Source organism: Bos indicus, chromosome 15, assembly GCF_029378745.1.
Source record: "Bos indicus isolate NIAB-ARS_2022 breed Sahiwal x Tharparkar chromosome 15, NIAB-ARS_B.indTharparkar_mat_pri_1.0, whole genome shotgun sequence".
NCBI classification, from domain to species: domain Eukaryota; kingdom Metazoa; phylum Chordata; class Mammalia; order Artiodactyla; family Bovidae; genus Bos; species Bos indicus.
The window spans coordinates 65662260-65806438 of record NC_091774.1 but is presented as its reverse complement, the minus strand read 5'-3'; the positions used below and the strand labels follow the sequence as shown (position 1 = coordinate 65806438).

The 144179-nt window shown below is 42.2% G+C and overlaps 1 protein-coding gene across 7 annotated transcripts; it reads right to left on the bottom strand.

The window, feature by feature from the left end:
- Positions 1-47925: 47925 nt before the first annotated feature.
- On the bottom strand, positions 47926-135914 carry EHF (ETS homologous factor). 7 transcript variants are annotated; one of them, XM_070804026.1, is made up of 9 exons: positions 134964-135623; positions 113672-113771; positions 109630-109875; positions 107126-107188; positions 103773-103841; positions 103585-103653; positions 98153-98215; positions 54772-54827; positions 47926-48409 (listed from the first exon to the last, which is right to left on the bottom strand). In XM_070804026.1, the coding sequence occupies exons 1-9, from the start codon at positions 135045-135047 to the stop codon at positions 48320-48322; spliced, it is 840 nt and encodes a 279-aa protein (XP_070660127.1). In that variant the 5' UTR covers positions 135048-135623; the 3' UTR covers positions 47926-48319. The 7 variants fall into 7 exon arrangements, with proteins under 7 accessions (XP_070660127.1, XP_019831201.1, XP_070660128.1 ...); XM_019975641.2 differs by lacking the exons at positions 47926-48409; positions 54772-54827; positions 134964-135623 and adding exons at positions 92034-96160; positions 96264-96459; positions 135751-135914; XM_019975639.2 differs by lacking the exons at positions 47926-48409; positions 54772-54827 and adding exons at positions 92034-96160; positions 96264-96459 and having other exon boundaries at positions 134964-135384.
- Between the last annotated feature and the right edge of the window lie 8265 nt (positions 135915-144179).

The window sequence follows — 144179 nt, the reverse complement described above, 5'->3', positions numbered from 1 at the left end:
ATGGAAAGTCTGAAATACCTACAAAATAAACAGGATGAAAGTCTACGTAACTATCACTCGGTTTCCACAGTTACCAATATTATGCCATCTTCTATTCCTTGATCAATTATTATAATTATTTTCTAAGTAAAGCAAATTTTACACAGTCCAAATCTTTGCTGTACAGGTTTGTCAAATGGGGACATCTATTTAACGCAGGCTTCTATTATGATCCAGAATATTTTTATCTCCCAGTTTCTTTGTCTCTACTCAATCTCTCCCCTCTCCCAAAGTCACCACCGTTGTGATTTAGTGTTCTTAGATTAGTTTGGCTGTTTTAGAAATGTATATAAATGGAATCATACACTCTGTACTCATTTGTGGCAGCTTTTTCCACTGAGGATAATGTCTGTAAGATTCTTCCACTTACTTTCATTCACCAGTAGTCCATTTTTAAATAGCGATGAGTAGCAGTCCATTGGATGAATAAATGTGCTTATCCGTTCTACTATTGTGGATATTTATTTGGGTTGTTTCTATTTTAGGCCACTGTGAATAAAACTACTGTGAACATTTTTGTACAACCTTTTGATGGACCTATGTTTTCGTTTCTATTTGATAATCCTAAATGTAAAATTTCTGAGTCTTCACATTAGTTTTTCTCTGGATGGCTGCAGAATTCTCCTAGCTACCATGCCTGCCACCTGCTGTCAGCCCTCATTTTCTGGCATCAAGCCATATATATACCTTTTCCCAAAGTGGAACTCTCCATTGTCAAAATCTACTCAGGAAGTCTCCCGTTGTCTTCAGAGGGAAGTCAAGCCTGCCTGGTCAGACATTTGAGACCCCTCGCAATTCAGTCTCAGATTTCTTTCCTCATGTTTGTTTCCTGTGTCTTCCTGATGCTCTCTGGGAGCTGACAATGCAGTCTCATTGATCTTAGGGTCCTGTGGGACTGCTGCCTCGACAGCAGTGCCTTGCTTAACTCACGGCAGTCCTGGATATCAGTGGCCTGGAGCATGTTTGCCAGATGGAGCTCATACCTCTAACTGCAGGCCCAGGAGCCTCCTTTCAATGTCGCTGCCTCTCTCACTTCAGCTTCATAGAAGGCAGGACATCAAGGTGAAATTTCCCTGAACGCCAAGATTCTGGGAATCTTACCACACCTGCCAGATACAGAAATTCCACGCAGCTCATGCCACTGATCTACCAACAGTAGGAGGCTGAGTGGGGTAATGGCAGGAGCTCAGGCATCAGACTTGGTTGTCTCAGGTTCTGGTCTTCCTTCTACCATTCACTGTGTATCGTTGTGTAGGTTCACCACCTGAGCCCCCATTGCCCCGTGGGGACACTGGGATGAGGGGTGAGAGGTGACCTTGATGATCACTAACATCAAACTTAAAGTCACTATGTTCGACTTTAAGTAATAAACTAGTTCTGCCGTTTCCTTTTGGTTGGCAGGCCCTTTTGCCTTTTTGCGTTCTCTTCCCTGTGCATTCAGTGCATCCTAAGCACAACCCTACATGACTCCTGTCCTAAGCTATCAGTGCCAGCAGCCAGGGCACAGTTGTAATGCCAAGTTCCTGCCAGCAAGACCTCACCCGATGGTGCTAAGAGTTGGTGTCCAGCTCCATATTTGCCTGAAGCAGGGATATCTGTTGCTATAAGGGCCCTCTATGGAGTGTAGAATAGCCACCTAACACAAATAGTTACAAAACTGACAAGAGTCAGACTGCATTTTTCCACAGGGAAATAAAATCTTTATCTCCATCTCAGAGATACTATTCACTTTCTAGCTCTATGACTTAATTTTTCTCTGCCTCTATTTGCTCATCTGTAAGATGAGAATAATAAGATGTCTATCTTGATTTTTCAAAAAAATTAAAAAATGTAAAACACTTTGAATTATGTCAAGCAATAGCAAAATCTCAGTAAATATTAGATAATGTCATTATCAACATTAATGTCATTAACAGCATCTTACAGGTTGCAGATAACTTTGAGAAATGTGGATTCGGCGTTAGTCTTCAAGGCTTAAGGTGTTTACCAAGTTCACTAAATTATTTCCTTTTCTACCCCTTAAACACAGACTCAAAATGGAAACAGTGTTCCTAAGTGCAAGCAGGCTTTGTTCTCTTTTTTCTTGGAAATGGAATTTTTTTAAACTGGAAAGCTCATTTCTTTGAGTCTCCCATCCCCTAGGTCCCATCCATTGGTGTCTCCCACGGTGACAGCGGAGGTGGGCAATGGAATCCTGGTACCAACTTGGGAAGCAAGGGAGGGACCTGACAAAGTCTTGAATGGCAGAAGCCTACCTCTCATGCCTGTGCCCTTCACCATAAGTGAAGAAAGGAGCGAAGAGAAGAACAAGGTGGCCATAAACAAAAGCTGGGATTGTTTGAGAAATGGACCTTTTTCAGAACCTTTCAAAGCCACCCTTTCACAAAGCCTGGCAGGGATACAGTATCGAGCCCGGGTGTCAGCCAAGCATGGCCTTAATTTATTATTGCCAAACTGTTTGTTGTGTCTATTTGCCAAGACTTACTAATTGAACTTTTGTTGGTCTGGCTGCCCTTCTAGAGAACTGGAGCTTTTGTTATCTGCTGCAAGAGTCCTTCCATGGAATGTGTCAAAAACTTGACTGAGTGATAGCTGGTTTCCTTCTTCTGTTCAGGGTGCTTTTTCTCTTTTTTAGGAAAGTTGTTGTTATTTGTTTTTGCTGTGTTATGCATTGTTTGTTCAGTTCCAACCCAAAGTAGGTGTTTGGACTGAACTAGAAGGAAGGTCTCTGAGCCATGGTGAGATCCGAGAGGTTCCCAAAAAGACCTGCATGGAGACTTCCTTCCTGGGTTCTCCCATCATGCACCCTCTCTGAGCTTCTGCCACACAGGGAAGGAAAGTTTTAGACCAATGGATCTCAAAGTATGGTCCCAAGAGCAGCATCGGTCACCTCTAGGAATGTCAGAATGGAAATTCTCAGATCCTACTCCAGAGCTACCAAATTAGGAAACTGTATTTTCACAAGCTTTTGTGATTCTGATGTGCACTAAAGTGTGAAGCCAATGCTAGCATTTGCAGCCTCGACATTGTTGACAATTTGGGCTCAATGATTCTATAAAGGGGCTGTCCAGTGTGTGGTAGGATGTTTAACAGCACTCCTGGCCTCCAACCACTAGATTCCAGGAGCTTCCATTCTCACCCAACAATTGTTGGGATGACCAACAACGACGTCTCCAGTCCTTGCCAAGTATCCTGGGGTCAAGAAGGTAATATCATCCCTAGTTGAGATGACAAGCAAACTGCTTGCTATTTCTCTGTACTGTACTGACAAACAGCTGCAGCCTTGTCTGGGAGGCTATTAACACACCGATGAGCACCAAAAGACAGAACCACCTAACAGCAGATCTTGTTTTTCAGTCCTGATAAATCTTTCCTTTGAATCCACCCTCAGGCGAGAGCATATGACTCTGACTTTCTGAGCTAGTTCTCTTGCTCAGCTGCTTGGTATATTCAAGGCAAAACAAAACAAAAAACCTTCAGAATTTAGGCTCTTCTCATCCTCTAATTTGTTTGTTACCCTAAAGCAGAAGAGACAGAGGGACTGGGTTCAGAGGTTCCATGATATACCTACCATTCAGAGTGACAAGAATGGTACTAATCTTCCTGACTGTCCATCTCACCTTCAAAATAGAAGATTTCCTCGTGCATTTCATTTCCCAGTTCTTTCCATAGGGTTTCTATCATTGGATTCTTAATGTTGTTGTATTGGTGACTTGCATTTGAAGGATACCCAAATCAGGGAATTTGCTATAGGCTTTATTCCCACCACTGTCATTTCAGAGTTTGGATAATGTTTCCACTTGAGGAAGCTGGACTTGGCCAAAATCAGCTTGAACTGACTCAGCCAAAACTAAAGTCAACAGCTCATACAAACGCAAAATAAAGTCACAATTTGTTGGCTCCTTAGGTTGAGTTCTATCAAGCACCCGCTAGATACCAACACTGTGCTGGTGCTAGGTCCTCGGAATGTGGTGAGAGACACACAGCACCTCTGCCCGGAGGGAGCTCACTGTTGGACAAAAGTAGAAGCCATTTCAAACAGAACGCAGAGTTCTTGACGTCAGAGGGATACACACAGCATCCTGACAGCCTGCTTCACTATTGAATCCTCAGTGTCTGACACATCAGATCAGATCAGTCGCTCAGTCGTGTCTGACTCTTTGTGACCCCATGAATCGCAGCACGCCAGGCCTCCCTGTTCATCACCAACTCCCGGGGTTCACTTAGACTCACGTCCATCGAGTCGGTGATGCCATCCAGCCATCTCATCCTCTGTCGTCCCCTTCTATTTCTGCCCCCAATTCCTCCCAGCATCAGAGTCTTTTCCAATGAGTCAACTCTTCGCCTGAGGTGGCCAAAGTATTGGAGTTTCAGCTTTAGCATCAGACTAGAAGACTAAGAAGTAAGTCTACCTACTTAGGTTTTCAAGGATAAAGCAAGAGTGAGCCATGCAGAGAGGAGAGGGAAGGGTCTTTCAGACAGAGAATGGAGCAGGTTCAAGGACAGTGAATGGGAGTATGAATCAAAGTCTTGAGTGGACTTCATAAAGGTCTGAATGAATTGTCTGAAGAAGTAATTTTCCAGCTGTCCATTGCTACATAACAAATTACCCCCAAATTTAGAGGCTTAAGACAATCATTTGCTTTCACTGTAATTTTATAAGCAAAGGGTATGGAATGGCTTGGCTGGATGGTAAGTCTCTCGTTCATTTGGCATCAGCTGGGGCATCTGGGGCTGATGGTCCACCTACAAGATGGCTTCTTCATCGACATCTTGGTGCCTTGTTTTTCTCAGCTTCTCTCCTTCTCCACATGGCATCTCATGTTCCATGGCCATTCCACATGGTCTGGGCTGCTCATGACATGGCCAGCTCAGGATACTTGGGCTTCTACCATGGCAGTCAGCTTTCCCCAGAGCAAATATTCCAAGAGTGAATATTTCAAGAGGCCCAAGTGAAAGCAAAATCTGCTTACAATCTGACTCTGAAGGTTCCAGAACATACTTTCACTGTATTTTAATGAGCAAGCAAGTTACTATAGCCAGCCCAGATTCAAGAGAAGGGGAGAAATAGCCCTTTTACTTAGTGGGGAGTGGCTTGGCTATAGGACGAAAGAAATTTTACAGGTACCATCTTGAAGAAAAGCTTCCTCAGTGGGTCCCAGGGGCTGAAGAAATTGGAACTGAGAGAATTGAGCCTGAAGGACTTGGAGAAGCAAACTACAGAGTGATTACCCTGAGCTCTGTGAGAAGCCATGGGAAGGCTGAAGCAGTGGCATGGCGGTAAGACTATGGAATGATGGATTTCATTTTGGAATCATCCACCTCTTACAGCTATGAAGAACAGGGCAGAGTGGGATGGGATGGGAGGCAGGGAGGTGAAGTGAGCTATGATCCAGAACTCTAGACTTAAAGAGCAAAAGTGATCTGGGGGTGGAGGGATAAAGGCTGGGCATTGGACACCGGTTTCGTATAGTGAGACTCTGAGGAAACTTCAAGTTCTCTGAGGGCTTCTGACACCCCCATACAACCAAAAATATCTCCTTTCAAAATGAGAGGAGAAAGGCATCGTTTTCCATTCCAGGAACTGAATGGGGGGTAAATGGCAGCTGGCAACTGAGCTTGTCCTGAGAGGCTTAATGGTCACACTTTTTTCAGGTTGGGTAGGAGCTGCCACTGAGGAAAGCAAACAGAATTGGTGTGAAAACTATTAGAAAAAGTCCTCAGAACAAAGGCTCCATTTGGCAGCTGTTGCTCAGAGCTGAGTGAAATAAACAAAAGAGTTTGTTGAGCAAACATGAAAGCAGCCTAATTGATGCAATTAAGGTGAAATTAAATAAAGGAAGGTTTTAGCCCAAAGTTCAAGGAAAATTTTTCACAAGGTTGTCACTGGAACAGTCATTTGGGGCTTTTAAATAAAGGGAAGCACAGGATGTGGGAAATTGGCCCATTTGACCCTTGGGGGCAGACCAAACTGAGTGTGCCAGTGTGGACTCCACGTGTCAGGCCCAAGATTGGCCCTGGCTGGCCAATCTTGGGATGGGTGAGGTGGGAGGTTGGGGTTAGGTAGGATCAGGGAAGGAGGGGACAGAGGCAGAAACAAAGGAACAATTCAGCAAGACCAGAATTATGCTGGTCACCACACTACTCCGTTTTGTTCGCTTCTTGACACTAATATCTGAGGTCATCTTGTTCATCGCACATGACTTGTTTACTCTCTGTCCTCTCCCACCAAATATACACATTCGCACACACGCACACACGTATGAACACACACTATGGAATTCTGGGTCTCCTTGGAATGTGGCTCTGGAGATGCCTATCTGGCTGGGTTAAGAGCCCCCCAAACACTGAAACCCAAAAGCAAAGCTCTATACCTGACACGTGTGCCAGAGCCCCGCCCTGACACCTCAGCACTGTCCCACAGGAAACACATGCCTGAAACCAACTCACACTAGAACATTTATTTAACAAACAATTACATAGCCCTTACTGTAGGCCAGGTACAATTGCAAGTGTTTTACAAGTATTAATCCAATCCTCATAAAGATCCTATGAGGTAAGGATACTCTTATCTTCATTTCAGAGAGGAGGAACAGCAACAGAAAGGTCGAGGAGCTTGTCTGAGCCAGGATAAGGGGAGCAAAGGTCCCAAATCCCTAGCAGCCATCCTCTACCCCTTCACTAGGCCCCTTTGAGGGAGCTAGATGGCGAAGTACTGATTGCTAAGTACTAAGCTCATCCTTCTGCCTAAATAGTGGAAAACTTGAGAGACACCTAGAAAGGCTGAAAGCACATACTAATCAACAGTGCATTGACAATGATTAAATGTGGGCTTCTCAGAGTACAGGATGAATGCATTGAAAGGAAGTCCCAGTCCTTTCTTTACAAGTAAATGTATGAAATTAAAAAAATTTGATCAGAAGAAAAGTAGGAGTTTAAAAAAACAGGTAAAATATATGGGTAAAAGGAAAAGACACAACTTCATGAAGTTAAAAAACAATTTTAGAAATAATTCTAGTTCAATCCCTCCATTTCACAAATGATGAAAGACCTAGGTCAAGAGTTGTTCAAATTTAATGTTCATTAAAAATGCCCAAGGAGCTTGTTAAAAATGTAAATACTGGATATTATTCCTAAACCCCTACCAGAGATCACAAATCAGTTAATACATAATTCATGAATTCTGGCATGAAATTCTGGAATCTGTCTTTTGCTGGCAGATTTAAAGACAGGAGTTGGTCTTTAGATGACTCAGATGCAGGTGGTCCAGAGATCACACTTTGAAATACACCTAAAAGCAGACCAACCAAGAGATGAAGGACTTCATTCAAGCCTCATACCTAGTCAGTGGCAGGTCGCTGCAACTCTGCACAGGTAGTCTATATCACAAGTTATCTTTTAAACACTTTTTTACAGATCCAAAGTCATTTCAGTAGTCTTGAATATCATCTATATTATGTATAATTTGGTTAGCACATCATTATTTAATTATCTTTTCCCTATTTATGATTTAAAAGTAAGCTCAAAACATAAGGTATTGAACTTCAAGGAAACTTCCCTTATTTTTTGCCTCTTAATGATAAGCGGTAAAAAGATGAGATAGAAATTATTAACACACATCTCAAAGACTTTTTCTCTGACCTATCTCTTCTCTCATAGAATTAGTATGATAGAGAAAACATTTATTCTCAGAAGTGGAGCAAACAGAAAATAATAGCCCTGAACTCAAGTATTATAATTTGTTTTTAGGATTTAATTGGGCTTCCCTGATAACTCAGTTGCTAAAGAATCTTCCTGCAATGTGGGAGGCCTGGGTTCGATCCCTGGGTTGGAAAGATCCCCTGGAGAAGGGAAAGGCTACCCACTCCAGTATTCTGGCCTGGAGAATATCATGGACTGTATAGTCCATGGGGTCGCAAAGAGTCAGACACGACTGAGCGACTTACACTCACTCAGGACTTAATTGAACCATTTAAAAATTTTAACACTTTTACTGAGGTACAATATATATACCATAAAATGTATTTTCGTAAGTGAATGTTGCAATGTATTTCTGTAAATTCACAAAATTGTCTACCATGATCCAGTTTAAAATATTTCAATCAGCCAAAAGTTCTCTTGTACTTATTTGCGTTCAATCCTTGCTCCCAGCCACAGCTGCAAGTAACCACTGACCCTTGTGTCTCTATAACTTTTCCTTTTGTAGAAATTTCCTATTAATGGACTCCTGTAGTCCTTGTACCTGGCTCCTTTCACTTAGCATAGTATGTTTGAGATACATCCATGATGTTGCCTGTGTTGTACTTTTTTTCATTGCTAGTAGGATTCCACTGTATGAAAATACAACATAATTTATTTATCAACATACAAATGGATTTTTTTTTTTTTTGCTATTACAAAAAAATGATGCTTGATCTCACTTGTATGTGGAATCTAAAAAAGTAGAAAGCATGGAAGCAGAGAGTAGAATAAGGTTATCAGGGTTGGGGAGTGAGGGGAAATGGGGAGATGTTGGTCAAAGGGTACAAAATTAGCAGTTGTGTTGAATGAATAAGTCTAGAGATCTAATGTACATGATGACTATGGTTAAGAATCCTGTTTAAATACTGGAAATTTTATGAGAGAGTAGATTTCAAGTGCTTTCATCTCACACACACGCAGAAAGTTTAACTGTGGGGAGATGATATATTAATTAGGTTGACTGTGGTAAATTAATATTTCACTCTGTTCTTGTCTATCAAATCATGTTGTACACCCTAAATATACACAGTTTTTATTAAGAAAAATACTCCTATAAACACCTGTGTGCAAGTCATTGTGTGGACATTTTTTACCCACTTATCTTGAGCCAAATCCTAGGAGTGGAATTTCTGGATAATATGGTAAGTTTATGCTTAATTTTTTGAGAAATTGCTAAACTGTTTTCCAACGCAGCTGCACCATTTTGCATTGTCACCGGTGGTGTATGGAAGTTTCAGTCAATCCATTTCCTCATCAGCTCATAGTACTGTTGGTCTTTTACATTTTTGTCATTCTGGATGTGCTTAGTTGCTCGGTCATGTCCAACTCTTTGCAACTCCATGGACTGTAGCCTGCCAGGCACCTCTGTGCATGGGGATTCTCCAAGCCAGAATACTGGAATGGGTTGCCATGCCCTCCTCCAGGGTACCTTCCCAACCCAGGGATCGAACCTCGGTCTCTCTCATTGCAGACAGATTCTTAACCATCTGAGCCACCAGGGAAGCCCTTCATTATTCTGGTTTATAAGTGGTCATATCTTCTTGTGGTATTGTTTTTCCCTGATGAAATATGATGGTCAGCTTTTCCTGTGTTTATTGTAGTCCACGTATCTTCTTCAGTAAAGTATCTCTTTCAAATCCATTACCCATTTTTTTTTTTTTTTTTTTTTTTTGCATTTTGACCTGTGAGTGAATGCGAAGATGCCACAAATTCAATCACGCCGAGTCACCTCCAAGATGACACAGGAACCCAACAATGCCAGCCGCGTCTAAGTCCCATTACCCATTTTTAATTGGGTTGTTTGTCATCTTATTATTGAGTGTAGAAGTTTTCTATATATTCTAGACATATCTGCATTATAAGACATACTTGCCTTTTTACTTTCTTAGTGATGCATTTTTGAGATGTAAAAGGTTTTTTTTTTATGAAGTTCAATTAGCAAATGTTTTTAGTTGTTACAGATTGTAGTTTTGATGTCACATCTAAGAACTATTTGCCTAACCCAAGGTCACAAAGACCTTTTCCTATGTTTTCTTCTGGAAATTTTATCCTTTTAGCTCTAAAGTTAAGGTCTACACTCTATTTTTATTTAAAAGTTTATGTGTAAAGGGAGGCAGAATCTTAGTTCATTTTTTCACATGGATATCCAATTATTTCAGCTTCATTTTTTTAAAAAAACGATATCCGCCCCTTCCCATTGAATTATCTTGGTATCTTTGTTGAAAACCAATGGAACAAAATTATATGAATTTATTTCTGGATTCTCTATTCTGTTCCATGCTTTATATGTCTACCCTTATGCCAATACTGCACTGCCTTGAGTGTTTTAGGTTCACAGTTACTCAGTCTTCAAGTTAAGTAATAGAAATCTCCCAACATAGTCCTTTTTCAAAAGTCTCTTGGCTATTCTATGTCCTTTGTATTTTCATATCAATTTTGAATACACTTCTCAATTTATTCATACAAGCCTTCAGGGATTTTGTACGATTCTGTGTTGAATCTAGAAATTAATTTGAGAAGAATTACTATTTTAACAATACTGAATCCTGTAATCTACAAAAATGGATTTTCACTTATTTAGATCTCTAATTTCTCTCAGCAATATTTTGTTGGCTTGAGTATCTTTCACTGCTAATGTTAAAGTGTTCCGAAGTATTTATTCTGTCTGATGCTAATATGAATTGAATTATTTTATTAATCATTTTTTTTGGAGTGTTCATTGCTAGTATTTTGATTTATTATTTCTTCTTGAGTCAGTTTTGATAATTTATGTCTTTCTAAGAATTTGTCCATTTCTTCTAAGTTATTGAACTTATTGCCATAAAGTTCTTAATAATCTTCCTTATAACATTTTAATTTCTGTAGGTTTAATAATGATTATAGTATAGTGGTTTTATTCATGATTTTATTACTTTCTGTTGTCCCTTTTTCTTCATAAACCTATCTTAACGTTTATTAATTTTATTAATCCTTACAAATTATTAACTTCTGGTGGATTAATTTTTGATTGTTTTTATTTTGATTTCCACTCTGATCTTTATTTTTCTTCTGTTTATTGTAAATTTTATCTGCTCTCCTTCATTTCTTGGGATAGAAGCTCAGATTACTGAATTTTAATCTTTTTTCTTTAGCATGTAAGTGTTTAAGGCACTGCTGTAGCTGCATATACAAACTTTTATATGCTGTGTTTACATTTTCTTTCAGTTCAGATATTTTCCAATTTCCTTTGTGATTTCTTCTTGTACCACGGGATATTTATGAATGTATTACTTTCCAGATGATTGGAAATTTCCAATATTTCTTTCTGTTGTTGATTTTTAATTTAGTTAAATTGTGGTCCAGAGCACATACATGCTGTTGTTTCAATTTTTATATATTTATTGGAACTTTTTAATGATTTAGAATATGGTCTATCCATGTGGAATGTTTCATGGGTGCTTGAAAAGAATGTGTATTCCACTGTTGAGTGGAATGTTCTATAAATGAGTATATGTTGAAGTGGAATCAGTTCAGTTCAGTTCAGTAGCTTAGTTGTGTCCAAATCTTTGTGACCCCATGGAATGCAGCACACCAGACTTCCCTGTCCATCACCAACTCCCGGAGTTTATTCAAATTCATTTCCATTGAGTCAGTGATGCCATCCAACCATCTCATCCTCTGTCATCCCCTTTTCCTCCTGCCTTCAATCATTCCCAGCAACAGGTTCTTTTCAAGTTGACCAGTTCTTTGCATTAAGTGGCCAAAGTATTGGAGTTTCAACATCAGTTCTTCCAATGAACACTCAGGACTTATTTCCTTTAGGATGGACTGGTTGAATCTCCTTACACTCCAAAGGACTCTCAAGAGTCTTCTCCAAAACCACAGTTAAAAAGCATCAATTCTTCAATGCTCAGCTTTCTTTATAGTCCAACTCTCACATCCATACATGATTATTGGAAAAACCATAGCTTTGACTAGGTGACTTTTGTCGGCAAAGTAATGAAGTGGTATAAAATAATGAATAAGGCATAATTTTGCCCTCTAAATGCTTAAATCTAGATGAACAGTAGTTCTTAACTTTGGGCAATTTTGTCCCCAAGGGGACATTTGGTAAAGGAAACCAGTCCTGGGTGTTCATTGGAAGGACTGATGCTAAAGCTGAAATGCCAATACTTTGGCCACCTCATGCGAAGAGTTGACTCACTGGAAAAGAGCCTGATGCTGGGAGGGATTGGGGGCAGGAGGAGAAGGGGACAACAGAGGATGAGATGGCTGGATGGCATCACTGACTCGATGGACATGAGTTTGAGTGAACTCCGGGAATTGGTGATGGACAGGGAGGCCTGGAGTGCTGCGATTCATGGGGTCACAAAGAGTCGGACACGACTGAGCAACTGAACTGAATTGAACTGAACTGTAGACGTTATTGGTTGTCACAACTAGGGGGTCCGTGGTACTGGCATCTAGTGGGTAGCGGCTAAAGATTCTGCTAAACACTTTACAGTGTACAGGACAACCTCTACGACAAAGAATTATGTAGCCCAAAATGTCGAAAGTGCTGAGATTTAGAACCCCTGTTGTAAAGGATATAAATGGTATTTCAGTTCAGTTCAGTCACTCAGTCGTATCCGACTCTTTGCAACCCCATGAATCGCAGCACGCCAGGCCTCCCTGTCCATCACCAACTCCCAGAGTTCACTCAAACTCATGTCCATCGAGTCGGTGATGCCATCCAGCCATCTCATCCTCTGTTGTCCCCTTCTTCTCTTGCCCCCAATCCCTCCCAGCATCAGGGTCTTTTCCAATGAGTCAACTCTTTGCATGAGGTGGCCAAAGTATTGGAGTTTCAGCTTTAGCATCAGTCCTTCCAATGAACACCCAGGGCTGATCTCCTTTAGGATGGACTGGTTGGATCTCCTTGCAGTCCAAGGGACTCTCAAGAGTCTTCTCCAACACCACAGTTCAAAAGCATCAATTCTTTGGTGCTCAGCTTTCTTCACAGTCCAACTCTCACATCCATACATGACCACTGGAAAAACCGTAGCCTTGACTAGACAGACTTTTATTGGCAAAGTAAGCTCAACATTCAGAAAACGAAGATCATGGCATCCGGTCCCATCACTTCATGGGAAATAGATGGGGAAACAGTGTCAGACTTTATTTTGGGGGGCTCCAAAATCACTGCAGATGGTGACTGCAGCCATGAAATTAAAAGACGCTTACTCCTTGGAAGAAAAGTTATGACCAACCTAGATAGCATGTTCAAAAACAGAGATATTACTTTGCCAACAAAGGTTCGTCTAGTCAAGGCTATGGTTTTTCCTGTGGTCATGTATGGATGTGAGAGTTGGACGGTGAAGAAGGCTGAGCGCCAAAGAATTGATGCTTTTGAACTGTGGTGTTGGAGAAGACTCTTGAGAGTCCTTTGGACTGCAAGGAGATCCAACCAGTCCATTCTGAAGGAGATCAGCCCTGGGTGTTCTTTGGAAGGAATGATGCTAAAGCTGAAACTCCAGTACTTTGGCCACCTCATGCGAAGAGTTGACTCATTGGAAAAGACTCTGATGCTGGGAGGGATTGGGGGCAGGAGGAGAAGGGGACAACAGAGGATGAAATGGCTGGATGGCATCACCAACTCAATGGACGTGAGTCTGGGTGAACTCCGGGAGTTGGTGATGGACAGGGAGGCCTGGCATGCTGCGATTCATGGGGGCGCAAAGAGTCGGACATGACTGAGCGACTGAACTGAACTGAATGTCTCTGCTTTTTAATATTTAGCTATAATGAAAAGCTTCAGATAGTAATTTCTGTGCTATGGGAATTACTTCACTGTAGCTGAAATTAATCAACACTTTAGGAGTTACCACATCTCTGGCATGTTTGTTTGTCTGACTTTCTCCCTAGAATGTGAACCTCATGAGTGTGAGATCCACCCAAGACTTTACAGTGGTTAAAAGCAGAGCATCTGGAGTCAGACAGACTTAGATTTCAACCTTATTTCTACCTTCACTAGACATTTGACTTTGGGCTAGTTACTTGACCTCCCACACCTCAATATTCTCTGTTGGGTAATATGAACAATGTACCTATCTCATAGGATTATTGTGACAAATAAACTAATCAAGGAAGCCACTTGATATAGTCTTAGCACATGCAGTCATCATTTTATTACTGTTATTGTTATCTGCAGCACCTAGCCCAGTGCCCTGTAAATATGTGCAAACAAATGAATGAGTAATTAAGTCACTTCTCACCTTCTTTACCTCCACAATGGAGCACTGGCTCTACAAAGTAATCCTGATCAGGATGAGAACTGTCCCTTCTTATTCCTGGACCAAGGCATAGCTCCCATAGAGGAGGCCTCCTGTGTCTACAGGAAATGGACAGCAGTCCAAATAGCACAAATAAGTACAAGACAAATAGAGGCTGACTTCAGTTCCACCCTTGAGACTCCTACTAACGTGATATGAAATGATCATGAGGGGAGTCAGTGAGACTCCTGCCCCAAGGGGCCCCATGATGCTGTTCACTGTGTCCCACTCTGTACCATCTTCCCCAGTTCTGCTTCAGAGAAGCAGTTCTTTCTTCTTAGTGGCTATCACCTGCCACAACACTCTCCACCCCATCCCTGAGTCTTGGGCACTTCCTCCACACTAGGAACCTCTCCCAGACAGTCTGATTACCTATTAGGCAACTTCTTTGATCAATTTTAAAGGCCTTTGGACCCCTCCCTTTGTACCTCACCCCCTGTCCCCATCTACTTCTAAGTGACCTGGCAAAGATCACATCTGTGAATCAGTTTGATAACTCTTAAAAAGGGTGGGTGAGAGCAAAGCTTTGACAACCTGATTTCTCACCATGTTTACTCTTGAGGGAGGAGTTCACAGTGAAAGAAAGGATCACTTCAAGCCTCTAAAGAGCCCCTTGGTATCTGAAGCAGGATTCACATGGTGCCTGGCAACCGCTGACCAACCAGAAAGGTACAGCTTAGAAGCAGAAAGGGGTCACATTCATTTGACATAGAGTGCAGGGCTCCATTTTACTCTCTGGTTCCTAATATGCCTCAGGTTGGCAAGCATCTAGGGCACAAACAAAATCTGGAACCATTCTCCTTATTGAACTGTATTATTCTCAAAAAAAAAAAAAAGTAATTATTGGCTTTATGAGGTTTCTTTGGCATTGCCTTTCTTTGGGATTGGAATGAAAACTGACCTTTTCCAGTCCTGTGCCCACTGCTGAGTTTTCCAAATTTGCTGGCATATGGAGTGCAGCACTTTCACAGCATCATCTTTCAGGTATTGAAATAGCTCAACTGGAATTCCATCACCTCCACTAGCTTTGTTCATAGTGATGCTTTCTAAGGCCCACTTGACTTCACATTCCAGGATGTCTGGCTCTAGGTGAGTGATCACACCATCATGATTATCTGGGTCATGAAGATGTTTTTTGTACAGTTCTTCTGTGTATTCTTGCTACCTCTTCTTACTATCTTCTGCTTCTGTTAGGTCCATACCATTTCTGTCCTTTATCTAGCCCATCTTTGCATGAAATGTTCCCTTGGTATCTCTAATTTTCTTGAAGAGATCTCTAGTCTTTCCCATTCTGTTGTTTTCCTCTATTTCTTTGCATTGATCGCTGAGGAAGGCATTCTTATCTCTTCTTGCTACTCTTTGGAACTCTGCATTCAGATTCTTATATCTTTCCTTTTCTCCTTTGCTTTTTATTTCTCTTCTTTTCACAGCTATTTGTAAGGCCCCCCCCCCCCCCAGACAGCCATTTTGCTTTTTTTGCATTTCTTTTCCATGGGGATGGTCTTGATCCCTGTCTCCTGTACAATGTCACGAACCTCTGTCCATAGTTCATCAGGCACTCTATCTATCAGATCTAGTCCCTTAAATCTATTTCTCACAATTGCACTCATCTCACACGCTAGTAAAGTAATGCTCAAAATTCTCCAAGCCAGGCTTCAACAATACGCGAACCGTGAACTTCCAGATGTTCAAGATGGTTTTAGAAAAGGCAAAGGAACCAGAGATCAAATTGCCAACATCTGCTGGATCATCGAAAAACCAAGAGAGTTCCAGAAAAACATCTATTTCTGCTTCATTGACTATGCCAAAGCCTTTGACTGTGTGGATCAGGAAGCAACAGTTAGAACTGGACATGGAACAACAGACTGGTTCCAAATAGGAAAAGGAGTACGTCAAGGCTGTATATTGTCACCCTGATTATTTAACTTATATGCAGAATACATCATGAGAAACACTGGGCTGGAAGAAGCACAAGCTGGAATCAATATTGCTGGGAGAAATATCAATAACCTCAGATATGCACATGACACCACCCTTATGGCAGAAAGTGAAGAGGAACTAAAAAGCCTCTTGATGAAAGTGAAAGAGGAGAGTAAAAAAGTTGGCTTAAAGCTCAACATTCAGAAAACGAAGATCATGGCATCTGGTCCCATCACTTCATGGGAAATCGATGGGGAAACAATGGAAACAGTGTCAGACTTTATTTTTCTGGGCTCCAAAATCACTGCAGATGGTGATTGAAGCCATGAAATTAAAAGACGCTTACTCCTTGGAAGGAAAGTTACGACCAACCTAGATAGCATATTAAAAAGCAGAGACATTACTTTGCCAAAAAAAGGTCCGTCTAGTCAAGGCTATGGTTTTTCCAGTGGTCATGTATGGATGTGAGAGTTGGACTGTGAAGAAAGCTGAGCACCAAAGAATTGATGCTTTTGAACTGTGGTGTTGGAGAAGACTCTTGAGAGTCCCTTGGACTGCAAGGGGATCCAACCAGTCCATTCTGAAGGAGATCAGCCCTGGGTGTTCTTTGGAAGGAATGATGCTAAAGCTGAAACTCCAGTACTTTGGCCACCTCATGTGAAGAGCTGACTCATTGGAAAAGACCCTGATGCTGGGAGGGATTGGGGGCAGGAGGAGAAGGGGATGACAGAGGATGAGATGGCTGGATGGCATCACTGATTCGATGGATGTGAGTCTGAGTGAACTCCAGGAGTTGGTGATGGACAGGGAGGCCTGGCGTGCTGTGATTCATGGGGTGGCAAAGAGTCGGACACAACTGAGTGACTGAACTGAACTGAACTGATGAGGTTTCTTTATATAGTTATATAAACACATCCTCTCCCTGATGACAGTATGCAACAGAGATCAAGGCAATATAAGATCAAAGTGATCTGGACCCAGAAGAAATACAGGTACAAACATCAGAAAGTGTTAAGGACAGAGTATTGACCTTATTTTTTAAATATCATGAAACAGACTTTTCATTTTCTGTTACTTTAATATTAGGGACTCATAACAAATATTCCTACTTTGTTGAAATTCCAACATTACAAAGAAAATAGTAAAAGCTAACATTCGTGAATGCTGAATGTGTGCTGCATATTTTTCTAAATCCTTTATGTATTAATTCATTCACTCATTTAAGAAATCCTTAACCATGTAATCCTTGGCCAGGCATTGTTCTAAGTTCTGGGCATAGAGCAACAAATAAAGCCCTCAAATATCCCTGCCCTCATGGACCTTACAATCCTTGGGGAAGTCAATAAACAAATAAATATGCAGATTATATAGTACCTTAGGACTTCCCTATAGCTCAGATGGTAAAGACTCTGCCTGCAATGCAGGAGACCTCTGTTCAATCCCTGGGTCGGGAAGATCCCCCGGAGTAGGGAATAGCAATCCACTCCAGTATTCTTGCCTGGAGAATCCCACAGACAGAGGAGCCTGGTGGGCTACAGTCCACAGGGTTGCAAAGAGCTGGACACGACTGAGCAACTAACACTATTACTATATGGTACATTACACAGCTGAAATTAACCTGGGCAAAGGGATAGAGAGAGTTGGGTTTAGGGTGCTGCAACTTTCAATCAGGCATTTAGTGAATGTCTCACTGAGAATCTGTCATTTGGCCAAAAGCTTGAAGGAAAGCTCACATTTAATAAGTCAGGGTTGCTGTTGGGTGTTCTATTTGGTTTTTACTAAACCTTGTACTAACCCCCTAAGCCACCAGTAAATCTGTGTGAAACTCTACATTTTGTAAATGACTGAACCTTGGTCAGGTACAAGTGAGCTAAGGCTGAAGTCACCCATGTAGTCACTGGTCTCATTCTGTGGTAGATCCAAGTGCTGTTGATTTTTCATGCTACTTGGGGGAATGAGCAGTGTGCTTCTGAGGGTACATTGGTATCATGGGCATCTGGAGGGGTTTTCTCCGGACTATCCTTCCCCAGATGAATCATAACATGCTTTTCTTTCTTTTTTAAATTGCCCTATTTCCAAGAATTTGAATTTCTTATTGATAGAATTGATCTGAATGCTAATATTCAGAATCTCCACGTGTGAAAAAAAGAACACAGGGACCAGGCCTTCCAAGAATTCAGGAGAGTCTCAGCCCCTGAACCTGTGACCTGATCATAACTTGGCCTCTGCCATTTTGTCCAGCATAAACCCAGGCTGTTGTTTTCCAAGTTCCTCCAGATAGCTTCCCCAAGTCTCTCAGCTATCTCCTCTCCAACACCACCTCACTGCTCCACCAAAGCCCAATCAGCTTTGAGAGATATAATATCAGCCGTGCATCATGTTAGTTTGATTTTTCAATCTAAGGACCTCCTCTCCCTTAAAGCTAACAGTGTTTTAAGACTTATTTCTAATTCTGCAAATGGGATTTTAATCATCAAGGAGCCAAGAAACAAGAGAGAAAAGTACTTAAGACAAGTGACCCTTGGGAAGCTTTGAAATTCTTTCCATGTGATGGGTCACACAAGTATCTTGCTTTCTCTGATTTGCATGATGTGATAGTTTCCCTATGATGATACATGGGAAGGCCACAAGTACCCTGATACTTTGTGTGTGAGCTGGGCAGAACAGAAGTGCCAAAAGTCCCCTTGTCCATAAACGTCCTGAATGGTACTTTGCAAAATTCACTTCTTGGTTTCTCCTACAGCTCTGTGCATCAGGGTCAAGTTCAGTTCTTCTCCAACTTTCCACCAATAAGAATTCTTTAAATGTTTCCCCATTCTCCATTATTTTAAAGATTTCCCCTGTCAAGCATTTATTTAATAATAGTGATATTACAAACTGCTGGCATGGAATAAATACTCAAGAAATAACCCAATATCATGGCTAACTCTTTTTGTTTTTCCAACACCTTTATATTTGGGAATTACCCTATGCTTTATTGACTATGCCAAAGCCTTTGACTGTGTGGATCACAAGAAACTGTGGAAAATTCTGAAAGAGATGGGAATACCAGACCACCTGATCTGCCTCTTGAGAAATCTGTATGCAGGTCAGGAAGCAACAGTTAGAACTGGACATGGAACAACAGACTGGTTCCAAATTGGGAAAGGAGTACGTCAAGGCTGTATATTGTCACCCTGTTTATTTAACTTATATGCAGAGTACATCATGAGAAATGCTGGACTGGAAGAAACACAAGCTGGAATCAAGATTGCTGGGAGAAATGTCAATAACCTCAGATATGCAGATGACACCACCCTTATGGCAGAAAGTGAAGAGGAACCAAAAAGCCTCTTGATGAAAGTGAAAGAGGAGAGTGAAAAAATTGGCTTAAAGCTCAACATTCAGAAAATGATCATGGCATCGGGTCCCACCACTTCATGGGAAATAGATGGGGAAACAGTGGAAACAGTGGCTGACCTTATTTTTCTGGGCTCCAAAATCACTGCAGATGGTGACTGCAGCCATGAAATTAAAAGACGCTTACTCCTTGGAAGGAAAGTTATTACCAACCTAGTTAGCATATTCAAAAACAGAGACATTACTTTGCCAACAAAGGTTCATCTAGTCAAGGCTATGGTTTTTCCTGTGGTCATGTATGGATGTGAGAGTTGGACTGTGAGGAAGGCTGAGTGCCAAAGAATTGATGCTTTTGAACTGTGGTGTTGGAGAAGACTCTTGAGAGTCCCTTGGACTGCAAAGAGATCCAACCAGTCCATTCTGAAGGAGATCAGCCCTGGGTGTTCTTTGGAAGGAATGACGCTAAAGCTGAAACTCCAGTACTTTGGCCACCTCATGTGAAGTTGACTCATTGGAAAAGACTCTGATGCTAGAAGGGATTGGGGGCAGGAGAAGAAGGGGACGACAGAGGATGAGATGGCTGGATGGCATCACTGATTCGATGGACGTGAGTCTGGGTGAACTCCGGGAGTTGGTGATGGACAGGGAGGCCTGGCGTGCTGTGATTCATGGGGTCGCAAAGAGTCAGACATGACTGAGCGACTGATCTGATCTGATCTGATATGATAGGTGGTAAATATATATCTATATATTTACAAGTTATATATATATATATATATATGGCAGGGTGACCACATGACCCAGGCTGTCCAGCTGAGCATTTGCTTACTGTGGCCCAATAATTGGTTTTGAAGATATCATTTAACTCAAGGCAGGCCAATCAGAATGACCCCCAGAAACTCACTGAAACTATTAGGATACAGGTAGTCTTTCTTTCCTGGAGTTACTAGTTGTAAGGATCGTGCAAGTTAAAAGCTGCCAGTGGTCATTTTTGCTACCGTGTCAGAATCTACCTGAGAATAAAACCAATGAACTACACAGATGAATGAAGAAAGGGAAATGATGACCAAATGCCCTAGTTTTCCCAAGACAGAGGAGTTTCCCAAGACGGAAAACTTTCATTGTCCCTGACTAAACCAGAATGGTCAGTCACCCTGGGATGGAGCCCTGATGATATCATTTTAACACTCGTGGGTCTGAAGACAGCTTATCTTTGTACTGCTTAATCATAAGAACAAATAAATTAACTTCTTTGCTTTTGCAAGTTGAATTAGTTTTCTATCACTTGCAGTTTCCTGTTCCCTAAATAAAGAGATATTTCTACTAAGCTGTGCTGTTTTATTACAATTTCCAATAGATAACAGCCACCAAAGTTCAATGATTATCATTATTTTTAAATTTATGGAACCCTAAGAATTCAGAGTACCCAAGCTGGAAACCATTGAAGTGATATGACCTTCTTTTATAGATGCTGATTCTGAGTTTTACTTTACTGTTAATTCTTAAAGCTTAAGCTCCATACCCACTTCCCTATGAAAGGAAGGAAGGAAAGAAGAAAGAAGTAAGTTTTCCTCAAACATGTTTGAGAATAGAAGACCAAAGAAACATTTTGGAAGAAGGACCCTGGAAATAGAAATGGACTGGTATTTCAACCTTGTCTTCAGAATGACATTTATAGACTATTAATCAAACATTTAGCAAATGTAACTGTACAAGGTACAAGCTACTGTACCTAAGGTAAATAAGCAAATGGAAGCCCAGCGTCCTGAGGCATCCAGCTCAAAGCAGATTAGTCACAGAGGGATTTGAGGAATGCAAACTCCACCCCTGGTCATTACCACCATTTTATTGCTCTTCTGTCTTTCTTATTATTGCTGATCATGGCTACTTATCTGGCTATTTTCATAGCTAGGGCAAATATTTCAACTTATATGAGCCATGATAATCATGACCCACAAGGAGGAAAATAAGAGAAGAAAGAACATCTAAAAGAAGTTAGAAAAAAACAAACAAGTCAACAAAATGGTATGTTAGATTGTAGAGTCATTGTTGTTCAGTTGCTAAGTCATATTCACCTCTCTGCGACCCCATGGACTGCAGCAAGCCAGGCTTCCCTGTCCACTGTCTCCGGGAGTTTGCTCAAATTCATGTCCATTGAGTTGTTGATGCCATCCAACCATCTCATCCTCGGTTGCCCCCTTCTCCTTTTGTCTTCGATCATTCCCAGCATCAGGGTCTTTCCAAAGAGTCGGCTCTTCGCATCAGGTGGCCAAAGTACTGGAGCTTCAGCTTCAGCATCAGTCCTTACAGTGAATATTCAGGATTGACTTCCTTTAGGATTGACTGCTTTGATCTCCTTGCAGTCCAAGGGACTCTCAAGTCCTTTCCAGCTCCATAAGGAGATTGATTTGTTTGCTAGATCAACTGACATTCTTGAGGTGTCAGATAATTTCCCCTGCACTAATGTCTGCCTCCCCATTTTGTGGCTCCCTGATGAGTTCCAAGCAGTATGTTCCTCACTGTGGGGAAATCCAGAAGGACTAGAATGCGTTTGCATATCACCTGAGTAGCTCCTTGTTGGCTACCTACCCTTCCTTTTATCATCTCCTCACCTCTCTAGTCATGTTCCCTGCATTTCCTAAGTGAACTGCTGCTGCTGCTATTTAGTCACTAAGTCATGTCTGACTAGTTTCTAAAACTGAACATTGAATTTCCTAGCTCTTTGAGCCTGGATAATTTATTTAAATTTTCAGTGTCTCAATTTCCTCATCAATAAAATGGAGATAATAGTGCTCATCTCACAAGTTTTCTAGGGAGATGTGGGCTCAATTTCTGGGTCTGGAAGATCCCCTGGAGAAGAAAATGGCAACCCACTCCAGTACAGATGAGCCTGAAGGGCTACATTCCATGGGGTCACAAAAGTTGGACGTGACTTAGGAACTAAACAACAAAGGTATAAAGTGGTCAGAATATTGCCACGGGCTTAAGAAAGACTCTTTCCTTGTGGTGTAGGGGCTAAGATTCCATACTCCCAATGCTGGGAGCCCAGGTTCAATGCCTGGTCAGGAAACTAGATCCCACCTGCCTCAACTGAAAGTCCTAAGTCCTAAGACCCAGTGCAGCCAAATAAATAATTTTTTAAAAGCACTGATTGAATATATATATATATGTATATTTTATATATATATATAAAGCTTTTGCTTTTTCTGCCATTTTTGCCCAATCCTCTTCAGACAAGGGATCACTTTTGCTTGGGCAAGTAGAAATAAGAAATCACAGTGCATTTTAAAATATCATCTTGCTACTTCCATAGAATTTGAGACTTGATATTTAGATTCCTCTTGTGCTCTGGGTGTATTAATATTCAAAGGGAGAAGAAAACAGAAGGTAGGATGCTTGTGCCTTGGGGGAATTTCCTCCAATCAGTAAAGTCCTAACCAATTGAATACCAATGGCTTTCCAGTGGTCTCTTCTTCAGAAACATGACGTTAAACAAGTGATTTAGAGAGAAGAAACCCTCTTGTCTTGGTGTATATGCATCAGTGATGCAGCATTTCTGCTGGGGTACTTCTGCCCCCTGGCATCTAACATTTTGTCTTTTCTACCTTTTGGAAATTCTAATATCTTAAAAGCTAGTTCTGGTGTTCTGTTTTCTTGGACATTTGCCAAGCTAATTTCCCAACACTGAAGAGTGTTATGGAAGTTAACCTGCATGAAAAGGAATAATAATTTTGTTCTGCCTATTAATATAAGGTTTAGGGTCAGCACTGCCTTTGTAAAATTGTGTGGTTTTCTTGGGCAGCTGCCAAATAGTTTTCTTAGCCACCAGGACTTTACCCTCACATTACCACATCAGTTAGCTTTTTATTCAGTTTAGTTAATTTGGCTGAGGGAATTGTGCCAAAAATTGCTATTAGGAAGCTAATCGTATTTGCCCCAAAGCAGCTAAAGGATTCTCAAAGTGATTTTCTCTGATTTTTTAAAATTAAATTGTTTTAAACTTTAAAAAATCTCATTTTTTTCTCCTATTGAAGCAAGACAAGGAAACAAGTTACAAAGAGTCTATATCATTCAGCTGTAGTTGATGAGGGAGACAGAACTAAGTCGACTGTAGCTCTCTCCATGTCTCAGATTTTAAGATCTGAATTTAAGGTAAAAAAAATAAATAATGAGACAAATGAAGAGTTGAGATTGGAAGGTCTGTAAGGTGTATCCTGGTTGCAAAGCAGACGAGTAAATGTCATTTTCTCATGCTGCAATATGACTCACACAAGCACGGGAACATGGGGTCCCTTTGGATTATCCTAGATGCAACCTCTGTGAGGGAAGGAGATCCTCACTGTCTGACACTGAAAAATAGACCTTAATGTGCTTTTAAAATTAAAAAAAAATTTTATTGATGTATAGCTGATAGACAGTATTCGTTTCGGATGTACACCATAGAGATTCAGTATTTTTTGCAAATTATACTTCATTATAGGTTATTATGGGCTTCCCTGGTGGTTCAGTGGTAAAGAATCTGCCTGCCAAGAGGGAAATGCCTAGGTCAGAAATATATCCTGGAGGAGAAAATGGCAACCCACTCCAGCATTCTTGCCTAGGAAATCCCATGGACAGAGGAGCCTGGCAGTCTTTACAGTCCACGTGGTTGCAAAGAATTGGACACGACTTAACAACTAATAACAAAATATGGGTTATTACCAAATAATGGCATTCCCTGTGCTTTAAAGTATATTCATATTGCTTACCCATTTGATACATTAAAATACATATCTGTTAATCCCATACCCCTAATTTGTCCCTCTCTCCCTTTCATCTCCCCTTTGTTAACCACAAACTTGTTTTCTATGTCTGTGAGTCTGTTTTTGTTTTATGTATACATTCATTTGGTGGTTTTATTTAAATTTTTTTGGATTCCACATATAAGTTATATAGTATTTATCTTTGACTTCACTAAGCATAATACTTTCTAGGTTCACTCACATTGCTGCAAGTGGCAAGATTTCATTCTTTTTTATAGCTGAGCAATAGTCTATGATATATATATATATATAATATCTTATATGTATCATATCTTCATAATTAAGAAAATATGTATATGTCACATCATCTTAATTATATTGTTTGTTGATGAGCACTTGAGTTGCTTCTGTGTCTTGGCTACTTGGCTATGTATCTTTTTGAATTAGTGTTTTCATTTTTTTCCATTAATATATGCCCAGGGGTGGAATTTCTGGATCATATTGTAGTTCTATTTTTAGTTTTTTGAGGAACTGCAATACCGTTTCCCATAGTGGCTGCCCCAATTTGCGTTCCCACCAATAGTGTACAAGGGTGTCCCTTTCTTCATATCCTCTCCAATATTTGTTATTTGTACTTTTTATGATGGCCAGTCTGAAATGTATGAGGTGATATATCATTGTTTTGATTTGCATTTCTCTAATAATTAGTGATATGGAGCATCTTTTCACGTGCCTGTTAGCCATCTAATATCTTATTAGAAAAATGTCTATTCAGGTCTTCTGCCCATATTTTGATTGGGTTACTTTTTGTTGTTGTTATTGAATTGTTTGAGCTGTTTGTACATTTTAGATATTAATTCCTTGTCTGTAACATCATTTACAAATATTTTCTCCCATTCTGTAGATTGTCTTTTCATATTGTACATGGTTTCCTTTGCTAAGCAAAAGTTTTTAAATAGGTTCTATTTGCTTATTTTTGCTTTGATTTCTTTTGCCCTCAAAGACTGATTCCCCCAAAAAATATTACTATAGTTTATGTCAAAGAATGTTCTGCTTATGTTATCTTCTAGGAGTTTTAAGGATTCAGGTCTTACTTTTAGGTCTTTATCCATTATGAGTTTATTTTTATATATGGTGTGAGTAAATGTTCTAACCTCATTTTTTTTTTTTTACACATAGCAGCTTTCCTAGCACCACTTACTGAAGAGATTGTCTTTTCTCCATTGTATATTCTTGCCTCTTTTGTCATAGATTAACTGGACATAAATGTGAGGATTTATTTCTGGGCTCTCTATTTTGTTCTGATGTTCTATGTGTCTATTTTTGTGCCAGTATCATGTTATTTTGGAGAAGGAAATGGCAACCCACTCCAATATTCTTGCCTGGAGATTCCCATGGACAGAGGAGCCTGGTGGGCTATGGTCCACAGGGTTGCAAGAGTCAGACACGACTTAGCAACTAAACTACCACCATCACGTTATTTTGATAACTATAGTCTGAAGTCTGATAGGGTTATACTTCCAGCTTTATACTTTCCAATCTCTTAAGACTACTTTGGTAACTCAAGGTCTGTTGTGGTTCCACATGAATTATTAGGATTATTTGTCTGAGGTGCTTTAAACACCAAGTCCTTTAATATTTATCCATCTTCAGAAGCCAAGTGTGTTGTTTTAGTCACTTGGCTGTGTTCTACCATTTGCAACCCCATGAACTGTAGTCTGCCAGGCTCCTCTGTCCATGAAATTCTCCAGGCAAGAATACTAGAGTGGGTTGCCATGACCTTCTCCATGGGATCTTCATGACGTAGGGATCAAACCTGGGTCTCCTGCATTGGAGGCAGATTCTTTACTGTCTGAACCACAAAGACAAAATAATAAAGACTGTTGAGCTTCAGAAGTCAACTGGAGTTGTGTGAGATTCCTTGGACCTGCCAATGAAAAGCTGTTCTTAATTTGAATGATTACATAAGGATGCCCAAGGGGCTCTGAGATGCTGCAGTCAACAGCTTCGCGTTGTGCAGAAGTTTTCTCACCAGCATGGAGCATTAATGTTATGCCAGTTAAGGTGACTCAATGCCTCTACATCATGGTACCTTCCTTTCTTCCTTTCTCAGAGGAGACTTCCCTTTTCTGTAACTTTATTCATCCCCAATTCTTTCTGTACTAAAAAATTAGTCCAAGAGTTTCTCTTGATATTTGTTTCCATTCCAAATCAACACATATTTGATTTCAAGTCTGAAAGTGCATTGATTTTCCTAAAACTGAGTGGGAAATTAGCTAATCTTTGGAACCACCACTATCAATAGATGAGTTACAGTGTGTGCATGCTAAGTCGCTTCAGTTGTATCCAACTCTTTGCGACCCCATGAACTGTAACCTGCCAGGCTCCTCTGTCCATGGGATTCTCTGGCAAGAATACTGGAGTGGGTTGCCATGACCTTATTCAGGGGATCTTCCCAACCAGGGATTGAATCCATGTCTCCTGGGTTCCTGCACTGCGGGTGGATTCTTTACCCCTGAGTCACTAGGGAAGCCCCATTTATCATATGAAACAGGTATTATTGTTATTATGATATCCATTTTACAGATGAGGAAACTAAGGCCAAAAGACACTCGATTGCTTGCTGAAAGCTATATATTTTGTAATAAATCCAGGTCTATCTGTGTTATAGCCCATGCTCTAGCACACATGCATAGCATAAGTGAGATGATAAGTGGAGATCGTGGATATAAAGCAGTGAGAGAAAGTAGCTATCACAGTGTAATCATTCATTCTTCCTGAGGTGGTCAGGTGGGGAAGGAGTAGACATAGCTCCATTTTACAGGGGCGGAGTGCACGTGTTAGAGATAAGTGATTCCCATCAACCAGCCGATTTAGTTCCAGATCAGGAGCAAGAGCTCACATCTCCGGATTCTTTAGCCTTTTTTCTTTGGCTTGGAGACAAAACTCGAATGAGGCTTTATCCTCCTGCTAATGACAGCTCCCTCCCAAGTCCCCAAGGGCCCAATTCAACTGCTTTTCAGCTCTGAAACCAGATCACATTTCCCATTTCCATTTTCTAAATATCCATGGAGCCAATTTCTGTTGTTATTTTTGCAGGGAATTGGCAAGATCTGATTTTAAACAGTTCTGCTGTGATGGAAAGGACAATGGCTGAAGGACTTGGGAGCCTGGGTTTCCTTTTGAGAGGCAGCATAGCAGAGTGTCGAGAAGCTTGGATTTGGCCTCATGCCATATGTCCTATTTTTTCCCCGAGATAGCTTACTGTATGGATGTATCCCCAAAGTAATTCTTATTAGCACCTTTTTTTAATTCTTAAAACTGTTCCAATTGGGACTTTAAAATATGTAGTCACCCTAACTCTAGAGTCAAGACTATCTAGACTTAAATCCCATACTGACTACATACCATTTTTATAGCAAGTCACTGCATTGTGCCTCAGTTTCCTCTGCTGTAAAAAGGAGATAATGATAATAAAAGGACCTACCCTTGGGATTATGAGATTTCAATGTGTTAATTTCTATAAAATGCTCAGAAGAGTACCTGTCACCTACTGTGCACTATGTCAGGGTGAGCTATTATTAATCTCTTACTAGCAAAACCAGTGGACACCCAGCCCCATTTAAAAATGTGTTAAAAGAGAATTATGATATCTGGCCTCCTCATTTTACAGAGTTCTTCTGGAGATCAGAGGAAATACTGTAATTAAAACATATTAAGCAATTTATTATTTAAAGCATTATTGTTACTCTGGGAATATGACTAATACAACAGTCAGTGAAGTATGGAACAAAAAGCACCAAACGTCATCACGTCATCAGAGCTATAGCTCCTTTTTCCTTTTCTTTTTTTCAAATTACTCTTTACATTTTAAAATGACTGGACATTTAAAAATTCAATTCATCTCCATATCTCACTCTCATACCTCTCTCATCCTCTAGAAAATCCTGCCACTGTCTTAATCTTTTTATAGGTATGTATTATTGTCGGAGAAGTCAATGGCACCCCACTCCAGTACTTTTGCCTGGAAAATCCCATGGGCAGAGGAGCCTGGAAGGCTGCAGTCCATAGGGTCGCTGAGGGTTGGACACGACTGAGCGACTTCACTTTCACTTTTCACTTTCATGCGTTGGAGAAGGAAATGGCAACCCACTCCAGTGTTCTTGCCTGGAGAATCCTAGGGACAGGGGAGCCTGGTGGGCTGCCATCAATGGGGTCACACAGAGTCGGAAATGACTGAAGTGACTTAGCAGCATTACTGAAAAATAAACAGTTGTAGTTTTGTGTTTTTATGCTAATTGGTTATATATATGAATTTATTTCTTAGTATTTTCACTAAACACTATTCTTGAGGTCCAGCCATGTTTTCATGTGAGTGTGTAATCTTTTGCATACTGTGATTTCTTAATATCCTATGGTGTGTGCCATGTTTTATCAGTGATGGACTCTGTGGTACTCTTAGATGATGGTTAGCATTTTATAACAATACCTTATTTTTAAATTAAGGTATATATGTTTTTAAACATAATGCTATTGCACACTTAATACACTACAGTTCAGTGTAAACATAACTTTTATATGTACTGAGAAACCAAAACATTCGTGTGATCCACTTTCCTGATATATTTACTTTATTGCAGTGTTCTGAAACCAAACCTGCAATATCTCTGAGACATGCTATGTATAAATACCTTTTCAATTTTAGATAGTGTGAAAATCTTTATCTTCCCTGTCATTTGTCAAATAAATTTGTCCATAATGTCCTTCGTTGAAAGAGATCTTTATTTTTGCTCAGAAATCTTTTCCTACCCTGAGATTACAAACATGTTTTCCTTTGTTCCCTGACATTTGATGTTTTATCTTTCACATTTAAATGCTTTATTCATCTGAGACCTCTTTAGGTAGGGATCCTGTTTTATTTTTCCCCAAATGGTGAAGTGCATTCCTGTACTCCTTCTACTAAACAATCTGGCCTTTCTTCCACAGAACTTCGATGCCTTTCTATGTCGTATACGATGCTCCATACACACATGGGTCTGACTCTTGCCTCTCTGGATGTCTCATAGACCTATTTGTCCATTTTTAAACAATTCCAAACTGTATTTTATTACTGTCACCCTGTGATGCATCTCAATGACTGGCAAGGCAATCCTTCCCTTATATTCTATCCTGGAATGTGAAGTCAAGTGGGTCTTAGAAAGCATCACTACGAACAAAGCTAGTGGAGGTGAGGAATTCCAGGTGAGCTATTTGAAATCCTGGAAGATGATGCTGTGAAAGTGCCGCACTCAATATGCCAGCAAATTTGGAAAACTCAGCAGTGGCCACAGGACTGGAAACGGTCAGTTTTCATTCCAATCCCAAAGAAAGGCAATGCCAAAGAATGCTCAAACTACCGCACAATTGCACTCATCTCACATGCTAGTAAAGTAATGCTCAAAATTCTCCAAGCCAGGCTTCAGCAATACGTCAACCGTGAACTTCCAGGTGTTCAAGCTGGTTTTAGAAAAGGCAGAGGAACCAGAGATCAAATTGCCAACATCTGCTGGATCATGGAAAAAGCAAGAGAGTTCCAGAAAAACATCTATTTCTGCTTTATTGACTATGCCAAAGCCTTTGACTATGTGGATCACAATAAACTGTGGAAGATTCTTCAAGAGATGGGAATACCAGACCACATGACTTGCCTCTTGAGAAACCTATATGCAGGTCAGGAAGCAACAGTTAGAACTGGACATGGAATAACAGACTGGTTCCAAATAGGAAAAGGAGTACGTCAAGGCTGCATATTGTCACCCTGCTTATTTAACTTCTATGCAGAGTACATCATGAGAAACGCTGGGCTGGAAGAAGCACAAGCTGGAATCAAGATTTCCGGGAGAAATATCAAGAACCTCAGGTATGCAGATTACACCACCCTTATGGCAGAAAGTGAAGAGGAACTCAAAAGCCTCTTGATGAAAGTGAAAGAGGAAAGTGAAAAACTTGGCTTAAAGCTCAACATTCAGAAAACTAAGATCATAGCATCTAGTCCCATCACTTTGTGGGAAATAGATGGGGAAACAGTGGAAACAGTGTCATACTTTTTCTGGGCTCCAAAATCACTGCAGATGGTGATTGCAGCCATAAAATTAAAAGACGCTTACTCCTTGGAAGGAAAGTTATGACCAACATAGATAGCATGTTAAAAAGCAGAGATATTACTTTGCCAACAAAGGTCTGTCTAGTCAAGGCTATGGTTTTTCCAGTGGTCATGTATGGATGTGAGAGTTGGACTGTGGTCATGTATGGGTGTGAGAGTTGGACTGTGAAGAAAGCTGAGTGCCGAAGAACTGATGCTTTTAAACTGTGGTGTTGGAGAAGATTCTTGAGAGTCCCTTGGACTGCAAGAAGATCCAGCCAGTCCATTCTAAAGGAGATCAGTCCTGGGTGTTCATTGGAAGGACTGATGCTAAAGCTGAAACTCCAATACTTTGGCCACCTCATGCGAAGAGTTGACTCATTGGAAAAGACCCTGAAGCTGGGAGGGATAGGGGGCAGGAGGAGAAGGGGACAACAGAGGATAAGATGGCTAGATGGCATCACCAACTGGATGGGCATGAGTTTGGGTAAACTCCGGGAGTTGGTGATGGACAGGGAGGCCTGGCATGCTTTGATTCATGGGGTCGCAAAGAGCTGGACATGACTGAATGACTGAACTGAACTTAAAGTTGACTTAGTGGGTCTCTCTTCCTCCAAAGACATTTTAAAAACCGTTTTTTGAGACTTCCTTGCCGGTCCAGTGTAAAGATGCCATGCTTTCAGGGCAGGGACTCAGGTTCAGTCCTGGTTGCGGAACTAAGATCCTGCATGCCGTACTGTCGGCCAAAGCAAATGAACAAAACACTTGTTTTCAATGTCCTCCAAAAGCCCAACTGGTATCTGATCACATTAAATGTATGGATTAATCTGGGAATAATTGTTACCAATATAATCTCAAAACACCCACTGAAGAGTGTAAAATATCTCAAATTGCCACATATTCAGGTCAGGTTTTATGTTTTTCTATAGAATTTAAAATGTTTCTGCATGGAAGTCACATGTATTCCATGTTCATTTATAGATACCTATAATCTTTGTTGCTTTGGCACGTGTAACAATTAGGTTGAAACTTGGGTTCTAAAGTTACTCTGTCACTGATTATGCTCTATGAGTTTAGGCAAGTCATTCCACTGCTCCTTGGTGCCAATTTCCTTATTTATTAAAAGATCAAATTGAAGTTGATGGTCCCTATGCTTATCACAGATAACAATAACAATGACCAATCCAGATTAAAATCTCAAAATGTTAAGTTTGGGGGGAAAAAAATCTCAAAATATGTCAGCCTTTGCAGAGAGAGGTGACTACATGTACAGTGCTTAGCATGCCTGGGACACAGTTGTACTCAATATATGTTAACAACTACTGTTATCATGCCTACTTAAAATGGAAGAAGCAGACACTCTTGAGAGGTGAAGTAACTTTCTCAGCTAGTAGGTGGCTGGTTTGGGACATAACACATGCTAAAATCTTCAGGAGAAACTCCTTGCAAGCAGTGATATGTCCTACCTTGGTCAGCTCCTACAGCCTCCAAAGATTTGCATTACCAGCTCAGAAATGCCTATCAATGTACTGGTTATCTTGCCTGCTGGAGCTCATGCCATGCTCCCAAACACAAGAGGCCATGAACAATGTCCAGAACTTCATTGTGTGCACATCTGCTAGAGTTACCATCAGGTCTGGCTGCATGCATTTGCTCTTGTAGAACATCACTTTTCCTAGAAGTCCAACGTGTTCCTGGATGCCGCTGGCTGATAGTGGAGTCAGATAACAGCCTGGGAAGGCAGCCGACATTCACAGGACAGGAAGTGGGTGCCATCCAGCCAGCTGGGTGAGAATCAATGCCTCTCTCAGGTTGAGCATGAAGATTAAGGTGGGGATGATGGAAATCTCCAGAAAAGTGCTTTCTCTCCCCAGCAGCCAGGGAAGGTAGCCTTGAAGCCCATGAAGGCCCAGCCTGTAGCCAGATATGAGGAGAGAATGTGAAGAGAATCTCCTGATGAGTTTTTCTGCTTCCGGGTTGTAGCCCATTTGTCAAGACCCTTCCAACTGCAAATGACAGGAACCCAACTCAAACCAGCTTAGTATGGACTAGCTTAAACTGAGTTGAATAAAAACAGAAATGTTATTAGCTTAAGTAACCCCTAGATAGATTTAAGAGTCAGATCCAGAATGTTAGAATTATTTCATCAGTCTTTCTCTCCCCTCTTCCCCTCCCACCCCTCTTCCCCCCATCTCTCTACCCTACCAAACTGTTCAGGTAAGCCCTCTCTGAAAGAGGGAAATATGGCTACTGGTAGCCCCAAGTTTATGTCTTCCTTAGGATGGAGTCCCTCATTCAGCATCCATATCAGTTCCTATAAGGATTCTGGATCTGTTTGGGTCAGGGGCACATAGGCAGAAAATAGAAAGCCATTGTTTAGTTGTTAAGTTGTGTCCAGCTCTTTATGACCCCATGGGCTGCAGCATGCCTTCCCTGTCCTCCACTGTCTCCTGGAGTTTATTCAAATTCATGTCCATTGAGTCACTGATGCTGTCTAACCACCTCATCCTCTGTCACTGCCTCCTTTTGCCCTCAATCTTTCCAGGCATCAAGGCCTTTTCCAAAGAGTTGGCTCTTCACATCAGGTGGCCAAAGTACTGGAGCTTCAGCTTCAACATCAGTCCTTCCAATGAATATTCAGGGTTGATTTCCTTCAGGATTGACTGGTTTGATCTCCTTGCTGTCCAAGGAACTCTCAAGGCTCTTTTCCAGCACCACAGTTCGAAAGCATCAATTCTTTGGTGGTCAGTCTTCTTTATGGTCCAACTCTCACATCTGTACATGACTACTGGAAAAACCATAACTTTGACTATATTGACCTTTGTCAGCAAAGTGATACCTCTGCTTTTTAATACACAGTCTAGGTTTTTCATAGCTTTTCTTCTAAGGAGCAAAGGTTTTTTAATTTCATGGCTGCAGTCACCATCTGCAGTGATTTTGGAGTCCAAGAAAATAAAGTCTGTCACTGTTTCCATTGTTTCCCCATCTATTTGTCATGAAGTGATGGGACTGGATGCCATGATCTTAATTTTTTGAATGCTGAGTTTTAAGCCAACTTTTTCTCTCTCCACTTTTGTCCTCATCAAGAGACTCTTTAGTTCCTTTTTGCTTCTGCCATTAGGGTGGTGTCATCTGCATATCTGATATTTCTCCCGGCAATCTTAATTCCAGCCTGTGCTTCATCCAGCCTGACATTTCTCATGATGTGCTCTGCATATAAGTTAAATAAGCAGGGTGACAATACATAGCCTTGAAGTACTCCTTTCCTGATTTGGAACCAGTCTGTTGTTCCATGTCTGGTTCTAATTTTTACTTCTTGAGCTGGAGCATACAGGTTTCTCAGCAGACAGGTGAAGTGATTTGGTATTCCCATCTTTTTAAGAATTTTCCACATCATTTTGTATCTTTCTCTTTACCTTCTCAAACTCCAGGAACAAGAGCTCTGTGCCTTGGCAGGATTGAGAGCTGGTGAACTCAGGTGGTATTGGTGACCTCTGTGCTTCAGTAATTATATGCTCTTCTAACTCTCTAGTGTTGGTATCTTTATTTCAGACTGTTAACTTGTGTGTGAGTGCTTAAACCAACAGAAAGCCAAGTTCATTTTTCTAAAATTCAACAGCTATTTATTAGGGACCTACCAGGTGTCAAGCACCTCCTTCCTGACTGGTTTGCCAAGAGTAGCCCTTGCCTTCTTCTTGGCAGCCAGGGCTTCCCATAGGCTCAGCCATGCCCTGCATCACTCCAGAAATATGAGTCACACAGATAGTGAAGGCAATGGTATGTCCTGGGCGTTGTGCATCACAGCAGCCCTGCTGGCAGCTCTCACTATTCAATTTCTAGTGAATAAGACATAATTAAAAACCATTGAATACATCAATTTAAAACTTAGACTTTGGTTCCAAATCCAGCTCAGCCAGTTGCCTGTAATGCCATTCAGGGCTTTCAGCTTCTTTTTTCTCACTTGGAAAACAGAAATCTTGGAGCCTCTAAGGATTATTGGGAGGATTAAATAAAATAACATGTATGCAAGGAGCTCTAAGCATCATAGTTGGCACCCAGAAAGGACTTGATAAATGTTAGCAATTATGACCCTCATGGTTGATATATATTTGACAAAATTAATATGCTGGGGGTCTTTCGTGGTCATAAGTAATTCAAGACAGCAGTATAATCATCTCCTTTAATAGAATGAGCCTGTCCACTGCTGCATGCATAGGTTAGCCCAGGGTCAAGCACATAATAAGTGGTGGGTAATGTTTGTTGAGTGAATTTACACATCACATCTTCTGTTTTCATAGTTGTTTACACATGTCATCACACTTGGACTTGAATTCAGTTCAAGAGGTAATTGTGACAGAGAGAAAACAAGAAGAACCTAATGCTGATGGAGGTATTGCTAGACTTCGGACCTGTGCTTTATAAGCATGGTATCACATAACATTTAATACAGCCTTTGGGCCCCATATTACAGGTAAGACTGAGGCTCCAAGAGGCCATTACATGCTCAATATCCCCCAGCTAGCAAGTGGCTGAACTAGCTTATGATGGAATAGGGATAGTATTCACCATTCAGTAAACACTCATTCAATTCTAACTGCATGGCAGCCAGGGCTAAGAACTGGGGTTCAGAGGGCAGAGAACAGACATCTCCTTAGGGTGTAGGCAAATAGTTCATTTTTCTTCATCAGGTTGTTCTGCTCTAGCTTTATATGGAAACATTTTCTGCTCAAACCTGAAAATGAAAAAACAAAAAGGAAGGAAAAGGAAGCAGCAGCAACTTGTGCTCTTTGCACAACATCTGGGGGTCCATTAGTAAAACCAGCATCATAATTATACAGTGGAGGAAACCCCAAACAAGTGAGGCATTTTGGCCCAGACCACAAAGTGTGTTATGACATGATCAAGGCTAAGGCAAGGGACCCTGACTTAGTGCAGAGGAATAGAGAGGTGAGTAAAAGCACAGGCACTGGGATCAGGCTGGCTGGGTTTGAGATCTGCCTCCACTTAGAAGCTCGAGTGGGTCATTAAATCAGCCTGAAATTTAGTTTCCTCATATGTAAAGTAGGACAATGCTGCTGCTGCTACTGCTGCTAAGTCACTTCAGTCATGTCCGACTCTCTGCGACCCCAATGACGGCAGCCCACTAGGCTCCTCTGTCCCTGGGATTCTCCAGGCAAGAACACTGGAGTGGGTTGCCATTTCCTTCTCCAATGCATGAGAGTGAAAAGTGAAAGTGAAGTCGCTCAGTTGTGCCCGACTCTTAGCGACCCCATGGACTGCAGCCCACCAGGTTTCTCCGTCCATGGGATTTTCCAGGCAAGAGTACTGGAGTGGGGTGCCATTGCCTTCTCCAAGTGGGACAATAAAAGTAAGTGATTGATAGCCTGGATGAATCTTACAAGCATTACGGTAAGTGAAAGAAGCCAAAACAAAAAGCTACATACTATATGATTCCATTTATACGACATTTTGGAAAACAACAAAAAACAGATCAGTAGATGCTTGGGGGGTGAGGGGACAGGACTGACCATTAAGGAACATAGATTCACTCTTTGGAGTAATGGAAATACTTGATATTTTGGTTATGGTGTGGCTACATCTGTGTATATATTTGTTGAAATTAATCAAATTATACACCTAAAATGTGACCCCTACTGTATTTGAATTGTAGCTCTATAAAACTGACTTAAGAAAAATAAATAGTTCATGGGTTCTTATGTGTGCATGCGTGCTAAGTCGCTTCACTCATGCCCCACTCTTTGCAACCCTATGGACTGTAGCCCTGGCTCCTCTGTCCATGGATTCTCTAGGCAAGAATACTGAATTCAGTTGCCTTGCTCTCCTCCAGGGAATCTTCCCAACCCAGGGATCACACCTGCATCTCTATGACTCCTGCATTGGCAGGCAGGTTCTTAAACACCAGGGCCTCCTGGGAAGCCCTCATGGGTTCTTATTACCATTAAATTAACTAATAAGGCACTTGTAACATCACCTAGGAGAGTCAGCCCAGATGAGCATTTGATCTTCTTGCCAAGTCAGCTCATTCAAGTGTGCACATCTCTGAAAACCAAAAAGGATTCTGCAAAACTCTGGATTAAAAAAAAAGGAAATTTCTTCTTGCATTCCTAAATTTTGATATTTATCATTTAATGGAAAATGATGCAGGAAATGTTAAATTCACTGAAATAATTGCAAATCTTCTAATGTACCATGACAAGACCAGCTCATATCAAAGTGAAAGATAGAGACAGGTAATGGGTTAAAATGGCAATTTAACCTATGAAAGAGGAGAATGAAAAAGTTGGCCTAAAGCTCAACATTCAGAAAACTAAGATCATGGCATCTGATCCCATCACTTCGTGGGAAATCGAAGGGGAAACAGTGGAAACAGTGTCAGACTTTATTTTTTGGGGCTCCAAAATCACTGCAGATGGTGATTGCAGCCATGAAATTAAAAGACGCTTACTCCTTGGAAGAAAAGTTATGACCAACTTAGATAGCATATTCAAAAGCAGAGACATTACTTTGCCAACAAAGGTCTGTCTAGTCAAGGCTATGGTTTTTCCAGTGGTCATGTATGGATGTGAGAGTTGGACTGTGAAGAAAGCTGAGCACTGAAGAATTGATGCATTTGAACGGTGGTGTTGGAGAAGACTCTTGAGAGTCCCTTGGACTTCAAGGAGATCCAACAAGTCCATTCTAAAGGAGATCAATCCTGGGTGTTCATTGGAAGGACTGATGCTGAAGCTGAAACTCCAATACTTTGGCTACCTCATGCGAAGAGTTGACTCATTGGAAAAGACTCTGATGCTGGGGGGAATTAGGGGCAGGAGGAGAAGGGGACGACAGAGGATGAGATGGCTGGATGGCATCACTGACTCGATGGACATGAGTTTGAGTGAATTCCGGGAGTTGGTGATGGACAGGGAGGCCTGGCGTGCTGTGATTCATGGGGTCACAGAGTCAGACACGACTGAGCAACTGAACTGAACTGAATCTTCATGTCCAACTCTTTGTGACCCCATGGACTGTAGCCCATCAGGCTCCTCTTTCTCTGTCCATGGGATGCTCCAAGCAAGAATACTGGAGTGCATTGCCATTCCTTTGTCCAGGGTATCTTTCCGACCCAGGGATCAAACCCAGGTCTCCTGCATTGCAGGCAGATTCTTTACTGTCTGAGCCACCAGGGAAATCCATAATATCTTCTGGCTGTGTATAAATAGATACTTATTTTAAGAGGGTGGAAGAAAAAACAACTCGTGCCACTCAAATACGCAGGCTATTCTCTCCCTTTTCCTAGAATCAACCTAAAGTTGCTTGATTTCTGACATTTCTGAGATTGTTTTTGTCTCCAAACTCTGATGTTAGCTATTCCAGGTACCTAAATCTAACCCAGAAACCATAGTGGAATGGGCTTAGACTGTTGCCCTGTTCAGGAACAATTGTTCTACAGCCTCATATGTTTGTGCTTTAGAGACATGAGGTTGAATCCTACTTCTTCCACCAACTGATGACCTGAGGCCAGATTCCTATGTCCCCAAGCTTTAGTTTTCTCATCTGTCAATTCAAGAAGTAAGACTAGATAATATGCTAAACCTTTCACATCCCAACTTCTAGAATTCTACAACCCTTGGGATGAAGAGGCAGACATGTTTTGATCAACTTTCAATATCTCCCAGGTATAAACATTCTCTGGGGCAGAATTTCTTATGCATAAAATGGGATAATAATATCCACTTCAACAGGCTTTTGTTGAGTGAATGAAACTTTGTGTGTAAAAGCTCCTTATAGTTTCTAGCCCAAAGATTTAATCTTCTTTCCTCTCTTCTTCTATTCTTTCTTTTCCCCTCCCTCTCTATTAGTGTAAGGGGCTTCCCTGGTAGTTCAACTGGAAAAGAATCCACCTGCAATGCAGGAGACCCCCGTTCGATCCATTGGTTGGGAAGATCCCCTGGAGAAGTGAATGGCTAAGCACTCCAGTATTCTGGCCTGGAGAATTCCATGGACAGAGGAGCCTGGCAGGCTATAGTCCATGGGGTTGCAAGGAGTCAGACACAACTGAATGATTTTCACACATATTAGCAGAACAGATTTCTACAGAATTTTAAGAACTCACATTCTTGCTCCCTTTATTTAGAAAGCACATGTGGTCTTGAACCTGTATATTTGTCTGTCACAAGTACTGATACATGGTAAAAGTACTGGCTATTCATTAGAAGAAAGTTTAAATAAATTTGTAATTATTACAAAGGTAAAATAGCTCAGAATGCTAAAACTGACCTCTTGCTTTTTCAGATGTATCAGTAGATTGGAATTGTCTTCAGTGCGTAAAATTATCATTTACTTCACTCATTCATTGATTCATTTGACAAATTTTGACCCACTCTATGTGCCAAGCATAGTGCTAGGTCATACAGATACGATATGAATCAGATGTTGTCATTAAGCTCAAAAATCATCCAGGTAACTGGAAGGAGGCACAGGGATTGTGAGAGAAGTCCATTCAGGGTACATTAGAGGTCCAAAGAAGGATGTGGTGGATTCTTCCGGGGGTGGTCAGGAAGGCTGCACAGAGGAGTGGAGGCTGGCCTTGAATCATAAAAGATGAGGAGGTATTCACTAGGTAGAAGTGGTAAAGAAGGGACCTGCATGCAGAAGGAGCAGTGTGTGCAAAGACCCGGGTACGTACAGTAGTCCTGCATAATCTGGAAACACGAGTGGGTCAGGGTGGTAAGAGTGGAGGGTCCAGTGTGGAGGATCCAGTGAGAGAAGGAGCTGGAAGTCCTAGACATGTTTTCTTTAAGCCAAAGCAGTTCTGTTCAAAAGGAAGGACATCAGATGCTGCACAATTGTTGATGACAACAGAAGGGAAACTCAACTATGGCCCAACTCAACTGCCAACCACTGACCTTGACAGGTCATAGCTCTGTTGCACATGATGAATCTGGACGTGGTTTTCCAGGCACTCAACACCAATTGGATTGATTTCTTTCTATGTCAGATCATCGTTGTTAGAGACAGCAACAGGTGAAAGCCATTTGTTTGAATTCCAACACTGTGGTGGAGTTTTTCTTAGAAATGGGGTCATATTTTTTACTCTCTGCTAGTTGCTCAAGTGGAAGGATAGGAGTTACCGATTAAAAAATAGATTTGTTTTTAACAAGGCAATGATCCACAATGTTCTGGTGAGACGAGGTGAATTGTCAATAAGGAAACCAAAAGTCGTCTAACACCTAAATTGTACTAGCTGCTTTCTAACTTTGTCAGCGCTCTGCATACTCCAAAACATACTCATCCCACTTGACTGCCTTGCCTCTGAAGGGTCTTCTTGTAGAACCTTGGGTACGTCTTAGCATTTGGCTTCTAAGGAGCAAAAATAAAAGGAAGGTAATGAGAAGACAGTGGTCTCCTTCTCTTCTTATACAGTGAGGCCACTGACAAATACCCACAGCTCCAGGTTGAGATTTAAGTGAGGAATAAAGGCTGGGCTTTGGAGCTAATGAAGGAGCAGTGCTAGACTATCCTAAATGTATGAAACTAAGAGAAGCACCTTGGAGTTCTGACTCCTATTCTTTCATTGAAAGAAGGAGGGAAAAAAAATAAACTTACAGATACAGCAATGTGCTGGAACAAAGGTAGGAACGAGAGTAGTAAAAAGAGCAAAAACCAAAATGTCATCTCTTTCAGAACCTATCAGCTCTCTCCCATATTACAAAAAATTCTTCCCCCATTAAATGTCTGTATTGCTTTCTTTTTCTCGCCTTTGCTTTTTCATTCCTCCTTATAATCCTTCCTTCCATTATGCCTGCCTTTCATTCCCCCCTCTCTCTCTCTTTTTTTTATCTCTTGCTGTTGCTTCTGTACTGTCAGTCTCTTTTTTAAAGTTCAAATTGAAATACCAGTGTTAATCCCTGAGAAGCAGCTCTGTTTTCCCTGCCACCGCGTTGCACAACTTGTGGTGTGGCTTTGTGCCACCATCACCTATGCAGCGAGATTTTACGTGGCCAAGGAACATCGTGTACAATGCCACTTTTGATCAAAACCAAATAGCATAACAATGCATACAGGGCTCCGTTCACATCAACCTCATAAGATTTCACTATGATAAAAACAATGAGGTTGAAATAGAAAATCCATCTCTGTTTGAAAAGAAACAGCCCTGGTGCCTCTCCCAGGCCCCCCTCATAAGCCCCCCGCTGCTCCTTCATTCTTTCTCCTCCCCACCCTCTTGTCATCAAGTGCTTCTTTTGGCCTCCAACTGTTCAGGTTTCACCAGTCTGGTGACCTATTAGGATGAGGTTGCACCATACTGGGGTGGGGCTGGAGCGGAGGGAGGGAAAAGGCTTAAGCTGAAAGTCCCACTGAAGCTGGGTTTTACTCCCCGACTATCGTGGTCCCCATAATCCTGGCTGGGCAGGAAGGTCTTAGGGATGAGTATTCTCGCTGTGGTGATCAGAACAAAGAAAGAAAAAGGAACATCTTCAGATGTAAGTTACAGCTGCTAATTCAAGAGATGCCTGGCCTTGCTTGTCAGCTTAGAGATGTCCTTAGCCAAAGAACTCAGAGGAGAGGAACGGGCGTCAGGAAAACACTGACTGGAACACAGCCCAAGATCAATGACAGAAGCCATGTTGTCATGGCATAGACATGTCACAGGCTTGGGATTAGGGAGGCATGGTGAAGGATGCCCTTTCCCCTTCATGACCCCCTACAAAATACTTTCTAACAATAGGGCTAAAAAGGACTGAGACCTCTCTTTGTCTTGACACAATCCTAACCTTAACCAGGATTAAGAGTCATAGGATTCCTAACAGGAAGGTTTTATGCTCTCTCCCTGAGCATGGAAGCAAGACCTTCAATGCTGGGTAGGTAGGAAAGAGGATGGAAACAGAGATGACTTGCTAAAGCCAATGAGAAGGATAATTCCTCAGTTGGAAAGTCCTTGCTCTCCCTCCAAAAACATAGACTCAAGACTGGGCCTTCCCCCTATCTAGTTTGTGGACATCATTCATTCATTTACTCATTCATTTATGTCAGAAATTGTCATTAGATTTCTACTGTATATTAGCAGTGTTCTAAGGCTCTGGTGGTAATGAAATTTACACAAGACAAGGTCCTTGTTTTCACACAGAGGAAAAGGCATAAAATAAATATATAGGTAAGATAAAAACATAAATTCAGCTTGTGATAAGTGCTATGAAGTCCTTTTTTTCTCTCAAAAACAAGATATGGGAAATCAATGAGCATAGGAAATAAGTGGCCATTTTAAATTTAGGTGGACAGGTTGGCTTCTCTGAAGAGGTAACATTGAAATGAGACCTACACGGGAGAAAGAGGCAGGGGAAAGCATCTCAGACATAGGGATAGCAGGTGCAAAGGCTCAGAGGTAGGTGCAGGTCTGGCAGGTTGGAGAAATGCAAAGAAGTCTCATTAAGTCTGGAATGAGATACAGGGATATGGAGGGTGCACCAAGAGGTCATGGAGGCAGGGCCCACCTCCAGCCGACTTCCTGCTGCCTCTCTCCCCCAGCTATAAGTGCCTGGGTACATCCAATTCAAGACGATCTGGGTCTGGATTGGAAAGTGATTCCTGTTGTGAGAAGGACCTTTTGAGAGCTCCACATGGCCTCCCCAGGAGAAAGCCAGCTCTCCACCTCCCCACTGCAGCCCCAAACACAGAGATTAGTGAACGATTCTCTGAGTGTCAGCCCTTGGGTGTGAGACTTAAACTCTTAATTCCAAACCATTACAACATGGGTATCCGATTGCTGCTGATGACTTCAAATGGTTTGCTTGTGAGTGCCAGGCATTTTTTGTCAATGAAGGATTTCTCTCCCGGATTTGGTTTTGTGTGAGTCTGATGTTTGCCAAAACTCCAGCTTAATTAAAAACAAGCTAGATGGTTGAGAGAGTCACTAAAAGTCTCTATGAAAGGATATATGGGTGCTCGAGAGGAAAAGAATATTAAAGTGTGTGAATTAGAGGGTCAGATGAGTGAAGCTACTAACAGCAGGAGCTCTGGGTTTAAATCCTCTCCCTGGCCCTTGCAACTAACTTATCCTCTTTGGGCCTCAGTTTCCTCATCTGTAAAATGTGAAGAGTGGTAGTACCTTTAGTTGTGGATGATTAAAGGCGTCAGTAACCTGAAGGGCTTAGAACAGTGCCTAGCAAGTTACAAAGAGGCAATGATTGCTTGCTTTTTTGCTGTAAGAGCAACATCATTGTGCTCCCAGGTCTGAATTCTCAGTGGCTTGGGTCAGCCAGGTATGGCAGTGGGACACCGAGGCTGACCGTAAGCTCAGGGCCTTATGTCTGCCTGTTAGTTCTATCTCTTTTTGGAATCATACCACATTCTCAATCCCCAAACATTCATCTCACAGACAGAGGTCTTTGGTCCCAGAAGGGAATAAATAAATAAAAGAACGTAAACAGGGCATCATGAATCCTTTCTTCCACTGGGAAAAAAAACCCAACACACTCCAGGTCATAGTGGTGAGAGAGAGGTCCTTCTCCTGCACCTGGTCAGGGAGCCCCTGGGCTTGACACAAGGACCCACAGGACAATCAAAAAATCTAGTCCCTAGAAAGGTGTGTCTAGGTCTGTGCTTTCAAACTTCAAAAAAAAGTTTTTAAAATAATTGACCTTTTAAAATAAGTGAAATCTCACACGGAATCCCAATACATTAAACCAAAAAAAGTGTTGAAGAGCTGTACCTTCTCAGCCTTTCCTTTCCCTCTGTGACTGTCCCTGAAGCAACTGTTGGAACATTATGTTAAAAAAAAAAAAAAAAAAATACAGGCTTAGCTGTCAAAAGCTTCAAAGAAAAGAAGTTTGCATTAACTCCCTCAGTTACTCATCCTCGGGCACTTTTATATTAATTTATTTAATTTTTGAAAATCATTTGTGTACCTAGTTTTTTTAAAAGTCAGTCTTAAAATGGAAAACAGCAGTTTCCACTCTACTTCTTCTCGCCCTTGAGTTGTTCTCCCCAAAGGCAATGACTTTTAACCTTTCTAGCTGTTTCTTTGGAATTTACCTCTTTACCTTGAAATGACATGCTTATACTGCTGATTCTTGATTTTTCAATCTCAGACATTTATCTTTGACTTTCTCTGATTAAAGATAAGCATCCAGCTCTTTACAGCACTTTTCTTTAGCTCCTCCCACGTCCCTCCACAACACACTTGCCCTCCCCTATTCATTCACATAGAATGGCACCAGTTTTTCCTTAATCTAATATCAACTATTTACTTGATCACATCTATAAAAATATTGTTCACAGATGAGTCACATAATGTACCACGATTTATTTTTTCTCTTGTATATTTCTTCCTATAGTTACCTATTGACTCATTTTCCTTTGTGGTTTTGTGTTCTCACGTAGAATTTAAAATTTCTCGCGATGAAATCAAAGTCATCTAAAAGGTTCAGAGTTCTTTTGTTGGGAACGCATCCCTTATAGAGACCCTTGGTCCCGCTCCGCTCTGGATTGGCTGCTTTTTCCATCTGCTTGGTCCTGCTCCCCTCTGGATTGGCTGCTTTTTCCGTCTGCTTGGTCCCGCTCTCCTCTGGATTGGCTGCTTTTTCCATCATTTCAGTCTTTGTTTTATCATCATCCCAAGAATCCTCTGAGGCTTCCCTGTAGCTCAAACGGTAAAGAATCTGGTTGAAACACAAGAGACCTGGGCTCAATCCCTGGGTCAGGAAGATCCGCTGGAGAAGGAAATGGCAATCTACTCCAATATTCTTACCTGGAGAATTCCATGGACAGAGAAGCCTGGTGGGCTACGGTCTGTGGGATCACAAAGAGTCAGACACCACTAAGCAACTAACACTTCTATTACTACAAGAATCCTCTGAACTCCCTTCTCGACTGGATCCCTGGATCCCTGGAGATTCTATGTCTTAATTTACTGCCCCTTTTCAGTGAAACACATCCTCCTGTAGCTTCCCAAAGAAATAAGCTTGGAAAGTGACTTTTCGAGAACATGCATATCTGAAAATATTTTTACTATATGCTCACACAATTTATAGTTGGCAGATCAATCATTTTCCTTGCTGTAAATTTGATGGCACTTGTTAGATCCAAGTATTTTGCTCTTTGCCCAAAAGTTGAAAAATAGGTGTGTATTTAACTCCACATATGAGGCATGATCCTCCACCTCTCTTGTGAAAGGATTCCTGGAGACATAAATATCTGACTCTGCGTACATGACACGCCATCTGTCGCAAGACAAGGCAAGAGATAATTAACCCTGTCCTTCACCCATTGTCACTAGCAAACACTTGTGGAAAAGTGCCTGCACCGTGTGCCATGTATTGCGCTCAATGCTGGAACTTGTTTTGGTTTGGGATGATTAATTCATGTGTATTTATTTTGACAGGTTCACATGGAGGCCTCAGGCCATATAGCAACACTAAGACTTTTCTTTCAAGCTATTCTCCTCAACTAGGTCAGCTTCCCTTACTTTAGTCAGCAGACGCCAAACTCAATAGATGAGTCTGCCAAGAGAAGGGCACAGCAATGAATATTGGAGTCTTGCAGGTGTCACCGGGCAAACAGCATAGAAGACCTATTGTCTAAAGTTGAGGGGCTCTGAAGGCTCAGGAAAAGCTTACCTCACCTGCTCACACAAAGAATGTACCAGAACCTCTGTGCTATGCTCCAAGGGAAGTCAGTAGAGCTCCCAGAAACGGCCCACTCCCCCCTCGTGAGACCAACTGGAGGGGACCTCAGAGCAGGAAAACAGTACAGAAGATAGCATTACAGCAATAGCAACAATGACAACAACGATAATAATTGTTTTTATTTTGCTTATAAAGCCAGAAGGGAAATTCTGCTTTCAAGTAGCTATTTGGGACGCTAACCCTGTGCTAGGAACTCAGTAACATTAAGATAGAATGCTCACATTTGCTTTGCTTCCCAGGGTATTTTTCATTATCATTAAGTAAAACTACAAGAAAGGGATCCAACCGAAATAAGGGCCATTGTGCTTAAAAAATACATTCCCTTTCTGACCCAACAACATTACTCCAGAATTTATCCCTAGGAAGTAATAAATGAGATGAAGTATCACTGTTAGAAACGATGATATAATGAAAGACGTGAGAAAAGATAGAATCTTAAAGATATTTACTGAAATACTGCTAGAAAATTAATACTGTTCAAAATAGCCTACATATTTCCCCAATTAAAAATTGGGGCAGTGCCTTCACTCCGTGAAATACCATTCAGCCATTAAAAATTATGTAAGAGAAATGTGTCCCTTGATGTAGAAAGATATTTCTGACATATACTATTTTTATATATGTATATGTACATGAATACATATGTGTGTATATAACTACATATATTTCAAAAATATTGATAAAGAATATATCAGGAGTTAAGAGCAGTTATCTCTGGGTTGGTGGAGTAAAGGTTGGTTGGGCTTTTTTCTTTCTTTCTTTCTTTTTTTTTTTTTGGCTTAGCTCTATTTTCCACAATGTTTTGCTCTGCAATTAAAAAACATCCACCAAAAGGTATTTTAAATATCTAGGATGAAAAAGAAAGAAAGGGCTTCAGCAAGCCAAGGGTAAACCTTGAAAGACGCTTTCCCCAGAGGCACGATTTCCCAGCAGCTTCCTCTGTGCATCCCTCACTCCTGCAGTCTATGGTTTCTGTAGCACAGGCTTGAGCACACCTGGCTGCAGGTGGCCTGAAGGTTAACTGTTGGCTGTGGCCGCAAGGGTCCCAGCCACCCACGTAAGTTGGTGAGTCAGGGCTTGTTTTGTGCTGTTGCAAGAAGCATCCAAGCATCAAGCCGGGAGGTCAGAGAGAGGTCGTCTCCCATCAAGAGCCCATACAGAGGTGCTGATCTGGTAGACAAAGCTTTTCCTTAGGGCAGATTCTGGAAACCACCCCACAGTCCCGAGCTGCATTTCACATGCCTCCAATTAGCTTATGGCTTAGGTACAGCCATGCTCACATCCTTGAAACGTGGCACTATCTGCCCAAAATTAACTGCTCATTCTCAGGGCAAGACACTAGCCATCACTGTCAGCTATAGATCACTTACTATGCACCAGCTGCTGCTGCTGCTGCTGCTGCTAAGTCGCTTCAGTCGACTCTGTACGACCCCATAGACGGCAGCCCACCAGCCTCCCCTGTCCCTGGGATTCTCCAGGCAAGAATACTGGAGTGGGTCACCACTTCCTTCTCCAGTGCATGAAAGTGAAAAGTGAAAGTGAAGTCGCTCAGTTGTTTCCGACTCCTAGCGACCCCATGGACTGCAGCCTACCAGGCTCCTCTGTCCATGGGATTTTTCAGGCAAGAGTACTGGAGTGGGGTGCCATTGCCTGCTCCACTATGCACCAGACACCTTGCTAAACTTTCTGTACACATTGTTTCCCACTTGTTATCGTTATGCATGCCAGATGTTATTATATCTATTTTCTCAACAGCAGAAATTGAAATCGGTGATTTGTCTGCCCTTCCCATGAAGGAACAGAGCCAGGATTTGAATTAGGTCTGTGGACTTCTCATATAAAAGGCTGCTTTTCCACCATTCTGGCTTTTGGTTGGGAGCCCCCATTCTGGCAGCAACCATATACATCTTTGTGGGTGACTCTATTGTTTTTAGCCATGTCAGGAGCTACGCGTCTCTTCCTTTGGGTCCCACGGAGTGCCCAGCAATGGACCAGAGCATCGTGGATGAGAGAAACTGAAGTTCTGGGCTAGTGAAATCAGGTTTAGGGAAAATCGTAACTTCTAATCTTCCGCCTCGCTCCGTTCTCTGCTCCATTGTCTCTCAGCAATCTTGGAGTAGGAGTTGTGTTCCTAAATGCCTGTGGTCATATTAAACATTCTTCCAATGCTTGAGGTCATTCTTGGGCAGCGGCAGAGGAGGGCACCAAGATCTCCTCTGGCTGTTTCCTTATCCACCTGTTCTGCCTTATCACCCATGTGTCTCCACCTCAGTCTTCAAGCCCAAGCTGTCTTTTGTTCATCATTCCCACATCTCAGGCTGTGTCCCCACTGTGTCTGCCACCTAGATTGCCTGACACTGAGGAGATAATAAAGAGTTGTTGGGTAAGTGAATGCACCATGAGTGGATGAGTGAATGCCTTCCCCTTCATCTAGTTAAGTCCTGCCCTTCCTCCAAGGTCGGGCTCCAGTCCCACCATCTCTGTGAAGCCTTTCCTCCATTGCCCTGGGCCTCAGAACGAACTCTTCACTCAAAATACTTGGAACACGTGCAATCATGGCACTGGTGTGACTCAGCATGTGCTGTCTCATACATATAAGGTGTTTGTGTGCCCTGCTTTAGTGAATATATGATGCTATTCAATGATTTTGGAGCCAGAGAGACTTGGCTTCCAGTTTCGGTTCCACCTGTGTGACCTGGAAAACTTGGCTTAATCTCTCAGGCTCAGTTTCTTAATCTATTAAAAAGGGACAATGCCTACCTTCTAAATTGTCATGAAAGGGAACTAAGAAGTGCCCTTTCTCAAAATGCCAAAGAGTCAAATGACAAAATAATATGTAGAGCATGATCTTACTCTCTTAAAAATAGGCATTTCTTTTTGTAGACTTGCTTGCAAGTGTTTTGTGAGAGAATGTATGTGTAAGTCTGAAAGAACACACACTGAACTACTAATATATACAGTTAATCCCATCATGAGTGAATGGTATAATAGCATTTGTTCATACTATGTAATATAGTATAATAGTGACTTGTGCAAATATTTATTTCCCCCCCAACAAATAGTAACAATCTGAAAGGCAGAAACTGATTTTACCCGTTAGGATGCTAAATCATGCAGTGGTAACCACTTCAAAATCTCAGATGCTGAAACAGCAAGGTTATTTTTTTGCTTCTGTGGCATGTCCATTGTGGGCTTGGCTGGCTCTAAACATCAAAATCTCTAAGGGGTGCAAGCTGCCAGACCACTGCCATCTTGAACATTACCAGGTAGCACATGAAGGGAAAACAGAGAGGGACAAAGTGTTTGCTCAGACTGCTTGGCCACTCTGAACTTTAAGGAGGCAGAAAGATGCAATCTTCCCATGTGTCTGGAAGGAGGTAGCATCCAGGGTATCTGTGGAGTACCCCGCTGATTCACCTGCTGACAACTTAAAGAGAGTCTCTAAACTTGGGGTGGTGCTTGGCACATGTGGTCACTCAGGTAGTACAGAAGATAATGCAATGCAATAGCATTCAGGTGCTCTTTGAGGCTCTGGAGAAAAACATAAAAATGGATAAGACTGCCAATTTAATAAAAGATTAGTGAGAGAAAATACACATGCTCAAGCAATTACAGAGGTATGGTGCACACATGCTCTAACAAAATCACAACACCTTAGGAAAGTGCATTAGTTTTCCATGGCTGCTATAACAACACATTCAGCAGCTTAAAATAGCACAAATGTGTTAGTTTGCAGTTCTGTAGGTCAGACTTCTAACACAGGTCTCACTAAACTGAAACCAAGGGGTTGGCAGGATGCATTCCTTTCTGGACGATCTTGAGTTCATTTCCTGCTTATTCAGTTGGCTGACAGAATTTAGTTCCTTGGGGCTGTAGAACTGCCGTACCATCTTTTGTTGGCTGTCAGCTGAGGACTCTTTGCAGTTTCTGGAGGCTTCTACATTCTTTGGCTCATAGGCCCCTTCCTCCATCTTTAAAGCCAGCAAAGTGGTGGGTCTAGTCCTTCTTGTTTTGCGTCTCTACATCCCACTTTCCTGATTTTCTCTTCTACATTTTTTAAAAACTTTTTGTTTTATCTTGCAGGATAGTTGATTAACAATGTTATGATCATTTCAGACGTACAGCAGAGTGATTCAGTTATACCTGTGTGTGTGCATGCTCAGTTGCTTCAGTCATGTCTAACTCTGTGTGATGCCATGAACTATAGCCTGCCAGGCTCCTCCTTCAGTGGGATTCTCCAGGCAAGAATACTGGAGTGGGTTGCCGGCCCTCCTCCAGGGGATCGTCCCGATCCAGAGATCAAACCAGTGTCTCCTACATCTCCTGCATTACAGGTAGATTCTTTACCCACCAAGCCACCTGGATAGACCCCTGGTGATACCTCTACATACACCTATTCTTTTTCAGATTCTTTTCCCATTTAGGTTGTTACATAATATTGAGGAGTGTTCTTTGTGTTCTACAGTAGGTCCTTGTTGGTCATCCATTTTAAAAAGAGCAGTGTGTACATGTCCAGCCTAAACTCCCTAACTATCCCTTACACTCACTCTTCCGTTTTTAAAGACACGGTGATCACATGGAGATGACCCAGATAACTCAGGACAATCACCACATCTCAAAGTCTTTCTTTGTAACTGTATCTACAGAGTCCCTTTTGCCTTGCAAGGTGTCTTATTCGGTGGTTCCAAGGAAGAGGGCATGGATGTCTTTGGAGGACTATTTTTCTGCTTCCCATAGGGAGTTTTAAAAACTATATATACATAAATATAAATTGTATATATATGCATATGTACATGTATATATATTTAATTATAACTTAATATATTTTGTGGTGGTGGATTCCAGGCTGAGGGTCAAACACACACAAAGGGAACAGTGAGTCTGTGCCTGTTGTGTTCAAGGAACCAAAAATGGGTCCCTGCAGTAAGGGAGTGATGCCTCAGGAGACACAAGGCAGGACAGGAAGGTGAAGCAGACTTGACTGGCTGACTTGCTAGATAAAGTGCATGGGGCCTGTGAAATTAGACAGACCTGGGTTTGAGGCTCAACTCTACCACTTAGCTGTTTGATAATGAGCAAAGTGACTTAACCTCTGTGAACTTCAACTCCTAAACTGTGAAAAGAAGCTGCGAACAATAATGCCTATTTCATAGGGTTGTTCAGAGGCTTATTTATGATAACATTTAAGGTGTTTAAAATTTAATAAAAGGTACCATTGTTAATATTACCAGCCATGTCTTTCCTGGCTGTGGTTGGGTCACCTGCCCTGAAGGGCAGAGTCTGAAGGAACCAGACAGGTGGGCTGCAGGAGAATTCTTCCCAGCCTCCTCTCCTACCTCTCAAGCCAGCCCCATGGGTTGCATGGATGACTTTCCCACTCATCAGATGTGCTTACTGTACCTTAAGGAGAGAGCCTGCTTCTACAAAAACTCTCTTTGTATGTTCTGAACTTGCCCTGATACTATGGTTAACCACGATGGACAAAAAGATGGTACCAAGACCAAACCTCAAACGAAATCATGTTCCCATATCCTCAAAGGGGTCTCAGGCACCTCTTCAATGCCCAGATACTTTTACCAATTCATTCTTCTATGATCCAAGGCAGTGAGCTTGATGTGTCCAGATCTTTTCTCAGTCTAAAAATTCTGGGCCCTAAATACAGACAGAGATGTCACAAATAATTGAACTCTGGTCAAATGTTGAGAACCCACCTTCAGAGAAGTGGGGAAAGAATAAATAGGCTTTGTGTATGTATGTATGTATGTGTACGTAAAGAGAGCAAATGTACTTTGCAGAATTATTGATTTTAATACACTTTGTAATTCTAAGCTAAAAAGCAAGTGAAAGAGGGAAAACACATGTAGCAGAATTAACAGTGAGTGCCAAATTCTGAATTTTTTCTGCAAGGCTATAGCTCATATGTGGTGGTGGTGGTGGTGGTTTGCTAAATGAACAGAACAGGGTTTTGAGCCCAAACTGCCCCAGATGATGCAGGCGGCAGGTGAGAGCAAAGCCTTTAATCCTTGCCACCCACACCCTCTGCCCCTTGGTGAAGGATGACTTTTTTCATCCTAGTGCTAGTGCTAAGTCGCTTCAGTCGTGTCCGACTCTGTGCGACCCCATAGACGGCAGCCCCCCAGGCTTCCCCGTCCCTGGGATTCTCCAGGCAAGAACACTGGAGTGGGTTGCCATTTCCTTCTCCAATGTGTGAAAGTGAAAAGTGAAAGTGCAGTCGCTCAGTCGTGCCCGACTCTTAGCGACCCCATGGACTGCAGCCTTCCAGGCTCCTCCATCCATGGGATTTTCCAGGCAAGAGTACTGGAGTGGGGTACCATTGCCTTCTCCGTTTTCATCCTAACAAGGTAATAAATAATCATCTTAGAAGATACAGTTTACTAAACAAGAAAAAATTTATGTACTAACTTACCTCCTAGATAAATCACAATATTTTACAATATCCTTTCCATTTTATTTCCACACAAATACTTTTCATTTTTACCAAAATAGAATGACTTTGCATATGTTATCTTGAGAACATGAATATTTATTAAGCACCTGTATGTCACCTCCTGAACCCTAGTTCCTGCTCTGTAACTCAAGGGTATTTGTAAACTAGTACTACAAATATAAACATAGTCAATACATATTAACAATGATCATATCATAAACAAGAATCATAACTATTATTGTCTTGCTTAATCATTACAGAAACTCTGCCAAATTATTACATAAAAAACAGAGGCTTGGAGAATTGTCATGTAATCAACCTATATAAGTTGGAAGGAGTAAATTTATAAAAACCCAAATTTATTTGATCCACAACCCAAAGTCAGTGCTTCCCTAAAAGATGAAAAAGAAGAGAGAGCAAATATTCCACAGGAGATTTTTTTAGTCTAGGATAAGACAGTTTGCTTCAGAATCTTCTTTCATCAGCCACACTAATTCATAACCAATTTTTTCCACCCAGATTAATTGCTCCAAACCTTCCATTCAGAGAAGGATCTGCAAGAAAATCACAACTATTCAAGATGGCTTTTCCAAACTGTAGTCACCTCCACTTTTGCCTGGTTCTCTTGACTTCTAGCTTTGGTCAATTCCTTTTTGATATTAATAACTTCAGCACAAATAATAGATCTTCCAGCAACAACTCAGTTCCCCCTCAACCCCTTGTAAATGCTGTGGAATTAACAATTGAGGCCTTGCACCTCCTAAGCTTCTCGTTAGAACACAAAGTTGAGAACAGATTTAAATGAAATTCACCTATCATTGTCATCCATCCGCAGTTCATTAGATTTCATTTGTTGGGTTCCCACAGGCCTCCTGGCTAGAAAGACTTGGGCAGGTGTCACCCTTGCTGCCCTGCCTCACACACAGATACACGTGCATGTGTGCATGAGCACACACAAAGACACACACACAAATGCACACACTGAGCCACTGTAAATCATGTGTCTGAGTCTCCCAAAATGTGGCACCTCACGCTGGGCTGGTCCAGATCATACCAGGTAGAGGTTGGCTTGGCACAAAGCTTGGCTGTCTGAGGGATATAGATTCAGGTGGAATTAATAAAGGTTAAGGGAGACCCAGTTTCCAGCTCTTAATTAATGTGTTGCACTTGCATCCAAGTGTGTTGCTCCACTGAGACCCAAGACCAAGTCCAAGCAAGACACGGGGCGTGAGGCCGCAACAGGATGAAATGCATGTTTACATGGCCTGTGGGACTGTGTGAGGAACTTCTGCCCAGAGAGCTCCATTGCTAGCGTGGTTTGTCTACTGATGCTGACAGATGCCTGGAATTCTACCCTTAGAACTTCATCCCTGTGGATGAAAGCTTCGGAGTAGCAGAATGTATCTGTTAAAATGCACATACTGGGACTTCCCTGGCAGTCCCGTGGTTAAGACTTCACACTCCCAATGCAGAAAGCACAGGTTCAATCCCTGGGAGGGGAACTAAGATCCCCACATGCCCCACAGGCCTCAGTAAATAAATAAAATAAGATGCACATACCTGTGGGGGAATAATGTAAGGCTTATTAACCAGTAATGCATTCATGTAAATTATTGCATTGGACAGCTTCATGGCCCTCAAGGCATCAGGACACAGAAGTTTGAATGGAAGGCTTTACCAGGATAACTGGAAAGGGGAACTAGACAGTAGGAGAGCACTGGGCCCTGGGGAGGAAGGTACGAGAGCAGGGCTGACTTCATAAACTTGATTTCCACTGGCTGGTGGGGTGACTGAGCTGCAGACACTGCAGATCTGACCTTTGGCAGATCCATGGCCTGTCTTGGTGACTAAGCCACACCCTGGAGGTGATTGAGGTGACCTACAGCTCCAGGCAGCTGGGTGAAGAATTAATTAATGACTATGAAAGGGACCTGAAAACACCAGGTTCTTTGACATGCAAGGCATGATTATTAAGTCATTAGGAGGACTGGCTAATTATTATTTCAAAAGTTGCTAGTGGAAGGGGCAACTACCTATTGCACTCCATGGGAAAAACTTTGAGAAGGCTATGGGATGGGAAGATGGAAGGGATACAAGTGTAGCCCTCACCACTTGCTCTCAGCCTGTGATGGAAAATTGGTCTTTCTGCATCCAGAGTAACCAGATTGTGGTACCATGTTGGTATGTATTAGGATGTATGAGGACCAGCAGTCTGCAATGAGTTTTCTAGACTTCTGATTTGGCTTTTCACCACCATTCTCCCTGGAAATTAGTTCTCCCAGGAATTAGGAATACCAAACACTAACAGGAGGAACTGGTCCTAGCAACTCACACCCACCGTCCTTTTTTGGATGGCCCAGGTGGTAGGTGTGACCAAGTACTCCAGAGACCAGACAGGGAGGTGGAGCCCAAGAAAGGTGTGGTTAAACTCAGCCACTAAAGACATATAGGATCTGGTGCGAGTTATTTCCTTAAACTTCTGCACTTCACCTTCTTCATCTACAAAATGGGGTCAAAAGCCCCATCTTACTTCCCTTCTCTGAGGACTGATATCAAGACCAAATGGGACAGCAGATACAAAAGTTCTTCATGCAGCATAAAACGCTCATAGGATACCATCTTTGTCACTGATCTTTAATATCAGCGTCTGAAACTGTACCTATTTACTCCAGAAGCTTTATCAACCTTTACTTGGAGATTGAGACGTCTTTAAGTTTGACATGATGAATGAAGAAGAAGATGCCTCAGGGGTATTATGTGAAGTTTTATTTGATCCATTGAATCTCACCCAACTGTCTGCCATGAGCACCTAAAATTTTGAGCACTTATCGGTGTTTTCATTAAAGGATTTTCCTTCTTGAAGGTTCATCTTTAAAATGTTCATCTTTAAGAACAAGATGGAGGAGAAGTGGGAGAATCCATGTTTATCTACTGATGCGTTCATGTTTAGTCGAGTCCAACTCTTTGAGACCTTGTTGACTGTAGCCTGCCAGGGTTCTCTGTCCATGGGATTCTCTAGGCAAGAATACTGGAGTGAGTTGCCATGCCCTCCTCCAGGGGACCTTCCCAACCCAGGGATCGAACCTGCGTCTCTTATGTTTCTTGCATTGGCAAGCGAGTTCTTTATCACTAGCGCCACCTAGGAAGTCCCTATCTATTGATAGATAAATAAAATTGGTTCATCAGATGAGCCAGTTTTCCACCATGACCCTGACAGATGGGACTTGGGGTCTGTAACTTTTAATGAATGGGAAGAAGAGCTCAAGGAAGCAGCAACAATAGAACAGCAAGAATGCTTGGTGCCCAAAAGGTTCAGAGAGGAGAATCCTATAAAGAGAAGGATGAAAAATAGAAACATGTATTGCTAATTCTATTAAGACTTTTGTATATGGAGGTGAGGGGTGGGAAGGAGGTTCAAGGAGAGGGGACATATTTATATACTTACAGTTGATTCTCGTTGTTGTACAGCAGAAACCAATACAACATTGTAAATCAATTGTCCTACAATTAAAAATAAAATTTAAAACAAAGCAAAAGACTTCTGTATAACCCTTTAGATTGGAGCCTTTGTGCATATTTTCTCTCCAAATCCTCACAGGAGTCTGGTACATTATTATTAATATTTCCTTTCTAGAATTATTTCCTTTTTAGAATTTCTTTTTATTATTTCCTTTTAGTAGAATAAACTAAGATCTAGAAGCTTAAATGACAGATCCAATACATGGTGGAGACAGGATTCAGATGCAGGTCCTGAGTCCCTAAGTCTGTGCTTTTCCGCCACATCCTCATGGCTACACTTCACATTTTACCTGGAGAGAATCTCTTTTCTAAGTTCAATTTTCCTAGTCCTAAAGATTTTATCTGTCCTCCTCTTAGAGAATGACTGAGACATTGGGAGTATTCTGTAAGCAGCTGTCTCCTTTCTTCTCCTTTCCCTTTTAGTAGGTCATGTCCAATTTGTTCAATGGAGGAATAATAATAGTAGTTGACATCCATGGAGCATTCTTATGTGCTGGGTGTTTTGTCTGTAGTATATCTAATTCTCACCACAATCTTTAAAATAGGTCTCATATCCTCAATCTATAGAGGCACAGACCAAGGCTTCCAGAGTATAAACAGCTTGCCCAAGGTCAAAACAGCTTACCAAGTAGCACTCATGTTAAAGAACTCACCTGCTGATGCAGGAGGTGTAAGCGAGGCATGTTTGATCCCTGGGTCAGAAAGATCCCCTGAAGAAGAAAATGGAAACCCACTCCAGTATTCTTGCCTGGAGAATCCCATGGACAGAAGAGCCTGGCAGGCTGCAGTCCACGGGGTCACAAAGAGTCGGACCCGAGCACGCGGCAAACAGGAGGGCCAGGATTCAAGCCCAGTCTGCCAGTCCTTAAAGCCCATGTAAGAGGCATTGTCATCAGTACACAAAAGCTATCAGTTGGTATCTTTTTCCTTTTTAAAAAAACTATCTGTTCTCAAATTTCTATGAAAGCTAAACCATTAGAAGCCACTTTTACTTATAAATACTTCTATCCATGTTTTAGTGGGGCCCATGAGCAAGATCATGGCATCCAGTCCCATCACTTCATGGCAAATAGATGGGGAAACAGTGGAAAAAGTGGCTGACTTTATTTTTCTGGGCTCCAAAATCACTGCAGATGGTGATTGCAACCATGAAATTAAAAGATGCTTACTCCTTGGAAGGAAAGTTATGACCAACCTAAATAACATATTCAAAAGCAGAGACATTACTTTGCCAACAAAGGCCCATCTAGTCAAGGCTATGGTTTTTCCAGGAGTCATGTATGGATGTGAGAGTTGGACTATAAAGAAAGCTGAGCACCGAAGAGTTGATGCTTTTGAACTGTGGTGTTGGAAGACTCTTGAGAGTCCCTTGGACTGCAAGGAGATCCAACCAGTCCATCCTAAAGGAAATCAGTCCTGGGTGTTCATTGGAAAGACTGATGTTGAAGCTGAAACTCCAATATTTTGGCCACCTCATGCAAAGAGCTGACTCATTGGAAAAGACCCTGATGCTGGGAAAGCTTGAGGGCCGGAGAAGAAGGGGACGACAGAGGATGAGATGGTTGGATGGCATCACTGACTCAATGGATATGGGTTTGGGTGAACTCCAGGAGTCGGTGATGGACAGGGAGGCCTGGCGTGCTGCAGTTCATGGGGTCGCAGAGTCAGACACGACTGAGCAACTGAACTGAACTGAGGAGCAAGACTTTCTCCATGTTATACATCTAGAAGCAACATTTGTGTTTCCTCTAGTGAAGGGCATTTTCATCTTTACTAGGTAAAGTGGTATCAACTGAGATAGCTACCCTGAGAGACTGTGAAAAAAAAAGAGAGAAAAATTGCTCGCTCTACTTTCTACTCAAAAGTTAGCTTTGTGAAAGTTTTATTTTCCCCAGCCTAGTAGAGTAAAATGATGTCTCAGTGTGGTTTTCATCTGTATTTTCCTGAAGACTGATAAGATTGAGCGACTTTTCATGGATTTTGGCCATCGTGTTGCCTCTTCAGTAAAACCCCTATGCATAGTTTCCAATTTTACTGTTGGGTCATCTATTTTCTTGATTTGTGCAAGCTCTTTATATATGAGATAATCTGGCTACCAATTCTTTGTGGATTATATATATAACATATATTTTTTTCTCATTTTTGTGGCTGGCATTTCACTCTATTATGCCCTTCAGTGAACATATTTTACTTTTAATATATTAAATTAATATATTTTAAAGGGTTTTGCTTTTTGTGTCTTATTTAAGACATTCTCTGCTACTCTGAAATTATATAATATTATTTATATGTTATCTTAAAATTTTTTAAATACTTAAAAACAGCAACGCTTTTTAGTGTTCTCATTAATTTTAGTAACTTATTAGTAAATGTTTTTGGGTCTTCTGGGAGTCAGATTTTGTTGTTGTTGTTCCATCACTAAATTGTGTCCAACTCTTTTTCGACTCCATAGACTGTAGCCCAACAGGCTCCTCTGTCCACAAGTTTCCCAGGCAAGAATACTGTAGTGGGTTGCCATTTCCTTCTCCAGGAGATCTTCAAAATCCAGAGATTGAACCTGTGTCTCCCACATCTCCTTCTTGGCAGGCAGGTTCTTTACTGCTGAGTCACCAGGGAAGCCCAGACAATCATATCATTGACTAGTAGTAATATTTGTGTTTCTGTCTTTCAATACTTATATATTTTTTAAATTTGCTTTTCCTGACCTACCATCTTGTAAGGACCTCCAGCAGAAGGTTCATTAGAAGTGGTGATGATGGGCTGCCTTGTCTTGCTCTTGATTTTACCATTATATAGGATCTAGGTTGTAGATTTAATTTGATAAACTTTTTTTAGGATAAGAAATTTGCTTGTGGACTAAATTTAATAAGATATTTTTACATGACTATGTGTTAAATTTTACCTATTCTTGTTCAGTATCTATTAAAGATATGTTTTTTTTTAATCTTTTAATGTGGTGAGTTATATTGTTTTCCTAACGTTAAATCAGCTTTGCATTCATGGTATAGAGTCATGTCATTCTTATTCATGTGATTTACTAAAATACTGCCTCCACACTGAGTGAAATTAGTTGTACTTCTCTTTCTCATACTGTATGTACCTGGTTTTGGTATTAATTGTTATACTAGCTTCATAAAATCAATTGATGGGTATTACGTCTTAGCCTACCCTCTAAAAGAGTTTGCTGCTAAGTCGCTTCAGTCGTGTCTGACTCTGTGTGACCCCATAGACGGCAGCCCACCAGGCTTCTCCATCCCTGGGATTCTCCAGGCAAGAACACTGGAGTGGGTTGCCATTGCCTTCTCCAATACATGAAAGTGAAGAGTGAAAGTGAAATTGCTCAGTCGTGTCCAACTCTTAGCGACCCCATGGACTTCAGCCTACCAGGCTCCACCGCCCATGGGATTTTCCAGGCAAGAGTACTGGAGTGGGTCACCATTTACATAAGAACTAAAATGATGGGTTCCTTGAATATGTTTGATAGAATTTCTTGTAAAACCATCTGTATCAAAAAAAATTTTTTTTTGGGGGGGGGTAAAATTTTAACTCCTGATTTGTTATCATTAATGGTCACAGAGCAGTTATGATCTGTAATTTCTTCATAAATGATTTTGTTGATCTGTATTCTTTGGTATTTATAATTTTGGTCCATTCTGTCTACAATTTCAACTTTGTCTTATCATCATCATAGTTTTTGCTGCATCTCAGTTTGAAAAAAGTTATTTCTAACTTTTTTTAAGGTCTTCTTCCTTATTTTTTTTTAAATCCCTGTTGTCTTTTCTAACTCCTGGATTCTTTGAAGTTTACTACAGCCTGCTTATTTAACTTATATGCAGAGTACATCATGAGAAATGCTGGACTGGAAGAAGCACAAGCTGGAATCAAGATTGCTGGGAGAAATATCAATAATCTAAGATATGCAGATGACACCACCCTTATGGCAGAAAGTGAAGAGGAACTAAAAAGCCTCTTGATGAAAGTGAAAGAGGAGAGTGAAAAAGTTGGCTTAAAGCTCAACATTCAGAAAACAAAGATCATGGCATCTGGTCCCATCAGTTCATGGCAAATAGATGGGGAAACAGTGGAAACAGTGTCAGACTTTATTTTTGGGGGCTCCAAAATCACTGTAGATGGTGATTGCAGCCATGAAATTAAAAGACACTTACTCCTTGGAAGGAAAGTTATGAGCAACCTAGCTACCATATTGAAAAGCAGAGACATTATTTTCTCAACAAAGGTCTGTCTAGTCAAGGCTATGGTTTTTCCAGTGGTCATGTATGGATGTGAGAGTTGGACTGTGAAGAAGGCTGAGCGCCAAAGAATTAATGCTTTTGAACTGTGGTGTTGGAGAAGACTCTTGAGAGTCCCTTGGACTGCAAGGAGATCCAACCAGTCCATTCTGAAGGAGATCAGCCCTGGGATTTCTTTGGAAGGACTGATACTAAAGCTGAAGCTCCAATACTTTGGCCACCTCATGCAAAGAGTTGACTCATTGGAAAAGACTCTGATGCTGGGAGGGATTGGGGGCAGGAGGAGAAGGGGACGACAGAGGATGAGATGTCTGGATGGCATCACTGACTCGATGAACATGAATTTGGGTGAACTCCGAGAGTTGGTGATGGACAGGGAGGCTTGGCGTGCTGCGATTCATGGGGTCGCAAAGAGTTGGACACGACTGAGTGACTGAACTGAACTGACAGCAATTTTAGCTATTAATTTCTTTATATCTATCCTGCTTGTAATTTATTGAAATTGAAGTCTCTGAATCTAATTGGTTTATTTCTTAAAATATGGAAAAATTTTAATTCTCAATATCTTCTTAATATTGCTTTCTACAAATCTTTCTATTCTCTGGTACAGCAACTACTGTTAGATATGTTAGCTTTTGCCAATGTATCACTAACCCAGTTTCCCCTTTCATCCTTTTGTGTCTCTATACTTTTTTCATATTTTCCACATCTTGATCTCCACAGGCTGTTTACAACTTAGTGACCAGAGGTGTATTAATATGTCCTTTGTTACCCAAACTTTGTTGACCAGAGACATTTCAATATTCACCTACATAGTAAATTGCCAACCAAAGGCAATCATTTCTGAAAAAAATCCCTCAGTTAATAATGTGTTAAGATAATTTCTTTAGATCTGTCTTTAATTCTATAAGGATTTTGACTCATTGCTATTTCCTTAATTTCTAGAAGTTCTATTTTATTATTATCCAAATCTGCCTGCTCATCATATTCATTCATCACGTTTTAAAATATTTTAATTAATTTTTATAGTTGCTTTACAATGTTGTATTAGTTTCTGCTGTACAGCCAAGTGAATCAGTTATACATACATATATATCCACTCTGATTTAGATTTCCTTCCCTTTTAGGTCACTGCACAGCACTGAGTAGAGTTCACTGTGCTAAAGAGTAGGTTTCATTAGTTATCTATTTTATATATAGTAGTGTGTGTAAGTCAGTCCCAATTCCTAATTTATCCCACCCCCCTTCCCCTCTTAGTATCTGTAAGCTTGTTCTCTTTATCTGTGACTCTATTTCTGCTTCGCAAATAAGTTTGTCTTTACCATTCATCATGTTTTTAATATTTAATTTTTATTCAGTATGAGCCAAGTATGGATCTGTTTCTCATTTATTGTGGCTTGTTCTCTCATGTATATAGGAAGTTTTATTTACACGATATTAAAACATTACCTATGGCTGTTCTTTGTGTTTGGGTTTAAATGGCAATCCACCACAGAAGACTAGCATTTTCTCCTGCCAGTTACTTGAGAGAATGAACTCAGGAACTACTTTTGATATTTGGTTTGAAGTGTTTTTGTAAACACACAGGTAGTATGAATTTGAATCCAAGTTCATATGATGACTTATGAATAGAAACTCTTGGAGGAAGCAGTTTTTCTCTTTACTCAGAGTCATAGCTGAAACATACCTTGCTCCTTGCCAACCTGCTTACTGGGTAGATCTTGTTTTCCTAGATATTGTTTCTTTGAGGGAGAGGCCCTCTTGGGGTCCTGATTTTATACAGCAATCTCTATTCTGACTTCCTCCTCATGTGTTACAAGGATAGTTGTCAAGAACAAACAAAACACTTTAGGTTATAAGTTGTTGGAGAAGCCGCCAGATTTAGTGCTTAACTCTCTGGGACTGTATTGCAACTTTGGATTTAGCCTCTGAGGGATTCTTTTCTTGAAAAAATCTGCTAGATTGCTTTAAATTTTTTACTTTACCTTTTATCTAGCATTTCTCATTTTTCCCCTCCTTTCTTTTTCTTTCTTTCTTTCTTTTTTTTTTTTTGGTCAGAAGGATTTTATACTACCCAGTCCTCTATATTTCTGGAAATAGAAATCTCCATAACATATTCCCATCTCCTTCTCAGATGGAGAACCCTCACTTATCCTTAAATTTCTCACTGAGATGTCATCTCTTCTGGGTAATATTCACTCTCTCTCTCTTTCCCCCTCCCCTCCAAAAGCAGAATAAATGAGCCCATTGTCTGTGTTCTCAAATACTTGGAATATATGTCTAATAAAGATCTCCCACATTTTTTATTATGGTGGTTTGCTTATCTGCTTCCTCCTACTGTTCTGCAAGATCCTGGCAGAGTGTTTTAATGATCATTTTACATTCAGTATTTAACACAATGCTGGACACAAAATAAACACTTGAATGGATATTTATTTGAGTGTGAATAAAGAAATAAATATCTTTATTTAGCAAATGAAGTCCAAGCTCATCAGCATGTCATTCGGGTACCTCCATGATCTAACTGCAACCCACTCTTCCAGCCTTATTATTCAATTAATGCATTATTAATGAGTGCATCGATTCTCTATTAACTCATTCATTCATACATTTATTCATTATACAAGTACTTTTTGAGTGCCTATTATAGGCAAGACTCCATGCCCAAAAGTGGGAATATCTTCATGATCTCAGTCTTTGTGGAAAATGTAGCAAAGGGGAGAAAATATTAACAAGTAATTACATGATACTTAATTACATTGTGATAAATGTTAGAAGGAGAGATAAGAGCCCTACAAGATAATGAAATGTGATGCGCATGTGGGAAGAGCATCCCAGATGGGAAGGCTCTGAAACAAGAAAGCACCTGGTGAATATTTCCACTGCTACCTCTCACTGGCTCTGCAACAGCAGCAAAGGACCAATCCTTGTTCCCTGAACAGCTCCACAGTAATATCTGGGCTCAACTTGTTCCCTCTGCCTCATCTGTCCTTATCACTCATTTATCCCCCTCCACCTCTATCTGTCAACATATCAGGATCCTACTTCTTTCCCAAAGGTTTTGTTCCTGAGGCCTCCCTTGGTCTGGAAATGTTTTACTGCTCCTTGTTCCCACTTGGTATCTCCAATTATGGTGTTTATCTTATAATTCAGTTATCTATGTATGCAAACTACGTGAGGGCAAGCAATATGTTTTATTCAGCTTGATGGATTTGTGCTTGGTAAAATCTCAATTTGGCCACAGTTTACTTTTGTGGCAAGGTTATAACCAGATTGTGCCAGACCAGAAACCGCAATAACGTCAGAAAAGAACTTCAAACTGGTTTACCAAGAGAAGAGTTTTTTTAAAAACCAACCATGCCAAACCACAAGTTCACAGCGTTTTGGACAGGTAGCCAAGACCAAGACCTTTTCAAGCTTCCTTAGCACTATGAACCCACTGATCTGGCATGAAATAAAAAAACCCCCGAACTATGTAACTTGATTTGGTCATGTTGAATAATACCAACTATTCAGCTCTGCAGGCAAAGAGTTAGTGTGAAATGGTTAACTTTTCCCTGCTCCTTCCATAAGGAATAGATTCCAAGTGCTATCTGCCCCAACCATGCTGGGTTGGAGGGCAAGGTATCTTGGGTGGGTGTACACTTAGGTAAAATCAAAGCAAAATTTAAAATGAAGACCAACACACCATATTTTTAAATACTTTAAATTTTTAAATTATAATCATACACAGTTAATTGAAACATGTTCCATCCTCCTACCTTGACAAATAAACCCTGAGAACAACGTAGCAGACTAGGTGCAAGTGTGGAATTCTCCAGCGCTTTGCAACATGGTGCTCAAGAAAAAGCAGTCCCTACTGTTTTCCAGGAACCCTCCTCCCCTAACTGCATCCTACACCAGGAGTGTCTTGCATACACATAAATGTAAATATCCTAGCCCATGCATTCAAGCTGCACCATACTTCTCACAAAGTGGTGCCCATTGACTAACTCTCCCAGGGGCAGAGTTTATCCTCAGGAACAGTCCTTACTAGGGAAGAAGGCTGGGCAATCCCAGAAGCAAGTTCAAGACCTCTTGAACAGGGAATTACTAGGTCTAAGAAGCATGGTCTTGAAGGAAGGATATAGGCTTCAGGTGAGTGCCTTTCTTTGGTTTCATGGACCAGGTGCCCTAGCCAGACAAGGGCCAGAGTAAAGTCTTCCAAAGGGTAGGGCCTGCATCAGGAACCCCTCTTACTTGCAACTAAGGGTCAGTACCATAGAAAGTGACTATGGTCTTGGTACTAACAGTGGTAACAAAGAGGAAGGCAGTTTCCAACACTTCAAGGTTGGAGACACTGGTAAAACCATGACCAGTGTATCTTAAAATATCTTCTATATTTACATTAACACCTCAGATGATCTCATTCAGTTTTATGAATTTCAATATCACCTATATGCAAACCAAAGCTGTTATTGCCATGATATCTATCTACACTATAAGAATTGATACAGGAAGTTTATCAAGTGGAAGGACATTGCAACTAGAAGAAAAGTTGGCTCTACTTTAAAGAATGAAGAGAAATGAAAACTAAAACTAAAGTCCAAGAAGTAAAACAGTATTTGCTGCTAAGTCGCTTCAGTCGTGTCCAACTCTGTGTGACCCCATAGACGGCAGCCCACCAGGCTCCCCCATCCCTGGGATTCTCCAAGCAAGAACACTGGAGTGGGTTGCCCTTTCCTTCTCCAATAAGACAGTATTAGTGATAAAATTGAATCCTAAAAAAAAATCATTTAACCCAAAATAAGGCAAGATAAGGGAAAGAGAAAAAGAGGAACAAAGACACAGGGCATAAATACAAATCACAGGATAAGAGATTTAAATGTATCAAATTGATAATGATACTAAGTGTAACTGGTCTAATCACTTGACTTAAAATCAGAGTCTTTCAAAATATATAAGAAGGTAAGACATAACTAAACTATGTCTAAAGAAACATAATTTAGATAAAAAGACACAGGTAAATTAAAAGTAAAATGCCAGAAAGTGGTACATCATGAAGTACCAAGCAAAAGATATCTGGAATGGCTATATTTTTATCAAACAAAACAGAATTTGCAATAAGGAATATTCAGTCAGTTCAGTGGCTCAGTCATGTCCAACTCTTTGTAACCCCATGGACTTCAGCACACTAGGCTTCCCTGTCCATCACCAACTCCCAGAGGCTACTCAAACTCACGTCCATCATGTAAGTGATCCCATCCAACCATTTCATCCTCTGTTGTCCCCTTCTCCTCCCCTCTTCAATCTTTCCCAGCATCAGGGTCTTTTCCAATGAATTGATTCTTCGCATCAGGTGATCAAAGTATTGGAGTTTCAGCTTCAGCATCAGTCCTTCCAATGAATATTCAGGACTGATTTCCTTTAGGATCGACTGGTTGGATCTCCTTGCAGTCCAAGGGACTCTCAAGAGTCTTCTCCAACACCACAGTTCAAAAGCATCAATTCTTTGGCGCTCAGCTTTCTTTACAGTCCAACTCTCACATCCATACATGACTACTGGAAAAACCATAGTTTTGACCACATGGACTTTTGTTGGCAAAGTAATGTCTCTGTTTTTTAGTATGCTGTCTAGGTTGGTCATAGCTTCTCTTCCAAGGAGCAAGCGTCTTTTAATTTCATGGCTGCAGTCACCATCTGCAGTGATTTTGGAGCCTCAAAAATTAAGTCTCTCACCGTTTTCGTTGTTTCCTCCATCTATTTGCCATGAAGTGATGGGACCAGATGCCATGATCTTAGTTTTCTGAATGTTGAGCTTTAAGCCAACTTTTTCACTCTCCTCTTTGACTTTCATCAAGAGGCTCTTTAGTTCTTCGTTTTCTGCCGTAAGTGTGGTGTCACCTCCATATCTGAGATTATTGATATTTCTCCCAGCAATCTTGATTCCAGCTTGTGCTTCATACAGTCCAGCATTTCTCATGTTGTATTATATATATAAGTTAAATAAGCAGGGTGACAATATACAGCCTTGATGTACTCCTTTCCTGATTTGGAACCTGTCTGTTGTTCCATGTCCAGTTCTAACTGTTGCTTCTTGACCTGCATACAGATTTCTCAGGAGGCAGGTCAGGTGGCTGGTATTCCCATCTCTTAAAAAATTTTCCAGTTTGCTGTGATCCACACAGTCAAAGGCTTTGGTGTCAATAAAGCAAAAGTAGAGTCTGACATGACTGAGCAACTTCACTTTCACTTTTCACTTTCATGCATTGGAGAAGGAAATGGCAACCCACTCCAGTATTTTTGCCTGGAGAATCCCAGGGACAAGAGAGTCTGGTGGGCTGCCATCTATGGGGTCACACAGAGTCGGACACAACTGAAGTGACTTAGCAGCAGCAGCAGCAGCAGTTTTTCTAGAACTCTCTTGCGTTTTTGATGATCCAACGGATATTGACAATTTGATCTCTGGTTCCTCTGCTTTTTCTAAATCCAGCTTGAACATCTGGAAGTTCATAAGTCACATACTGTTGAAGCCTGGCTTGGAGAATTTTGAGCATTACTTTGCTGGCATGTGAGATGAGTGCTTAAACAAAGATTGTTTGGAGGAAGGGTTATTTGTCAATGAAGACAACTTTAATGAGTTTCTTGAAGAGGTCCTGAGTCCTCCATTCAAACAGACAATACCCCTGAGACCACCATTAATTGAAGTTCCTCAGGTTACTGATAGTAGGGCTGAAATACCTGCAAAGTTGCCAAGAATGCAGTAACTCTGAGCAGCTTTATGAAAAAGAAGAGTCAATGAAGGAAGTCCTCTAACAGAAAAAGAAGATCTAGAACGCCACCACCTCAAAACCTGATTCTGATTCATCTGTAGCAGTACTAGAAGACAGTTGCGATTAAGTTGCATGCTTGCAACAAGAGGCTCTTGATGTTTCTCAAAAGCTGTTTGCAAAGTCTCAGCATTCTAAGTTAGAAAAGGAACCTGAAGTTATAAAAGACAAAAGTGCTGTTTATGCAAATTAAAAAAAAGATAATTTAAAAGAACCAGTAATAACTGAAGAGAAAGAATTGGATGGAAATCACCCATCTTCATTAGTGAACAAAACCGCAGTTCACAATACACCTGGTTTTGACCACTAAAGTAAACCAATATGCAAGATGATAGTGATCAGGAAGCTTCCATAACCCTCTTATCCCTATCTATCAGAGGGCAGACAGAATGAAAACCACAATCACGGAAAACTAACCAAACCGATCATATGGACCACAGCCTTGTCTAGCCTAATGAAACTATGAGCTATGCTGTGTATGGCTTGGGTCACAGAAGTTGGACGGGTCATGGCAGAGAGTTCTGATAAAAAGTGGTCCACTGGAAAAGGGAATGGCAAACCACTTCAATATTCTTGCCTTGAGAACCCCATGAACAGTATGAAAAGGAATATTACCAGGCACAAATAGGAATTATTTTATAAAATTGATTAGATCATCAGAAAATGAAAGCCGCCCATTTGTGTCCGAGTCTTTGCAACCCCACGGACTATACAGTCCATGGAATTCTCCAGGCCAGAATACTGGAGTGTGTAGCTGTTCCCTTCTCCAGGGGATCTTCCCAACCCAGAGATGGAACCCAGGTCTCCAGAACTGCAGGCAGATTCTTTACCAGCTGAGCCACGAGGGAAGACCAGGAATACTGGAATGGGTAGCCTATCCCTTCTCCAGTGGATTTTCCCAACCCAGAAATTGAACTGGGGTCTCCTGCATTGCAGGTGGATTTTTTACCAGCTGACCTAGCAGGAAAGCTGGAAATCATCAGAGTTCAGTTCAGTTCAGTCACTCAGTCGTGTCTCTTTGCCACTCCATGGACTGTAGCAAGTCAGGCTTACTTGTCCATCACCAACTCCCAGAGATCGCTCAAACTCATGTCCATCAAGTCGGTGATGCCATCCAACCATCTTATCCTCTGCCGTCCCCTTCTCTTTCTGCCTTCAATCTTTCCCAGAATCAGGGTCTTTTCCAATGAGTCAGTTGTTCTTCATATCAGGTGGCCAAAGTATTGGAGTTTCAGCTTTAGCATCAGTCTTTCCAGTGAATATTCAGGACTGACTTCCTAGAAGACCTAAATAATGCTATCAAACTAACCTGAACTAACTGGGATTTATAGAACAACAGCAAAATATACTTTTTTAAAAAAATATTCATGAAACATTCACTAGACCACATTCCTGGTCAGAAATCTGCTTCATTTATTTTAAAGCATTGAAATTATACAGAGGTTGTTTTTGAACAAAATGGAGTTAAATTGAAAATCATAATAAAAATATATGGATAACTCCAAGTTTGGAAATAAAGCATTTGGAAATTTTAAAATATATTTTAAATAATTGATGGGTCAAATAAGCTATCATAAAGGAAATTGGAAAATGTTTAACTGAGTAAAAATGACAACAAAATATATTAAGACCTGTAAGATAGAATGAAAGTAATGCTTAAAATGAAATTTTGGTGTCTCAGAAGATAAAGAATCTGCCTGCAGTGCAGGATACCTGGGTTTAATCTCTGGGTGGGGAAGATAACCCTGGAGAAGAGAATGGCAACCCACTCCAGTATTCTTGCCTGGAAAATTCCATGGACAGAGGAGCCTGGTGGGCTACAGTCCATAGGGTTCCAAAGAGTTAGACTTGACTGAGTGACTAACACTTTCACTTTCACTAAAATGAAATTTACATTATTAAATGCTTACATAAAAAGGAGAAAGACCTGCTATTTGTCTAAGTTTTCAAATTAAGAAGCTAGAGAATAAGAGTAAATTAAACCCAAAATAGCAAGAAGGAAGGAAATAATAACAATAAGACAAAAATCAACGAAATAGAAAAATGACAAACAATAGAGAACATCATGAAACCAAAATCTGAGTCTTTTGAAAAGATTAATAAATTTGGCAAATCTGTACTGATCAAGGCAAAAGAGAAAAAGTATAGATTATCAATATCAAGAATGCAAGATGGATATCACTGCAACTCCTACAGACATTAAAAATATAACAAGTTCATATAATAACCAACTGTAACAATAAATTTTAAACAAATCTAAAGCTACCAAAAGCATCTCAAGAAGAAAGTTTAAAATCTTTACAGTCCTGTAACTATCAAATAAGATTACTTTATAATTTAAAATGTACCCACATTTAAAATCCAGGCCCAGATGACTTCATTGCTATATTCCAACATTTAATTAAGAAAGTATATCAACCAAAAAGCATGTTTCAGAAGGGCTTCCCTGGTGGCTCAGATGGTAAAGAATTTGCCTGCGATGTGGGATACCCAGGTTCAGTCCTTGGATCGGGAAGATCCCCTGGAGAAGGAAATGGAAACCCACTCCAGTATTCTTGCCTGAGAAATTCCATGGACAGAGGAACCTGATGGGCTACAGTCCATGAAGTTGCAAAGAGTCAACATGACTGAGTGACTAACACATTAATTCATAAACATGTTTCAGAAAACAGATGAGGAGAAACTACTTCTCAATTCATTTTATGAAGCCAGCAGTACTGTAATTTCAAACAGCTATTTCAAAGAGGAAAAGAGAGCAAAAGCAACAGATAAGTATTTCTTGTGAACATAGATGAAAAATCTTCAACAAAATTCTAGCAGATTGAATTCAGCAATATATAAAAAAGACAGTATATTATGACTATATGTGATTTATTCCAGAAAAAAAAAAACCCACGATGCTATAGAAATGTGTCCATTTACATAGAAGTACATTGGCAAAGAGACTGGAGGAAAATATCAGGCCATAAAGAGTATCTCTTAAAGGGGAAAATATATAAATGTGTACAAACAGAAAAGAATCTCAGTGACTTCCATATGTTTGATGGAACTGTCTGATTCAAGACCAGAACAATGACTTTCCATATAAAAGTAAGTATTGGAAAGACACTGTAAAATTCAACAATAAGATGTACTAGAAACAACAAATGTAAAGTTATGAGTGTTGGTTAAAGTCAAAGATGAACTTGGTTTGGATCCTGAAGCACATAGTAACAGCTGAGTCTGTTCCTGGGAGGTAAAAGGAGCAAAAAGTTTCATCTAATAAGTATCACAGTACTGCATAATCCACAGATGGTTGAATCCAAGGATACAGAACTTGGGATAAAGAAAGTCGACTGTAGAATTAAATGTGGATTTTCCACTGTGTAGGAAATCAGTGCTCCTAATCCCTGAGTTGTTCAGGGTCAACTGTAGTTAGAAATATTGAATATAAAAAATAAATACAGTCACAAAGGAAAGAAATGCAAAAGATAGAATCAACTCTAAGTTAACACAAAGAGAGTATCAGTTAACTATACTGTGCTGGGAAGCTCATCGAAAACATAGCATAAAGAGACAAAGATCTGAAAAATTAAGAGAGGAGATAAGAGACACGAAAGATAGGTTGTCAAGCCTCCAAAGAGGAGAGAGAAAGAGGTAATAGTAGAGAAGCAATATTTGAAAGAATAAGAGCTAAGAATTTTCTATGATTGGAGAAGAAACTGAATCTTCACATTTGAGATTTGAATGTCAAGCAGGATAAATAAAGATAAATCTACCCTGTAGGCAAAATGTAGTAAAACTGTATAACATTAATGATAACTAAGAATATTAAAAGCTACTGAAAAAAACCAGTCTACAGCAATATTGATTTCCAGAAACAAAAGGGTAATTTCTTCCCACTAATAAGGAAAAATACCATTAATTTAAAATTTTATAAACAGTTAACAATTAGTTGAGTGAAAGCTAAATTAAGACATTTTTAGACACAAAAGTACCAAGAGAAACTACCTCACCAACCTCAAGAACTATTAAAAGATATGTTTCATCAAAAAGAAAAGCAAACCCATAGAAAGAAGGTCATTGACAAACACAAAACTTATAAAATATGTCAATAAATTTAATTAACTAATAACTTTTATTTTAAAATTGTATTTTTCTTATTTTAGAAGGTAAAAATAAAACTTCACACAACACAAACAAGATGAGGACTATGCAGTGGATAAACTTAAGGCATGCTTAGTTCTGAGTCTTGTGTATGAAAAAGCAGACATATAAGGCATTGATAAACTTTGGACTGTCAGAAAAAATTCACAGTTGTGTTTGTATGGCAAGTTGTAATTCTATTCAACAAAGTTTTTGCTTCTTGTGAGATTTCCCTACCTTTAAAATAATAATATTTCTCTGAATTACTGACATTAGGCTTGGTCATTAGACTTCTTTGACCATTGCAATGTATTTGGTAATACTATACATTACTTCCGGAATCTTTCAGAACCATTGTGTACTCCATGACTTCTTTTCCCTCTACTTTCAAACTGGCATTGCCAGATAAATTGCAGGCTAGCCCATTAAATTTGATCTTCAGAAAAATAATCTACAAATTTTAGTATATGTCCCATACAATATTTATGACATGCTTACACTAAAAAATTACTCATTGCTATCTGAAATTCAAATTTAACGGACATAAACATCCTTCCCCCAAATTAACTCAAAATGTGTCACAGAACTAAATGTAAAACACAAAACTGTAAAATTCCTTGAAGATAATGTAGAAGAAAACCTAGACAACCTTGGGTGTGGTAATGACTTTTTAAATGCAAGATCAAGGACCTGATTTGTGAAAGAAATAATAAGTTGGACTTCATTAAAATTTAAAACTTCTGCTCTGAAAAAAAAAGAAAACCAGTGTCAAGAGACTATAAAGACAAGACAGACATTGGGAGAAAACATTCGTAAAAGACATTTCTGATAAAGGACTGTTATCCAAAATATACACAGAACTCTTAACAACAAATAACCTGATTTTTTTAATATAAATTTATTTGTTTTAATTGGAGGTTAATTACTTTACAATACTGTATTGGTTTTGCCATACATCAACATGAATAACCTGATTTTAAAGTAAATCAAAGATCTTAACAAGCATCTCACCAAAGAAGACACACAAATGACAACTAAACCTATGAAAAGATGCTCTACATAATATGACATTAGGAGAACGCAAACCGAAACAATGAGATGTCACTACATATCTGTTGGAATGGCCAACATCCAGAACACTGACACCACCAGACGCTGACGAGGCTATGGAGCAACAGGAGTTTCCATATGTAGAGCTGATCCACATTATCATACAGCAGACACTAACAGAACATTGTGAAGCAATTATACGCCAATAAAAAAATGTTTGAAAAAAAGTTGGCCAAGATTAAAGTGAGGGAGAGGAATGAATAGGCAAGCAAGGGACTTTTAAGGTCGTGAAAATGCTCTGTATGATAATGAATATCATGAATATATGTTATTATACGTTTGTCCAAACCCATAGAATGTACAGCACCAAGAGTGAATCTGAAGGTAAATGATAGACTTTGAGTGATTATGATGCATCAATATAGGCTCATCAGGTATAACAAATGTACCACTCTGGAGGGGATTGTTGATAACAGGGGAAGCTGTACATGTGTAGGAGCAGGAAATATATGGAAAATCTCTGTACTGCCCTCTCAATTTTGCTGTGAACCTAAAACTGCTCTAAAAATATTGTCTTTTTAAAAAACAAAAAAAGCATATACTGATTATAGATACATAGATACTTGCAAAGTTAAACCCACAAATGGTTTCTATCCAGCATGTTATTTAAAATGCTTACAAATCAATAAGAAAAATTATCAATGCAATGAAGTATGTTCAAATGAACTGACAATTCACAGGAAAGAAAACTTGAATAATAATAAATATATGAAAATGTACTCAACCTCATTAACATTTGTGGAATGCAAATTATAACAAAAATGAGATATAGTTTCACATCCCTCATATTCATGAAAATTCAAAATTTTCAAAATATATATTCAAAATTCAAAATATATATATATGTAAAATATCAATTACAGAATGATACAGACAGCATAAAGCCATCTATATAAAATTTTAAATTGTGCAAAATTCGCTACTTGCAGCTTAGAGACGGATACATAGATAGCAAAAGTATTAAATTCAGCATGAGAATTAAGGAGAGTGGTTATCTTTCAGAAGAGAAAGAAGCTAATAGAATATGGGGTAGGTACCCAGGGGATTCCATTTGTATCTGTCCATGTAATTCTTTATTTCTCAAATAGAAAAAGCCTATATGCTTCTTTATATTTGAAATATTTCAGTGACTTAAAAATTTAGAAGGAAAAGTAAAATCAAGGAATTGACAGTGCTTCTCTCTGAGTATATGAATTTATTTTATTGTTGTTTTAGAATTTCTTGTTTTCATTGTTGTTCAAAGAAGGAAATTCTTTTTTTTTCCTGAATATTAAATAACTAGGCTTTTCTCCAACCTGAATATTTTGGATGTGTATATGAGCATATGTATGTGTGTGTGTGTGTGTGTATCTATATATATACACACATACATATACGTGTGTGTATGTGTGATGTAACATATGTATATATGTGTGTATGTGTGATACTACACATATTTCTTAATAGTAACTATGACAACACAATTGGAGACATTTTTTTTCCCCATCAGTTTTCTGGAATGCTTGGTGGAAAAGGGTTTTTCTGGGCCATGCAGATGGTAACCTCACAAAGGTCGTGGCATGTGCAGAATGGCCTCACCCATGGTGGTTTCCAGGGTTTGGACGAGAACCAGTTTCTGGCTATTTCACCATCTCAGGAGAGGTGAGAGGTGTTGCTCTGAGACACCCAGTCAGCACCGCTTCTACCTGAGAGGCCCTGCCCAGCCTTGAAATCATTTCTGAAACTAATGAGATCAGCAGCTTTTCACGAAACCATGAGTCACCTGTTGGTGAAGATTTCCAGGAGCCTGAGGAGTGCCTTCAAGTACTGGCTTCGCCAGATGTGGGAGAATCACCAACCCTCCCCAGCACCTAGCGCTGCATCCGGCCCATTGCCCACAGTGATGAGGTCACAGCTGCCAAAGAAGATGCCTTGGGTTTCAGGTGAAGACTGTAAGAGTAATGCAGTCCCAATAAAAATTCCAGTCAGATTGTTTTTCAGGAACTTTATCATTTAACACTTACGTTAGCTCAAAACTAATTAAGACATTACTAATTTTAAGACACATTAGAAGACCAATAATAGAAACTGTATGGTATTCAACAGAAACAGACAAATCAGTCAGTGAAAGAGAAGAAAGTATGTCATATAAAGACAGATAGATAGATAGTCTGAAAGATTTATTGAGACACTTGCTTAATAAATAACATTGAGAAACTAGAAAATTGACTATTATAGGAAAAAATTCTGAAGCTAGATTACTAACCCCATTAATAAGGGTAGATTTTAGACAGATAAAAACCTCAGATGTGCAGATGACACCAACCTTATGGCAGAACATGAAGAAGAACTAAAGACCCTCTTGATGAAAGTGAAAGGGGAGAGTGAAAAAGTTGGCTTAAAACTCAACATTCAGAAAACGAAGATCATGGCATCTGGTCTCATCACTTCATGGGAAATAGATGGGGAAACAGTGGAAACAGTGTCAGACTTTATTTCTCTGGGCTCCCAAATCACTGCAAATGGTGATTGCAGCCATGAAATTAAAAGACGCTTGCTCCTTGGAAGAAAAGCTATGACAAACCTAAACGGCATATTAAAAAGCAGAGACATTACTTTGCCAACAAAGGTCCGTCTAGTCAAGGCTATGGTTTTTCCAATGGTCATGTATGGATGTGAGAGTTGGACTATAAAGAAAGCTGAGTGCCGAAGAACTGATACTTTTGAACTTGGTGTTGGAGGAGACTCTTGAGAGTCCCTTGGATTGCAAAGAGATCCAACTAGTCCAGCCTAAAGGAGACCAGTCCTGAACATTCATTGAAAGGACTGATGCTGAAGCTGAAACTCCAATACTTTGGCTACCTCATTCGAAGAACTGACTCATTGGAAAAGACCCTGATGCTGGGAAAGATTGAAAGCAGGAGAAGGGGACGAGAGAGGATGAGACGGCTGGATGGCATCACCGACTCAATGGACATGAGTTTGAGTGAACTCTGGGAGTTGGTGATGGATAGTGAGGCCTGGCATGCTGCAGTCCATGGGGTCACAAAGAGTCAGACACGACTGAGTGACTGAACTGAACTGAAAAACCTAAATGTGAGCGCTAAAACTATAAAGTTAATAGAATAAACTGTAGAATATGGAGAGAATTTAAAGCACTATTATAACTATGCTACCCACTCCAGTATTATTGGGCTCCACTGGTAAAGAATCAGCCTGAAATGTCGGAGACTTGGGTTCAATCCCTGGATTGGGAATATCCCCTGGAGCAGGGAAAGGCTACCCACTCCAGTATTCTGGCCTGGAGAATTCTATGGACTGTATAATCCATTGGGTCACAAAGAGTCCCACACGACTGAGTGACTTTCACTTTCACTTCATTTTCATACCTAATGTAAAAAATAAAAAATTGAATGAGGTATATAATCAAACATAATTGACATAAAATAGAAATAATATACATAGTGTTAGTCGCTCAGTTGTGTCTGACTCTATGATCCCATAGACTATAGCCTCTGTCCATGGACTTCTCCAGGCAAGGATACTAAAGTGAGTTGCCCTCTCCTTCTCCAGGGGATCTTCCCAACCCAAGGATTGAACCCAGGTGTCCCTCATTGTGGGCAGATTCTTCACTGTTTGAGACACCAGGGAAGCCGTACTATATAATCAAACATAATTTACATAAAATTGAAATAGTACACATACAGTATATATTTGAAGAACACGTGTTTTTTTAAAAAAATGAATGTGAACCACCACAAAAACACATAGATAGAATAGAATGGTTGTTCATGGAAGTGGGTATGAAAAAAAAAGACAGTGAGTAAGTAAGTCAAGTACAAAAGAAACCCTTGAAAGGCCACTAATAATTATGTCCCATAAACTGAAGAATGTGATTAACTCTGCAACTGAAGATACACTTGCCCTGTAAATGCTCATACTCTCATATGGAAAAAGATTCTACAAACATTAAAGAAATTATATATGTATTAAGGAATTCACGTGCTATCCAGCAGAGAAGATACACTCATTATACAGATGCTCCTATTTAAGCCAGGCAGACCATAATAAAAGCAATCATATAGGATGTATTACAGCATAACAAAGAGTGTAAGTAAGTAAGTAAGTGTTAGTCACTCAGTCGTGTCTAACTCTTTGCGACCCCATGGACTGTAGCCCACCAGGCTCCTCTGTCCATGAGATTTTCCAGGCAAGGACACTGGAGTGGGTTGCCATTTCCTTCTCCAGGGGATCTTCCCAACCCAGGGATCAAACCTGGGTCTCCTGCACTGCAGGCAGATTCTTTACTGACTGAGTGACTAACATCTTTTTTTTTTTTTTTATGGATAAAAGATCTTAGATGTCTTCTTCTAGAAGTATATTAATGGAACAGTTTATTCAATAAAAATCTAAGCACAAATTACCAGAGGCAATGCATCACAGATGCATGTGTGGGAATTGATGGAACTGCATTAGGGTATTGCCATCTTCATCAGCACTTTGGATAGTAAGTGACAGAAATGTGAGCCTATCTATCTTTTGCAGTATCAATAAACTGTTTATTACTTACATTTATCTAAGTTTTTAGATTTTATGATTTTGTAGAAGAAAAAAGTACCAACAAAGAAAATGAACCTTTCCTTTGCACTCTTTTCTCTCCCATCTCTAGAATTTCTCCCCCATCATCTTTTAATACTTTTCCTACTTTAATTAAATAAGAATAATCCTAAAGATTTGCTGGGCTTCCTTGGAAGCTCAGACACTAAAGAATCTGCCAGGAGTACAGGAGACTCAGGTTCAAACTCTTGGGTGGGAAGATCCCCTAGAGAAGGGAATGGCTACCCACTTAAGTATTCTTGCCTGGAGAATTCCTTGGACAGAGGAGCTTGGTGGGCTATAATCTGTGGGGTCACAAAGAGCTGGACACAACTGAGTGATTTTCACTTCACTCACTTCATTCACAATCCTAAAGGAAATCAACCCTGAATATTCTGTTGCTGTTGCTGAAGTTGAAGCTCCAATATTTTGGACACATACTGTGAAGAGCTGAATCATTGGGAAAGACCTTGATGATAGGAAAGATTCAAGGCAAAAGGAGAGGGAGGCAGCAGAGGATGAGATGGTTACATAGCATCGTCAACTCAATGGACATGAGTGTGAGCAAACTCTAGGAGATAGAGAAGGACAGAGGAGCCTGGCGTGCTGCAATCAATGGGTTAGAAAAGAGTTAGACATGACTTAGTGACTAAACAATAATAACAACCTTATTTAAATGGTAAAAAGGTTGAAATAACAAAAATGCCCCCCAAATAGGGGAATAGCTAAGCCAATGATGTTTCCCATTTGATAGATTATTATAGACTCAAGAAAATTATATTAAAGTAGAAGAGGAAGAATGAGCACTAAGGAGGTGCATTGTGGCTGGAAACACAGATCCACAAGCAGAGCTCAGTTTCTCCCGGTGAGTTGTTCTGGCTGGAATCTCTGGTGATTTGTCTCATCTGCATTGCAAGCATTATTTAACAAATTCCACACCTCTACCAATTCTTTAAGAATTCAGAATGGTTTTTGCTGACAGTGGGAGGTCATGCAGGGAAAAATATTTTTTCAAAACTGGTTGGATGAGGGCATAGAGATTTGTAGAGGGGTCATAAGTAATTGGCATAGCACTACTTAATTTCATCTGTGTTAACTGTGTTAATACTCCATTATTTTATGTATTATTAAGTAAGAAAAACACCGTCAATTTAACTATGACATAATGGAGTCCTTAAAAAAACAATACAGCAGTCTGGAAAGCTGGGGTGTATGTCCCAACCCTTCTACTTCTAGCTATGTGTCTGTGAACACATGAACTAACCTCTCTAAGCCTCAGTGTCAGCATTTGTAATAAGAAAACAGTAATAGGATCCACTGAGAAGTCTGTGTAGAGATTAAACGAGAAGAAAACACAGTGTTTAGCATGGTGTCTAGAACATAATGAAACAATGGACTGGTTCCAAATTGGGAAAGGAGTACGTCAAGGCTGTATATTGTCACCCTGCTTATTTAACTTACATGCAGAGTACATCATGAGAAATGCTGGGCTGGATGAAACACAAGCTGGAATCAAGATTGCCGGGAGAAATATCAATAACCTCATATATGCAGAAGACACCACCCTTATGGCAGAAAGCAAAGAGGAACTAAAGAGCCTCTTGATGGTGAAAGAGGAGAGTGAAAAAGCTGACTTAAAACTCAACATTCAGAAAACTAAGATCATGGCATCCGGTCCCATCACTTCATGGCAAATAGATGGGGAAAAAATGGAAATCGTGACAGACTTTACTTTCTTGGGCTCCAAAATTACTACAGATGGTGACTGCAGCCGTGAAACTGTTGCTTGCTCCTTGGAAGAAAAGCTGTTACAAACCTAGATAGCATAAAAAGCAGAGACATTACTTTGTCAACAAAGGTCCATCTAGTCAAGGCTATGGTTTTTCCAGTGGTCATGTATGGATGTGAGAGTTGGACTATAAGGAAAGCTGAGTGCCAAAGAATTGATGCTTTTGAACTGTGATGTTGGAGAAGACTCTTGAGAGTCCCTTGGACAGCAAGGAGATCAAACCAGTCAATCCTAAAGGAAATCAACCCTGAATATTCATTGGAAGGACTGATGCTGAAGCTAAAGCTCCAATACTTTGGTCACCTCATGCAAAGAACTGACTCATTTGAAAAGACCCTGATGCTGGGAAAGATTGAAGGCAGGAGGAGAAGGGGACAACAGAGGATGAGATGGTTGGATGGCATCACCAACTCAATGGACATGAATTTGAGCAAGTTCTGGGAGTTGGTGATGGACAGGGAAACCTGGCGTGCTGCAGTTCATGGGGTTGCAAAGAGTAGGACACGACAAGCAACTGAACTGAAATGAACTAGTACATACAGGCCATTGATACTTAAAATATATTAGAAATTTTAGGATGAATGAAAAGTTTGTAAGAATATAGAATGTGTTCACAGAGTTAGCATGCTCAGTCATGTCTGATTCTTTGTGATGCCATGGACTATAGCCAGCCAGGCTCTTCTGTCCATGGAATTCTTCAGCAAGAATACTGGAATAGTATTGCCTTCTCTAGAGGATCTTCCTGACCCAGGGATTGAACTTGGGTCTCCTGCATTGCTGGCAGATTCTTTACCATCTGAGCCACCAGGGAATCTCCAAAAGTTGGTAATAATATAGTGTGTACTCATGGTATAATGTAATGAAAAAGCAAGAGATAACATTACTATAATCTCAACTATATATTTTTTAAGTAATGTGTAGGAAAAATACTGCAAAGAAATATATCAAAATTTTCACATAAGTGTTAACATATATAACACACATTTGGAAGGTAAAACAATGGGTTATTTTTTCTTTTTTTTCCTTTTGTATTTTCCTGGCTTCCTAACTTCTCTATAAAATTAATTTTAATGGGAAAAAGGTATTTGATTACTTTTATGATTTATTCCTAGGTGCTTTTTTCATACTTGGGTACCACCATTGAATGAGGAAACAAATGCACCCTCAATGTGGCTACGAAGCATCAGTTCACCACTTATTCTAGCCTGAGGACATTGCTGATTAAACAAAGCCTCCTGTGATTCTCGCCCTGAATTCTATTAATACCTGATATTTACAAGCCTTATAACAATAGTCCAGCTCTTTCCTTCTAATCAATTGAAATAGCACAAACTGGTAAAGCCTGTCTTCGGTCTCATGCATTATTCCTCCCCAGGATATTTATACATTAACTATTAACATATTTGATCACTAGGTCAAAACTTCAGGTAAAGACAAAAAAGAAAAAATCAAGGTGGAATTTTAGGAGGCCAATTTTTGGGAAAGGAGATTTGGAAAGAAGGACCTTTCAACTGCAACACCTTCATTTTCTTTTACCAAAAGACCATAGGCTTACCAGCAGAGCTTCATGTCCATAAACCTCTGGCAGGATTCCAGATTTTCCTAAGCAGTCCTACTATTGAATGTTCTACCACTTGTACTGGTCAGGCACTGTGCTCCAACCTTGGTTTTACCTCTAAGATCCTGTGAACTCATCCCTTTTTATATTCCAGGCACCTGGCTCTTGGCAGATGTTAAATCAATTGGTTGCCCAGTGATCAATTTCTTCTAGCAAAAAGAAGACCTCTTCCCTTCCTAGCAAAGCCATAAATTTCCCCTCACTCTCAGACTTTGTGCCTCACCTCTTCAGACCTCTTCTACCAGGATGGCACAGCCCATCTGCCTCATGCGTGAACTAGACTAGTCCTCCCAGACGTGTCCTGGAGCCAGTTTCCCAGGAGATGAGAACAGGTGGTCAGGGCCATGCCATGCCCATGATGTGGAAAGCCACTGGAAATGACTGGTAAGTGAGTCATATAGCTGTGTCACTGTTTGTTTACAGAGACCAAAGCTACATTTGTCCCAAGCTTGTAGATTCAGAGAAGAAAAAAAATCTCAGGAAAAAACCAGAAGCTCATATTATTCCAAATTACCTGCAAAAGGCAGAGTGATAGGTGGCCTGCAGGTCGAGATAGGACAGCTCTTGAAATTCCACTGAAAGGCTGCACGCACCTGTCCCCAGGTGTCTTGGGTAGCTGGCAGAGAGATGTTTCCCTATGAAAAGACTGAAGAAGAGATATTGTCTTTGATGCGCCCAGAGAAGGGGTTCTTGGACAGCCTTTGGAACTCTTGGTTGGTATAGCAGAGAAAACTCATGACTTGGTTTCAGAAAGCCTGCATTCAAGTTCTGCTTCTCTCACCTAATGATGGTATGATCTTGGGTGAGTCTCTTAATTTCCCTGAGTGTCAGTTTTGTCATCTGTAAGCTGGTGGCAGTAATTCCAGGGTGTTGAGATAATTCAGAGAGTTTACATGAATCTTCTGGCATATAGGAAGTGCTCAATGAATGTTTCATTCCTTATCCATTCTGTGGAAATTTAGGCTAGGAGAGATTCTATGATTTGCCAAAGGTCTCCCACATCAATGGTGAATGAATGACAGACCTCCATTTTCTGCCTGGAAAGTGGGAGAACTGGGACTCGAGTCTAGTTAGTTGCCTGTTTTAAAATCAAGGAATTTCCCTGGTGGTCTAGTGGTTGAAACTCTGTGTTTCTAATGCAAGGGTTTGGGTTTGATCCCTGGTTGGGGAACTACGATCCCAGATGCCATGCAATGTGGAAAATAATTACTTACAAAAATAAAATCAAATGCATTTTTCTGAAGATTCTTTTTGCCTTCTTGCCAGTCAATGCCAACTGGTGGAGGCCTAGTCAGAACCAAAGTTGAGGAGGGGAGCACAAATTCTTAGGGCCGAGAGAGGAGAAAATCCAACAGGCAGAGCTCACTGAGAAAAGCCCTGAGCTCTGTGCTGCTGTCCTCCTCCGCAGCCAGTGAACCAGGTAGAGGCGGCACGTGGGAGGGTCCAGCCCAGAATCGTCACATGTGGGTGCTCCCTGCAGTCACCTGGCACTGCTGACCCAGGACCCTCTCACTGTAACAGCAACAGCCATACAACGACAGCTCCCACTTACTGACTGCTTCCTGTGTAGCCAGTCACAGGTCAAACATGTCCCTTAACAAGGTTGTTGTGGAGACGCAATAAGGTACTGTCTACAACACTGGCCAGAGCAAGTGGTCTATAGTAAGTGTTCAATTAATGGTAGCTTTGGGCACTTTATATACAGTCCCCTTTCATCTTTCCAATGACTTTATAAATTGCTTATTATCAAACTCTCTGGGCTTTCCTGGTGGCTCAGACAGTAAAGAATCTGCTTGCAATGTGGGAGACTCAGGTATGATCCCTGGGTTGGGAAGATCCCCTGGAGAAGGGAATGGCAATCCACTCTAGCATTCTTGCCTGGAAAATTCCATGGACAGAGGAGCCTTGTGGGCTACAGTCTATGGGATTGCAAAGAGTCGGACATGACTGAGTGACTAACACTACCATTGAGGATATGGAGGCTTAGTGGATAAAGGAACTTGGTCACAGACAAAAAGCTGACCATCAGTAGAAATCAGGATTTAAAGTCGATATATCTGAGTCCAAAGCCTGTGCTTTTAACCATTAGGACATAGTAGCTCATAGGTCAGCTAGTGAAAGTTGTGAGTCACTGGATAGTCTCAGTGTAATGTTGCCAGAGTTCCCTCTTTCACAGGGGAAATTGTGCTGAGCCCTAAACAGCACAGCAGGAGGGAAACAAATGCCCTGCCGGCTGGCTCCCTCCTCTGCATTGCAGGAGCCTCTCTGAGACTGAAGACTGGTGGCTAAGGAGAGAAATGAACTGGGTTTTTCTAGGAGAAACCTTAGAGGTTTCCTGATCTCAAGGTCAGTAGACTGGTTTGTCTGTTCCAGTTTGACTTGGTTTGATTTTGCTTTGGAACACTTTGCTCAAATGAAATTTTATAGGAAAGTCTGAAGTGTGAAGTCAACAAAAGTGAAACCACTCTGTTGAAAATGAATGGAAGGGCCAGAGCCTCACCTCCTCCAAGGAACTCTGATATGTGCACCTCTTAATGTGGGAAAGGAGGCCATGCATTTGGGGAACAAAGGACCATGCCCTCTGTACATGGATGGAGACAATATGGGCAGTGCAAAGTGTGTGGGGCTTTGAAATCAGATAGAACTAGGTTCTCATCTCTCTTCCTTAACCTATGTCTGATTTGAGCAAGGAAAATCATGCTTCTTAGCATGTTTTGTCCCACGGAAAATGGAGCTCTGATCCCAACCTGAGAAGGTTGTTGACAGAAAATGGAACAATTGGTGAAAATGGCCTCAAACAGTAAAAGACACAGAAAAGAAAGGAAACAACTGTTAGCTCTTGGATCACCAATCAGGTTTTGCTTCTTTTATTTTCATGAAAGGAAGAATAAATTTTTATGGGTTAAAATGAATAAAGAAAATATACCTTTTAAAAAAGCATATATAATCACAAAACCTGAAAAAATGCACATCCTGAGACTTCCCTAGTGGTCCAGTGGCCAAGACTTCCCAACACAGGGCACCCAGGTTCGACTCTTTGTCAGGGAAATAGATTCTGAGAGCTGCACCAAGAGTTCGCATGCTGCTGCGGAGAGATCCAGAATGCCTCAACTAAAAACCCGGCATGCCTCAATGAAGGTCGAAGACCCAGTGTGCCACCACTAAGACCCAGGGCAGCCAAATAAATACATAAATAATATGTTTAAAATCCACATCCTTGCCTTCATTCAACGTTTGCCACGTGCCCAGAACTGTGTGGTACCAAGATGGAACAAGGGGTACGACTAGCGTCTGCCCCGGAAGATCTTACAGTGCAGTGTATGCACAACCACACACACACAGAGGCGAAATTTCCAAAGTCGTCCCAGTGTGGCGAATGCTGACAATGCAGCAGCTTGACGTCCTGAATCCTGGGAATCCCTCCTCTGGTTCTTGTCAGAGCAGGAAAAACACCAAAGCAGTGAACCGTCCATCACCCTCCCAACTTAGATATGGTAGAATTCCAAGACTTTATGTACCAGAACAAACACATTTTTCTACTATTCTTCGTCCAGTGAGACCAGAAAGGCAAATATTTTAGATAAAATATAGTGACCATGCAACCCTTCATTGTATTTATTGAGTGCTCACTCTATGCAATGTGCAGACATTACCTGGATTATCTTTGGGCTCCAAACTACTTAAAAGCAGGGAGTTTTGTGTTCCCAGAGACAGAGCAAAGGACTAGACTTTTCAGCTCTTTCAAGACTGAAATAATTTTTTTGTCCCCGAAGAATTCCTTTCAGTATTTGTCTTGGTGTAGCCAAAAAATAACTAAAATTATAAAAATAATATAAAATAATTCCATCTATATAACCTATCCTTTTTTTTTTTTTTTACTGAATAGCTCGTCCATTAATAAAATTTATATGTAAGGTTTCACAGTGTGAAATCATGCTTTCACCAAAATCCTCCAACCTCCCAAGTCCCAGCCCTTAATTCATCTATCTTTTTATTAGTCTAGAAGCCTGGAATGACATCCACCAAATGTGTACATGATTATTTGGAGTGGTAGGATTTTTTTTTCTTCATGTTTTTCCATACTTCTTTTTTCAAATAGTGATCAGATATAGTTTAAATTCCACTGTTGTGTGAAGACTTTGCTGACTGTCAGGACCAGAAATTATTTCTTTCTTCTCCATCATCCATATCCCTTACTCTGCAGCACTCGCACGTTATATATATACTCTCTGAGACCGATGCTATTTGTAGACATGCAATGCATTCCTGCTGTAGCAGCTCCCTGGAAGTCCAATCTGTGGTTCCACCATTAGCATTGAGTTCAGTTCAGTTCAGTCGTTCAGTCGTGTCCGACTCTTTGCAACCCCATGAACCGCAGCACGCCAGGCCTCCCTGTCCATCACCAACTCCTAGAGTTTACCCAAACTCATGTTCATTGAGTCAGTGATTCCATCTAACCATCTCATCCTCTGTCATCCCCTTCTCCTCCTGCCCTCAATCTTTTCCAGTATCAGGGGCTTTTCAAATGAGTCAGCTCTTTGCATCAGGCGGCCAAAATATTGGAGGTTGGGCTTCAACATCAGTCCTTCCAATGAACACCCAGGACTGATCTCCTTTAGGATGAACTGGTTGGATCTCCTTGCCCTCCAAGGGACTCTCAAGAGTCTTCTCCAACATCACAGTTCAAAAGCATCAATTCTTTGGCACTCAGCTTTCTTTATAGTCCAACTCTCACATCCATACATGACCACTGGAAAAACCATAGCCTTGACTAGACAGACCTTTGTTGACAAAGTAATGTCTTTGCTTTTTATGCTGTCTAGGTTTGTTATAGCTTTTCTTCCAAGGAGCAAGCAACAATTTCATGGTTGCAGTCACCATCTGTAGTGATTTTGGAGCCCAAGAAAGTAAAGTCTGTTACTATTTCCATTTTTTCCCCATTTAATTGCCATGAAGTGATGGGACCGGATGCCATGATTTTAGTTTTCTGGATGTTGAGTTTTAAGTCAGCTTTTTCACTCTCCTCTTTCACCATCAAGAGGCTCTTTAGTTCCTCTTTGCTTTCTGCCATAAGGGTGGTGTCTTCTGCATATATGAGGTTATTGATATTTCTCCCGGCAATCTTGATTCCAGCTTGTGCTTCATCCAGCCCAGCATTTCTCATGATGTACTCTGCATATAAGTTAAATAAGCAGGGTGACAATATACAGCCTTGACGTACTCCTTTCCCAATTTGGAACCAGTCTGTTGTTCCATATCCAGTTCTAACTGTTGCTTCCTGACCTGCATATAGGTTTCTCAAGAGGCAGGTCAGGTGGTCTGGTATTCCCATCTCTTTCAGAATTTTCTATCGTTAGCATTACAGGGACCAACTAACCTCAAGAAAAGATGATATCTATCATGAGTTTTGAGTTTCAAATTACACTCAATGCCCCAGGAAGCTGTTTATTTTTGCATTTTTGGCAAAATTTGACTTCCTGTTTCTAAGAAAGCCTACTCAACAAAAGAAGGGACTTTGCTCAGCTGTTTAAATTTCAGGACATTCTTCCTCTAGCAGCTTAAGGGTTCATGCAATAGAAATGTCATTGCTTGGGAGCTGTGTTCAAGTTCCAATTCTGCTATCCGGGCAAACTGTTTAATCATACTAAGTCTCCACTTCCTCCTCCCAAGGGAAAGATGGTAACAATGCTATTTACCTACTTCATAGAGTTAAATGAGATCATATAAGTAAAGTGTATGGTACGCTCCCTATCAGAGTAAGCACTCCATAAATATCAGCCCTCACTGTTACCCTTGAGTCATATTCCCAGGAGCTGCTTTCCCAGATGGAGATATGGTTCTTAGATCCTGAAGGGCAGCTTTCCCTGGAGTTGACCACATGTGTCCAAGGATCCAGGCTCTGCAGCTTTTGTCTCGACTCCCCTCACTTCCACAGCCTTACAAAACCATCAGAGATAATTTCACGTTTACCTTAGTTCACCAATGCTTCCCAGGGCAGAATCATAAATACTTAAATATATTTCAGATTACATTCAAACTTAATTTCATAAATTCTTGAAACTTTCTATTTGGGACAACCTCAGACATGATCTAGTTCAACCTGTTGACTTACAAATGAAGAAACCAAAGCAAGAGCATTTAAGAAACTTGCCTAAAGGCCCATGGCCAGTTAGCCATGCCTGGAACCCAGGTCCCATCTTCCTGCAAGTCCCTATTATGGATTGCTTTGCCATGTAATACGCTGGTTAATTGGCTGTCTCCCCCAGAAATTATAAGCACCAGCTTAGAACACCTGCTTGTTCATGAGGAAGCGGAGGTTTAGAGCTTAAGTCATTGGTCACCGAGGTCACCCAGCTGGCCAGTGAAGGTATGAGATTTGGAACTTGGATTATTCCCATTCAGAAGCCTGTACTTTTTATTCTACTAGCCTGTTTTCCAGTCTCAGTGACTTAAAGGTATCTCCTTTCTCAAGAAAGAAGGAACATCAATGGTGGATGCAGAACAGTGGTGTAATAACAGGAAGTCAAGGGGCTCATACACTAACCTGCTGTGTGAACTTGGACCAGTCATTTGACCTTGCCTTGTACTGTGTCTTAAGCAGCAAGACTGTGGCAGCCTCTAGTGCAGTGCATGGCACCCGGGATGCCATGGAGATCCATATGGAGCTGAAAATTGTTGACTGTGGGAAGCCCTTTTCCCCCAGTACCACATAGCCACCACGTTCTTTACTTCTTGTTTTCCCTCTCACAGGACACCTCAGTGGAGAGTCCATCACAAGCCCGGAATCCTGTGTCTCCCTCCCCACTCAGGTGAGGCGTGTCCTCAGGTCAAAATGAAGAGATCGCCTCTGTTTTCACAGCTTCAGCAGGGATCACCGGCTCTATCAAGTGTGAATCCACTGTTTGCTTTCCTTTTTGTCTCTCTGTTTGCCATTGGAAAAGTCCATTAGTGCTGAATGACAAGACTAAATAGTCAAGGGGAGAACAGTTGATGTGTTAATAACTCTTGGGTAAATACCATTTGTTATTGTCACCACTGAGGCTTTCAGAGACATGGCACCATTCTGGGCCCTGGACTGGAACTGTCGTCTTGTCAGTTCCCCGTCTTTCAGCAACCTGGAAAGACAGGTTTGGAGAGGGAAGGAGTCTGAAAGGGATTGGTGAGCAAGAGGAAGGGAAGGTATGGGAAAGAAACAGGGACTCTGAAAGCAATACAGAGAGTGAGAGAGAGGAGGGTAGGCTCATATACGTGCCCACACGTGCCTCAGCACACACGCACACACACACACACAGTGATGCCAAGATGTGAAGTCAGAGAGCTGGTGATTAATGGAATTTTTACCAGATTTCATAATCTCTTATATTCCTTCCTTCCCAGTGCTAGGGATCTCTGCATTCATCACATTTTAGCAGCTCTGACTTTGTTCCTTTGGTTCCACGTCTGCTCTTCTACTGACATCCAAGATGTGCAATTTATCCTACTGAGCCTGTCTGGGACCCAGAGGGGAGGTGATGTTGAAGAACCAGTGTAAGATTCAAAGGGTCAGCATAAGAAGGTCACATGGCATTACCATGGAGGTCAGGAGAAAAAACTTTGTAAAGGATATCTCCATGTTGCGGAGGATGGTGGAATCCACAATCAGGAAAGCTCACATTTGCATGAAAAGATTCGTGAACAGAAAAATTGGGAAACTGGCTTCTGCTCTTAGTTGAGGCTGGGTGACCACCTTGGGTCTGTATATTAAGTTCTCTGCACTTGTATTATGGTGTGTGTGCTCGCATGCTCAGTTGCTCTGTCATGTCCAATACTTTGCAACCCCATGGACTGTAGCCTGCCAGGCTCCTTTTTCCATGGGGTTTTCTAGGCAAGAGTGCTGCAGTGGGTTGCCATTTCCTCCTCCGGGGTTTCTGATGGCAGTTTGAACCAAATGATCTTCCAGCTCCAAGCATCTCTGGGACTGAGATCTTAAGGCAGATCAGACACTGAATACTCTTTGAATCATCATCTCTGGCTAGGAATGATCAAGTATGACTTTAACACAAGGTAAAATGGCTTGAAAACAACCGTGTTGGTTAGAGATCATTGGGTTCCCAGACTAAAGACCTTAAATACCTATCTTAGAGTCGTCACAAATTTAGTAATAATTCGTTTACATTTCTTAGTGGTTAATTCTTTTCACAGCACTCTCCAAGAGAGGCAATAGAGCATCAGATTGAGACACCAACTCTGGACTCAGCCAGTGTGTGCATGCATGCTGGGTGGCTTCAGCTGCGTCCCACTCTTCATGACCCTATGAACTGCAGCATGCCAGCTTCTTCTGTCCATGGGATTCTCCAGGCAAGAAAACTGGAGTGGATTGCCATTTCCTACTCCAGGGCATCTTTCTGACCCAGGGATCAAACTGGCATCTCTTACATCTGCCTGCATTAGCAGGTGGGTTCTTTACCACTCAGGCAGAGGTTCAAATCTCAGCTCTGCCACACACCGGCAGGGTGAAGTCAGGTAAGATTCTTTGCCTCTCTAAGCCTCAGTTTCCTCAACTATGAGATGGAAATAACAGTGAACCTATCTCATGGGCAAAGATTTAAAGAAACAAATAAATAAACAAATGCAAAGTGTTTAGCACAGTGCCCATCTGTATAAACCCTCCATAAATATTAGACTCTGTCCACTCCATTCCCACAGCACTGCTGTGAATTAAGTGTGTATTTCCATTTAGGAGAGTAAGAAACTAAAAAATGGAGAAGTTAAATGACATGACCACAGTCTCCAGCCAGTTAGAGTTGAAGCCAGGACCAGAAAGAAAATAGCCTGTTCATCCCTCATATCATCACAAAGTCTCTAAACTGAGCTTTCAAGAGCTTAAGCTTTGAGGGTGAGAATGTAAAGAGACGAGGGTAAGGGCTAAGGATCTTATCTTGGGGAACACATGTCGTTAGAAGGATGGGAAGGGTAAGAACTGAAGAATGAGGAAAGCAAGAGAAGAAAACTGTTGCAGCAAAGGAAATGCATCTTTTCCAAAGTAGAGAGGGAGGTCCACAATATCAAAAACCATGAAGTCAAAAGAAAGGTCTTGGAATTCGAAAACAAAAAAAGTCCTTCATTTATTCAACAAATATTCATTGAGCCAGATACATATGTTAGGCACATCCTAACGCTAGGAATATGTTGGTGAATGTGGTGGACAAGATACCTGCTCTCTTGAAGCTTCCATTCTAGCAGGGAATATAAATACTGTAAGAGTAACCTAATGTCCTAAAAATATAATTTCAAGCAGTGATAGTTCTAAAAAGAAGATAAAATAAGGATAGTACAATAGCAAGTCATGGAGAAGGTGGGTGAGGACCTAAAGCTCAAGTGATTAACAAAGGTGGCTTTAGGAATCTACCAACCACAAGGCCGTCAAAAGTGTATTTTAGGTGAAGGGAACAACTGAAACCAAGTCCCAGAGGTATAGATGAGTTTGACTATGACCTTCAGGGGGCATTTTCAGTGACTTGAACAGGGGCCAGATTATGGGTTAACAGAAGAGAATTGACACATAAGGAGATAGAGTCTATAGGTCAACTGGGCTTCCCTAGCGGCTCAACAGTTAAGAATCCACCTGCTAAGGCAAGAAACACAGGTTCAATCCCTGGATCAGGAAGATCTCCTGGAGAAGGAAATGGCAACCCACTCCAGTATTCTTGCCTGGGAAATCCTACGGACAGAAGAGCCTGGCGGGCTACAGTGCGTGGGGTCACAACTGAGTGACTAAACCACCACCACCATTGGTCAACTACTCACTCAAGAAGTTGGTCTTGAAAAGTAGGAAGAAAATGGTATTCATGGCATTTATAGCTGACAGTGGCAGTATCAGCTATTCCTATTTTGGACGTTTCATTTCCCTTCCCATTTCAGTGATATCTCCTCACTACCAAAATTTTCAACCAGAGAGCCACATTCTTGGAACATTCACATTATAGATGGGGAAACAGTGGCTGACTTTATTTCTCTGGGCTCCAAAATCACTGCAGATGGTGATTGCAGCCATGAAATTAAAAGACGCTTTCTCCTTTGAAGGAAAGTTATGGCCAACCTAGACAGCATATTAAAAAGCAGAGACATTACTTTGTCAACAAAGGTCCGTATAGTCAAGGCTATGGTTTTTCCAGTGGTCATGTATGGATGTGAGATTTGGACTATAAAGAAAGCTGAGCACCAAAGAATTGATGCTTTTGAACTGTGGTGTTGGAGAAGACTCTTGAGAGTCCCTTGGACTGCAAGGAGATCCAACCAGTTCATCCTAAAGGAGATCAGTCCTGGGTGTTCATTGGAAGGACTGATGTTGAAGCTGAAACTCCAATACTTTGTCACCTCATGCAAAGAGCTGACTCATTTGAAAAGCCCCTGATGTTGGGAAAGATTGAGGGCAGGAGCAGAAGGGGACAACAGAGGATGAGATGGTTGTATGGCATCGCCAACTTGATGGACGTGGGTTTGAGTGAACTCCGGGAGTTGGTGTTGGACAGGGAGGCCTAGCGTGCTACGGTTCATGGGGTCACAAAGAGTCAGACACAACTGAGTGACTGAACTGAACTGAACTGAACTATAAAATATTTGTGGGACTTGGAGATAAGCATACTCAATTCCTCCCACTCCAAGACTCCACTGACAGCATGGAACTTGTTTGCACTCGTAGATAACTGTCACCATTCCAGCAAGCACAGAGATATTTGCTTTGGATCTTTATTAATTTTTTGTTCTCTAGAATTCAGGGTCACCTCTGGTTTCTAAGGCTTAGTGGATCTTATTTCACTGTTGATTATTTTTGCTCACTACCCTTTCCCCTTTCCACCCTTACCCCATCCTCCCAAGTCAGATTCTAGAGCAGTGCTGTCCATTGGGACTTTCTTTGATTATAGAAATGTTCTATATCTGTTTATCCAATAGAGAAACCTTTAACCATATGTGACTACACATATGGTAGTGCAATTAACAAGCTACATTTTCATTTACATAATTTTAACTAACTTAAATGTTAATCACCACATGTGGGTAGCACCTATAGTTTTGGACAGACAGATATTTCTAAAGATTAAAATTCAGGAGAGTTCCTGTTTCCCAAAGAGGATACACTCTGCAAGATCTTCATGATTACTGAGAAATGTGTCAGTGCAAATAACTCCCAAGGCAATGAGGGAATTTCTCTTCCTTGGAGAAAAATGGAATTTATATAAAGTGGGCCGAGTTTGATGTGCTTGAATATTATCAGCATACTAATTTGGCCTGAAAATGAACATACTGCTTCTTGTAGCTCAGAGAGGTAATCTCAAAAGATCATCATTTCCCTAATAGTGTTCCAAAGGGTGCTGATTTCGTGAAGTCTTCTTTGATGAAAAAGTTCCATTGTCAAATAAGCTTGGAGAATTGGGAACACTTTTTTACCTCTCTTACAGATTCACAATGCACGTCATAACACAAAGGCTCTGGAAAATCCCACAATAAATAACTCTGTAATACATCATTTGACTCAGTACTATTTCCTCAATGTCTTTAACCATGAAACTCTGTGTGTGTGTGTGTGTGTGTGTGTGTAAGACAAGACATTAGTGTTCTGACACACTAGAGAAATGTTAGGGTTATGAGTATGGACTTTGGGGGAATGCCCTGGTGGCCCAGTGGTAAGGACTCGGTGCTGTCACTGCCACAGCCCCTGTTACGTCCCTGGTCAGGGAGCTAAGATCCTGCAAGTTGCCTGGTACAGCCAAAAAAAAAAAAGAACGTGGACTTTTGGAAAAAGAGAGCTGAGTGAACAATACCAGTTCTACCAATTACTACTAACTATGTGACCTTAATAAAGCCACTTAACCTTTCTGACCTTCATTTCCTTCAGTTGAAAATTGAAGATAATATTTATATATAACAGGAAAAAAATGGAAATTATATAAAGCGGGCCAAGTAGATTAAATGCAATGTAGATTGCATGTAGATTAAATGCAATCATGTATACAAAGAACACATCCCAGTTCCTGGGATCAACTGCTTCTTCCCCAAGTTATTTTCATTGTGACTTATGAACTTAAGTGACTGAAGGACTGCAGACTCCGCACCCCCAGGAGAAATATGCTATGAACTGGTAGAATGCATGTCCTGCCTGGAAATATTTTTAAGTGTGGTATTGGAAAGCTGGATGTGACAGTGGTCTTTCCCGCCTCCCTTTGTTCATCCTTCACCAAGAATGTACACTCAGCATTGAATGGCTTCCTGCAATTTATTCTTAACAGAACAGCTAGAAGGACCCTTTCAAACCAGCAATGGAGCACGGCATTCCTCTCTGGCTCCCCATCTCACTCAAACTAGAGCCTTCAGCATGGCCTCCAAGCTCTAACATTATTTCCTACTATTGCTGAGTCTATCTTGCAAACAGACTACCCTCCTTTTCTTTGGATATCTCAGGAACAGGTGTCAAGAACCTCAGGAACTTTGCATTTGAGGTGCCTCCAATAGGGTGCCATCCCCTTCCCCCACCCCCGCCAGCCCCAGCTATCTCCACGGTTCCTTTCCTTCCATCTTTCCTAACCCTGCCAAAAGTTGCAAGCACCCCCCCATACTCCAGCACACTCTACTCCACTCCTTGCTCTACATCTCTTGACTACACTTCTGATACTCCATGTTGTGTTTATCAATATCTTGTTTCTTGTCTGTTTCCATCCAATAGAACATAAATGTCACGAGAGCAGAATTTTTTTGTCTCTTTCATTCTCTGCCGTAATTCAGCGCCTAGGACAATGCCCGGCCCGTAGGAGTAGATGCTCAGTAGATGATTATTGAGTAAACACATGCAGAAACTGCCTACGTTGTGTTGCTACAGACTAAGTGCATTCCTCTAAGCCTGGTTTTGGATGGCTTGTTGAAGCATCAAACACACGGTTACAGGCTGGTCTCTGTAATTTTTATTAGTGTTTTCTGGGACCCATCAAACAAACAAACAAAAAAAAAAAAACCTGTATTTTGAAAAAAATAATTCTTTCATAAAACAGAAATACTCAGTTTTAATTTAATGCAGTTTCAAGGGCAAGGTTTCTGATTGTTAAAAAAAATAGCGGCAGTAGGGTTGCTTCCCCAAAAAATGTCAACCCAGAAGCCAGATGGGAAGAAAAGCAAGAAATAGGTAGACAGTTACAGAAAGATTAATCCCAATTAAGCTAAACTCATGAAGGCTTACACATTTCAGTGGTTTGCGACACCCAGTCTCAACACGTTTTTATTCAATGTTCTCTCTCTTATTCCAGAAATGGAATCCTGAGAAGCAATGCTGAGGCTAATTCAGCTCACGTACTTTCTTTCACACAGGAAGTAGCCATTCCATGGGCTCCTCTGGAGTTTCTCTTACACCCCATATAGTTAGATAAACTCCTCCCGAAGATGATTCCATGCTGTGCACACAGGTAGGCACTCAACAAACTTTTTTTTTTAACTATAGAAGAATAATATAACTGCCTTTTTCTCTTACTATTTTAACTTCTCCTATATTTTATACATTTGAAAAACAACACACTTGAAAACTAAAATCTAACATGCATGACTAACCTTATCAAAAGATCCCTCAATATTTTTCAAAAAGAAAAAAAAATACAAACCAACCCCAAAATACTAAAACTTAGAACTGCTTTACACTTAAATAGAAATTTACATCATATAAACATTCATGATCTTCATCGTTTAAGACAGGTTCAAGGTTCATGACTGGCTTCTCATATACCGGGTAATTCTCACAGTTCCCAGTGAGGTGACAGAATTCTCACACAACATAGGCTGATTTGCAGAACCAAATAACCTGTTTTGGTTTTATTTCAGCACAGGTAGGAAGGCAAAGTAAAGAACCTCACAGTAAAATGTTCATCTGACAGATAGTAAGTCCTTGAAGTTTTGGCTGTTGTGCTCTTTGTCCAGTAAAGAAACAATTTATATCACAATTATGGATATGGGCTCCCAATCCAAGGAGTCTTCCAGAAGACATTTATTCATTACCTCATCATATAGTTACTAAGGACCTATCTCATGTAGGTATTGAAAAAACAGTATTGCTAAGATATCATCCCTGCCCTCACAGAGCTTACAGTCTAGCGAGAGAAGAGTTTGAAAAAGAACAAGCACATTTCAAAGAAAAACTCACTGCCCTGGTCTGTGCTGCTCAGAAAGCAACTTCCAGAAGTTGTAGGCACGTTGCTGGGGGTCAGGGCTTTGCTCGTTTCATCAAGTCAATTATCTAGAGGCCCCAGATGATCTGAATCTAGTAAAGTCTTAGCAATACATTTCCTTCCTCAGGTTCCCATGCAAAAATAAAATAAGAGCCCAAGCCTTTAGTGTAAGAGGGGTTTAAGGAGGCCATGTGTAGTGATCTTAGGAGTGTTGGCTCAGATGAGAGCTTCTCAAGTGAGAAGCTGTGAGTTGCCAAAAGAAGGGGGCTTCTCAAGTGAGAAGCTGTGAGTTGCCAAAAGAAGGGGGCTGGCTTGTTGCTGAGATTTTGCTCTCCCTTGCAACACTGGGGTGGGAAAGATTCTGTTCACACCCCAGGTTGGCATGGCTCAATTACCTTGAGTTCTCCAAGTCACGAATAGCACATAGAAAATGCATCAAACTCAAGCCAAGACAATAGAGATATATGCTGAGAACTTAATACGCCAACCTATTTAAGTAGGAACCAGGTGCCAAGAAACCGTCACTTTCAACAAATAACACAATCTGCTAATTATCTGCAGTGTTCCAGTCAGTACATCCCAGACTTACTACCTAGCAGGGGTTGCTCTTCAACAGAGAGGGTGAAGAAACAGCCAAGACCAATTTGGAGGAACAGGAGAAACTTACAGTTTTGAGGAAGGGAGAGCTCAGAGAATGATCCAGGCAGCTTAGATGATGAATAGGCCAAGCCAGAGGACAGCAGAGAGCAAATTAGCAGATGTCTCTTAATAACTACACACAGACATGCAAACATTCACATGTTTACATTAATTCAAATATCTGGAAGTTTAATCTCTTCTGTGGAAAGTATGGTCAACTGCTGGGAAAGCCTCAGTTCTATAGCCTTGCTTGGAGAGCAAGGTTTGTCTTTCTTGTGGGAATGTCTCAGATTTGTGCTGCTCATCGTCCTTCTAATGAGAGTCATGATGGCCAGTGACCTTGGAACACAGCTTAGTGAGATGAATGACCTTCTGAAGGTACAACTGAGTTGTTTTTCTTTCTGCATGACTTGGTCACCTCCAGAGGTGCTACTCAGCATTGTCAAAGTACAGATACTGAGGAAAGTCTCTAACTCCTTCCTGGCCACAGCTCCTGAACTGAGTTTTCTGTTTTTCTCTTCCATCTTTCTTTCTCTTCCATCTTCCTTCCTTTCCATCCTCCGTTTTCCTCTTCCATCCTTTCTTTCTTCTTCCTTTATTTCTAAGGAAGTCTTTTTTTGTTTGTTTTAACATTCCTCTAGATCCAAATCTAGGCAAGACAGCATTCACTTTGGAATGAGTTAAAATGCAACAGGAAGGTTATCCCAAAGAGGAAAGATTATAAGAAGCAATATCTGCGAATGTGTCTCCCTGGCACTAACCTCTCTCTGTCGGTCTCCCTCTCTCTCCTCTGTGTTCCCTTCCACAATATTATTTTTTCTCTGTTTTGTCATTCTACTGAAAATGTGTTGTATTGTTAGCTCTTGTTTAAGTTATCTGATTCTAGCTTTCATCTGGGGTTCTGAAAAGAAGTCCCTCTAGCGATTTAAATTCACTGTCACAACATTTTAAAAATGAAAAATAAGTTGACTTTAAAGTCTTCACTCCAGGGATTTTTGTTGTTGTTGTTCTGAGAGTAAATCACCATCTTCATCTTGACTGGCTAAACCAGTGGTTCTCAGTCAAGGGCAATCCTCCCACCTAACCAACCTGCGGGACATTTGGCAATGTCTAGAGACATTTTTGGTTGTCGCAACTTTGATGACCACAGTGCTATTGGCATACAGAAGGTATAGGTCATAGATATGCTAAACATCTCAAAACACACACTACAGCCAAAATAATACACAACGAAGAAGAATTCAGCCAAAAAATGTCAGTTGTGCCAATTTTGAAACCACAGACAATGGGAATACAAGAGAAAACTCATCATCTCCTTTTCCCACTTATTTTTTAAGCAATTAATATAAAAATAACCAAGGCCACACCTTCTCTTAAATAACCAAAAGTAAGCAGAGGTGGCAATTGAAGTTTTTCACCAATGAGTCGAGAAGGAGGAGGGAAGATAGACTTCACCCCAGGTAAATCATTCCTGAATGAGTATAAAGCCCCTTGCACCATTATTCTTCTCTGATTTAAACAGGAGAGTTATGTGATTATGCAGTGATTACAGTCCACCCTGGACTGTGGAAGTCCTCAGTCTCCACTCGCTCACGCCTGAAGGTCAAGGTAAACATCCCATGCATCCTTCTGGTTCATCCCATCAATCTGAGACCCTGAAGTTCATCCTGGCGACCACATCCACCTCACTTGAGGAGGCCACATGAATGCTTACGTGTGGAGGACACGTCACCTTTTCCTAAATCATTTTGCATATAAAAACATTTAATGCCCTCTGATTATTTTTCTTTCTCTTAACAAGAAGCACAAGACTCTGTCCTTCTTGCAGCAGAAAAAAAGTTCACAATAGAGTCAAAAATTACAACCAGACACAGCGTCATATTTCACAGAAAACTGTGTACGTTTGTTCCCCATATAGGACATACTTCAAAAGTAACAAAATCATTTTATCAACTGTCATGTTCCTTCTTCCTGTTAGAAGTAGATGTATTTTTTCCCCCTCGTGGTACATAAATATCAGAAAACAAGTAGTCTTTGAAATATTTACGTCCGGGAACTTCATGGTTGGTTGTCATTTCGGGGGTTATTTAGCTTTATGTTCAAAGGTGTCAGCAGCTTCAGTTTTCATTTTCCCTCCATCCACGTGCATTCTTGCCAAATTTATATACCAGTCTTCGTCCATCCACACGTTCCAGAATTTCTCTTTTGTAGTAATATCTGTAACAAAAGACATTGCGTAAGGGGCCTGGTCTAATTAAGATGGCTGCGGGAACAAATGGTCACGTGGTCTTATCATGTTCGGAGACGTGAAACTCCTAACCTCATGGCTCGGCTGAGTTTTTCGTAGGTCATGCTGCTGTTGTTTTTCTTTTTCCCCCATAGCTGGGCCACAGCCTCTGATTTCAAGAACCTGAAGATGCCCTCAGACCGGTCTTCCCACTTGATTAACCCTGGATTCTTGTCTGGGTTTAGCAGGATGTCGCGGATGAATTCCCATAAGTGAGTCCCTCTCGGATCTGAGGCCAAGTGGAAAAGAAGAGTTTATTCACAGCTTAAGTCACAGCGAAGAACAGCTCGAGGAAGCCTAGAGTTGAAACATCTTCCATCAAGTAAGAAATACTCAATAGCTTGCTACCCACCTATGACACCATGTCACAGCATCTCCAGTACTGAGTATTTAAGAATGAACTAGCAGAATTTTTTAATTTTACAAGTCAGAAAGCTGAAGCATGGAGAACTTAACTGACTTGACCAAAGTCACACAAGCAAATTAGCGGCAAAGCCAAGACAAAAGAATAGGTCTTACCTAGAGAACAGATTTGTGGTTGTCAAGGGGAAGGGGTTGGGGATGGATGGAGTGGGAGGTTGGGGTTAGCAGATGTAAGCTGTTATAGATAAAGTGAATAAACAACAAGGTCCTACTGTATGGGACGGGGACCTATATTCGATATCCTATAAATAAACCACAATGGAAAAAATATTTTTAAAAAGGATGCAGAGGGAGGGGATATATATATATAGATATAGATATGACTGATTCCTGTTGATGTACAGCAGAGACCACCACAATATTATAAAGCAATATCCTCTGGTAAAAAGTAAATAAAATAATAAAAAAGAATGTGTGTGTATACATACATATATATGTATAACTGAATCACCTTGCTGTACAGCAGAAATTAACACAACATTGTAAATCAATTTCAATAAAAAAAACAAATGTAAAAAATCAGTCCTAGATCACCTAGGCTAGTGGGAGTACCTTCAAAATATGGTTGACAGATTGCTGGGGACTCATTTCAACTTGTTACTTCCCAGGAGAACAATGCTCAACCGCTTTTATTTATTAATAGGACCTCAACCAATTTGACGGCTGCAACCCAACAATTGTGTGTCAGCCAAATGCACAGGGTTCTAGAACTCCTAGGCCTAGAATATATTGCGGTGGGGTCTCACGGGGGTTGAGGGAGTCAATCTGAAAATAAAACAGCAACTGTAATGACATTAGCAACCAAATTCAATTCTGTCCCCATTGGATTTGTGACACACAACTCCCTCCCCAAGCCCCAATTAGCGAGGCTGTGTTCCTTCAGTCCTTCAGGATGACGTGGAGTAGCAGATAGCAAAGATGTCCAACCACTACAATTTCCAGATTATACCACCTCGATCTCTTTTCCCCATCAACTCCACATCTCTGGTATTTCATACACTTTCATAAGATTTTATTATTGGGGGAAATATAGCTCCACAAAAGCACTGCTGATGCTTAAGAATAAACAATATTTCTTGGAACAGTAACTCAACAAAAGAAAGAAGCCAACATTCAGCAAAAGAAAAAAAGAATATACCTCAGCTGTTTCTTCCCACCTTTCTCCTCACCCCATCCCTTTTTTTTTTTTATTTTCTGTAGAAAGGGAGATAGCCCACCGCATGCCTGTAAGAAGTTCCCATTCACAGAGGTCTCAGTGTTAGAACAAATAGAACAGAGTGAGGAGGAAATATCCATTGAAATTCTACTTTGAGAAACCACTGCAGAGGGGTTGCTTGGCCAGCAAGTGATGCCTCTCTTTTCACACCCCACCCAGTCTGAGGTGAAGAAATGCAGGCAGCAGGAAGAGGCAGTGTTTGCCTTAAAACTGGTGGCCTCCAGCAACCCTCCACTTGAACGAAAGGAACGGCCAGGAGGCAACTGAAAGCCAGCCAACTTACTGTGCTTTTTGGTGTGGGGCTTGGTCGGGTGGTCTTGCTCCTTTTTCGTATCAGGTGACTCTGCTAAAGAGAAGACAACGAGAACTGCTTCATTTCCCTGCTTCCTGCAATTGTCATCTCCATTCGTCCATTCATTTCATCAGGATTTATTAAACACCTACTACATGCCTGGCACTGCTCATGTAGTTCGTCATGATCAAAACAGAGCAGAGATGATAAGTGCTCCAGAGAAAACATTTCAGGATAAGCAAAAAAGGGTAGACATGTGGGAATGGGAATAATTCGCAATTAAATATAGGGTGGTCACAGAAGAACTGATAAGGGGACCAGAAGGGTGTGAGGGAGACAGTCACACAGAGAACTTGTGGAAGAACCTGCTGTGCCTGAGAATAGGAAGTTCAAAGACCCTGAGGCTGATGTGCACAGAATAGAAGGAAGCCAGTGTGGCTGTGAGCAAGGGGCAGAGGGGAAACAGTGGCGTTCAGATCACTAAGGCCTGATAGGATATTATGAGGATTTTAGTTTTTATTCTGTGAGAGATAAGAAGCCATTGAAGGATTTATGTCATCAGTTTTTTTTTTTTTTTAATGAAATACCAAAATGTAAACATTTAAAACAAAGAAAGATGACTTTTAAGCCAAAGGAGTGCCTTTTTTGGCATGCAAAGTTACATTTTAATCAGCCAGACAAAGGTGCCATTGACTGGCCTGAGCTCAGCACAGAGAGCCACAGTGGACTGTGGAAACACAAATTAGTTTAACAAATGACTCATTATGGTGACCCTTGAGATTATCAACAAGAGAAAATTACAGAGGCAAATTTGTGAAATAAAACTTGTTAAAAAGAAAACTAAATGACTTAGCAGTGTGTGTGTGTCTGTGTGTATGCCTCTGTGTGTGTGTGTGTGTGTGTGTGTTTGTGTCAGTGGGCATGTCCAGTATCAGGAGAACTAAAGCAGATCTTACCAAAAAAAAAAATCCCACCATCAAAAATCTGCCAACTTGAATACAGAGCTGCTTGTAAGTGGTAGCCAATCCCGATAAGAAATTGGACCAGTATATCACATCTCTTCTGTGGGCATTACATCAGAGTTCCCTCACTTAGGGTTTGCTGACCCACGTGTGGCTTTCAAGAGCATTTTCATCAGACCGACACTGCTGGCAAAGGAAGAGGATCCAAGCATTCGAGATTGTCAAGAGTGGTCCATTGTTCAATAAGGTTTGAACATCATTAGATCCTAATGAAAATGGTAAAGACTAACTCTTGTTTCTTTAGCACTTACTATGTACCAGGCACTGTGATCAGTACTTTACATGAAGCACCTTATGTGATTCACACAATAACCCTATGAGGAAAGTGCTAGCAGGATCCAGAGGTTTTACTCATAAGCACTATTCTATGCCATTTACAAAGATGGTGCCACATAACAGATTTCATAAATGCCTTCCCTGCCAAGAATCAGGTTCAGTTCTGCAACACTCTAGTCAGTGGGGAGAAGTCATTCCAATTTGATGATTCTGTATTTCCCAACGTGCATAGACACATTCACCTATCTGAGTACCCAGACTGTCACAACTCAGAGCTCCCAGCAGCTTGAAAGTCGTGGTGCGATGGATGAAAGAGTTTTAATAAGATCTGGTTAGAAGAGAAACCTCTTTTTCTGGTGGTTAAATGCACCGCCACCCTCCACTCACCCCCGACTCCCTCCCCACTACAACAATGTCAGCAGGAGGGTTTGCACCTGACTCAGATTTCTCTGAAACCTGGAAAAACAAATTCACAGAAAATGCAAGGAGACTCCACTCTCTCTCTCTGTAGGTTTCGCAGTGAGGTTGCGACATCCCATCAGGATGTGACAATATTGCGACAGGTTGGCACCCACCCCGGTTTCCAAGTGATGCATCACTCTGACAGGGCCACGTTGTTCTGTAGACAAAGAGTGGCATTTACCCAGCAGGCCACAAGCAAAGCTTATTTTCAAATGGCATCCAGGAGTGGTGCAGGGCCATTATTTCAGAGCCAGGGTTGAAGTCAGAAAAACCCAAGTGTAAGTGTCTCTCAGCTTATTGGCCTCAATCCTTACTTAGGGGTTGCAAGCACATGTAATGCAAGAATCAATTACTTTGGGAGATTGAAGTACTTTATGAATAAACTGGAAACCTTGGACCCTCTCCCCAGAAAAAGGCACATATGTGTGTGTACACTCATGAAATTCTGTAACAGTTTCAGGAGTTTGTGGGTCATTTAGCTGTCCATGGATTCCAGATTAAGAACCCCCAGACCAGCTACACCAAGAGGAAATGTTCTCTTTAAGATGTCAACCATTTACCCAAGCTAGACTTCCATCCATCTTAAGGAAGAACTTCAGCCAAAAAGAAAGCCCTCAATAGAAATGTGACCATCATCGTATGGAAGAATATGCAGCCACAGGCAAAAAAACTCGAATTTCTTCCAGCCTCTTCTAGTCCCCAGTGTGTGGGGGGCAAGCTGTAGAATCACCCACCTGCCTCAGCACTAAAGTCTTTTGATCTGAAACTTCACCTTAATATGATGGCCTCTCCCCCTGGCTCTTCCCCTGGCCCTCAAATAAAAGTCAGAACCTTTGAAGTTAGCCGTGTGGTTAAGTGACTCATCCTTATAAAATAATAGTTTGCTCTGAGGAAGTTGTCCAGCTTGGTTTTCTCCTGCTCTGCTTCCAGGCACCTCAGGCCAAGGTCCAGTCTGGACCGGGGCAGCACCAAGGCACAAGTTTATGAAGAGCTCCAGAGCATGACTTCAGCTAAGTTGCTTCGCAAGAAGCAAAGATTAGAAACATTTGCATATGATTCAGCTGTGAGCCATTTCTTTACGGGATATACAAATTTCAGTGTTATAATAGACCATGCCACCCTCGCTCTAGGCTCAGCGAGTCGGTGAATAAACACATCAAGCCTGCGTTGGCATGATTGGCTTGAGGACTATCGGGCAGATCAGGAACACTGGCGGCAGCCATTTTATGAAATGAGCAGATGACAGAGAAATCAAAACACGGCCGCTTCCCCACCTGTGTTTATCAGTGAGGGCATCAGTTTATGTGTGGCCTCGCCTCAGTGTGGCTTGTAACTTGCATTAAAACACATAAAGATACTTAACTGCCCTCCATTTCATGGGAGCTGGAAATTTGAAGACTCGGACGAATGACAGGTCTTTGGGGCAGGGCTCGGGGGTTGCGGCAGGGTGAGGGGGTCCTGGTCCCATTGAGTAGAGACTAAACTATTCTGAAAGGGATTGATCCTTACAAGGCTGTAATTAACTATTCTACCTGGAGGGCTTGTTACCCCAAAGAATTTACCAACCCAGACACTGAATTGATTAAGTGATCATTCTGATAGAGCTCCTGAATGGCTTATCTCTTTTTTCAGCCTGTTACAATTTCAGGATAGGAATCCAGGATAAAGAGATTAAGAATCAATGAAGGGACTTCCCTGGCGGTTCAGTGGTTATGTCTCTGTACTTCCACTGCAGGGGGCATGGGTTCAATTCCTGGTCAGGGAAGTAAGATCCCCACATGACCAATATCAGAAAAAAAGAAAGGAAATTTCTTGAACTGAATAAAAATGAAAATACAACATATCAACTTAAAAAAAATTTTTTTTTAAAAATGAAGGGATGTGAAGGAGAGTAGATTTATAAAGCTCATTTTAAGGACTATTCAAAAGTTGAGTAAGTGAACTCAGAAGGCAGTGAGTTCCCCGTTACCTCCACGGGATCTTCCCCACCCAGGGATCAAACTCATGTCTCCTCCACCTCCTGCACTGCAGGTGAATTCTTTATCCCCGAGCCACCAGGGAAGCCCACAAACATGAAAACAGACATCGGTCCCTATTGATTCTGAGATTCTAGCAGGTAAGTCAGGATGCAAAAGAGAGCCGGGTCACCCGGCGTGAGGGCAGCAGAGCTGTGAGGACTGCTCTTGGTTCCCCCGGTGCCTCGAGATCTAACTACCCCTGAGGCTCGGGAAGTGGCTGGTTTAAGTTCATTCTTAGTTGCAATCTTCTGCCCTAAGCCAAAGACTCAGGACATGGGATCAGTACCTTAGGAAGCATGGCAGGAAGTCAGAGGGTGATGAGGGTGGTCTCTTCAGTTCTGAAAACCTTAGTCTTAACTGAGTGACAACAAAATTTTACCCTGACTGGCTCAATTCCTCCAGAATGGCAAATCCACCACAGAACGCTTCCAGTGTTTGATCTAGTTCCCTAATTTCAGCAGATATTTAGAGTGACAGACAATGGGATGGGCCACCGGGGCTCCGGAGGGGGAAATCAAAAAATGAATCAACCTTCGCTCTTCACCTCGATTCCAGAAGCACTTACCCTGGCTCCCAGCCCTGTCTCATTCAAGGGGCTTGAACTGAACAAAACCTCAAACTGAAAGCTTTCGTTTTTTCAGTTCTCAAAAACACACTCAACAAAAGCCAAAAAAAAAAAAAAAGAGAGAGAGAGAGAGAGAAGGGGTTGTTGTTTGACTCTTGCCTTTCACAAACACTCTTTTTAAATCCCAGTTCTGAAGCTGCCCCAAATTAAGTTCCAGGAAAAGATAGAGTCACTTGTAACAGGTCTAAGCTCTATTTTACAGAGCCAGACAGAGCCACAAGTTTGCAATGAGATCAAGAGTTGGCATGAAACCATCTCTTCACCTTCCCAGTGCGCTCATTCCTACCAATGGATCTATTTGTAAGTGGATGAAGAGTAATAATCTGAAAGCCCCTCTCCCAGACTCCCAACAGACCAACCCTCTCACTCATTTTGACTTTGACTGAGTCACGGATAGCCTCCAGACACATCCAATCTCGAACACAACTAATATGAACATAACTCATAATGTGCATGTGGTCTGACTGATTAGAGAGTCCTGATGAGCCTTCAAGCACAGACTTTAAAACTGACCCATGATTCCCAAGGTTCTAGAAGTTTTCAGCAGAAGTGAAACTCACTTCAGTTTTCAGTGAAGGTGCAGAAGTTTTCCTGCACCTTCAACCCAGAGACCATCTTCCTAAGTTCACTGACTTCTGGATTCCACTGTGAGACATTCTTTTTCTAAAGCCAAAGACAGCTTGTTGAAAATTAAATAGAGCCTTCTCCCCTAATATACCCACTTAATAATTTTATCACATGATTTCACAAAAGCAAGTTTTTATTGAAAAGAGGGTTTTTCTTGTCACAAGAGAGTGATTTGGATTCACAGGAGGAAAACACTTTTTCTAGAGGCATCTTTGATGATCATTTTCAATAGATAAATATGGTCTCAAAAGCAGTTATTTTATAAACCTTTCCCAGACCTTCACTGGGAAGGACCCCAGCAAAGCTGGAAATGTATAACATTGGTAATTCTCGTTAATTCTCAGTAAGCGCTTGTATGAGGTACACTCAGCCTTGGGTGTCAGGACAACTTACCAATGGGAAGGTGACCAGTGGTTGTCATGGAGATCTGGGCCCGGCAGAAAGTTTTGCTGTCCAGCAAATCTGTGGCAGTGAAAACATAAGGGACATTAAGATCCCCCTCCTTACAACATAAAGTTTTGGCTTTGAGAAAAACAGAATCAGAATGTAAAGGGGGTCTTAAGTGCTGGGGAGTTAGTTACCTACTGTGCTACCATAGTTGGTGTCGTATAAATAGTTTTCTTCTTTCCAGGTGTTCATGATGGAAGGGTCTACAAAGGACAGAAAATGGAAATGTCAGCAGTCACCTTCCCCAAGTGGGGAGTTTGCCTGTTTTTACTCACTGTTCTTTATCAAAAAGGTGTGGGACAAGAAGGTGGCTTTCAGAGAGAAGAGATCAGATTCTACTTCAGTCACGTATTGATTTACAATAATGTTAGCCCAGTTTTTCTTCCAGCGCCCTGGGGGAGATGGACTTTGTTACAGCCTCATCCAGGTGTTCTACACCTGTTGCATTTTGAGGGACATGAGAGCAGTTGCAACAGTGGGATCCCCTCCTAGACCAGTGCTTTCCTGGGGATGTTTCCAGTCTGCACGTGGGGGTGGGGGAGCTCAGGGGCCTGGCATTGTCATACATTCTACTGTACTGTCACCGGAATACTTTTATACTAGTTTAAAAAAATGGTAAGGACAAAAAGTTTCATGATGAATGAGCATCTTTTCCAAATAATATCTTCCTGGGAGAATTAATTATGTTTCTTTCATAAAAAATCTGCTCAGTCTTATCATAGAATCTTTATTGCTAAAATCCAGAGTGAAACTCTTAAGTTGGGTGACAGCTCCCTCCCTCCAGGACATCTCCAATAGTCTTAAGGGGTGGACATAAAATTTTCAAAATAAAACTGAAGAGAAGACGAGGAGATTGTAACCGAATCAAATAAACAGATTTTAAGAGTAGAACCTCATTAGAATGGATAAAGAAGATGCAGTACATATATACAATGGACTATTACTCAGCCATTGAAAAGAATGAAATAGTGCCCCTTGCAGCGACACAGATGGTCCTAGAGAGTGTCATACTGAGTGAAGTAAGGCAGACAGAGAAGGAGAAATGCCGTATGACATCCCTTATATGTGGAATCTGAAATGAGTTTACAAAACAGAAAGAGACTCACAAACTTAGAAAATGAATTTATAGTTGCCAGGAGTGGATGGGATAGTTAGAGAGTTTGGGAAGGTCATGTACACATTGCTGTATTTAAAATGGGTAGTTAACAGGGACTTATTGTATAGCGCATGGAACTCTGCTCAGTGTTGCGTTGCAGCCTGGATGGAAATAGGGTCTGGGAGAGAAGGGACACATATGTATGTGTGGCCGAGTCCCTTCACTGTCCACCTGAAACTATCACATGGTTCATCGGCTCTGTCCCAATACCAAATAAAAAGTTAAAAAAAAAAAAAAGAGTAGGGCTTCATTGCCTCATCTTGGAAAAGAAGTTCTTTCTTTCTTCAGAGTACTGGATAAGCACATCTCTTGACTCTTTAGATTTCAGACTCGAAGGAAACTCCCCTCCACCTACCCCAAAAGCAGCCCAACTCCTACACACCCCCCACATCTGGGCTGATCTCCAACAGAAGATCTCTTTTTTTCCTGGCCGGGCAAGAGCTGAGCAATCTGGCAGGAGCTGTCACCTCATCCTCACCAGGAACTTCCTGCTCTCCCCTCCTCACAGATGGAGATGCCCTCAGCTCCCTCCTGCCCAGCATCTGAATTTCAGGGCTGGGGTGGTAAGCCACTGGCCGAATTTCATTTTGTTTTTATAGCATAAATGGTGTAAAACCTGACTCACTGGCTAAGTCCTCTTGTTTACGACATAGGGATTTAGCTGGTATTTGAACTAATAGCTACGTGCTTGGGCACCCCAAGCCCAGTCTCCTGGGGTTACACCCTCTCTCCTCATTGGGTTGCCTCGTACACCTGTTGTTGTCTCTGAAAACAAACTGAACCAAAAGAGGTTTGGGGGTGTTGGCCCCTGCATGAGCCTCCTCTCCCCTCCTCCCAGGGTGCACCTTCTTCCCCACCCTTCAGCTCAGCTTTCCTGAACTGGCACCACAAGAATGTCTGGATGGTCGAGGAGGAATTGTCAAGTACTTGGGACCTCTCTGGTACCACCTCCTGGCTCTTGCACTGGGGCTATCTCTCTGGTCAATAGCGGGGGTTAGAGGTGAGGGGGCACCATCCTCTTGGCCAAGTTCTATTCCTGCCTCTAAGGCAGTCAGGCCCATAAAGCACAAACCATCAGGGTAACTCAACCCCTGGTCTCTGGGGTGGTGTGGAGAGGGGGGGTGGAGGGGGAAGGGCAGGGCTGGAAAACCTAATTAACATGCTTAGCAGCTATTGTTTTTTCTTTAATAATGGTAGACCAGCCCCCTTATACAAGAGTAAATAACTGCATGGGGCCAGTTTCTGCCCCTAGTGACTCACAAATCACCCCAGGTCAAATTCTGTCCTTGGTGACTGGCACGCAAGCCTCAGGGAGGCCTGTGGCCGACTGTGGTTGGCCCATGTGGCCCATATTCTCGCTGATGTGGGCATGGGGAGGGACCCTGGGGCGGGGGCAGTTCCTGTGGACTTGGGCGACTTGCAGAGTTCTCTAGACTAAGAGGTCATAGAAGGGCAATATGCCAGAAAACTCTGATTGATACCAGGCTCTGGGATACAACTTCTGGAGGTAGTTACTGTTCTCTGCAGGTCCCCTGGAGGGGAGGTGGGGAGACAGAAAGTCCCCAGGAGAGAGAGTTCAGGACAGAGAAAGGAGGGATGATCGGGCAGAAGGAGGAGTACAAAATGAAAGTAATGGCTCTGGGGCCGCAAACTCTACTCGGAGCTCAGAACATCAGCTTTTGTCTGAAAATGCTCTTAAAGCAGGAGTTGGTTCCACAGCTGCTTGGACATCCTTACAGAAACTCCAAGGTCCCCAATCTCTCCTCAAGCCCAGCCTCTTGGGGTAACACCTTCTCTCCTTGCTGGGTTACCTCGTACACCTGTTGTTGTCTGTCATAGAGTAACTACGACACCCAGGCCGGTGCTTCCTCTTCTTGATGAAACACACTCCTTTCAAGGGAGAAGAGGGAGAGGAGACACTGATGCTTCCTCTTCTCTCCTCTTGCTTCTCCTGACTTGGCCAAGTCCAACCCCCTGACTCTCTGCAGTGAGGAGGATGCCCACTTAGACTCTGCATTTTTCTGGGCTCCTGGATCAGAGCCTGGATGCGCCCCTGACCAACCACGGGAAGCAGAGACGTGTGGGAGGAATTAGGCTCACCACCAGTCTAGAAGTCAGAAAGAGTTGGCGGTCATGGTCCCAAGGACAAGGAATGAGATTTGTGGCAGGGTGGGTGGCCCATTGGAGACAGCCAGGGAAGAGGCATCCCTGGATTTCCTGCCCGAACACCGGCTCCATCCTGCTCCCACACTCTCCCTCACACTCCCTCCCAACTTGTGTTCCCCAGACCTTTGCTTCCCACGTTGGCTCCCTTTATCTACCACGACTCACCGGTTTGTTCAGTTTTGACAATGACGTTGTGCGTGGACTGGAACAGGTCACTGCTGCACTGGCCTGTGAAGGGCAGATTGGGAAAGTCAGAGTGGGCCCACATGGAGCCAAAATGTGTTGCTTGGCTAAGGACAAAGCTGGCTTCATGCAAGAGTTTCTGCTAAGCCCACTGCCTGATCATTACCCTTTGCTTCTGAGAGGGGGCTTCCCTCTCTGCATCTGTAATCTCAAGCCTGGGGTCCTTGGCCCAGAAAATCAGTAGCTGGGGCACCCACCTCAAATGGAATTATTTAGCCTTTCAAAGAGAAGACATCCAGTATAAGGGAACTAGAAGTTTAGATGTTAGAAGCCCAGTTTCTCCACTAATAGCTGCAAGTCACTTCAGCTTTCTCGGTCTTGGTTTCCTCAACTGTAAATTTAGGGGATTAAACTAGATAAAGTCATTAGATAGCCTCTAAGGTGCTTTCCCATACTAAGATCTGACACAAAATGCAAACAAAACACAAAGCCATCTTAATCCTTTTCTGATCTTAAATGTAACTCCTTTTGGTTAGATCTGATCTGTGAGGCACGTCTAGATACGTGCAGTGATTCTTCTCTTACGTATGCCTTACAACTTCTCTTCAGATGTATCATATATAAAAGCACATGCATGCGTGTGTGCAAAGTAGCTTCAGATGTGTCCAGCCCTATGGATTGTAGCCCGCCAGGCTCCTCTGTCCATGGGATTCTCCAGGCAAGAATACTGGAGTAGTCTGCCATTCCCTTCTCCAGGGGATCTTCCTGATGCAGGGATCGAACACATGTCTCTAATGTCTCCTGCATTAGCAGGAGGGTTCTTTACAAACTAGCACCACTTGGAAAGCCCCATTAAAGCACATATATACATGTAAATTCTCTTTGTATGTTTGTCCTCCCCAGCCAGATTACAAATATCTCAGGAGCAGAGGTCACGCTTTAACGTCTCTGACCTTCAGTTTTCCCAGATGAAAACTTCCCCTATCAAATGGCTGTGATGTTTATTTTCTCATAAGGTCACCAAATGAATCTATTCACTTGGAGTCCTTGTATAAGTAAATACTCAATAAATGTAAGTTAGTAGAACGTTTACAAAAAGGCAAATGACAAAAACAAGGTGAGAAATCTGGCCAGGAGGCAGTCAGAGGCACCGGCTGTACACAGTGGGACCAGACAAGTCATGGAAGGCCAAAGATGGAAGGCCAGAGCTGGGAAGTCAAGGGTGACCACATCCCATCCCACGCCTCCCTGTCTTAAGCTTCAATCAGAGCAAAGCTTTAAAGGAGTGGATTTAATTGGAGGTGGGGAGGTAAATATTTTTAATTCTTCAAGTATAAGTCTGCTCTTTCTGAAGACTCCTGGATGTTATTTTTAGAGCCTTGTTTGGTTTGGTTCTAGTAAAAGAAAAATGAGCAACCACCTCTGAGGTGGGCGGGAAGCAGGGAGTGCCCCAGAGCTGAATGAGGTCATCTCAAACGGCCACCATGCTGCCAGCTCAGTGGCCAGACATTGGGTCTCTTCAGTGTTGATGGCAGCTGTAGGGATCTGAATCTGGTCCATAGCCCTGGAGCTCATGCTTCCCACAGCCCCAGCTCCATGTCCAAACACAGGTTCTGCTTGGATAGATGTGCCTGCTCCAAAGTAGATAGGCTAGCCCACTATTCATACACATCACTGCTTCCCAAAAGGGTTCTCAGAGAAGCTAGTTTTTTAAATAACCATTATCATAAGAACTTCAGGCCAGTGTCAAGGGCATTCTGCAAGATAGTTGTCTCCCCTACCAAGCCTTCCAAGCCAGTGTAGCATGCATGCATGTGTGAATCAAATATCACTGATGGATAGCCTTTGAATGCTTCCTGTCTATGCGCTGGGTGGAGCGTCAGAAGAGACATCTGGGGCTGTAGTATAGCCCCAATCCCAGAAACTGCAGAAACATACCAAACCTGTCCAGACCATTTGTTCTAACCCTTTTTCATTTAGGACCTTTTAAGAATCTGTTGTAATAACATAAGCTTTCTCTCCTCCCCCAAAACAAACTAGAAGTAATTTCACCTTTTTTTTTTTTTTACCATACTTACGTCTCATTGTAAGAACCTAAGTATAGAAATATTTTTTAAAATAGCCATGGCGATCTTAACCAGCAAGTGATTGGGAATGAAACAATCAAACCCCATTTGTAAGAGAAAGAAGTGGTTTTCTGAGAGCACCAAGTATTCTGTAACTACCCAGCTAACCCTTGTCTCCTTGGAAATTAACCATAAGGAGAGAATTACATTACCCTAGATTTGTATGGGATTTGGCACACCTTGTACCCTAGGCTTCAAGCCTATCCCCTCTCACCTCCCTTCTACTTCCCTGTCTTGGGAAACAGTCATTTGGAGGTAAGACCATCCTCAGATGTCCCTAAACAGGAACCCTGCCAGTCGTGGAGTCTCTGCCCTTCCCAGCTGGCTCCCAACAGGGTAGAGAGAGTGAAAGAGAGTCACCATTCCACTTGAGATGCTGCAGGTTGCTGTAAAGAAGCTGCCCGGCCGTCCCTGCCGCCCGGGTGAACTCCTGCAGACTCATGCTGCAGAGGTGCTCGCCGTTGACGTCAAACTCCTGGAAAGGGATGCAGCTGGCATCCAGCTGGTTGGTGTCCAGGAGATGCTGGAGCCACTCCCACACCTGGTACTTGGTCCAGTACTGAGGATGGATTTCATGCCACTGGCCTCCGAAAAACCCACTGGAAACTGCAAAAGAGGAGGCAGCCCTGTGAGTGAGCCGTGTTTGTTTCTGAGCATGATCCCAGACAGGAAGGTGCACCGCCAGAAGTCACAGGGATCACAGCCAAGGTATGCACGCATCAGCAGAGGTTGGATTTGGAGAGGAGGCTCTGGGAAATGCAATTCCTTCCCTAGTTGTGGTAGGAGCCAGTCATTCAGCCTCCCTACATCTTCCTGTTGTTCCTTATATACTCACCCCTGGGCTCTGGATAAGGACACAAGACTTAAAACACTCTGAGATCATGAGCTTCTTCCCCATCTCCCACAAAGTACCATGAGAGCTAATGCATTGCTACAGTTTCAGCAATGTATTGGCTTCCTGCCCACACCCACATAGTTCCCATGTTTTGTTTTTTTTTTTTTTTTTTCCCTCTCTCTCTCACACACACCTATATACACACATATACCCCCAATTCAAATCATTTTCAACCAGAAGCCTGAGACTCAGGTTCTCTTCTTTATGATGCCTTTGTTTCTCCCCAGAGTGGTCCAGATGATTCATCTGCTCGCTATGCTGATGTCCCCTGCCCAGTACTGGTTATTACAACCACTATGACGTCACTTCCCTACCCAGTTACCTTCAGCAACTTCCCTTTATCCAGTGAAATTAGGTCCAAAACTTCCAAGCCAGGCACTGAGGCTCTTCACTATTCCTCAAGTGACCCTTTGCCTTTTTTCTATATTGTCCTTTAGGACAGTTTGAGGTCTACCTGTGGCTCCCTATTGAATTCCTGCCCAACTCACTGACTCCGACCACCCATAAAGCCATCAGAGACTCCCCCGACCAACTGCTGAGGGCTGCTGTCTTTAAATCTCCAGGAAACATACTTCCCATTTCTCCTCATGACTTCTGTCCTGTTTTGCCTTTTTTGATGGGTCTTTACAGTCCTATTCTTCTTTGTAAACTGTATGCTCAATTTAGCGACTTCACTTTCACTTTTCACTTTCATGCATTGGAGAAGGAAATGGCAACCCACTCCAGTGTTCTTGCATGGAGAATCCCAGGGACAGGGGAGCCTGTTGGGCTGCTGTCTATGGGGTCGCACAGAGTCGGACATGACTGAAGCGACTTAGCAGCAGCAGCAGCAGCATATCCATCTTACCCATCCTTGTATGTCCCATAAAAACTACTTAGAGATTTTGCCATTATAGGTACTTTCTCTCCATTTCTTCAGTAAATTTATTGTTGAAGAAGAAATAACATTGGAACCTGGAAGAGCCTATGAGATCCATTCACAAGATGGCTAATTCAAGTACCAGTGAAGAAGAGGAGTTCCTCCAAGCCAATAAATATTATTGAGCTCACTATGGACTAACCATCTATGTATGTGACTCTCATACTCACTTAAGAGAGCATCACTAAATCAACCCAGAGTCCTGAAGGGATGAAGAAGAAAGAGCCAGCTCCTGTTGGCATGTGACCAGACTGAGAGCTCTTACAATCCCTTCTAAAGCAGGGACCAAGGGAGGGAGCACTCTTTTGGAAGAGGTGAGGGGTAGGGACAAGGAGGAGACCCTATTATAGCCCACCAAGCTGAAGAAGGAGAAATCTAACTGAGCATGACACACAGATATTCCCACCAACTCAAGGATGGACCAATAAAGGAAAATGTAGCGCAAGAAAATAGTCCCTAACTTTTTCTTCAAGGTCCTGCCAGATCAGTACTTCTCTAAACTCTAAAGCGATTATGAATCACCAGGGAATGTTGTTCAAATGCAGATTCTGATTCCATAGACTTGGGGTGAGGCCTGAGATTCTGCATTCCTGGTGAGTGTCCCAGGAATGGGGATGATGATGATGTTTGTCAGTGGACACAGTTTGCGTGGCAAGGAGATACAGAGCTCCAAAAGGTCTGATCCCCCATAATACCCACAGCCTGGCCCTCAACACTCCCAGAAGAGAAGCTGAAGGGTGAATGCTTCCAACCCACTCCCGTTTTTGCTCACCCTCTTGGACTTCATCCACTGCTCGCAGACTTAAGGATTGCTGAGAGCAGGAGGTCAAGATGACGTGGCCACAGAGATACTGTCCTGGGTCATACCTGCCGCTCACATTAGGTGCCATACGCCTCATATCTCATAACCACACAAAAGCAGGCCTGAACCCTCAGCTGGTGTCCTAAAGGGGAAGCCAACAGTGAAGGGGGAAGCTATAAGGATTGGAGGAATCTAGTCCCCAAATTTAAATACATAGAAATATTCCCAAATATACTAACAGACTGAGCCTAAATGGGATGTCTCTCATTTCTCCCACTTTTTTTTTGGTGTCTCACCAACCAATACAGCTGTTGAAGAGTGGGCTATATTTTGTGCAGCTCCCCCAAGTCTCTGTTCTTTTATTTTTAAATTAATTGTTTTGCTAATTGTGCAACTCTGAGTTTGCAAACAAGAGACAACAACTCTCAATAACCCCACACCAGGCCCACAGTACTTTCTTCTTTCAATGTCACATGATTCAGAAGAGAGGAGGGTTCCTGATAGTGCAGCCTATTAGAACTTGGCAGAACCAGAGAATTTTGTCTGAAGTTGAATGGAGCAGACTCCCCAGTAGCCTCCAGAAGTTTGGGGAGAAGCATTGAAAAGCCTATGAGTTCAGCTCCTCTCTGGCATTCAACTGGTCTCCCCAGTCCCATCAATCAAGACCAGGAGCTTCTGGAAGTGAGAATGTAACAGTGATGAATGGATTCTACACCCTGCGCAGCAAACAAGAGGAATGCTGCCATAATGGAGAGTCCAAGGGCTTGGGATGCAAAAGACTTTCCACCCTGAAGAACTGTTCCCTGTTTAGAATTATCCTTCAAGGTCCCCACAGGGAAGCTCATGCCCAGAAAAGACAGCAGTTCAGGAGGATAAATGATCAAATAAGAGAAGGTCTCCCCTTCCTGTTTTCCACGCTGTGTGTCTGGGGATTCCAAATTGAAAGGTGAAGCTGCCCAGGAATGGGCTGCTTCTTGGAGAATGCAACCCTTGCATTAGCATCCCACTCCTGCCTCCCAGACATTGTTCACCAAGAGCCACTTCCATGTGGTTCAAGGGAAGCAAGAGCAGCAGGTGGGAGAAGGCCCACTGTGGTTCAGCGCAAAGGAGTTTGCCCCAGCTGACTGCCTTCACAACGAGGTGCACGGCGCTGATTAGCAACCACTGTATTCAGCCTGGCTTCTACAGTAAGCCATGGGCTGGATCCACCCTCTGTAGGCGCCAGACTAAGCCCTCCCTCTTCTAATCCACCAATCTTAGATTAAAGCGCCACAGGCAGGCACATGGTCTCCTAACAAATCTACCCGCCCCTTACAGAGGGAAGTCACTGGAAGATGAAACAGAAGGATGAAGCTGCTCTAACTCTCTTCTCCTTAATGTCCATGCTTCTACGTGACACATAGACACACACACAAACACACACACACAGAGTTTTCTCTCCTATCCATCTTCATATCCCAGCCAGCACTATTCAAATGGCCTTACTTTGGGGTAGCTCTTCTCTCACCCTCTCTGTCAGCTTGCCAACCTGGAACTTTGAATATTGAGAGGAAACCATGGAATATCTCGAGTGGGCTTCTGGCTGGGGCTCCGAGGACCTGTGGGGATCTCCTGCTTGAAGAGTTTTCTCCAGTCCCCCCAGCTCCCACATCCCCTGTATTTCCCACAGGCCTCCTGGCTCCCACACCCCCTGTATACTTCATGAAGTTGGGGAATGAAGTCTAATCAGAGCAAAGGAAGAAGCTGGAAGAAGCTGCATGAGGAGGGACATGCGTAGCTCCCTTACCATTGCACGTGGAGTAGCTGTCTGTCCAGGTCGGCTGCTGGTGGAGAAGATTGTTGCTGGGGTTGAGATTCATTACACCACTTCCTTCCAGAATCATGATCTGTAAGGGGATCAAAAAGGCCGTTCCGTCAGTGCCTCTGGGACAAACGTCATTTCAGAGTATGGATCATAGAGCAAATTTAGGAAGGAAGAAAGAACGTGTCCTCCCGTCCACTGCCTGCCAAGCATGTTGCCACAGCCCTTTCAGCAAAAGCAAAACTGACTGGCAATTAAAAATTTCCAGGTTCAATTTTCATATGCATGAGGCAAGTTTTTACAGCCACCCATTCATAAATGAATAATCTCTGATCGGGAATGAAACAGGAGGAAATGTAATACCTGCTCACCGGGTGAGTCTGGCTAGCGGCCAACTTTTTTTTTTTTTTTACAAAAGTGAAAATGTCAGAGAGATTTTGTTTAAAGTGGAATTGCCATTCGGTAAAATCCCAAATGGGTAGCAGAACAGACCCAGCACCTGTGTGGGAACCCTGACTTGAAATCAGACATGTACGAGTTCTGACACACCTGAGCAGCCCACACCTCAGCATCCAGTAAATTTCCTCGGTGAGGATATCTGCCAAGAGATGGGCTGGTCTCGGGGGACCTCAGCCATATTTGACCTAGAGCTTTTCAAGCACTTAGCTCTGTGATAAGGTTATAAATCAACGGGTTTCTCCAACAAGACACTGACCCTTCCTTCTCGGTAAAAAGTTCATCCTCACATTCCCTTTCCTTTTAGTTGTCACCCTCAGTCAATATCTGACTCTCTGCAACGCCACAGACTGCAGCATACCAGGCCTCCCTGTCCTTCACCATCTCCCGGAGTTTGCTCAAACTCATGTCCATTGAGTCGATGATGCCATCCACCTGGAGGATACTGCAGGCTTCACAGCTGACCTGAACGGGACTTTCTCAGTATGAGGCTCATTTTCTCAGTAAAGGATCAAGGAGAAGAGCCTTTCTTCAGTGAGCCTGTTTTTGGATTTTTTTGAACTGTATGAAAATTTTATGTTTTAGAAATATTCACCTCGGTCCTCCAGCACTTACAATGTTCTTACCCTCATGCCAGACTCAAAGCCTCAGAAGTGCATTCAGTCATTCAAAGGATAAACAGCCTGTTTCCAGAAGGTGACTGAGCCTTACCCGGGACCTCTAAGGGTAACTTGCTCTTTCTAAATGTTGGACTGGGGAGAAGCTAGAATTACAGTAGAAGATCATGGAAAATTCTCTGCCTGTTTGGGTGAAAACTTGCATCTTCATGTGTCACCAACATCCCCAGGATGGAAATTGCCCAACCAGAGCCATTCCACTCTCTCAAAACCCCTTCCTCTAATTTAACTACTGCTCTTTTAGGTCAATGTAGGGCTTAAGAGGGGAGAAAAGGGGTCTGGAAAAGACATAAAAATTCATTCATGTATTCATTCATTCAACAGATATTTATTAGCCTTGCAATGGGTTGGGCACAGTTCTAGGAACAGGGAGTAGAGCAGTGATTAAGAGTTGAATTAGGCTAAACAGAAACATTTATGATGATCATTAACATCATCATCCTGGTTGTTCGGCAAATAATTAGGCCTGAATCCAGCCTGAGTAGAAGGTAGGAGAGGGCAAGATGGGGTGGCAATGATGAGCTCTGTAACAGACCACCAGGAGGAGAGGTAGCAGAGCTGAGTTTTATGAGGTGATGCCATAGAGATGAGTTTCGACATCAGAAAGAGCTGGAGTTTATCCCAAGTTCCACCACTTAATACCAGCTAAGTTCTTAGCTGGTTTGTACTAAGTCAAACAAGTTATTAGCCTCTCTGAACCTGTTTCCTTTTATGTAAAATACAGACCATTGTACCCACCGTATGTATTGGTTGGGGCTTAAGTTAGTCTCCATACCTCGAGCACTTGGCACCAAATAGGACATAACTGCATAGCAGGTATGTTATGATGAGGAGGGGCACTATGCCTATGGACTACCTGAACCAGAAGTAACCGTGGGCCTCAGTTTCCCCGGGCAGAAATTGAAGAGCTAGTAAATTGCTTTTGAAGTTCATTTCCAGAAATGTCTTGGATTCTCACTCTCAGAGAAAACCAACCCAAGTCAAACTTTCTTTTCTTTTCCCATTGAGCTTTCTAGAGCAATAGCCCTAAGCTAAGAAATCAGATGGGGGACTTGAAGGCAAAAGAAATCTTCCAGGTCCCCAGAGGGTTGGCTGGGAGAGGGAGAGGGCATGGCACCAGCTCCTGTTTGCTCAAGGCTAGGCTTGTTCCTTGCCAGCATTTGCTCAACTACAAGCAGTAGAAAGGTTACTGTTTAACCCTGAAAGGGCTGAAGCTCAGAACCCAGTCCGTGTGCCCTCCAGGCTGGGGGTAGGGTTGGGTGTGCAGGGGAGGCTTCCCTGAAATTCTTTCACAAGGGTTTGCCTGCAGGGCTGTTTCAAAGTGGCTATTTCAGTGGAAGTCAGATCTGCTGGGGCCAACTATGACCTACTTCCTCAGCCGGCTGGCTCAGGGCTTCTCTTCACCAATTCCCCAAAATCTAGAAGGAAGAGTAGGGTGAGGACCGAGCACCCAGCTTTGGAGTTGGGGAGAGGTGGGCTCAGATCCTAGTTCTCCTGTTCCCCGTGGGTGACCTTGAAACAAGTTCAAGTCTGTCCAACCTGAATCTTTCTGATCCTCACTTTCCCCGCTTGTAAAATGGGAACAACCCAAACTCAAAGGGCTGTGGGCATCAAATGAGCTTGTGCACACAGAAAGCTCAGCAGGTACTAAGAATTCAATAAATGTCGCGGGAACACATGGGCCAGACTTCCTCTTATGACTAAATGCCCCACAAGCCCCAATCCTCCAGGCGGACATCATTCCTCACCATGAGGCATCCAGAACTACTCTCAGCCAGAGAGAAGTCCTGAGGATTACAAGGTCACAGCTGCCCCATTGCCATCTGGGCCCCCAGGAGGCTGAGCGCACTCCCTGCTGGCACCCCCTTTCCAAGGGAAAGCAGCCAGCACAACGAGGGGCCCTTTTTTACGGGGCCCAGTAAATGGTTAGCACCCATAAAAGAGTTTATGTGGCTTATTCCTTAGTGAGTCAGAGTTCACTGAGCTCACCCAGGCTGCTGAGGAGAGAAGGTCAGTGTTCTCAACCCAGCTTGGGGCGGCAGGGACCATGCCCTCAGGGTGGGCACGGAAGGCCCCTGGGGCCAGCACGGCTGAAGGCCTTTCACCAAGTTCTAATCCCTTGGAGAACCAGCTTTTCAAGTGTGAAATAAGGACATTTGCCCCCCAACAGCCTCACAAGATTGTTGAGAAGATCAAATGAGATAATAGATAATAAATGTGCCTTGAGAATGGTAAAAAAAAAAAAAAGAAAGAAAGAAAGAAAAAGCATTATCATAACCAACTCACCCACACTCCCATATACAAATGTAGATTTTCCATGGTACATGGTGATTACCTTCTGCTGTGCTTAGTTGCTCAGTTGTGTATCCAACTTTTTGTGACCCGTGGACTGTAGTCTGCCAGGCTCCTCTGTCCATGGGATCCAGGTAAGAATACTGGAGTGGGTTGTCATGCCCTCCTCCAGCGGCTCGGAATTCCCAACCCAGGGATCAAACCCAGGTCTCCCACAGTTCACGTGGATCCTTTACTGTCTGAGCCACCAGGGAAGCCCAAGAATACTGGAGTGGGTAGCCTATCCCTTCTCCAGGGAAACTTCCTGACCCAGGAATTGAACTGGGTTCTCCTGCATCTCAGGCAGATTCTTTACCAGCCGAGCTACCAGGGAAGCCCAGGTGATTACCTGATGGAGTATGAAAAGCAATCCTTTTAATTTAGAAGTATTTAATGCTTCTCATTGGAGAAGGAAATGGCAACCCACTCCAGTGTTCTTGCCTGGAGAATCCCAGGGACGGGGGAGCCTGGTGGGCTGCCGTCTATGGGGTCGCACAAAGTCGGACACGACTGAAGTGACTTAGCAGCAGCAGCAGAATGCTTCTCGTTAATCTTTTTACTTTACCTTCAGCATAACTTTTATTATTTTCTTTAAAAAAAAAGTATCAATTATGGGAGGTTGAGACTTTGGAGACTTTGAGGGCTAGGTTGGAACCCAGACCCCCCATCTTTGTATTTGAGCTATGTGACCTTGAGTGTGTTACTCCTTCCGAGCTCAACATCTTTACTGATTCCAAAGAGGGAGTCAGGGGACCGTGGATGTCCTCCAAGCTTAAGGGCTATTTGGAAGGATAAGTAATGCTATGAAGTTAAAGATCCCTGGGCTTCCCTGGTGGCTCAGATGGTAAAGAATCCACCTGCAATGTGGGAGGCCTGGGTTCAATCCCTGAGTCAGGAAGATTCCCTGGAGAACAGCATGGCAACTCACTCCAGTATTCTTGCCTGGAGAATCCCATGGACAGAGGAGCCTGGTGGGCTAGTGTCCATGGGGTCACAAAGAGTGGGACACAACTGAGCTACTAAGCACAGGACAGTGTACAGTACCAGCACACACGCTCTTTCAAAATGTTTCTTTTCCTTTTCTTAAACATCAGTTTTCAAGATATTTCTCTAACACATTTTACTTCTTCCAAGATTGGAAGCAGTAAATTCAGAGCCTAAGGAAAAACAGTTCCACCCTTTGAGCTAAAAGCAAGCTGGAAAAGGATCCGCTTCACCCCATTTCAAGCTAGAGAGAGAATTCTAGGGTGAAAAGTAGTTTCTCAGCCTTGGCGTGACTGGCATTTTGGTCCAGGATGGTACTTGCTGGGAGGGCTATCTCGCACACTACAGGATGCCTAGCTGTATCCCTAGCCTCTTCCCACTAGATTCTAGCAGCATTCATGCACCAACCCTGGGAAAAAAGCCCCGGAGCCAGATCACGCCTAGTCATGAGCACCCATCAAATCAGAGCCTGTGGAAACAACAGCTCAGATTTTGCTCTTGCTGGTGTGGCGACTTTGGACTAGCCTTTCTGAGCTGCTATATCCTGTCCTGGGAAACTGCCACCTAGGCTTGCTGGAGGACTGAAGGAGATTCAGGACCATGGGGCCCCTGGCACAATGCCTCATCATACCCATACGCGGTAAGTGCCTCCCAGGTGGAAGTTTATGAAAACGCACTGACTATTGGACCCCCCTTTGTCTATTCTCACATAGTATGTATTCTGGGAACACAGCATAAATTGTTACTTGGGGTATTGAAAAATGCCCATCAAAAAAAGAAAAAAGTAAGTTTTAATTCAAACTGAAATATCGAAATGCACTGAGATATACAAGGTTTTTCCATCTGCATTCTCTTCACTGATTCCTCCACATGTCACCCTTTGCACCACAATTCTAAGACTGACACTTTGGATGACAGAAGTCTGCTCTTTATTTCAAGAGGAGGAACCATGGGTGGGATCCAATCAATGACAGCAGATGGTCCCTCGTGCCAGCCTTGCAGTCGGACACTCTTCTATCCTAGGCAGCAACTCCCTGGGCCACTAGGGTTTGGCCAATCCAAATTCAATTTGGCAGAGAGGCGGCACTGTGCTGTGCTGGGGTGGCCAGAATCACTCTTTATTCCCCACTTGGTTAAGGGGCCCCTTGGGATTAAACACAAGCACCCACAGGGCCCTAAGTTGCTACAGACTCAGACTACTTCTGGGCCACCCACATATAGAGACATCCCAGTACGTCTGTACCCACCCTACCAGACCTTCCTCAAGGGTGGATTCCCTTCCAGCACCAGCTTGACCACCATGCACAGGGAAGAGCAATGGATTGGGGAGGGGGCCAGCAGAACACCTAGCCTGACCCTAAAGTTTAAGAGTCTCACATTTTAACTGTTACTCAGAAGGCAATGGCACCCCACTCCAGTACTCTTGCCTGGAAAATTCCATGGATGGAGGAGCCTGGTAGGCTGCAGTCCATGGGGTTGCTGGGAGTCGGACACGACTGAGCGACTTCACTTTCACTTTTCACTTTCATTCATTGGAGAAGGAAATGGCAATCCACTCCAGTGTTCTTGCCTGGAAAATCCTAGGGACAGGACAGCCTGGTGGGTTGCCGACTATGGGGTCGCACAGAGTCAGACACAACTGAAGTGACTTAGCAGCAGCAGCAGCTCAAATGGGAGTGGGTGAGACCAGCCACAGAGACAGAATCTCATTAACATCTGGGTTGAAAGGACACACTCAAGGTGTGAGGAGCTTCAAACCCAGCCCAATGTTGCTATGCTTCTGGAGGGCAGTTCTCATGGTGACTCAGATGGTGAGGATTGAAGTCTTGATTCTGCTCCTTGGCAGGCTGTGTTGACCCTGGGGAAGTACCATCCTGTTTAAAGTTTCACTTTCCCCCATGATGAAAAGTGGGAGAAATGGAGTTGATGTGTGGATCAAATGAGAATGTTTGTAAAATTCTCACACAATATGTCAGGAAATGTTAGCTGTCACCATGGGGTCTGCCCAGAAGCTTCTCTCTGAACTGTGTTGGTTGGCTTGGGCAATATTCTTAAGGTTGAGGGAGACTCTTCAGAGGCAGGATGGTACAATGGTGGGAAGCACCAGGCTATGCAGTCAAATGGCCATGGTTCAATGCCTGGTTTTGCCAACCAGGCCAACTTGGACAAGTGATTCAACTTCTTTGGGTCTCAGTTTCCTCATTGATAGAATGGGGATGATATGAAAATGGTTGTTGAAAGACAAAATGAAGTGATACCAGTAGAATGCTTGGTACATATTACACATATCATAATACACGTATTAAGTACTTGGTGAATACAAGCTAATAAGTGTCAGTCGCTCAGTCGTGTCTGACTCTTTGCAACCCCATGGACTGTAGCCCGCCAGGCTCCTCTGTCCATGGAATTCTCCAGGCAAGAATACTGGAGTAGATTGCCATTCCCTTCTCCAGGGGATCTCCCCGACCCAGGGATTGAACCCAAGTCTCCTGAATTGCAGGCAGATTCTTGACCATCTGAGCCACGAGGGAAGTCCCTAATTATTATTATCTTTTATTTGTTGTGTTGTGACTTATTATTTCATTGAGTCTCCAAGGTGAAAATTGAGGGTTAAGTTAATTTCAAGCAAGGCTTCTAATTTCTACCATCTACATTATGTTCAGCAGTCCCAGTGAGCTGGCACACTCTAGCCTAGGGCTGGACTCGGGCTCCCCAGCCCCATCCTGCTCTGCTGGGTGACACGCCATTAGGCTGAGCGATGGACAGCATCTCTGAGCCTCTGCTCACAGAAGCCGTGCTCTGCCCCTCCACCCACTTCCTCCTCCCCTTCGTGCCACCAGACACACGCTGCCTGAGGCTGCCAGCAGCAGTGGGAGGGCACACCTCTGTAGGCCCTGGGTTAGTGCCCCAGCATTTTGCTCCTACACACCATGGCTGGTTTGCGGGTGCACAGACGAGCAGCCTGTCTAAGATGGGAGCTCCTGGCGGAAGACAGCCTGCGGATCTCTATCCTACAGGGTCCCTTAGCACACGAATTGATCAATTACTAGAAAAAAGGGGTCTGGGATTTGACGTGTTAAGGACAGAAAAGTGAGCAGAAGGAGGTGCCCTTGGAACTTTGGCAAAGGACCTGAGCCAGGCCTTCCAGAGCCCAGGAGGCTCTGCCCAGCCTCAGGACTCCTAACAAGGCCAAGCCCTGCTCCACTGGTCTCTCTTAAACACACAGAGAGGACCTGCCGGCAGAGACAGACACAGCCCAGCTTGGGCTCGCTCATCTGGAGCAAGGTGTGCCTTTTGCTCTGTGGTGGGGCTACTGAGACCTAAGACCAAGTGCTGTACTGCTACTACTAATAGTAGCTATATACTATAGTAGCTAGGGCTTATTGAACATTTAAAATGTGCTGCCTCTTTTCTCATAGTTTTAAATCCATTATCTCAGTCAATACTCACAACTGCTCTGTAAGGCATTATGTCATTTAGCAGATGGTTCATCTGCGGCTCCAAGAGGTTGTGTCACTTGTTCAAGCTCACACAGTTTTGAAAGAACTGAAACTAGCAGAGAATTCAAACTCTGAGTGTCTAGCAACAAACCCTGGGCACTTTCTGCTGAGATGGGGTGCTTTGCCACAGAGGAAGATGCCCTCAGCTCATCCTCAGCCCCAGCCCCATCCTATACATCGTCACAGCATTCTCCCTGTGCCACCTGGGGCCTCACACCTTTACCAGTTTCTCCTGGATTTCAAAGTTCTCTGCGTCCATTCAATCATGTAGGGACCCTGATTGAAACATGTTTCTTTTTTGCCAGAGCAACCTGAAGTCATCTCTCTTCTCAATATATTTAAGAATTCTTTTTAGAATAAAGGGGAGAAGTCCGTTATCATTTTTCCATACCTACAGTATATTCAGGTAGGAATATTTAGGGCCAGTTTTATCTATGATATACTCTTTTAGCCATTAAAATAGATTTATGTGTGCTAAGTTGCTTCAGTTGTGTCCAACTCTTTGTGATCCTATGGAGTGTAGCCCGCCAGGCTCCTCTGTCCCTAGGATCCTCCAGGCAAGTATACTGGAGTGGGTTGCTGTACCCTCCTCCAGGGTATCTTCCCCGATCGAGGGATCAAACCCAGGCATCATAAAAGGAGTATTTATATATTCAAGCAAATATATTAATCTATACATGCAAATACATGAATATATTTGCATACACATATGAATATTCCTTGTATGATTCAATAAAACAATTTTTAGTTTATATTTTAGAAATAAACCAATCCACAGTGCTTTGTGCTTCATCTGGATTAGAACTGAATTAGTTCAAAAAGTAGTGTTTTCTTCTGTTGGGAGGGTGAAGATACACTGGAAGCCACCAGGGCCACAGAGCAGATCATAAGCAGGGCTTCGCTTGCATTCCCTGCTCCCAGCCCTAGGGGACTGAGAGTCAAAGCCACAATCTGCCTTCTTCCCAGATCCTTGATTCATTCAACCACATCATCCCCAAACTGCCTCAGAATACTGTCTCATGTGGGTATTTTTACTCCTCAAGCCCAAGGAGCAATTAGGCATTTTAAATAATCACTTTTGCAATGACAGCACTATCCAGACCATTCTTGATCCTTAATCAAAGTTACCAGCAGGTGAATTCACAGCATTTGCCCGAAGGATGTTGCAATAGCTTACTGACTTCCTGTTTCAATATGACTGCCATTTCAAGAGAACTACTCCCAGTGAGGAGAAAAGAAAATTCAAGTACGTGTGAAATCTAACTGAATGTAACAAAGATGATAATTCATGTTTTCCAAATGAATCAAAATATGAATCAAGCTTGGGGAATGTATTTGATCCTCTCAGGATTACATCACAGGTAATTTCATGCCCTCATAATGTGTTTCAAGACAGACATTTCATGTTCCCAGGGGCAACATCAGAAGCATTATTCCTGGGCTTTCAAGTGTCTACATGAGCAATGATGCCATAGTGGGAGCCCGAGAGTTGATTCATTACAGATACACTTTACTAACTATAAGCCAGTTGAAAATACACATCTTATGCTGATTTTTATCAGTCTCAGTGACAGTTCAGACAAGAAACAGACACTGACAGGAGACAGGAACCAAAATTGATCAAAAAACAAGATTCCCTTACATGACCTCAGAGGCCTTTATCAATCGTGTTCAGCTATGACAAACTAAAAATAGAGCAAGCTTTGAAACATGAATGTCACGGAGTCTTTTCAGACCTCAAGAGAAACTATGGTTCTCTCCTCCCCAGACTTCACACTCACACCAAGCTTTGCACATATTTTGTGCAAAAGGCCCTCCAAAGACTATCCACTGACCCCTATAAATCTATTGACACCGTGGATCTTTAAATCAAAATCTCTGTTGCACTCATGTAGGATTGAAATGAAAAGAAAACTTGTAATGGAGTCAGGGTCAGAAGAAAGTCTACCCTGACCTCTGAGAGAAGCCCTGAGAGTTTTTATTCTTGCTCTTACTTGACATGAGTGTGGCATAGTTTTCCTACAATGGCAGCAGAAAGGGCCTCCCCTTTCCCTCTCTATCAGCAGCTGAAGGAGGAACCATGCTGCGTCCAGGACAGTCATTCTGGACCTCTGTTCGGCAATGTAGTAAAAAATTCACCGTATACCCTACCACCCTGAACCTCAGTATTTCTCTCCTGACCAATCCTTGATCTCTCTTCTAAAACAAAGTAGCCATAAGCAACACATAGCAAAAAATAAAAGCAAAAACAAACAAACAAACAAAAAAAACGCAGCCTACTTTTACAACCGAGGTCTCCGTAGGGCTTTGGAAAGGCGTAGGTATGGAAACTGGGAGATTCCGTTTACAATGCTTATTTTCCTACTTGGCTGAAGAGGCCACATGACTGGTCTATGGGCCACTTGTATCATCAGCACCGAAGAAGAAGTTAAACTAGGAGTTTCCTGAGGTCCCACCCAGACCTGTGAATCAGAATCTATGCTTTTAAGACCCCACCTTCACCAATCCTTAAGCACCCTTGCCATTAAGAGCTTCTGGTTAAAGACTCATCTACTTGAGTTTTTTCAAGTTCCCAAAACAAGATAACGAACTCCAGCAGATATTGGCCCTAAAATAAACATCCATAAACACCAGGAAGTCCTCGTAAAGTCAGAGGCAATACATTTCAATCCGAAGAACTCAAGCTTCAGTTCATCTGCGGAGATTCTCTCCCTGTCTTATTGCCTAACTTGAAGTACAGCAGTTCCTAACATCCAGTACCACCATGTTCAATGCAACAGTGCTCCGCAACTTAACAAGTATGAGTCTGTGAAGGCCAAACAAAGTCCTCAGAACACAGCATTGTGGAGGACTTTTGTAATGATTGTTTTCATCAAGGGGATTTCATAGCTGGCTGAGTCACCCCTTATTCCATCCCACCCCCACCACAGCTCTTCCAAAGATTACTTAACCACCCTGGCTTTTAGACCTCATACCAAAGAAACCTGGTATCTTAGCCTTCAATGGAGAGAAACAATCATCAAGAAATGTTTGCCCTGCTAGTATATTGATCCCTTCCAATTAATAGATATTCATTGATGAGCTACTAAACGTTGGCACTGTGCTAGGTGCTGGGGGCATAACAGTGAACAAAACACAGAAGCTGCCCTGCTCAGTTGGACTGTCCAGTAAGGTCACCACTTCTGAAAATGATGTAATAGCTTTTTCCAAGGTCATCTGGCCTCATTGGCCATCTCCTGCTGGGGTTACAGTAGAACAAGAGCAGGGAGAGCCAGGTGACCTGCTTTGGCATTTGGAAATGACCAAGCTTGGAAAGAACTTCAACTCCCTTAAAAAACAGGGTTAGGGCAAGAATAGAGATGCAGATGTAGAGAAGAGACTTGTGGACACAGTGGAGGAAGGAGAAGATAGAACAAATTGAGAGAGTAGCGTTGACATACGCATATACTACTGTGTGTAAAATAAACAGCTTTGATGCCTTGTGATGACCTAGATGGGAGGGACGGGGGATTGGGAGGGAGGCTCAAGAGGGCGGGAATATATGTCTACATACAACTGGTTCACTTCTTTGTACCCCAGAAACCAATACAACATTGTAAATCAATTATCATCCAATCAAAAATTAATTAATTAATTAATTAATTAAAAAAGGAAAACCAGGACTGGTCCTCCTTTCTCCAACAACCCCAAGCCCTTGCCTTCATGGGAAACCCTCACCAAGACCTGGAGTTGGCAGCCATGAGTTTCACAAAGCAGCCTCAGCCAAAACCAATCTCCACGCAGGACAGAATAAAGCAGCTGGTTGTCTGGATGGCTGCATGTCTCTCCCTGAGACAATAGTGTGTTTATGTGTCAGAGGGTTAGGGGCAGGTTAACATAAAACCCACCGTAAACAGAGCTGTTAATTCAGTTGCTGGCAGGGGCTTCTGTTATCTTCTGAATACCTCCCAGAGGGTATAAGCCCTACCTTTTCATTTGAGTTGGCAGCAGAGTTATTTTTTTGCACCTGTTGCTCTGCTCCAATAACAACGCAGTTAAGCATTGATTTGTTGGAAAATAAACAGAAAAAAGCAAAGAAAGGCATCTGCCCAAACAGCCTGAGCTGGTTTGACAGAGCATTCATGCCAATTTGTTTTTCCTATAAAAACCAAAGAAAAACCTGCGCTTTCAGTTTGAATGCTGTCCTCCCACTCCCTAAGAAGAAAAGGTGGTATCGAAGAGACCAGCCAGAGCTGGCAGGGCCCAGGAGCCAGAAGACACTGTACTTTTCCATTGGCTGGTTCTACGAGGGCGCTGAGGGGTATCTGAGATCTGTAGAATGACATGGCCAGCCTCCAGCCAGCCCAGGTTAAGATCCTGAATCAGATTAACAAGGCCAGAGAAGGGGCTGCCAGGGTATGATCATAACCCAAACCACACTCTTCCAAATGGTTGATTTCCGAAAGTCAGTAAGTTCGGGGAGTAGGTGTGGTCTCTGGGTTACCTCCCTGAGCAGAAACTCAGCGTGGCTCTCCCAAAGGCTTCTTTCATCCAGCCCTGGGCGATGAGCATAATTTGAAAACCCCCAGTCCCTGGACCGTAGCTTTCCCAATGGGGAAAGGAGGTTAGCCATACCTACCTCCAAGGCAAGCTGTGTAGACTCACTCATGTCCTGCCAAGTGACTTGAGATCCCAGGTGTCCTGTCGAAAGGACCTAAGATGTTCACTGTATGATGCCCGCGTTAATTCAAGCATCACCGCGCTCTCATTTCCCAACAGTTTGTCAATATCACATGATGTGCTCAAGCCAGAAAGGGCTACAAAGAGCTAAATAAATCACTCAAAGGGAGATCATGACAACACTAATTAAGCGGTGGCATCATCACCCAGACTTCAACACACACTGTCAGGTGAAGCCTCTTAATATCTCTTTTTTAAGCCTTGAGCAGAAAACCTGGGACATGCGGGCAATGCGTGATGTTCCCCAAGATTACCACCTCCCCGCAGCTTTCTCTCAGCCACTGGGCTTTCATTATCACCACACCATTGGCTTAATGGGGAGGGGAGGTCACAGCAGTGGGGGGAAGCCTCCGAAACGCCTCTTCTCAAGGAGCGTTAAGAACAGGGTGTTCTGACAGAGGAGGGATACGGCTGGCTGAGCATTCCCAAGCATTCTTGTCATGAGCAGGGCAGGGAGTGGACTGCCTCGGAACCAAATTGGGCAGCCAGAAAAATAAAAGATTTAACAACACCCTCAGTTGACTGAAAAATAAATAAGACCCAGGACGCAGGAATGCGGGAAGGGTGGAGGGAGGTTAAGAGGCTGGAATCGGAGCCAGGGAGGGTTGGGATGGACTGGGACAATGGATTTGACCAGGTCGAGATTAAAGTTTCTTCCCAGAGAAAGACTGAAATGCCCCAATCAGGGAAAGATCAACAGCCACCAGTTTGGGATCTCCAGATCATATAATTACAAAACAGCAGTCAAAATTATGACAAGGATGACAGTTTATATTTATTGAGTGTTTATGATGCGCTAGGCATTGAGCTAGGCTTTACAGGAATTGTCTCATTCACTCCTTGCAAAAACCCCAGACGTGGATACTAATATTATCTCCATTTTTACAGAAAAGGAGGCACAGAGAACTTGAGTAACTTACTCAAAGACACAAAGCTAGTAAATGGTTGGATGTATAATAACAAATGCATTGGGGTGTGGAGGGAGTGCCATATAACTTTTCGTAGCTTTGAAAATGGACTCTTGTATTTCCAAAGACAAGGTGATTGTCTTTTAGGATTGCACATTTTATTTTTGAAACTGAGCTCCTTTAAGTACAGCTGTATAATTTTTTGTTCCCCAAATGTGAGCGTGAAGCATACTAAGCATCCTTGTGCCCTTAGTTAAAGTTATTTTAGTGTGCATCTGTGTGGATGCTACAGAAACACCCGTTCATGTCCACCCAAACCCATCTGTCAAAACTTCAGCCTGGCTTCCAGTTGAAAGCCCCAGATTGACTCAACGATTGGGTTTGGCTGCTTGAAGTCACCTCAGACTTATTAGCCATGATAAAAGAGCAGTAATAATCACAAGGAAATTGAAAAATTAAAGGGAAATTAGGCCTCCTTTGGAAAAGCATCTGACGACTAAGCCATCACACACGAGTCCTGATGTCAGACCCACTGTGTTATGGACATCATGCCAATGAGGGGAGGGCTCTGGGAGCCTGCATTCCATCCCTCTGAGAAGTCTAGGAAAGTTCTCCCCGACCTCCATCATACCCATGACCCTGCAACTGTTTGTAAAAACATAGCCATAAAACAGATAGGACTTCACTAGACTCATTCCAGCATCATCTTTGCAACTTAAGAAACAAATAATACATGAATTTTCTCATGTTGTTAGAGCATCTCCTCTTTAGAAGAAGTAGGGTTTTCTCTTTGTACAGACAATCATTAAACAACCATAAACAAAAAGTCGTATTCCTTTCTAGAGACTCGCTGCAAGACCTATAGACTCTAGGCATACCAGATCTCATTTTCCCTTCCAGAACACACTTCATTCTGCTTCCTCTAGCTCCCTGACCTGTAAAGTAAGCCCTCTGGAAAGTAACACATGAAAATACTCCTCAGCAAGGCAAGCGACTTCCAATCAGAAAGGTTTTCCCAGGGATCAAATCCCTTCCAGCTGATTATTCAGGTATTCCTCCCCTTGCTTCAGTGGACATCTCTGACACTCAAAATGATCAAATCAAAACAGCCAAGGTCAGCTAGATGAGCATGATAAGGAGGAGCCGGGGTTCTCCCTGCAGAGTCCCAGCATCAGGAGTTGTCACACATTTGAATAATTTCATCATATCCAGCTACGTGACTGGCAGGACTCAGTGCAAAAGGAAAATCCAGAGCCCCTTGTCCCAAATGTGTTAAGAACTTCAAGACAGCAAAAACAGAGTGCTAAGCCAAGCACAGGTGCTTTCTAGGTGTTGGATCCTGTATGACCGAGGTGGCTGTATTTCGCTGACCCCAGCCCTGTCCCAGGGGTCAGTCCCAACTCTTGCCTTTATCCATGCCCTTGCTCTTTCATCATGGAAGGCAGGGAGACACTTTGCTGTCTAAAGCTCCTAAAGGAGTTAGGAGAATCAAGCAAAATATGACATGGAACATGCCTGTAATAGCACCTGGCTTACGGCAGCACTCAACAAAGGTTAGCTATTATTAGCATGATTATTATTATTGTTATTATCTTCATGATGCCAGGGTCCTTTGACAACTCCAAAGCTATCCATAGACAAGAACGATGGGTGGGAAGAAAACACACCCCACTCTGATAGAAACTATTTATTAGCTACTGCTGTTCATCAGTCGTGTGTGAGAGAGTGCTATAAGTTAGGGACTCTTAGCCTTCTCTTTATACTGTGCACCCATCTTGCAGTCCACTGAGGATTATGGACTCCTCAAAATAACACTTTTGAAATGACAAAGTAAAATACTAAGATTAGAAAGGAAGTTTATATTGAAATACAATTTTCAAAATACTTTTAGAAATAAATGTGTGATAACATAAAAATATATGTGCTTCTCTGCTGTTGTTCAGTCACTCAGTCGTGTCTGACTCTTTGCAACCTGATGGACTGCCGCACTCCAGGCTTCCCTGCCCTTCACCGTCTCCCGGAGTTCGCCGAAACTCATGCCCATTGAGTTAGCGATAGTGTACTAATGTACTAAGCTTCTTTCTTAGTACATTAAGCAAGAATAGCTAGTGCAGGTTCAACAACTTCCATGACATCAAAGTAGTGATGAATATTGATATTTTAAGACATCTGTAGCAAGTGCAATGTGATATAAAAATATCTGTAATTTCTCTGCATGATAATCAGTTACAGCTATTGCTACTGAAGAGTTTAGTATGCCACACTCGTACTGAAATTGAATCGAATTCACATTGAATATTAAATTTTAAATTACTGAAAGTAAAAATTTTATTTGTTTTCACATCCAAGTCCACAAAGCCTCTGATTTCTCCCATGGACACTAAGAGATCCTTGGATCCCGGGTTAGAAACCTTTCCTGTTTTTGTAGCAAGGGCTGCTTGTTTAATTCAAAGAGCCTCTAGCTACCACCTCTACATGGCCAGAAGCCTCATTTGAACAATTTACAGGAGGTAGATCCCATACTGCCTTGCCAAAATAAGTAGGAATTTTTTTCAAAGCCTCTAGAATACCCAGAGTAATTAATGCCTTAACTGCCGTGGCCAGTAGGTATCTGGAGACTCTCAAGAATTTAAGGGGTGGGCAACATATATAAAGTTGTGACTAGTCATGTGGACTGCCGGGAAGGAGATCAGTTTCTTCTGGAGGCCTCTACATGCCAGACATCAAGACAGAATAAAAAAAAAACGTGCTATGTACCTATCCCAAGTCTTCCTTGAGGCTCCCGTGGGTGGTGGTTTGCAGCCAGCTCAATACAAGGCTCCACTAAGAGACCCCCCTCCACAGAGCTCATCCTACCTCCTTGCTGCCCACCTTCCCCACTGAAAACCCCGCTGCCTTTCTTCCCCAAGGTCACAGCACAGAGCCAACGTCGATCATTTTGACAAACAAAATCCCAGAATTATCCAGCCACTCCTTCTCAAGAGAGACTCACTGAAAACACCCAGGTTGAGGACTGATCCTCCAACTCATTCCACAATTACTAATTGTTTACTCACAAGCATGGGTCCGGATGCTTTCAGATTCTTTGTCTAATTTAATCCTTATAACAGCCTGTGCAGATGTTATTACCCCCATTTTCCAGGTGAGGAAACTTATATTCTGGAGCTTAGATAATTCATCCAGTGTCATTCAGCTGCTCAGTGACAGAGTCGAATGTGAACCCAGGTGTTCTAACTTTAACCTCGTGTTCTTTCTACCACATTCCAACTGCTTCCAGGCAACAAAAACCCAGAGCCTCCTGCCTCTTGAGAGACAGAAGCAGCCAAAGTCTGCATTTCACCCATGTTCCTCAAGCCACAGCCTCTGGTCAAGGGCGTTAGAAATGTAAGCTAGGTGTCCTCTGATTTTCTCAGTGGACATGATTGAGGCAGAGGCTGAATTGAGGCCAAATCTCAAGTCCAGCTGCGAAGAAAACAAGTCTTGTCAGTAGATACCCATGGAGACAGGCTGACGTAATCTTCACCTTTCAGGCCCCACTTACCTCCTCCAATAGAATATATCATTAGTCCTTATGAGAGAATTTTTTTAAAGGTTCCTCAAAGGGATCCCCCAAAAATCCCTTTGGGACAGTCATATGCTCCAAGTCCCATTGTCATATTTAGAAATAGAAGACCTCTTTCATATTCCAACAGAAACTTGATAGACTTTGGGAAGAAGTCTGCATCAGGTCAAGAAAGGGATGGCAGGTGAGCTGAAATTTCTCAGATCCACAATGGGACCAATAAAGGTCTAGCCCCAGAGGCCCTTTATGTGGTGTCTATGACATAGAGTGAGGGGTATGTGGCTGAAGAGGAACTTCTAAATTCCCCACAATCACGCCCATAAAGCCCTAACCCCCAGGGCCATTTGTGTGGTGACTATGATACAGAGTGAGGGGTACGTGGCTAAATAGGAACTTTTAAACTCACCACAATCACAACATCAAAAAAAAAAAAGTGTGCATCTGGACAAGGACCTACAAAAGTAAAAATAAGTAGTTATTATAATAGTGGGGTTCGTGCGGTAGTCGAATAGTCCAGTAATCAAAATATTATAGTAGGCCTGTTGGCTCCTTTTGATTTGGGACTTGGTTTTCATCAGAGGCATGTTTGGAATGTATGAAGCATGTTTAAAATGCTGGTCATATTTAAAATAGACAGATACCCTTAATAATAACGAAGATGCTGCTGAAAAAGGACAGGAAGGAAACTCTTAGGGCCAGGGTGTTGGGGAAAATTGGAAGAGAAGACATAATATGAATCCAATGAACCAGAACAAGGGGCTCAGCCCCGTAAAACAGACCAAAGACAGAATGTGGTTAGGTGCTAGTGAAATCAATTTTCAAAGGAGTATTTTACAGGGTATCTCTTTTAAAACAAGGCCAATTAAAGCCCTGGGATCCTCTTTAAATGGGCCATCCTGCTTGACTCTATTACAAGCTCTGATTTTTCCAGACTCAGGCCGAGGGCCTCTGTAAAGACTGGACTCTCCAGGTGGGCTGCTCAGTGGCTGGGCCAGCCATGTTCCTCTTCTGATGACCCCTCAGGTCTTCCTCTGTAGGAGGTGAGCCCACACCCATCCAATCTACCCAGTAATTCATGGACAATCAGTCAAGTGAGCTGACCAGCACCACACAGTCTGAGTGGCCTCCATGGGGGCCTGAATATCCACCTTTCAGCCAGCTGCTTTGGGGTTTTACAGAAGAGGGCATTAGAGTGCCTACCCGGGTACACCAGCGGCTTCCAGTGGTCACAAAACAGTCAGCTGCATCTGCTTCTATACTCACACTGACTCCGGATAAATGAGACAATTGATAAAGACGGGATATTGTCATGGGAACTGACTCAAGCACCCCTAGGAAAGTCGCCCAGTATCCGTCTGCAGTACCTCCACCAGGCATATCCCTGGGCCAAAATTCTGAAGACCCCAAGGAAGCCATTTAAGAGTTCCGACTGGTCTTCTTTCCTGTCTCATCCTTAGGAGGGCATCTCTCATCCCATTCTCAGCTTTCACAGCCTCAAGTTAAACCTGCTGACCTCTAGACGTAGCTAGCTTTCCCCAGTCACCAGGTTCTGAGGACCGAAGTGTATCTTCAGGATGATCAGGTTTCAAAATGAGGGATCAAAAGCCCAGAGAGGTGGTGTGTGTTGCTATGGGCACATAGTTTTGCTGGGACTACAAAAACCAGGTCTCCTCACTGCCAGTCCGGGACTGTCCTACACCCTGCCTTGTCTACCCTGTGCTCCCATCACTCAAAAACATGAGTCTGGAATTCTTCAAGGAGAATTCGTAAAGACATTTTTTTTTTCCTTCTGAAGTCCAATAATTCTTTAATCAAATAACTCTGAGGGATCCATGAAAACTTCTACTCTGGCACATCTTAGCTTCCTGACGTCAAAGCCACTTGGCTTGAATATACGTTCCATCTGAACATGACCCAGTCTCCCTCACTGCACCGTATTTCCTGCACAGCTTAATAGCCTGGGGCTCTAAAGCCCTGTCTGATTTAAATAAACATAATAGTCACACATATCTAATAAGAGCACAATTGCTGCTCCTCAAAACAAATCATATGATTTAAAATCCTATTATGAAAAATTAGATAAGAGCATATTAAATAAAGTTTATTATCTTCCCTGTCGCTTCAGTGATTGTGCAACAGATTTAAGAGAACCCCAACATGACAGGGCTGCCGTCCTGCCTAAGTCTTCAGACGACCACCCGCCGCGCACTGCTGGCGTGCCTCACCCCGGCTAAGACCTCAGCACGGTCGGTTACCCGGTAACACAACCAGGGTGAGAAGCCAGGTCCCCAACACCAAAGCTGCATGGAGCTGAAGCCTCCCAACTGGGGCCTCACCCACAACAGAAATGATTGTCACTTCAATTCTACCAGAGAGGGATCTTAACAAGAGAAATGGTCTGAAACGGCAGAAAAAGGTTATCACCGAAAATCACGTTCCGACTTTGTATTTGATTCCTCCAAACCGTGGCATTGCTTCTCAACTGTGTTAGCAGTTTCTACCACGGCGTTCTCAGTATCCACCCCACCCATCTCCCAGAGGTCTTTGAAAATCCCATCTGTTCCAAAGCACTTCGGGAGGACTCTAACTGCAGGAAGCGAGGCAAAGACTGAACCACTTTGGAATGATTCATGTAAACCTCTGCGACTGGGCTTAATGCTTGAACATTAAACAGGGTTCCTACACTGAGTTTTCAAAAAGCAAGATGGTCTAAAGAACACAATTCAGGGCTAACCTTAATTTAGGGGTGGGGAGTAGGTGGGATAAGGAAGAAATAAAACCTTACAAGAATCCACAACACTAAATTCTACTTCCTAGAAGTGAACTTTGACCCACAGCTCTCACATTCTGGCCTAGGACCTGATATGAGTCCCTTCTAGTTTCTGGTTAGCTAACTGAATGCAGTTGAGTAAATAGTTTAGCCTCTCAGTTTCCATTTTGTCTCGGCCTTTGAAATCATCAAAAAGGTACTGAAAGAGGATCTGCATAAAGTTAGTGAGTTAAAGGGAGCACAAATGTGGAATCATGAGTGTGAACACAAGACTTCTCAGAGGTCCAGAAAGACCCAAGGCATTTCCATCTGGGGGCACTCACAGTATATTTTTTTTAAAAAAGCAAAAAAAAAAATCAAAAAGGCATTGTTTGAATTTAACAAATAGATGCTTTTTAACTCAAAAGAAAAAATATAATTGAATTTGAGATTTTTCATATGTACAAGGCCTGGATCTAAGGCATCACACTCCCCACAATCACCCTAAAAAGTTTCCAAATAATGCCACCATCTTGAACAGTAACGCACGAGAACTGAAAGCACAGTTGTTCCCTCAATGTTTCTTTCTTCTAAAGTGCCTCTATAAAATAGTTTGGAAATATGGAGGATTATCTCCATTATATTTATTATTCTTTCAAATGTGATCACACATTTTCAAACGACCTTCATTTCATGTTCCACTGTTTTTTAAAGTCTGTCCACATAAGCCATTAGTGATGGTGCAGAAATAATGTAATCCTACACAATTTCAGGTTATAAAAAGATGAATCTGATGAGTTATTTCATAGTCTTTGGACTCAAGTCCTCAAAAAGAAGATTAAATGCAGCCTTCTACAAAATCCAAATGCAGCTTTTAAAGTCATTCTCCTTTTTTTTAGAATTAAAGATTATTCACTTTTATAGGGCTACATAAAATCATTCTTAAAATCTCTTAAGAGCCTTTCCTGGTAGTATCCCTTACCCCTAAAATTCTTCCTAATAACACAACTTCATCTCTCCTGTTGGAAATCAACTCTTCCCTTGACTTCAGTGGAATTAGCACATGGCCACTCATGAGCCCCAACTACACTTTTATGCAATGAAAAGCTCTATCTAAACACATCCTCACAATCATGCCTACAGAACAAACTCCTGAACTAGACATTCCATTGAAAAGTTCTCCAGTCCAAACATTCACTCCCTTTATCCCTGTTATTAAGGTCAGTGTCACGAGACACCTGTGAACTTAGGCCCAGCAGCTTACGCTTCATTGTAACAAGATCATGCGCCCACCATCCCAGCAATATGCTAAATCTTGCCAAAGACAGATGGTGAAAATGTCACTTTCTGAATCGGCATCGCCATTACCAACAAAAAGATGGTCTACCCACCGTTTCCAGTTCTATCCACATGGAGGCCAATACTTCTCCATTGTGACCAAACAAAATCAAAAGAACCCCTGTCTTAGAAGACATTTGGTGCCGCTGACTCACGTCTGCCTGTCTGGTCACAGTGTCCCGTCATGGAACAAAGGGCTGGTCTGTCCCCTTATGATATGGCAAAACTCTTTGCCAAAATTGTTATTGTTTTCTGGACAGAGGTGTGCCACGCTCCCCAATACCCTTGCCTACCCACGCTGCCTGAACACTTTTTCTAATTTGAGTGCATACACCTTTGCCTGTTTCCAGCCATTTTCCAACACCAGAATATACTGAAGATGAATCTGCCTTTGCCTACAACTAATAGAATGAGTCAGGAAAATCACCAACAGAAGACATCTCTAGAAAATGAGAATGTGTGTTCTGAGCCCCAACAGCAATTTAGCCAACCAGTTCGTCACTGAGAAGAACCTGTCCCAGCTTTCAGAATTTCACAATTCAATCCAGGGAAATGGCTTTGTCACAAAAAGAGAGGGAAACCAGGGGACTTTTAAATTCAGTGATTGGAAGCCCAGACTCCATGCAGGGAGTTCAGATAGCACTCAAAATCAGCCTGCCGCCCTCCAAAATCAAATCCTAAGACGACCCAGGGAGGTGAACAGAGCTGAGGCACGTTCACTTCCTGCCAGCTGCCTCCGGGAGTCTCTTATTTACCTCTGTCTGATTCAAGGCAGGTTTCTCTTTCCACTCAGGTATTTAAATTCCAGACTCCAAAGAAGGTTTAAAAGTAAGGACTTACCTCATCTACCTAAAGATTCTGGGTGGGAAATCCAATAGCTGTGGCGAATGGAGGGAAGACTGCTAGAAGCACTCACGCCAGCTTGAACGGGGACAGGGAACCGGGAGTGTTATCACGTCTGAGCCCTCATCAGAGTGAAGATCAATGCACATGACAATAATTTTAAATCATTTTGTAGGATGTTAAGCAATAAGCCACCAACCGGGAATTCCCTAAGTCACTTCCCCCTCTTCTGATTGGCTGCCGGGCCCTTTAAAAAAATAAAATAAAGGATTACAAACATTTGCTCATTTGCATTTGGCCAACTCACACGTTAGTGTTCAAACAAAACAGGTCTAACCAGGTTATGCCTGTGTCTCGAGAACAGAGAGACAACCTGTTAATGGATGAGGAATTGATTTGGTGGTGACTGTTCTTTTCAGCTTAAAGGGTGTTTCAGGTGAAAAACACCAGGCTTGCTCCCCAAAGACACCACCAGGAGGGGAGAATGTAAATGCGATGTGAGCAGAAGCTCAAATCTGGAGGAGATGGTGGTATAGGGGATTCAGGGGCTCTCTTAAACCTCTGTCTTCATATACTAATTTGTGTTCAGTCCACTCTGGTTCATCATCAAGATCTTTTCCCTGCCACACAGACAGCAAATTTTTATAGGGCTCCCGGCCAGGTTGCTGGAAGCATAAGTTCTTTCTCCAGGCACCATGATTACCTCCTTGACATGGACCCTTGGTAATTTCAGTGGACTTTGAAAAGCCCATCGCCCTGGTCCCAGTAGTGAGCTTTGGAAAATTTGAAGGAAGGGTCCTGGGAGGGAGAGTCTACCCTGAGTTGACAAAGTAGAAGAGTCAGCTGTCAACAACGCAAAAGCCTGACTATCTGGTTGTCTGCTTAGCCAGATTCTTCCTCTTGACACTTCCATGGTCTTTTGTTTTTTAACTATAAATCAACCCTCCCTATAGGAGCTCGAGAGAGAAAAACCAAGATGCTGAAACTAGAAATATAACAACACACTTTGGGCAAGAAGATGGAATTTGAGGGAGGATCCATGGATTTCAAATATCCACACAATTCCCACCCCCCTGGCCAAGGGCCTGCTTTACTGGCTCACAGACGCCCCTCCTCCAATTTAGGTGAGTGTCAGCTCCTGGCAAGGAAAAATACTATGAACTTTCTCTCTTGGGTCTCCTTGGACACCGGCCTGGCATGAGCTAAGTGTCTAAGCGGATTTCTTTAACTCACCAGGCCTCCCCTCTATGGGAGGGGAAAGGGAATTTGGGTTTTGGCAAAGAGACAAAGATTTTGTGATCAAAACCAAGAAGTTCCTTGTACAAAAAAGGAAAGTCCGTATATGGGCAACGACTGAATAGAACAAAAAGTAAGCCATTGCCCAACAGGAGATGGACTAGTAAGTGGACGGTAGCAGTCTTTTTTTGCTGGTTGTCCTAGTGTGGGCACCGTGTTTGCTGAGGTTCTGGAAGGTGTCAAAGACTTGGTGGGAGGGAAGGTCCAGGAGGGTCTCAGAACTCAGGCAGGTCCTGAAGATTTTGAAGGTTTTGGAAGTACAGTTTAAGGGGGCTCTGAAAAACGCGTCTATCTCCCTGGCTTTCACTAAACATTCCCACCATTCCCTACCTTCAACCTGCGTGTTTTCCAAAGGCCTTGTTAAAACACAAATATCTGATACACATAGTAAATGTCATTATTGCCCATTATCACATTAGCCCTAATTAGTCTATCAGCTCCAGATCTGAGAGCAAGGCCCTCAGGGAGCAGACTGGGTTTTGCTTAAAGGATGAATCATGAGCAATCTGAACTAGCAGCCCCACCCACTTCAGGGGGGTGCCGTGTGTATGTGTGCACGTGTGTGTGCAGGTGTGCGTGTGTGTGTGTGTTTGTGGGAAGGGGTGGTGGGGTGTTATGAGTACCAGTGTAACGCCAGGAAGCAAACTTGATCTTCTTTACAGTTTTGCCTGATATTAACCAGGGGCATATGTGGGAGGTAGGGGGTGTGTAATCAAGAAGTGGTTAACTTCAAAAACAACTCCAAAAGTGATGTGATTCTCAGGTCTAGTCCCAGCCACTTTTAATTGCAGGCTCTTTTATTAATATTTCTAGTTGAAGAGTTCCAGTTATATCTCCAATGTCTTCATCCACTCTTACCCTGCTCATTTTCTATCAGAGGACTACTTCATTAAAGGCATTCCTGAAAAGAGACATTTGAGGATGGAAATGATGAAAGGGGAAGGAACGATGTCACCCCATTCTCATAAACCACTTTATTTGTGGAGTCTTTATGTATATATCAGATCAGATCAGATCAGTTGCTCAGTTGTGTCCGACTCTTTGCAACCCCATGAATCACAGCACGCCAGGCCTCCCTGTCCATCACCAACTCCCAGAGTTCACTCAGACTCACATCCATCAAGTCAGTGATGCCATCCAACCATCTCATCCTCTGTCGTCCCCTTCTCCTCCTGCCCCCAATCCCTCCCAGATCAGAGTCTTTTCCAATGAGTCAACTCTTCACAGGAGGTGGCCAAAGTACTGGAGTTTCAGCTTTAGCATCATTCCTTCCAAAGAAATCCCAGGGCTGGTCTCCTTCAGAATGGACTGGTTGGATCTCCTTGCAGTCCAAGGGACTCTCAAGAGTCTTCTCCAACGCCACAGTTCAAAGCATCAATTCTTCGGCACTCAGCCTTCTTCACAGTCCAACTCTCACATCCATACGTGACCATAGGAAAAACCATAGCCTTGACTAGATGAACCTTTGTTGGCAAAGTAATGTCTCTGCTTTTGAATATGCTATCTAGGTTGGTCATAACTTTCCTTCCAAGGAGTAAGCGTCTTTTAATTTCATGGCTGCAGTCACCATCTGTAGTGATTTTGGAGCCCAGAAAAATAAAGTCTGACACTGTTTCCACTGTTTCCCCATCTATTTGTCATGAAGTGGTGGGACTGGATGCCATGATCTTCGTTTTCTGAATGTTGAGCTTTAAGCCAACTTTTTCACTCTCCACTTTCACTTTCATCAAGAGGCTTTTGAGTTCCTCTTCACTTTCTGCCATAAGGGTGGTGTCATCTGCATATATGAGGTTATTGAGATTTCTCCTGGCAATCTTGATTCCAGTTTGTGTTTCTTCCAGTCCAACGTTTCTCATGATGTACTCTGCATATAAGTTAAATAAGCAGGGTGACAATATACAGCCTTGACAAACTCCTTTTCCTATTTGGAACCAGTCTGTTGTTCCATGTCCAGTTCTAACTGTTGCTTCCTGACCTGCATACGAATTTCTCAAGAGGCAGATCAGGTGGTCTGGTATTCCCATCTCTTTCAGAATTTTCCACAGTTTATTGTGATCCACACAGTCAAAGGCTTTGTCACAGTCAATAAAGCAGAAAGAGATGTTTTTCTGGAACTCTCTTGCTTTTTCCATGATCCAGCGGATGTTGGCAATTTGATCTCTGGTTCCTCTGCCTTTTCTAAAACCAGCTTGAACATCAGGAAGTTCACGGTTCACATATTGCTGAAGCCTGGCTTGGAGATTTTTGAGCATTACTTTACTAGCGTGTGAGATGAGTGCAATTGTGCGGTAGTTTGAGCATTCTTTGGCATTGCCTTTCTTTGGGATTGGAATGAAAACTGACCTTTTCCAGTCCTGTGGCCACTGCTGAGTTTTCCAAATTTTCTGGCATATTGAGTGCAGCACTTTCACAGCATCATCTTTCAGGATTTGAAATAGCTCAACTGGAATTCCATCACCTCCACTAGCTTTGTTCGTAGTGATGCTTTCTAAGGCCCACTTGACTTCACATTCCAGGATGTCTGGCTCTAGGTCAGTGATCACACCATCGTGACTATCTGGGTTGTGAAGATCTTTTTTGTACAGTTCTTCTGTGTATTCTTGCCATCTATTCTTAATATCTTCTGCTTCTGTTAGGTCCATACCATTTCTGTCCTTTATCGAGCTCATCTTTGCATGAAATGTTCCTTTGGTATCTCTGATTTTCTTGAAGAGATCCCTAGTCTTTCCCATTCTGTTGTTTTCCTCTATTTCTTTGCATTGATCGCTGAAGAAGGCTTTCTTATCTCTTCTTGCTATTCTTTGGAACTCTGCATTCAGATGTTTCTATCTTTCCTTTTCTCCTTTGCTTTTCACTTCTCTTCTTTTCACAGCTATTTGTAAGGCCTCCCCAGACAGCCATTTTGCTTTTTTGCATTTCTTTTCCATGGGAATGGTCTTGATCCCTGTCTCCTGTACAATGTCACGAACCTCATTCCATGTTCATCAGGCACTCTATTTACCAGATCTAGGCCCTTAAATCTATTTCTCACTTCCACTGTATAATCGTAAGGGATTTGATTTAGGTCATACCTGAATGGTCTAGTGGTTTTCCCTACTTTCTTCAATTTAAGTCTGAATTTGGCAATAAGGAGTTCACGGTCTGAGCCACAGTCAGCTCCTGGTCTTGTTTTTGCTGACTGTATAGAGCTTCTCCATCTTTGGCTGCAAAGAATATAATCAATCTGATTTCAGTGTTGACCCTCTGGTGAGGTCCATGTATAGAGTCTTCTCTTGTGTTGTTGGAAGAGGGTGTTTGTTATGACCAGTGCATTTTCTTGGCAAAACTCTATTAGTCTTTGCCCTGCTTCATTCCATATTCCAAGGCCAAATTTGCCTGTTACTCCAGGTGTTTCTTGACTTCTTACTTTTGCATTCCAGTCCCCTATAATGAAAAGGACATCTTTTTTGGGTGTTAGTTCTAAAAAGTCTTGTAGGTCTTTATAGAACCGTTCAACTTCAGCTTCTTCAGCATTACTGGTTGGGGTATAGACTTGGATTACTGTGATATTGAATGGTTTGCCTTGGAAACGAACAGAGATCATTCTGTCGTTTTTGAGATTGCATCCAAGTACTGCATTTCAGACTCTTTTGTTGGCCATGATGGCCACTCCATTTCTTCTGAGGGATTCCTGCCCGCAGTAGTAGATATAATGGTCATCTGAGTTAAATTCACCCATTCCGATATACAAAGTACCTAACAATGTATCTGGTGCTTAATGGGTTCTTATTAAGTATTATTTCTTTTCTTTACTTGAAACTTAGCTAAACCTCCCTTAAAAGCAAAAACATCTTCCTCCTCCATCAAAAAAAAAAAAAAAAAAGCTAGATTTTTAGGCCTGCTACATCCATAGAGAAATCCCTTCAGAGTATGAGGTGTTTTACCCTATGGTTAACTTCAATATGACACCACTTACATCAAATTAGACAGATGGATGGTTACAAAGATAGACAGACAGATGAATCAATGGATATCACATCCATAGAGAAATTCCTTTAAAGTATGAGATCTTTTACTCTATGGTAAAAGAGACAGCACTTATATCAAATTAGATTGATGGATAGATAGATAGAGATGATAGAATGGATGGCAGTCTTGATTTTTACAATCAAGACAAGCTTGATTTTTACAATCAAGCTACAAGAGCTTTCCTTGTAGCTCAGTCAGTAAAGAATCTGCTTGCAGTGCAGGAGACCTGGGTTCGATCCCTGGGTTGGGAAGATACCCTGGAGAAGGAAATGGCAACCCACTCCAGTATCCTTGCCTGGAAAATCTCACGGACAAAGGAGCCTGGTAGGCTGCCATCCATGGGGTCACAAAGAGTCAGACACGACTGAGTGACTAACACTCACTTACTTACTTACTTACTTGATTTTTAACTGAAAATGCCAGAAGTTGGATTTGATGATGAGACCTTCAACTGCAAGAGCATTAAACATATCAAGCATGTCATTCATGGGTAAGTTTAACAGTTTAACCACAAAACCATTAAACATACCAGTCTGTTTATGAACACATTGTTAATTTCTCGAAAGTCATAACCTTCTCGAGGAGAAATCAGGCAAGAGTCTCATTATTCCATCAGAGTTCTAACCCAGTATAGGTTCCATTTGCTCTATGCTCCCAGGATCTCCTGGAGACTGATAAAGACCAAGGGAGGCAATAAGGTGATGAGAAAAAGCTGACTGCCTAGGTTTTAAGGATGCGAAGACATAAAACAGAGAGGCAAAGCAGCCTGCCCTCAGGTCAAGATTGAGATAATACCGAGAACTGGAACCAACTCTGCAAAGTCAATTACTCTGAAGAGAAACCTTCCTGGTTTCAAGTCTGTAACACTGTCTCAGACCTGTGCAAAGACACAGAGGCCTTGGGTCAAGTTGCAATGCTAGTTCCCATAAAAGAAAGAGTGGGGCAGAGCAAACCAAGCCAGATTGTGTGCAGTGACCTGGGGACCCTGGGTTCAGTTGAAAAGTCTACCAGGAGATCCACATCTCAGAATCAGTGAACCCCAGGGACCTTAATTCCTACACCAAGGCCAAGGCAAAGAATCTGTCTGAGCCAAGTATCAAGCCCTAAGGGGTCGAGTCTTAATACCAACACAGGCTGTGGTTACAAGGTTAATGAGAGCACCGTGCTTGCTGTGGGGAAAAAAAAAAAAAAAAAAGGATGCTGGCTTACTTTACACAGCACCTTTTAACTAGAGGCCCTATATTTATTTTTGAAAGCAAATGTGTGTTTATATATGTTTCTGTCTATCATCCCCTCTTGATGACATGGAATTACCTCCAGGGCAGAATGTGGCAATTTAGTGAGAGCCACACAAGAATATTACTCTAGAATTGACAGGAACAAGAAACTCTGGTGAGAGGAGGGGGCTGATGTAAAGAATTATCTGGCTAAGGGGCTGCCTAGAATTAAATAAGGAACTAGGATTAATAAATATCATCTTGCCTCACACCCTACTCCCTCCTAAGAGCTGTGCTTCCAAAATCTTTCCATCTTTCTTAGATCTACTTCTCAAGGGTCTACAAATCCTCTGGGAGGCAGCTTCCTGGGCTCTGAAGGTAGCACTTGAGTTCCATTTGGAAGGTCTGACACTGACAGCTGTCTTAACAGCCGTGTAAGCACTTTTTGACCATGTCTTTTGCCGTCACATTTGTGCCTACACACTGAGAATATTCTCTGCCAATGGAACGTCCTACTTGCCTGCTGAGGTGGGGATAAACTTGGTGCTGGAGTAGTGGCGGGTAGTTCACCATTTCTGGGGAAAAAAATGACCCAATGCATGTATACATATGTGCACACACACCCACAAATACACCTCAGGCATCTGGATGCATCACCAATGCACCAAAGATAAGTGTTCTGAACTTTCCTCTCATATTTTAATTATTCTCCAAGACATCGCGATTCTTGCCTTTTTAAACGCACTCCTGACCCGTTCCTTCTGCTTCACCTATATCTTATTACTCTCTTTCTGGCCTTATCTCTCCTCCCAGACAACTTTACATGGTGCCCTGACTTAACGCCAACTCCACTGTTGGCATAAGCACTTTGCTTCTTGAATCAAACTGCTTTGAGCGTCTAAACAACATTTCCATCAGGGTCTTCAGGAAGGCTCGTTCCTCCGTCTCACAACAGAACAGACAAGGCAAAAGTTCTCCACTTCCAGACCACCTTCTTGCAGCCTATATTTTCTTCTTTTTTGTGTGGGCAAGAGCTTCTTACAATTATAGAGGTTATTTTAATGTATTACTTAACTGTGAGAACTTTTTCCACTATCATGGAACCCCCAACTTTAAAACAGAATAAGGAGATGCTGCTGAAGATGCATCAGAGGTGAGGCACGGCAGCCTGCCCAGATCGGTCACCCATCCCTGCCCCTGCAGGCACTCAGCCTTTTCTGACCCATGTATCCTTGCTCTGCCCTAATGCAGCATCAGGATCGTCCATACAACTCAGGGGCTCCTGCCTACACTGACCAAATTGACACCTCCAAAGGTGAGTGACAGCAGAGACAATAATTAATATTGCATTCATTACCATCTATTTATATTTTGTGGGCTCCTGTATTATTCCACTAATGATAAATCAGAAGACTAGGTTCCTACTGTCCAAGAGGTTCATTATAATGGGGCTGAACTTGAGAGAAGTTTTCAGTCCCTCAGTCTCTTTCAGCCAGGGGTCATGAGCAAAAGCAAACTCTCAGACCCAAGTAGAAAATATGTAAAATCACAATCTAAATGTCTAATGACTAGGGAGAACCTGTGGTGTTGCAAGATGAGGGTGCTCGGAACCTATTCCCTCATCCTCAAAAAAAAAAAAAAAAGACAACTCAGCTTTTTCAGAAGCAGCTGGTCCAGTGAATACGACAGAGATGTTGGAGTCAGACTGACCAAGATGACCTTGTTGTAGTTACTTACTCTTTAGCTCTCAACTTTCCCATCTGTTTGTTGGGTATATAAATACTTTCAGTGAGCTATTTAGATATTTAAATTAGAAATGTACACAGCACTAGCAGAGTGTCTGGCGTTTGGTGGGCTCTCAGGAAATGCTTACTCTCGCCTCAAAGTATGGAGCTTAAATCTCAA

Excerpts from the sequence above, each read along its gene's own strand:
- EHF (XM_019975639.2), bottom strand. The coding sequence starts at position 135,047 with ATGTCTTCTAAGACAGGGGTTCTTTTGATTTTGTTTGGTCACAATGGA. Across the intron at positions 103,842-107,125 it reads TGTCAAAACTGAACAAACCG|ACCCTTCCATCATGAACACC; the intron begins GTGAGTCGTGGT and ends TGTCCTTTGTAG. Across the intron at positions 96,460-98,152 it reads GCCCCACACCAAAAAGCACA|ATCCGAGAGGGACTCACTTA; the intron begins GTAAGTTGGCTG and ends ACTTGGCCTCAG.